Source organism: Budorcas taxicolor, chromosome 5 (genome assembly GCF_023091745.1).
Source record: "Budorcas taxicolor isolate Tak-1 chromosome 5, Takin1.1, whole genome shotgun sequence".
NCBI lineage: Eukaryota > Metazoa > Chordata > Mammalia > Artiodactyla > Bovidae > Budorcas > Budorcas taxicolor.
In genome coordinates this window covers 150,738,800-150,854,091 of record NC_068914.1, presented here as the reverse complement: position 1 = coordinate 150,854,091, position 115,292 = coordinate 150,738,800, and the positions used below count along the sequence as shown (strand labels likewise).

General features: G+C 42.2%; 2 protein-coding genes across 4 annotated transcripts; one reads left to right on the top strand and one right to left on the bottom strand.

Annotated features, from left to right (window-relative positions):
• Positions 1-643: 643 nt before the first annotated feature.
• Positions 644-27,092, bottom strand: CCDC77 (coiled-coil domain containing 77). Its single transcript, XM_052640670.1, has 12 exons — positions 27,052-27,092; positions 23,212-23,264; positions 20,991-21,234; positions 16,884-17,026; positions 10,436-10,532; positions 9,475-9,547; positions 7,937-8,028; positions 6,842-6,990; positions 3,406-3,622; positions 2,054-2,179; positions 1,812-1,964; positions 644-953 (listed from the first exon to the last, which is right to left on the bottom strand). Exons 2-12 carry the CDS (start codon positions 23,247-23,249, stop codon positions 807-809), a joined length of 1,479 nt encoding a protein of 492 aa, XP_052496630.1. The 5' UTR covers positions 23,250-23,264; positions 27,052-27,092; the 3' UTR covers positions 644-806.
• A 4,131-nt stretch (positions 27,093-31,223) lies between these two features.
• On the top strand, positions 31,224-91,704 carry KDM5A (lysine demethylase 5A). Of its 3 annotated transcripts, XM_052641235.1 has the most exons (29): positions 31,224-31,452; positions 33,926-34,003; positions 35,160-35,282; positions 40,898-41,068; positions 43,033-43,167; positions 43,903-44,008; positions 45,175-45,266; positions 45,867-46,025; positions 47,069-47,188; positions 47,926-48,084; positions 51,234-51,415; positions 52,768-52,930; positions 54,010-54,129; positions 56,717-56,911; positions 59,126-59,307; positions 59,674-59,798; positions 61,903-62,053; positions 63,332-63,446; positions 65,862-66,217; positions 69,317-69,455; positions 72,079-72,258; positions 73,418-73,579; positions 75,183-75,734; positions 75,937-76,080; positions 80,656-80,815; positions 81,645-81,865; positions 83,601-84,011; positions 89,801-89,882; positions 90,350-90,372. In XM_052641235.1, the coding sequence occupies exons 1-28, from the start codon at positions 31,288-31,290 to the stop codon at positions 89,843-89,845; spliced, it is 4,911 nt and encodes a 1,636-aa protein (XP_052497195.1). In that variant the 5' UTR covers positions 31,224-31,287; the 3' UTR covers positions 89,846-89,882; positions 90,350-90,372. The 3 variants fall into 3 exon arrangements, with proteins under 3 accessions (XP_052497195.1, XP_052497194.1, XP_052497196.1); XM_052641234.1 differs by lacking the exon at positions 89,801-89,882 and having other exon boundaries at positions 90,350-91,704; XM_052641236.1 differs by lacking the exons at positions 31,224-31,452; positions 33,926-34,003; positions 35,160-35,282; ... (2 more) ...; positions 45,175-45,266; positions 89,801-89,882 and having other exon boundaries at positions 43,901-44,008; positions 90,350-91,704.
• Positions 91,705-115,292: the final 23,588 nt, after the last annotated feature.

The window sequence follows — 115,292 nt, the reverse complement described above, 5'->3', positions numbered from 1 at the left end:
GTAAACAGAGTCATCAACAAGTATAAATGTGGTTTTAACAAGAAATTATAGAAAGATCAAATAGAACATTTTCCATTATGTTTTATTGAAAATTAGCTAATTTAAAATATATACATTATTAAAAAAAAAAAACACAACCAAAAACACATAGTACTGGTAAAATACTGAATTTTTCACTCACTCTTCCCAAACTGGCATCTTTATGGTCCCAGATTATTTTGCTTAAGAGGAGGGTCTCTGGTGCCCTCTGGTGCCACTTCTTGAGGCTGCTGTCCAGAAAGGAACACGGGCCCCTCAGCTTAGGGCTGAGAGAATTAAGGCCAGTTCCTGTCTGACTGGCCTGTGTCCTGTGGCCTTTGCCCCCTGCCCAGGAGAAAGGCAATCTTAGCGGGAATCTTAACCTCCTGGGGGAAGTGTTCCTCCCTTAACACTCAGCCAAGCCAACAGCAAAAATAAACACTTCCCTTTTTATCACTGTCTTAAAAACACAAAAACAAACAAACAAAAAAAACCCCCTATCATTATAAACTCCCAAATAATGTGGGAAAATCTCTAAGTAATTCAGGTTGTAATCCAGACCAAAAAAAAAAAAAAAATTAATCAATCAAAAAATCAGTTAACAGGACAGCAAAACCCATAAATCTTAGAATACAAAAAAAAAGTTGATTCTTCCCCTTGTCTTCATAACAACGGACACCACTACTCTGGACAACTCTGCGCCTATGGTTTCTGGGAGTGGATGACCTTCTCCTTGAATTTCAGGAAGCAGACCTACTCCAGACCTGTGCCATTCCTAAAATGTAATATCAGCATAGCCTAAGTTCGTTCTCTAGACCAAACACTTTGGACTTGAGGTTCCTCAGTTCTCCCTGTATCTTGTGTGCCAGTCGATTGCTATCACGAACCTCACACAGAATGGCAAGATCCTGGTTTGCCTGGGCGTTGAGTGTGGCCTAGAGATTCAAAAAAAAGAAGTGATTATGGCAGATGCCAGAGGAGAGAAACGTGGCATGAAGCCCCAGCTATGCCAGCTCCTCTCTCTGATACTCTTAGTTCACAGGGTAGATTCAATGCTTAGTCTGGAGACTCGCCGAGAGAAGGACAATGTAGTTAGGGCTGAAAAGGCTCTAGACCATCACTTCCCCACACGACAGGAGAGGAGCCTGAGTCAGAGGACAACCAACCAGTAACAGTGAGTAAAGAGACCAATACAGACATTATTAGTAAATTTGCCAAAGCATGTAAGGCAGCATCTCTTTGTTTCTGTGTGAACCTGCTTGGCAGTGACTGCTCAGGGCGTGTGGGTGGACAGTCACATCTCTTCCAGACGACACTGGAGGCACCTCAGATTCCACGTGAAGCTGTGCCTCACAGGGAAGAAGTACTTTCTAACCCAGTTACTCACTTTCCCCATTTGTAAAATAGACAGGTTTTTTTTCTTCTTTGGGCCAGGTCATACGGCTTGTGGGATCTTAGTTCCCCGACCAGGGACTGAACCCAGATTCTGGCAGTGAGAACGCCGAGTCCTAACCACAGGAACCCCAGTAACTCCCCACAGACACGGCTCTTTGAACCCACTCCTTGAGTTGGGAGGGATGAATACTTGTGCTGAGCTGAGTTCAGGTGGAAATACTCTGACATCGTCCTCAGTTGCTTCAGTCTGTCTTGTCTTCCTCTGGCACACACTGTTTACACTGACTTCAGCGAGACCAGGAGGATGGTGATGCAGCCCAGCCTCCCTCAGAGGGGCCCTCGTGCCCTGTCTGCTCATCCACACCTCCTCTCCCTCCTGGTAATTCAGGATCAATTACCTTATAAAGTATCTGCTCCACGTCTTTTAGTTTTTGCCGGAGAATCTTAATGTCTGTCTTAAAGCCTTCTACCTCTAAGACACGCCGGGTCTCCAAGGCCTCATAGCGCTTAGTCATGGCCTGCAGGCGTCTCCCCATCTTGCTGGTGCGGTCCTATACCCGGGTTACAGGAAGGCCTCTGTGAGCAGAAGGGGCACCCCTAGCCAGCTGCCCACCCCCCCGACAGGCAGAGAACCCCACACCTTAAAGATCTCTCTCCTTGCTCCTTCCTCCTCACGAATCCGGGCCAGCTCTTCTTCCAGGGAAATGCACTGCTCTTGGTACATGCTGGACAGCCTTCTCTCTTGTATGAGCTTATCCTTTAGGGACTGTGGGTCAGAAGGAGAGAAAAATTCATCTTTGTTCTTTAATTTGGGTAACTCAAATAGCACTGAGGGAAAGAAAGAAAGGATTTCTAGAAGTGCTAAATCAGTGAAGGAACAAGACATCACAGAGAACATCTGAAAACCTACTTCTGGAGGATTCTCTAGCTTTTTTCTTAATGTGTACAGAGTAGGAAATTTGTGTTTTTTTTTCCCTTTATTTTTATTTTTTAGAAAAATTTTAAAATGAAACAAATATTTTTGGCTCTTGGAAGAGTCAGATTTAATAGAGTTTGGAATTGTACCAAATAAGACATTACAACCTATTTGGGGATACACTTAAGTTTTTCTTTAAAAAGAAAGACACATCAATAGCATTTAAAACACATGTTCCACTGAGCAACCAGGATGATCTTGAAAAAGTCCAACCTGGATGTCACTTCCTTCACAGAATCCTTCAAAGACACGACGACGCTCAGAGCTGCGCATCCTCGGCAGGAGCGTGATGGCTGCCCTCCCTCCAGCCCGCGTGCCCACCCCTCACTGCCACATGCTCCCTCACACCTGCTCTCCCCTGCCTGATGCTCTTCCCAGAGGTCTGCCTGGCAAGCTCCATTCTCCAGGTCTCAGCAAAAATGCCAGACTCCAGACAGTGTCCCAGTGCTTCTCAACAAAAGTAGACTTCCAATAGCAACATACAATCTTTACAGAATCCAACTCCATAACACCACTGTTTTTCCCCTCCCTAAATTTAATGTATTTTGGCTGCACCAACTGGCTTGTGGGATCTCAGCTCCCTGACCAGGGAATGAACCTGGGTCACGCAGTGAGAGCCCCAAATCTTAACCACTAGGCTACCAGGGAACTCCCAGGACCACTTTCCTATAACCCATACTTGGTTATTTGTTAATGTTTCTGGTCTTTCTCACCTGTTAGAATGTAAATGGCATGAAGACAGACCTGTCTGCTGCCGTACACTGAGAGCCCCGCCCACTATAGGACTTCAACAAATATCTGTTGAATGAATCTATTGATCAGTCAACACTTTAATGTTCTAAATCCCCAAACACAGTAACAAAGAGATACTCTTTGAGACCTATTTCTTGAGATCGTTGCTACAACAGCTTCCTGGACTGGATCTTATATGACAATGATTAGGTTCTTTGAAATTCTCCAAGTTCTTTCAATAACTCCAGAATAAAAAAAAAATTCTGTAAGATAGAGGAAACTACCTTAATATATTCATTTTGGTTGTGATGACTCTCATGAACTAGCCACATTTTCCCCATTTTCTCTTCTTTCTTCTTACACTGCACCCTGTATTCCTTAATCTTTGACATCAAGTGATCCTTTTCAAGCATCCAGGACTTCTCCTTATTTTGGTTTTCAAATCTGAGTTGCAGAAAGTCTTTGGTGCTCTCGTAGAGCAGCTCCTGGGTGTGGTGGAGACTAGGGAAGAAAGTACAGACGTGGACATGAAGATGCTTCCTTGGTACATGTGACAGTCACTTCAAACACAGCCCCTTTAAAGACTGTGTAACACGTAGATTCTGTAAATACCACCAGCATTTTAAAAACATGCTTCATCTGATCCCTGGCAGTCTTACATGTTTTACTGAACAAAGTATAATGCATCTACATTGGTTCATAGACCGGCCTTTATAGGTATTTTTCTGGGTGCTAATTTCAGGTTATATAGAAGGACTACAGAAATACTAACACACAGCCTAGGGATGGACTTTTCCAAGGCACCAGACTTTACAGTAAGCTAAGTCGTGGGGTTCTGACTGAAGATTAACACAAGTTCTAAACCATCAGCACAGCTTTGCTTCTGCCTGGGCTGAGCTCCCCCGTGAGCTGCTGGGCCAAGCTGCCCAACAGCCGATCCTGTCCTTTTTCTGAGATGGGCTTCCTTGGTGGAGGCGCCTCGACGGCCTTAGCCCACGTGGCCCCTCCACTTCCCGAAACCCCTCAGTGCCTTCACTCTATGCCCTGTGCTGCAGCGCGACACTTCTTATCATCATTTATTTTTGCCGGATGCCACAAGGACCCTCAAGGACAGTACCAGCTTCTAGACATACACAGGTACTAGATAGAGTCCTGCTGAGATTTGGGAATAGACAAACGACGTTTCTGTCTTCAAAAAAAATTTTTTTCTGAAGAGTTAGCAACTCATCAGTTTAACATCAGCAGCTAGAAATATACTGTATCAAATGATCACACAGCTTGCAAAGGGCATTAAATACCATACTGCAGTTTTCCACTGAACACATATGGTGAGATCCACTTAGTTCTTCTCCTGAGTGAGAGAGTACACAGAGAAGGGGACAATGACTACGTAATGTCAGAGGAGAAACCGTCATCTGATGAATACATTCAGGTACGTGTGTGTCTGTCTAAACAGGGAGAGACTGAGTCAGTTCCCACAAGGACCGCTCTTGCTTCCAGCAGGTTATTTTATTCTCTCTGGTGTTATGGCTCAGTTACAAACAGGGGAAGCATGCTCTTGCAAATGTAAAAATGGTCTCAAAGTGACACCTAACAGGCAGCCATTAATGGCCTTGGACTTCCTGCCATTCAACACCCTCAGGATGCCAATCTACTGGAAGGAGCCGATCAAGTGCTCAGATCTGCAGAAGACGCTGAACTAGGAAGGTTATTAATAATCTGACATGTAAAATCATACTTTACTCTGACAATTTAAAAATATTGTTCCCTTCAACAGAATTCAAATCCAATAGAAACGGGAGATGCTATGCTTAAGCACAAAACAGCAAAAATAATGATGTTGGAAGCAGCAGGGCCTGCCAAGGGCCAGGGGCACCTTCTACCTGCACTGGTCAGTGACTTCAACCTGAGTATCATGTCTAGTTTAGTGACCACGCTTTAGAATGGAGGAAGACACACTAAAAAAGTTTGTGAAGCAATAAAAAAACCAACAGGATGAAGATTGCAAGGTGAGAAAGAATATATACACATGCTCCAGGAGATCCTCCCAACCCAGGGATTGAAATTGAACGCACGTCTCCCACATTAGAGGCAGATTCTTTACCATCTGAGCCACCAGGGAAGCCCATATATACACATACACGTGTGTGTGTACATATATATACACATTTTTTTTTTGCCGCACCACATGGCTTATGGAATCCTAGTTCCCCAACCAGGGATTGAAGCTGGGCCCTTGGCAGAGAAAGCTCTGAGTCCTAACCACTGGACCACCAGGGAATTCCTGTGAAAAAATATTTTAAAATGCAGGATATTTAATGCAGGATAGAGAAAGAAAGATAAAGGTCATCAAGTGTTCAAGAATTATGTATTACGCGCCTGTTCTGCACACAGGAAAAGACCCTGGGGAAGAGACATCATTAAAATGGAAGGTAAAAAGGCCCATCACTGAGTCACGCTGGTCATCACGGGCGATGTGGGGAGACGTGTGAGGAAAAGTGCACCCCTCCCTGGGAAGGTCAGAGAAGGGGTGACTGCACAGCGAGGGGCTGCTGCACCGTGAGCGCTGCATGAACCACAGCCTCAGGAGTCCGGCTGAAGAACGAGGTGAGCTACAGCCAGAGGAGCAGAGACTGAGGGCCGAGACTCCCAAGGGCCAAGGCAGCAGGAGACACTCACAGGGAGGAAGCGTGCAGGGCACAAGGGGACCGGCGACAGGAAACCCAGCTTGGTGACAGCAATGATTAAACCAGAACACAGCGTGAGCTGGGAATGAGAGGGCCGAGAACGGACAGGAGAGGCTTCCGGATTCACCAACGATGGGGTTTGGAATCAGAAACTGGAGAGTGGGGAGGTGAAAACGACCCTGAGTGTCCGAACTTGAGAAACTACATGGATGCGATGGCACTGGGCTAAATGGGAAAGAATGGAGCAGCAGGTCTGAGATGGGGAGGGGTGCTTGTCGGGAAAGAGAAAGTTGAGTTTCAGTCGTGGTGAATTTGAGGTTTTCAAACATACTTTATTGAAGATGTCTCTACAGCCCAGCTCTGGTCACTGCAAGTGGACCAACAGCTGAGGGGGTGAAATGGGGAGAACCAAGAAAGACAGGTGCTGCGGGAACCAAGGGAGATGGATTTCAAAGAGGGAGTGGTCAGAGGCCCAGACACACAGAAAGACACGAATGAACTCAGTGATGACTTTAGACAGGGCATGCTAAGCAAAATAGGGAACAAGAGCAGACTGCAGAAAGCTGGGGACAGGCAGGCAGGAATCGGGTAAAAACAGGAGTACACATAGTTTCCATTTTCTGGTGCAGGTTATGTAAAGTCAAACAAGAGAAAAGGACTGTTACGCTGACTTAGATAACCCATCAGTGGAGAGAAGGATATTCCAGGATGGTAAGATCAGACTACAACCCTCAGAGGGGTTGAGGGGAGAGTGTAGAGCCCCCAGTCCTGTAGGAAAAGCATCAGATGAGCACACCAGGGAACTGGGAGAGAGGCGTGGGGTTGGGGGAGATGGGGGTCTGCTGAGACAGTTCCTTCAGCGCCGGGACTCTTGCTGCTACTGGACAGGACTGCCAGCTTGTGGAATCTTAGCTCCCTCACCAGGGATCGAACCTGCGCCCTTGGCAGTGAGTGTGACAGTCCTGACCCCTGGACCTTCTAAACCACCTGGGAGACACCTGAAACCTGTCCAGTGTGGCTCGTGAGTACCCACCTTCTGGTGAGCTCTGTGATTCTGTCCCGGCTTCTCTGCTGATGAACCTGCACTTCCTCGACGTGGATCCGCCTCTCCTCCATGAGCCCTGCCACCTGCTCCCGCGAGAGCCGGGTCTGCTCCTCCAGCTGCGCCTGCAGTGCCTCCACCTGGACAGGCCGGAGGGGCGAGGCGTCCACTCCCGCTCTACTCCTGCTCGCTTCTCGCCTCTAACAGCGAGCCTCTCTCCAAGAAAACAAAAACCCCACAAACAAAAAAAACAGACGTGCAGCAGCAAAACAAAGAGGAGAAAAACCTCGACTGGACTCCTCTTTATGTCCTACACGTGGTCTCAGGCCACACGAGAGCAGACTCTGTCCACACCAAGCAGAGCACCCACGTCACACCAGAAAGGCCGGACAAGCCCGTCTTCCCTCTCCGAGACGCTCACCTTCTCACCATCTCTCTCTCTGGGCTTTTGGGACTGTCTCCCTTTGGGGACTTCCCAGTTGTGTAGAGAAAGACTCGTGTCTTCATTTTTAAATTTAGAAAGTGCAGCAAGATGAGTATAATGTGATTTCCTTGTCTGAGTCAGGCTGTCTTGACCCCACATGGCGACACTGGCCAAAGGTAGAAACTCCATTTACATCAACATGCCCTCTGATAAGGACAGGAACTTGAGCGCCGTTACACGAAAAATCAGGGTTGTAGGTGACATATGATGACCAGATGGTGAGAGGGTGACTCATTACTTTCTTAGACTTTGGAATACATGCACCAGACAAATGGATGTACCCCCAAGGTCACCGTTTTGGGACAGACAGCTGCAGCTCTGCGTGTCCCAGGCCAGCTGCACAGGGAGTTCTGACTGTGACGACTCTGGTGGGAGGGCTCGGCCTATGCGCTGAATGAACTGCAGGTTCACACCAGCACTTCTAGAATGGTGCAGTACAGAGTAATGGTTGTAAAGACAGAACTCTGGGAAATCAGGAAGAACCTCCAATTCCCAATCCCAAGATGCCCAGAGGAGACCCGTGTGCCAGGAGGCATGCGGCACATGCTAATGGGGGCACAGGGCCCGCTCCAGGCCCGTGTGCGGAGCGGCCACGGTCGTACCTGCAGGGCGAGGGTCTGGACGTCTCTCTGATGCAGCCCAGGGCTCACCTCCTTTTCTCTCCCTGCTGATTTCCTCCTGCTGCCTTTAGAATCTAAAACAGAAAACAGTGGAGACCTTCACTTAGCTTTTCTTTGGGCTTTTCAAGCAGCAACATTATCTTTGCAGAGAAGTTTTGGTTTTCTTCACATGGAAGAAAAGGAAAGGAAGAAAAACGACAATGTACAATAACTACAATGCTCAACTGTGCAAACAGGAATCTTTTAACGGAACTCTGTTAGGATGTCACCTGGATCTTTCTGAAGAATAAACTACTAAATTTCCCTTTGGAGTTGTATCGAATTTCTTTGTAAAATCTTATTGAATGAAAAAGGGTAATGAATTACAAAAACTAAATCTAAACATTTTAGTTATGATGTATAACCCAATTTTCAATGGACAAAATGATTTTAAAAACAAGCAACACTAAAACTGCACTAAACATAACCTGATGATTTAGGTGATTCAAGAAGCTTATTTATTCTTTTTATTGAGGTATGGTAATTTATAATATTTGTTTCATGTGTACAACATAGCAATTCAAAAATTTTATAGATTATACTCTGTCTATACTTATTATAAAGTACTGGCTATATTCCCTGTCCTGTACGATGTATCTTTGTAGCTTATTTATTTTATACATAGTAGTTTGTTCCTCTTAATCCTTTACCCTTATTCTGCCCCTTCTCTTCCTTCACCTGCTGGTAACCACTAGTATGTTCTCTGCATCTGCGAGTCTGTTTTTGTTCTATACTCACTAGTTTATTTTTTTAATTCCACATATAAGTGATATCATACAACATTTTTCTGACTTATTTCTTAGCATTATGCCCTCTAAATCCATCCATGTTGCTGCAAATGGCAAGGCTTCATTTTTTTTTAATGCCTGAGTAGTATTCCATTCATCTTTTTTAACCATTCATCTCTTGATGAATACTTCGGCTGCTTCCATATCTTGACTATTATAAATAATATTGCTGTGAATACTGGGGTGCATGTAATTTCGAGTTAGAATTTTTGTTTCCTTTCTATGAGCAGACCTCAAAACTGCTTATCTCCACATGCGTAGTGATGCATTAGCTAGACTTATTGTGGTGAATATTTTGTAGTATATACAAATATCAATTTACTATTTTGCACACTTAAAACTAACGTTATATGTCAATTATATCTCAATTTTTAAAAATTGCGATTTCCATTAATAAAAGAGAAAAGGATAAGGAGACTGAGGGTGAGAGAATAATTAATAGGCTGATTCCACATGTTATCCAAATATATTTTATGACATCACCATAAGCATATTAATTAGATATATTTTTATTCTATTTTATTAAAACATCACAGAAAGGTTTAAAAAAAAAAAGCTCAGTAAGATCTGAGACCACCAGCAGCATGATTATGAATATTTATTATCACCGTATAGTAGGAAAAAATGTCTAATTATTTGCACCATGCTTTTTAATTCTGCATCATTAAGAATTTCTAAAAATACAGTTAGTACCTGCTCTGAGAGCTGAAGACTCATTCTTTTCACGTACTTCTACAGGCTGGACAGTCTTCTGGAGAATGCTGACCTGAAGAAGCAAAGGAAAAAAAAGTGCAGAAATAGTCTTCCTATAAATACAGTATTTCATTTTTTAGCATTAGTTCTGCAGATCAAACATCATTCACAAATTAAACTGGTCAAAACTTATACAATCCTATAAGGACGCCATGCATATGGGAGACCAGAGAAGACAAACTGGATAAAACCCACTAATAAACTGAATACACACTGACTAAAATCAGTGCTGGTGATTTAAATGGAAAAATAAAATTTCAGGGTTATTTGGCAATATCTACCAAAAAAAAGAGAAAGTGGTCTTTGACAAGGTCCTTTAGGAAAGTAACAAACACTGAAGCATGCATATATAGGTATGTATAAAGATGTTCACTGAAGCACTGTTTTATAGAGTGAAAAGTAGCAATCTCAATTATACACATGAATATTTCTATATGAGTAGGGAAAAAGCTTTATCTCTAGGGTACAGAATTATGGGACATTGTCACTTTTCTATTAGATTCCTGAAATCTGTGTTTGTCTTTAACAAAGACCACGTATTACTTTTATAATCGGCGTAAAGGAAGACCTAAAAAGAACCTGGTATTGAAACCTGCTCCCACACTAAGTCTGTCCCTGCTGCGCTCTCTAATCTCATCCAAGGCACCTCCTCCTCTAAGCTTAAGGTTTCCAAATGGCAGAATGGGGTAAACAATGCTACTTTCCAAGGCTTTTGAAGAAAAAGAATAAAATCACAAGCCTGTTTGTAATTGCAGAAAATGCTCTGAAAAAAGCAAACTGAGACCATGGTAGCTAATTCTCCTTTGAGCTTCTTTAGCAAGGATCAAAGTTGTCTGATTATGGACCCCAGCCTGCATTTTGTAAAAGCCTTGTCTACCTTGCTATATAGAGGAGGACTTACTTTGTTGGGAGGCTCCTTATAAAAATAGGTCACTTCTCCAGTGTCTGTTCCCACAAGAGCCAAGAGATTCTGAATCTTCTTCTTGTCTTCTAGCTCCCTGCAATTCTCATAGAGAATAAGCATACATTGTGTCCAGAGTAAGTAAATGTTTGTTTAAAGGATCTCCCTTCTGACGCATTTATTTTTAAAGCAATGATAACCTCAAGTTAAAATTAAATTGAATTACCCTCCTACACTGTTGGTGGGAATGTAAACTGGTGAAGCCACTATGGAGAGCATTATGGAGGTTCCTTAAAGAAACTAAAAATAAAGCTACCATATGACCCTGCAATCCCACTCCTGTGCATATATTCGGAAAAGATGAAAACTATCTAATGCAAAGTGATACATGCACCCCAATGTTCACAGAAACACTATTTACAATAGTCAAGACATGGAAGCAACCTAAGTGTTCACCAGCGGGTGAATGGACAAAGAAGATGTACTATACACACAGGGCTTCCCTGATAGCTCAGTTGGTAAAGAATCCACCTGCAATGTAGGAGACCCCAGTTCGATTCTTGGGTTGGGAAGATCTGCTGGAGAAGGAATAGACTACCCACTCCAGTACTCTTGGGTTTCCCTTGTGGCTTAGCTGGCAAAGATTCTGCCTGCAATGCAGGAGACCTGGGTTTGATCCCTGGGTTGGCAAGATCACCCGGAGAAGGGACTACTCCAGTAATATACTCCAGAATACTCCAGTATTCTGGCCTGGAGAATTCCATGGACTGTAGACCATGGGGTTGCAAAGAGTCAGACCTGACTGAGTGACTTTCACTTCACTTTACTTCACTACACACACACAGTGGGATGTTACTGTCATAAAGAAAGAATGAAATAATGCTATTTGTGGCAACATGGATCGACCTAGAGATCATTACACTAAGTAAAGTCACACAAAGACAAATATCATGGTATCACTCATGTGTAGAATCTAAAAAAATAGTTTATAAATAAATAAGTTTAAATAAATAAAAAAATAAGTTTATAAATAAACTTATTTACAAAACAGAAACAGACTAATAGATGTAGAAAAAAACTTATGGTTACCAAAGGGGAAGGGGAGGGATAAACTGGGAGTTTGGATTAACATGTACACACCACTAGATATAAAGTAGATGGTCCTACTGTATGTACAGGAAACTCTACTCAATATCCTGTAATAACTTACCTGGGGAAAAAATCTGAAAAGTAAATATATTTGTATACATATATGTATATTTATAGGTATATACACATACCTATGCATAACTGAATCACTTTGCTGTACGCCTGAAACACTGAAAATCAAAAATGTCAACAGAGAGGAGAGAGCATCAGCAATAGGCTCCAAAAAATTAACTAAACTAAATTAAATAGGATTTATCTAGACTTCAGCTCTAATTTTAAGAGCATCAGGTATTTAGATTCAGGAATTCAGAGAACCCAGCAGGAAATAACCTCAATCAGTTGGCTGACGAGCGTGAAGGCAGACACCACGGTGTACTGTTCAAATCTGCCTCTTCAGCTACGTGGGAGCTGACAGTTCACAGCTGGATCTCTTTCCAGGCCCGCTCTGAGTCCAGGCAGCCTGTCTCACCAACTGTCTGCTCAAGGAGCAGCCTGCACCTGGGGCCTGGCTACTGAGGGGTGCGAAGCCCAGTCCTCTCACCTCGCTTCAGGATCTGAGGACCACCCTAGAAGGGCACCTGGTGGCAGGGGCTGAGGCCTGCTGTCACTGAATCACCACTTAGCCTCTGCCCACTCAGACTCTCCCGAGTGCCCCCTGGTGGTTTACTCCTGAGCACACTCCCCGCAAACCTCCTGCAAGCAAATCTCCATTGCGGAGTTCATTTTCCAGGAAACTAACCCCAGACAGTTGATACCACAAATGGACCAAGGAAGCAAACTTTAAGAGAGATGTCAGGGACTTCCCTGCTGGTCCAGTGGTTAAGACTTTGCCTTCCAATGCAAGGGGAGCAGGTTTGATCCCTGGTCAGGAAGCTAAATCCCACATACTTTGCAGCCAAAACACTAAAACATAAAGCAGAAGAAATATTGTAACATGTTATAAATTCAATAAAGGCTTTATTAAAAAATCTTTAAAAAACACAGTGAGATTTCAGAGCCTGGGATATGCAGACCTGTTACAGGGTTCTTAGGAGCAAGAAAGGTGAGTGGTCAACAGGGGAGAGCCCAAACAATCAAATAAAAGTAAAGGCAGGAGGAGGGTTGGGCTGCATTCTATACAAACTCACAATCTCTGCCCCATTTCCCACACCCCAGCCAGCTGTCAAGACTACTAAATAAGAAGCTGACTCTCTGAGAGGTAAGACCTGGTGAGGCCTCAGCCAGGGTCCATGGTCACGATCACTCAGCCCTTCCTCCAAGGGCCCGCGGCCGTTTATTCCAGTAACTGTGCACCGTGGGGAAGCGCTGCTGGACAGTCTGAGCTGACTTTGACACCTAGTGAAATCAAGCGTTATCTGGGGCATACAGGAACCAGGTAATAAACAGAATTTTGGTTCCGGTCCAGCTCAAAGTGGGTCCACTGGATCCAAACCCAGTCAGGGGTCATTTCCCCATCTGCAGATGTATAACTGAAATGAACATAATTGACAAGTGGCAAAATCTCCAAATTGTTTTCTTGGTTTCTGTGTTAAAGCAAGTGGAAGCCTCTGAAACTGCCTCTCCGCACCCCAACTACAATGGTATGGGTGAGGGTCCCCATCAAATCCCCATTAATTCACAAGTATGATCCTGCAAAACCAGACAGGCAACAACGCACTGCTACCAAGTAGGTGCAAGTCTGTGACTGTGCCAGCTGCAGTAGCGTTTTTGCTAGAGCAGAGAGCCTGGTCTTAGGTACACAGCGTGTGGCTATGGTTAAGCAAATGTGCTTGCTTCCACGAGCAACAGGACCAGAGCAGTTCTCGTTCAGGTGACGTGAACAAGAGGATACTTCTACAGGCTTTCTGAGAACCGTTAGCTCTTCTGTTCAATATCAAGTTTGTCCAAAGGGACCTGGATCTGTTCACTACTGAGCTATCAAGTTCAATCATATGGGACAAACAAGAAGTTCAAGTGGGTTAGAACCCTTAAGTGTACTCCAAAGGGTCGGAGGTAAACCCTACATAGCTCGTCAGCGAAGTTTCAGGGGTCTGATCGAGGCATGCCAGGCCACTCCCTTCAAAATGAAGGACAGATTATTGTACCTCATGCCTACCACCACCAAGGACTCATAATGCCAGAGGAACTGCTCAGTGTCTGAAGGCAACATGTCCTTTCTCTGGAACACTGCGCTGACCCATGTAACAGGTGACATGGAAGGTGACAAGGAACACTGCGCTGACGCTTCTAACAGGTGTTGTGGAAGGTGACACAGGACACTGCGCTGACCCATGTAACAGGTGTCGTGGAGGTGACACGGGACACTGCGCTGATGCTTGTAACAGGTGACATGGAAGGTGACAAGGAACATTGCGCTGACCCGTGTAACAGGTGCCGTGGAAGGTGACACAGGACACTGAGCTGACCCGTGTAACAGGTGATGTGGAAGGTGACATGGGACACTGCGCTGACCCGTGGAGCAGGTGTCGTGGAAGGTGACACGGGACACTGTGCAGACCTGTGTAACAGGTGTCGTGGAAGGTGACACGGGACATTGCGCTGACCCGTGTAACAGGTGCCGTGGAAGGTGACACAGGACACTGCGCTGACCTGTGTAGCAGGTGATGTGGAAGGTGACACAGCATCGACCTGTGTAGCAGGTGACATGGAAGGTGCCACGGGACACTGTGCTGACCTGTGTAACAGGTGTCATGGAAGGTGACACGGGACACTGCGCTGACCCGTGGAGCAGGTGTCGTGGAAGGTGACACGGCACTGACCTGTGTAGCAGGTGACATGGAAGGTGCCATGGGACACTGTGCTGACCTGTGTAACAGGTGTCATGGAAGGTGACACGGGACACTGCGCTGACCCGTGGAGCAGGTGTCGTGGAAGGTGACACGGGACACTGCACTGACCCGTGGAGCAGGTGTCGTGGAAGGTGACACGGGACACTGCGCTGACCTGTGTATCAGGTGCTGTAGAAGGTGACACGGCGCTGACCTGTGTAACGTGACGTGGAAGGTGACACGGCGCTGACCTGTGTAGCTGGTGTCATGGAAGGTGACACGGGACACTGCGCTGACCTGTGTAACAGGTGTCGTAGCAGGTGACACGGGACACTGCACTGACCCATGTAACAGGTGTCGTGGAAGGTGCCACGGGACACTGCACTGACCCGTGTAACAGGTGCCGTGGAAGGTGACACGGCACTGACCTGTGTAGCAGGTGACATGGAAGGTGCCACGGGACACTGTGCTGACCTGTGTAACAGGTGCCATGGAAGGTGACATGGGACACTGTGCTGACCCGTGTAACAGGTGCCGTGGAAGGTGACACGGGACACTGCGCTGACCCATGTAACAGGTGTTGTGGAAGGTGACCTTTCCTCATGGCCCAGAACTGAAAGGAAGTGCTGCATTAGGTCAAGGCTGAAACTATTAAGGAGATTGACCCAGGAATCAAAAACCTCCCAACAAAGAAACACCCTGGACCTGATGGCTTCCGTGGTGAATTCCACTGAACACTTAAAGCAGGACTAACAGCAATCATCCTCAAACTTTTCCAAAAACTGAAGAGGAAGCAACAGTTATTTTCACTTTCTATGAGGCCAGCACTCCCCTGACACAAAAGCTGGACGGACACTACACGAAAACCACTACAGACCTTACAGACATCGATACAAAAATCCTCCACAGAACATTAACAAACCTGCATTCAGCAGCATATTAAAAGGATATGCCACAATTAAGCGGAATTTATTCCTGGAATACAAGCAAGGTTCAACATATGAAAGCTGATCAAAGTAATACATCACACTGACATAATGAAGGAGGAAAACACACAATCATCACCTGATACAGAAAAAGCATCTGACAACATTCAACACCTTTTTTAGATAAAAACACTCAACAAATTAAGAAGAGCAGGAAACAACCTCTGCACAATAAAAGCCACAAATGAAAAACCCACAGCTAAAGTCACACTCAATGGTGAAAACCTGCAAATTCTCTACTAAGATCAAGAACAAGACAAGGCTGCCCATTGTGCAACTTCTATTTAACTTAGTACTGAAGTCCTAGCCAGACCAAGTAGGCAAGAAAAAGAAAAGACACTCAAGTTGGAAAGCAAGAAATAAAATAATCCTTATTCACAGATGACATGATCTTATACTCAGAAAACCCTGAGGGTGCCACAAAATTTTTTTTTTTAAATTTGAAAAATTGTTAGGACTAGTAAAGGAATTCAGCAAAGGAGCATAACAGAAATCCAACATGCATTTCTATACACTGACTGAAAAATCTGAAAAGAAAATTAGGAAAAGAATTTGATGCTCAACAGCATCAAAAAGAATATTCAGGAATTAACCAAGGAAAGGAAAGACTTGTATACTGAAAACACTCCTGAAAGAAATTAAAGATGAAATAAACAAATGGAAAGATATCCTGTGTCCATGGATTGGAAGACATAATATTAAGATGTCAACATTTCTCAGAGCAATCTACAGATTTCATGCAAGTCCTATAAAAATCCTCTGTGTGGGATGATGAGAACGTTCTGGAGATGGACAGTGGTGTGGCTGCATGATGACATGAGTGCACGTCACAATACTGAACTATACACTTAAAAATGATTAAAAGAGTAAATTTTAAGTTAAGTGTATTTTACCAGAATTAAAAAGAACTGCACTGTAGTGGGTGTCCCGGCACACTGCTCAGATGCCCGTCACACTGCTCAGATGCCCGTCACCCAGGGGCTTGGTCCTTCTCCAGCAACTGCCCTGTGCTGAAGGGGGCTGCCTCTCCCAAGTTTATATCCCTCCCTGGTGGGAGCTGCGTCCAATGACGGATCACTCCCTGTGGGGCTGACTAAGACCTCTGTCCCTTGGTGGACTCTGGTGGTGGTGGTTTAGTCACTTAGTTGTGTCAACTCTTGCAAACCCATGGACTGTAGCCCGCCATGCTCCACTGTTCATGGCATTTCCCAGGCAAGAATACTGGAGTGGGTTGCCGTTTTCTTCTCCAGGGGATCTTCCCAACCCAGAGATCAAAACTGTGTCTCCTGCACTAGGTGGATGCTTTACCACTGAACCACCAGGAAGTCCTTGGTCGACTCCATCGTAATTCAAATTCTCCCTCAACCCTAATCTGCTCAGAGCTGCTCCCCTTAAGAGTCTCCCTACTGACCATGGTGCAGGCAAACCCCTATCTCAGAGCCTGCTCCCTGGGAACGCGGCCAAGAGGAGGACCATGAAGAAATGCATCTCGTTCCATGCGGTTTAGAAACATGCCCCTGGCGTCTCCTTCCCCGCCGTTAGTACCTGATTCTTAGGCGGTCATTTTCTGAGTAGAGGCGTAGGACGTGCTCTCGCTCCTGGAAGAGGAAGACCTGCATGTCACTCAGAGCTTTCTGCAGCTCAGCAATCTCTTCCTCCCGCTGCTGCAAATCCCATTCCAGTTTATGCTGGTGGGGAAAAAAAAAGGCAGCTGACAAGATTTTGGGCTTCAGAGGAGCAGCTCTTATTGCATGCAGTGGCATCAGTTCATGTAGAAATATCACAAAGTGGACAGTTTCAGCAATGCAGGCTCCAAACGACCACAGGCTGTGTACAGACGAGTTTAAACCCACAAGGTGAATGACATCAGAGCTCTCGCATCACCTCCTCTTATAGACGAGAGAACCCAGGACACCACATGATCCACCTGCTCTAGTCACTCCTTTTTTTGGCTACAACGTGCAGCTTGCAGGATCTCAGTCTGCTGACCAGGGATCGAACCAGTGCCCCCTGCAGTGGAAGCTCGAAGTTCTAACCACTGGAACACCAGGGAATTCCCAAGTCACACTTTAATGCTTTTTATGTAATACGCATTATAAAACTCTGGAAAACAAAGATGAAAGGTGTGACTCCTGCTTACAGAGCAGGAGGAACTGTGTGGGGAGACAGACATGCAAATAATTAAAATGAAAGAATGACTGAATGGAGCACACATGGGGGAAGGGTAAGCTGGCACAGGAAGAATCTCTGAGAGCTGCTGGGGGATCAGAGACCACCAGAGAGCTGAAGCTTGAGAGGAAGACAGGTGGAGGAAGGCAGTGCTCTCGGGAAAGAGCTGGAAATGCAAGGACCTCAGTATCACTGATGGCTCAAACAGTAAAGAACCTGCCTGCAATACAGGAGACCCGGGTTTGATCTCTACGTTGGGAAAATCCCCTGGAGAAGGGAACAGCTACCTACTCCATCATTCTTAAAAACAGGCTTTCCTGGTCGTTCATATGGTAAAGAATCTGACTCCAATGCGGGAGATCTAGGTTTGATCCCTGGGTCAGGAAGATCCCCTGGAGAAGGGAATGGCAACCCACTCCAGCATTCTTGCCTGGAGAATCCCATGGACAGAGGAGCCTGGTGGGCTACAGTGCATGGAGTCGCAGAGTCAGACACGACTGAGGGACTAACACACAGCATCACTGGAGCGGAAAGTGAGAGGTCGATGGAGCAGTGTGACCCGAGGGGCTGGATCCTAGGAGCTGTTCAGGATGAACAGGAGTTTGAGAGTGTGGCATGAGAGTCTGAGATGAAACAGGAGCTTGGACAGTGTGGCAGCAACGATGACGAGGTGGCTGGAAGGGACTGAGCAATATCTGGGAGGCAGGATTAGCGGGTGTCAGCAAGTGACTGGAGGGAGGCTGGGCAGAACCACAGGCACTGGCACCATCACGAAGAAGAAAGAAGCATTAAGAGACAGGAGTGGAGGGAGGGGTGGCAGGGGTCTACGTGCACGCATAGGCGGGGGAAGGGGGCTCCTGAATTCAGATATGGACACAGCACCATGGAGCTCAGCAGGAGGAGGAGCCAGCCCTAGATACCTCGGTGTCATCGTCCCATTGAAAGAGGAAACAGACAGAACAGGCTCCATCCTAAAAGCAGGACTCCATCTGGGGCTGGACTGTGGACTTTGAGCTATATGCCCAGTATCTATGGAAACAACATACCAACTGGAAAACCAGACCCCCCAGATGGAAAAGCCCCAGGGCTTTTACGGCTAGTACCCAGACTCTTCGTGGCCTAAAAGAATACCCTAATTATCTGTGCAACCAAACAGAATCATAAATTCTATTATGCTTATTGGGGTATGACCACAGGCCTATTGATAATTGTCTACTGTTAACTACCTAGGCTTAAGGCATAAGAATCACAGGTTAACTTTGATTATATCTTTCTTTTGTTCAGACTAGCTTCAGAGAATTTGGGGAGGGGCGTTTGAGCACATACACTTAGGGTATATAAAGTTTTCACAAAACTCGTCGGGGTCCTTGGCTAAGAGGAGACTCTGCCTCGGGCCCGCCGGTGTAATAAACTGCACTCCACTCTCTGCATTGTCCTTCTGAGCGAGTTTGTTTCCCAGAACGCATGGCTACAACACTAGGCAGGAGGACAACACGTGGACAAAATGAGATCACTTACGGTAGAATCACAAGAACTTTGACATTTAAGGCTAAGGAAGGAGAGGCTATTCTTGCCTTCTGAGGGCCTATACTTATCTGTGGAGTTTCCCTCTAAATAAAACTACCTCTTGAGTCTCATTTTGTCTCTCACTGAATTTTTCTGCAATCAGACACCAAGAACCTGAATTTTTCTAAGCCCTGAGACCAGAGACCAAAACCCCCTCCGGGTGGGAGAAGTTAGCAGTTAATGTATTGTATGCTAACAGTATGCTGCCCACAAGAACACAGACCCCAGACAGGTTGGAACTAGTAGGGGGATGCTGCTGACTCCTGATGACCTCACCGCCAGCCAATCAGATGAATGTCCATGAGCTGGCCACGCCTTCTCTGAACCATTATGATATAACTTCTCACTATCTTCTCCACAAGGACAGTTTTGAGGGCACTTCCTCTCCCCCACCCCCGCCCCCGCCCACCGCCACCTACAAAAAGAAAAGAATTAGGAAAGAAAGTTGTTAATGAAGACTGAGAACTGGTAAGAGAGGTGAGCCAGACACTGGGAAAGAAAAACGACTCTGGAATCAAGACGGAAGCAGACCTCTCAGAGAAGGGCAACAGGGAACAAAGTGCAGAGGTCACAGAGAGGTCACTGAGGCAATAGGTTCTGGAGCCATGGGAGGAGCAGCTGAGGACCGGACCCAGCTGCAGTCAAGGAGTCACTGAGCAGGTGACCGAGTCAAACTATTCTGGAAGGCTGACTGGGAAAGAAAGCCACCCCTGCCCCCAGAGAAGAGTTAGGGAAGCTTGGCTAGAGGGGGGCCTTTCTCTTTCACTGGGAAAGACATGAGTCTACCTGTATACTGAGGAGGAAAAGCCAATGTCAAGAAGAGGTTAAAGACAGAAGACAAAGGGGAGGTCCCTGGTGGCCCAGTGGTTAGGATTTGGGGCTTTCACAGCCACGGCCTGGGTTTAATTCCTGGTTACAAAACTGAGATCCTGCAAGCTGCGTGGCATGGACAAAACAGAAACTGCTGATCTGTTCAGCCTCACAGTGCTCCCTGGAGCAGTGACGAGGAGGGGACGGATACGGGTGCAGGTGACTCAGCGTGGTCAGGCGGAAAGTGAGGTTGCCAGAGGAGAGAGGGGCCTGTGGGCCAAAGGGGAGCAGGGAAGGCAGGGCCTGGGCCTGGAGGGGTGGGGGCCAGAACCGGGAGTATACCACCGGGGGGTAAAACTTCCATGTGGTGTCTGAGGACACCATGATTTGTTTCCTGTGAATTTATCTTGCAATGACTTTTCTAGGAAGGTGGTTCTCAACTGGGTGGTGGGGGAGGTGGGGTTTGCCTAAGCCCCCAGGAGAACGCTAGTGATGTCTGGGGGCATTGCTGACTGTCACCACTTGGGGGTGGGGGCTACTGGTATCCAGCGAGCAGAGGCCAGGGATGCTGGTACACGTCCTTTGTGCACAGGACATTCTGTATGACAAGAACTGGCCAGCCCTCACCGTGGATAAGGCCATGGTCGAGAGGCCCTGATCCAGGACAAAGGTGGTGGACAGGGTAAGCCACAGGGCGAGCTGCTGCCAGCAAGGGGCACAGACCAGCAGGGCCACATGCAGGCAGTGCAGCGACTCCTAGAGTGAAGCCAAGAGGGTGTTATTTGGAGAGGGACAGGGCGGCCAGAAGCTGACACACAGCACTTAGTAAACTGAGAAGTCAGGGAGTTGTGGAGGCGACACTGGAGCCAAGTCAGGCGTGAGGGGGAGAAAGAATCAGAGGCACAAGAAGGCTGAGAGGAAGAGACAGAGCAGTCTGGAGCATCCTGGTCCAGCGAGGCACTCGGGAGGAGGGCAGCTCAGCAAGGTGGGCGGGACCTACAGAGAACACGGACTCGTGTGCTCGGACGCCAGCTGGCACTCGCGGGTGTTCCCAGCACTGGACGGGCTCACTCAGACTCCACGACGGCCACACCAGGTCCTCCTTACCTGCCCCTCGCATGCCTCCCTGTACAGCTCCAGCTTCTTCAACAACTCCTCGTTCTCTGCCTCACACTCAGACATCTTCTTCTGATAATACTCCAGAAGCTCCTGAGAAGGGCAGAGGACAGCCAGGCGATCCTCCACGGAAGGTAGGGGAGTCGACTGTACAGAATCGGAGAAGGACACACCCTTCCACCTGGTGGGGCTGCTGAAGCTGCCAGCAGCCTCATGCTTGTGGACAGCTGCAGGCCTGTGTGAGACAGGGAAGGACACATTCTTAAAAGTGAACGTCTATGAGATGTTACAATTCCTCAAATTAAAAATAAGGCTTGCTGCTGCTGCTAAGTCGCTTCAGTCATGTCTGACTCTGTGAGACCCCATAGACCAGGCTCCCCCGTCCCTGGGATTCTCCAGGCAAGAACACTGGAGTGGGTGGCCATTTCCTTCTCCAATGCATGAAAGTGAAAAGTGAAAGTGAAGTCGCTCAGTCGTGTCTGACTCTTAGCAACCCCGTGGCCTGCAGCCTACCAGGCTCCTGCGCCCATGGGATTTTCCAGGCGAAGAGTACTGGAGTGGGGTGCCATTATGTGCTCATAATGAAGGTGCTCACAAACCTGAGAGTTTGATGTTACAGGTTTGTGAATAATCAATCTTATGAACTGCTCTCCAGGTAATAAAGGCTTAAAGCTGGATTCAAAATACAAGTTAGACAATAAAAAGAGTTCATTTAAAAGAAAAAAAGGAATATCAACTAAGTAAGGCCAGAGAGTGACAGTCAGAAAATTTGATACTATTAAGAATATAGCAACAGGAACACTTATATGCTGTTGGTGGAGTGTAATTTGGTTAAACTACAGAAAGTAAATTGGTTAAATCTAGTAAAATGCAATTCTCTTGTCTACACATACATATAATGACATACACAAAAATGTTCACAGAAACATTATTTGTGATAACAAAAACAGTAAACTTTCCAAATTTCTGTTCAACAGGATAATGGATAAACAGCGGTGTATTCAGACAATGCAATATTTTCAAAGTTACAGAAAACATGAATTAGAGATACCTGTATGACTGAGAGAATCATCTGAATAATATTAAATGGGAAAATGCATGTAGATGCATATACAGAAGATATTACCATTCATTTATAATCAGAACTTGATAAATGAAAGTTTACCTTAAGGGACAGACATATACATGGATCAAGATTCAGGATTAGAAAACAGAGCCTTGGGACTTCCCTGGTGATCCAGTGGCTAAAAGTCCAAGCTCCAAATCAGGGGGCATGAGTTTGACCCCTGGTCAGGGAACTAGATCCCACATACAGCAACTCAGAGTTTGCATGCCGCAACTAAGACCCAGTGCAGCCAAAAAATAAATATTTTTTAAAAACTAAAAAAAAATAAAGCCTCATCAATAATCACACAACCAATCAGATCCCAATGTCTGGCATCAGAGACTTGAATTACACAGACCAAAACCAGCCAAGACCAAACGCTAGATCGGAGGGTTTTTTGGTTTGTTCGCTTCCAGCAAACAAGAGACAATGAAAGTTACAGAAAACAAATGACGCAGAAGCAGAGAAACTCTCATGTGAGAATTAATTCACTTTAGCTAACTGCCTGCAGTTTACAACAAAATGGACCACAGAGCAGAGAAACTTTATATCAGAGTTTACACAAGCCCAGAGTTGTAGTTAATGAAAATTACGGGCAGCACTTTTAATAGATGAGCATCACGAAAAAAATACTACTTTATAAATCATTAAAAGCTCATGACAGAACTACTACTGAGTTTCATGTTTTAAAAAGCTGTTGCCTTCTGACACCTCTGGGAAATAGGTTAATGGATAAAACTAACTAAAGGGTGTTTCTTAAGTTCTACAAACAGGAGTGTGTTGATGATGAGGAGGGCAGTGAAGAGGAGGTGTCAGGCAGGCTGACCGAGAGCCAGAGTCCAGTCTCCTGTTTCTGTCTGTTGCTTGTTTCCCCTGTAATTGAGGCCCACTCAAACTGCCTGGATTCTGGTATTAACATTTACCATGTCCTAGTTTTTAATCTAAATTCCACATAACAAGAATAGAGAAGTGAGGTTTAACATAGTTCAAATCCAGAGTTGGGAAGTTCTCTTCCAAAACCCTTCTAGTTCCTCAGCCAGTGGGCACTGAGGTGCCAGAAGACTAGGTTCTTTATTTCAACAATTCAAAAATAAGCAAATGTCTTACTTTCTGCAGACAGGGGACTGCGACGGGGTAAAGTTCATGCTGTCCTTTCACACCTGTCAAATACACAAAAGATCCAGAACAAGGGATCAGGAACAGAAAAAACAGTACAGGATGTGCAAACCAGTCCACCCAACATCATCAGAATGTGATGGTTTAGAATGCAGTATTATTGGGGCAGTTCCAAATCATGGGATTTTATTCAGGCATTCTTCCTCATCATTGTTTTTAAATACAATCAGACTGACATTTAACATTTCAATGGCAAGCACACAAAAGAAAAGCCCTAGTATGAAAGTTTTCTGCAATGAATTTACATGCAAAACAAATTGACAATTCTGTGAAATAATAGCAGAGGGAGATACAGAAAACTTTGTAATAACCAAGAGAAATTAAGTGGAAATTCAGGCAGAGGACTCAACATGCTAAATTTCTGATGTTATCTTTATTTGGCGTGCTGCATCTATTGTTTTATCTTTAAAAAGATCATGCACAACTTCCATTTCAATTGAGAATACCGATCAAACTTAATTGGATAATTACAATACTGGGATGGTTTCTGCCATACATCAACATGAATCAGCCATAGGTATACATGTGTCCCCCTAATCCTGAACCCCCTCTCACCTCCCTCCCCACCCCGTCCCTCTAGGTTGTCCCAGAGTACCGGTTTTGGGTGCCCTGCTTCACGCACGGAACTCGCACAGGTCATCTATTTTACATACGGTAATATATATGTCTCAGTTATTCTCTCAAATCATCCCCCCCTCGCCTTCTCCCACGGAGCCCAAAGTGTATTCTTTATGCCTGTGTCTCCTTCGCTGTCCTGCGTGTAGGACTGTCGGTACCATCTTTCTACACAGATTAATCTCGTCACCACAATTTCCAGGAAGATAAACTCCACTGTCAAAGAGGGAATACCATGTTATGTGAAGGAGAGACGGGGAAAGGGAAGATGGGGAGATGGGGCATGGGAGGGGTTCTTCGTAAACTTGGCTTTGGGGAAAGCTTTCTAGTCAAGCCTGCTGTCACTCCACTGTGACTGTGAGCAGGCGAGAGGTGACGTAACAGTCTATCCCAGTACTCTTTCTGCTTGGTAAATGTCTGCCTACAATCTTCAGTCCCTTGGGAGGAATTCTCTGAAAAGGAGTGAAAGCACGCACCACTTTGGTTAATTCCAGGTGTCATTTTCCTGCTCACAACCCCGTGTTCTCCCCCTCCTCCCCCCACCTCCTTCAGCTTTCCTGCACTTGGCCTCCAGGACACCACGTGCTCCTCATTTCCCTCTCTCCTCACTGGCCACTGATCTTCAGTCCCTTCTAGTTCTCATCTCATCCTTACTGCCTTGGTGACCTCATGAAGCCTTGTGGCTTTAAATAGCAGGAACACACCAGCGGTTCTCAAATGTAGCCTCCATTCCTGAGCGCTCTCGAGAGACTCATGAGCTCTGCCTGAGCAGGTCTCTCAAGCTTAACATGTCCCAAACTGAGCCCCCCAACACAGACCTCCCACCACCAAACCTGCCCTCTCAGGAGGTATGATCCACATTCCAAAGAATTCACTCATTTCAATGTATAGCTCAATGAGTTTAGTAGTCACAGACATGTGCAACCATCACCATCAGCAGCTTTAGAACATCTTCAGCACTTCAAGAAGAAACCCAGGTAACCTTCAGCTCTCCCCTACGTTCCACTCCACTGCAGCCCTAAGCAAGCACCAATCTACTTCCTGTCTCCACATAGCTTCCTGTTCTGGACTTGCGTGTCCATGGAATCATATGGTATGTAGTCTTTCTGACTAGCTTCTTTTATTTCGCCTAATGTTTTTAAGGCTCCTCTATGTTGCAACACTCCATTCCTGTCTTATGTATCTGGGTAGCATCTGAAATGCCACTGTCCTCAAATCAGTGAAGAGCAAGTGGAGCTTTCTAAGAACTTCTAACAACCTGCAACCTCTCACCTCCCTCTCTTCCTTCCTCCTTTCTGACCTAGTGTACATCTACAAAAAGTTGTCTACACTCATGTCTCATTCAGCTTTATAACCTCACCTCTGCTATGATATCTGAACTGAAGTGGCCCTTCTTCATCAGCAGACATCCACATTCATAAGTCCAGTCATTCTTTCGCTTCCGTCCTTCTCCATTCAGCAAGTGCCCTGACTGCGTGCCTGACAATGTTAACCTCCTTTTTAAAATATTGCTTTGTGGTGGAGAGCACAGGCTCTGAAATCAAGCAGACTTGGGTTTGAGCCAAAGTTCTGTCCCCTATTAGCTGTGTGGCCTTGAGGAAGTTTTTACTTAACCTCTTTAAACTTCAGTTACTCATTAGAAAATTGGGATAATGATAGCATGTATGTCACAGGCTGGTGTAAGGATTAAATGAATAAAAGAGCAGAGCACATGTCCAGCACATTAAAGCACTCAATAAATGCAGACAATTACTATTTTCACTGAAAATTTTACTCCCTTGGTTCAAAAAGTTTTGTCTTCAACTTTCTTTACTACTTCCTCTCTCCATTTCTTTGGGAACATTATTCCCACTTCTTTTCTGATGATTACCTAACACGACCTGGAAAAGAGTAACTTACAATGACTTCTAGAATGAATAAATGAGATCTTTCAATTTCCTGACTTGAATTTCCAATTATGTAACATTTTCATCTATATATGTCCCACTGGAGCTTGAAATGTTTAACTTAGAAAAAATCAGAATGAAGCAGCTCACTCCTGGGTCATGAACCCAGAAGTGTGGTCATAACTGACCAATGAAATTCCTTAATATTAAAAAAAAATCATTTAAGCCACATATTTCTTAGCATCTTAAAGCTAATGCTTCCCAAACCAAATACATCATCTTTGTCACCCAAACATGCTCCTTCTAACTTTCCTATTTCAGTTACCAATTCAACATCTTTCAAGTAACCTGGATTTGAAAATTTAATCATTTCATTACTCCTTCTCTTGACCCTCTTCTGACAACATGTGTTATTTAGGGATTCTCCATGTCTTCTTACCTAACCTACTACAATGACTTAACTGTTCTACCCAACCCCCAACCCGACTAAAAAGCCGTTAAGATTCATCGGTGTTTCTCATAGTCTAATGCTCTAAATCAAACTCTGCCTAGCCCTCAAGGCTTTTAAATGTACGGCCCAAACCTACCTCTCCCGCCTTGTTTTCCTCCACTCCCCTAATGTACTCCAGCGTCCATGTCTTTGTTCAGGAGCTTCCCTCCACTCGTAATCTCACTTAATGAAATCAATCTGCACACGATAAACTCAAGTGCCGCCTCCTCCATCTCTTTCCTGAGTCAATCCATCCCAAAGGAACTAGCTGCAGATGAAGCGCACTTGTAATTCTCTAAGAGGGGACGCAATAGAGTTCTCTGGGGCTCCCAACTCTCCCACGACCGTGTGTACTACCTGCAGATGGGAGCATCGTCCTGTCTCCTGAAAGAACTTGGCCCTTCCCTTGTTTATAACACAAATTACAGCGTTTCAGCCAGCTTCTACCCATTCCTATGATATCTTTATTTGGGTTTACAATTTCTATTGCTTGTCTACTTACAACTAAAATCTGTTCAGCACTTGGACATCTATTACTTTAACCCCACAACTCTGTGAAGGATCTTATCCCTCAACTTCACAAATGAGGAACGTGAGGCTGAGCCCGGCGGGGACGATGAGGGAACTCCAGGAGCTTACATTCCGTACTCCTTTCTCCACTTCGTCCCTTCCCTCCGCACTGCTCACACAGTTAGTACCCCCGCCCCGGGCACAGTCCCTCTTTTCTTCCCCAGACCCCTTCTCTGACCTCCCACTCCTGGAACCCGGAACTCTACTCACCCTGTCTGGAGCTGCAGACACCAAGAGCCCAACAGAAAAACACTCAAACCGGGGGGCGGCGCGGCGGGCGGGAGCCCGCCCAATCGCCCACTGGCTTACACAGCCTCTGGATTGCGCACCATTAGGAAAGCTGTTCATACAAAGGCCCGCCCCCTTCCCGCCCTCCCTCGCGCTCCTTGCCTCGCAGAGGTTACTGGGAAATATAGTTTCATCTCTGCACACAGCACTCCTGGTGGAGGAAGTACCGGGGGTGTGATGTTTGGGGTCAGTCGTGCTAGACCTGGCGCAGTTTAGGTCTCCCAGTTTAGGCTTGTTTTCATGAATGTAGTAAATAATCACAGGATTACTATGAGTTGTGATATACGAATTTATCTCTAAGGAGGTGAAGAGTCTAAGATATTATAGTTTCTTCTTCAATGATCTAGTGGCCTAGAGCCAAGACAGGATTTGTTGGATCAGTTTGTACAGTCAGAAGAGTATGTATATGAATGCGCTTTTTATCAGGTAGCAGACACTACCTCCTTTTCCTAAAAGGTGTGAGAAACTTCCTTAAATCATATAGTTAGTTCAAAAGCCAATTGTGGTTTCATCTTTGCAGAAGAGCAAGAAGTAGGGGGAAAGGCACTTTAGTCTCAGGGCTACAGCTTTGGGTATGGGCTGGGACGGGGGACCCTTTACTGCAATGCTTGCACCTTGATAAATGACTCCTCCAGCAACAGAATACAAAGAAACTATAAGGGAATAAAAATAACTGTGCACGTGGGGTTGTGGAAAATCATGAACAGTAAGAAACAAAAAGGCCAAAACTCATCTGCTGCTTGCACATAGAACCATTAATGTGGCAGACAGACCACATAAGCCACCCCTTTGGCCCAGAGGCAAGCCAGGGCACTTGTTACTTGTTTTCACTCCCTCCTGCTACAGAATGAGTCCCAGTAAAGCCTTGCCTGAATTTCTTACCTGGCCTCAATGTCTATTGATTAGAGTCCAAGGACCCTGGTTGGTAACACTACTGCTAAGGAAAAGCTGGGATTCTTCACTGGCCTGACACATAAGCATGACTAAAAGGAATGTGCCATTTTCTAAATCTGCTTTTCCACCTCTTTTTTGATTTTGTTAGTTACAGTCAAGATTTTCCCAGACACCTTAGCTCAGTATTTTTATCTCTCTTTTGGCACCTGGAGCTTCCCAGGTAGCTCATCTGGTAAAGAATCCACCCCCACCCCACCCCCGCCACCCAGTTCAATTTCTGGGTGGGGAAGATCTGCTGAAGGGAGAAGCTACCCACTCCAGTATTCTTGGGCTTCTCTTGTGGCTCAGCTGGTAAAGAATTTGCCTGCTAATGTGGGAGACCTGGGTTCAATCCCTGGGTTAGGAAGATCCCCTGGAGAAGGGAATACTCCAGTAATATACTCCAGAATACTCCAGAAAGGAAAGGCTACCCATTCCAGTATTCTAGTCTGGAGAATTCCATGGACTGTAAAGGCCATGGGGTCACAAAGTCAGACACGACTGAGTGACTTTCACTTTGGCACCTGCATTAAAAAAAAAAAAATCATGGTGATCTTGTCATACTACTGGCTCTCAGATTTATATCTTACTATTTATTTCCACTCTGTGTTGCATTATCTTTAGCTTGGACTATTTCCATAGATTTCTAACTGGCATTTTTGCCTAAAGACTCCCCCCAACCCCTTTTACAATCTGCTCTATAAAAGGTGTTTTTTTTTTTCTTTAAGCATACTCTGGACAGGTCATACTGTTACCTACATGAGTTCCTGGACCCTTTAATCCATAGAAATTGAAAAGGGTCCAGAAGAGAAATTTCAGCAAGGCTTTACTGGGGCTCAGGGAGTGAAAACAAGTAACAGTTTTCCTTGGCTCACTCTCAAAGCCACCCCTGCCCACCCACTCAGCGGGTCCTTTAAATAGGGTGAGGGTAGGGGTGGATGGGCCAGAGGGGTGGCTCAGGTGGTCGCCCAACTCCTTGGTGGTGCTGTATCCAGGGATCATGGCAGTTGGGTTTTGGTCTTTTCGTATCTTATTCACAATTTGCCCCAACTGCTGCATGCACCAGTTATTTTTAGTCTCTTGTGGTTTCTTCCTGTTCTGTTGCCCAGGAGACTTGTCAGGTGCAAACACTGCAGAAAAGGGACCCAGGGCCCAGGCTGCCTCAGTACTCATGCTCCTAACTTCTGGTGACTCCCCAGAGTAGAGGATGAAACCCAGATAGTAACAGGGCATTTAAACTTTGCCACAATCTGACCCCACCTAACTCTATTACAATAACCATTTTTTCCCTAAATGCAGCATGCACTTTGCAGCTTTGGCTCACACTTAAAAAAAAAAAATCTGAATTCACCCTTTCCATGAACCCTCACCCATAAAATTCTTACCAAGGCCAATGCAAATATCATCTCCTTAATCGGAAGTAACTCCTACCCTTTGATATTGAGGTAACAAGTTGTCATTATATATAACACAGCTTCTATTCAGATGTCATCAGCCTTGAGCCCTTCTCTGGTCACCCTATCCCCACTTAACACCCTTTCACACTCTCTCTTCACTACTTTTTAAGGCTTATGGCCACTGAGAATAGTATATTTATTTGCTAGTACTCATGATTTTGTTACCCTTCACCGTCAGAATGTAAGTGCTCTGTGAGGCGACACACTTTGCTTTGTTGTTCATTGTCCATAGATTCAGCATTTAGAAGATCGCCCCAAGCAGATACTCAGTAACTTGCTGAACGCATGAACCCACGTGTAACATCTCTCCCCCACCCCTGCCCCCGTGCGTGTCCCCTACAGTTAAACAGTGCTCTGCTTCTTACATTCTAGCTCTATCAATGCGTTACCACCCATTCACATGTCCCAGGGTCCTTCTCAATCCACCCCTCTCTCGCAAACTCCTCAACATCAGATTATGCGTAGTGAGGGAGGAGGAGTTAAGGATTATTTCTAGATTTCTGTCTCAGGTCAAATGAGTAGATGAATGAAGTCATCCATGGAAACTGGAAATACTGAAAAAAAAACCCAGTGGGGAACTATGAGTTCATGTTTTACCAGAGTGGAGTTGTCTGGTAGGTAGATAGATATATTGATTTGTGGCTTAGGAGAGGAATCCAGGCTGGAAGTACAGATTTGAGAGTCATAGCTGGTAATTTAGTTCGTGGGGGAAGTTGAGATTGCACGAGGAGCATGAGAACAAGCCCTGGGAAGTAAGTCTTCCTTCCAATAGATACAAGAACTGCCTTTTCACGGCTTCTTCTTTAGTCCTTCCTGCGTTACTCTCCACAACTTGCAGGAAGTGGGGATGGACTCTGGCAAAGAATGTTTGAGAAGCAGGGCCGGAACAGCTGGTGTAGTTGTTACAGAAAACTGAGAAAGGCTTACGGCGCATGGCTGCCAGAGAGCGACTGCTGTTGAGAAGCTGTGGGGGTTGTCAATGTTTTGAAAAGTCAACAGCCGTTGCTTCTTTGTGGACGAAAATCAATTCCTGGATGGTGGCGAGGGCCGGCCGGTGAGAGATATGCTGGGATGGCTGAACCTGAAACTGTTGCCATGGAGATGGGGCGGATTAAAAGTGACCGAGTGGGATGAGAAAGGGACAGTAACAATGAAAGGACTAAAAAAAAATAGACGCTGGAAAGCGTAGTTATCTAGAAACAGGTGGACACGGAAGTTGAAACAGGCAGCCGGGCGAAGACAGGCAGCTTGTGTTCCAGTCCGTACGTACACAAAGAAGGGCCCATCTCAGCTTTCCGGAAGCAGAACCTCTGTCCCCGGCGCATTACGCGTCCTCCGCGCCGGAAGAGCGCCCCGTGAGGCCGGCCGCTCCCCTACCGCCCAGTAGGAGGGGCCGCGGGGCTGTGCCGCCGGGAGTCGTGAACAGCGCGGAACTTCGACACACAGGGAACTCAGGAGCGAGCCGAGCTACCGGGAGAGGGAAGGGGAAGGAAGGTCGCTCAGGAGAGCGTCGCTGCGGAGGAATCCTGTTTTCTGGCGGCGGAGGGATTTGGCCGCACGCTGACTTCCGGCGAACGTCGACTGGAGAGGGGGGAAAAAATCCTGAAGGAAACAATAACAAACGCCAGAGGAAGCGGGGTCGGTCTGCGAGTGTGGAGCGGGTCTCTCCTGAGAAGATGAGCTTCGGCCCCTGTCAGGGGACGTGAGCGCGACCGCTGGGGCCGCAGCCCAGCTCTTCTCCGCCCGCCCCGCGGACCCCGGTACCGCCATGGCGGGCGTGGGGCCGGGGGGCTACGCGGCGGAGTTCGTGCCGCCCCCAGAGTGCCCGGTGTTTGAGCCCAGCTGGGAGGAGTTCACAGATCCCCTCAGCTTCATCGGCCGCATCCGGCCCATGGCGGAGAAAACCGGCATCTGCAAAATCCGACCTCCCAAGGTACCGGAGTCCCGACCGCCTCAGCGCGGCCTTCCGGTCCGCTGTGCTTTCACGTTCGCTCGCCCTGGTCTGTCGACACCTGGACGCTGAGTTTATCTGTTTCCGTTTTGGTTTCTTTGGGGTTTTAATGTCGGCTGGTCCGAAGGCGAGAGAGGGATGTCCCCGGGGCCCCTCCGCCCAGAACTTGGGAACTGATACTCTCCTTCCCGTCTTGGGTTGTGGGCAAGGGTAACAAAGGCTTTCGGCCTTTCGTTGGCCTGTAAGGTGATGGAAGTGTTGTGACGCGACAGCCCGACCCGCGGGTGTGTGTGTGTGTGTGTGTATTGTACACTCGTTTCTGTACGACAGGAAAAGCTGTGGTTCCGACGGCTGCTGCTTTTTCCTATCCCTGTTGACGCTTAATTGATTAAGTGTTCGCAGGCCTCATCTCAGGCTAAGGTTTCTTTCCTCAGTGGTAATCTGAGTTCTTAGGCCCTTGGGGTGGTATCACCAAACAAGAACCCCGGACTGATTACAGCTGCAATGAGAAGAGTCTTCCCGGGGGAAGAGAAGGCGCAGCGTTTATTGTAAAAATTCGGAGGTTTAGAAAGAATTGATCCATAACGGAGGTGGAAGAAAACGTTGAAATCCTAAAAGATATAAAGAGTCGCAACTATTGGCAGATAGCTGGGTTTGCCCGTAGGTTGGTTACGATCCTCAGTCTTTCCGGTGAGGAAAGCTGATACTGTGCCTTGTTTTGTGGGGCTCAGTGCCCCAAGAGGTTGAGGATTTGGTCAAGGTCGGAAGGTTTTTTTTTTCCCCTCTGCCCGTTAGGTCCAGTGCTTTCCAACGGGTGTTTCTGATCCACTTGCCCCAGGGGCACCCGACTGTTTGTTAAAATGCAGATCTCTAGGCCCCATTCCCAGTCTAGAACCAGTTTCTGGATATGGAAGTTCTAGAATTTGCATTTCTAGCAGGTACTCTCAGTGCTCGTGAATGTCTGTGAGCCATGCCCAAGTGCTTCTTAAAGTGATACCTTGCTTTACGTTTTGTCTCCTAGTAATTAAAATTTTGTCCTTTTACATGTTGTATTTTTAAAAGCTTCGGCTTTTACTACCACAGAAGCATGCAGCGCAGTGAATAAAAAGAGGTTAGCTGAGAGGGAGGAGGAGGAGCAGCTAACACAGCACTTACAGATTTTTTTAATAGCCTTTGAAGCCCTCGTAAGTAAATAAGGTCTCATTTTACAGATGAGGCGAGTCTGGATAAGTTAAATAACTTATCAGATGTGTGATCTTGGGCAAAGTAAATTTTTCTATCTGGATCACTCAGTTTGATTCTAAAACCCAGACAAGCTACTTCTCTTGTGCTCAGTCAGTTTGGTTAAGATTATTGACCATCACTCAAACAAAAGATTAACAAGTAACTGCTGTGATGAATGATGGTATGTATGTGTATTGCCATCCTCCCAGAACTTACACTTTTATGAAAAATTTATTTTCACTTAATCCTTTGTTTTTCATGATTACCTCAATGACAAAACCTTAAGCACTGAAGCTTTTCCTGAACCATATGTTCATTTACTCTCTTGTCTTAATGAATTAGAAATTCTATTCAAGGTTCCTTTTGGTTTAAAAAAAATCGACTACTTTTTGTTACTTAAAAAAAAATTGAAATAGTATACCTTTGTGTCACATTATTATTATTGAAAATAAATGTTTAAAAGCAGAATTTAATTTCAGTATTGGTGGATTTCTTTAGTTTCCAAGATAAGATAATTTTTTCTTATTTATATAAGATAATTTTTTAAAAACTTCTTTTCACATTTTAAAGTGGATTTAGTGTTATTTAGACCAAGTCAAACTATGGTCTCTAGAACTCTACTTGAAATGTGCTATCTCATTTTAGTTATACCACGTCTCCAATCTGGAAATTGTCCTTGTTTTGTGGGTTTGCTTACTTTTTTTAAATTTTCATTTTTTTTTTTTTAATTTGGTTGCCCAGAAGCTGGGCTTTGAAGAGAACCTTTACGTAACGTAGACTTTAAAGTGCTGTGTCACATTCCACATGAATGAAAAAACATTGTCCAATTACATAAGTACTTTTAAAACGTTATTTTTTGGTCTTTAATTTTACTCTTTTCTTTCAAATTCTATTTTCTTTTTAATTTGATAAACTTGGATTATTCGATGCTGTATGGAGATGAGCTGATTGCATTCCAGTTGAGTAATTGGGGAAAGCATAATTTTGCAGTATAAATAATGGAAGTGGGAGATTTGAGGAGGAAATAGATAATTTTAGTATTAGAAAGTTCGAGGTAAGTAATTGGAGATAGTAATAAATTATCTAAAAAATGTTCTGTCTCTCACTAGTGAAGACTAGTAAGTTGGTGTGTTGTCATCATGATTTGTGGCAACTCATCCCATGTATTAAGAGAATTAATTCCTCGCTGTTTAACCAATGTAGTGAAGAACTTTTCCCCCCCCGCATTTAGGATTGGCAGCCGCCATTTGCATGTGAAGTCAAAAGCTTCCGTTTTACACCCAGAGTCCAGCGCTTGAATGAGCTTGAGGTGAGTGTTGTCTTATCACTGTTTTGTCTCCCGATTTCTTCATGTCAGGACTTCAGGTGGAGACCTTTGAGAAACTCATGAACCGAGGCTCAGAGTTAATGTGAATTGTGACTGAATGGAAGGAAGCTTCTGATTTTTATTTATTTATTTTTTTTTAAATTTTTTTTATTTTTATTTTTTTTGCTTCTGATTTTTAAAAAAGTTGTTTATAGTAGTTACAGTTTTTTCTACTTAACTGGGATTATGGGGAACTATCTGCTTTCTTTGGTGCTTATTATTCTGCTAAATTTTTTTGTTGTTGTTAGTGTTGGAAGATTCTATATCCTGTAGTCTTGGGAAATAGTTTAAAAAATTATTCTATTAAAACCTAGTTTCAGAGGGGTTTTTTCCCCCCTCTGACCGAACTTTTCTAGGACTCTTAATCTGATTTATTAAGATCTTTAAATACTACTGATCTGTCTTAACTTTCCAATTTGAAATTTGTTTAAATAGTTGTTCCTTCCACTTGCTAGATTGTTAAAGGATGCTTTAATGTGGATAAAAACTGTTCTAGAATACAAAAGAGAGATCTTAAAGATCGTTAAGGCTTAATGTGTTATGCTGTTTGTTTTTTTCTATGATGCTTATAAAACATTGATTTTTTTTTTAATACCTGTTGTTTTCCTGTGAAAGTGAAGTCGCTCAGTCCTGTCGGACTCTGCGACCCCATGGACTGTAGCCTACCAGGCTCCTCCCTCCATGGGATTCTCCAGGCAAGAGTACTGGAGTGGGGTGCCATAAGATACTTGATGAAGAGTCTTAATGTCAGTGAGGTAAAGAGTTGGTGTCCCTGAAGTGTGCATATTATCTACAGATGAAATGTCAGGCATAGAATGCTTAGAAACAGAATAGTTTGATTTATTAAATTTTCTGATTAGCTTAAAGTTAACTTTTACAAAAAATTGATTTGTTTAGATGATAACCATTCACATAAATTAACTTTTTTGAGTTAGTAAAGTTTGCATAATTTTTTTTTTTTTTTTTTACCTATAAGGTTTACCTAAGCAGTGAAAAGTCTGAATTTCTTTTGAGAGATGAATACCTTTGTTAAGTAAAACTCATTTTTTCAACCATAACTTAGTTCCTATTTTTTACTTTTCTATTTTATTAATCTTAGGCGATGACCAGAGTGAGATTGGACTTCTTGGATCAACTAGCAAAATTTTGGGAACTTCAGGGATCTACTCTCAAGATCCCTGTGGTGGAGAGAAAAATCCTGGATCTGTATGCTTTGAGCAAGGTGAGGCTTGTAGTTTGTTAAGATACTAGAACAGAAGCTAGAAAATTTGTGAAATTAGAATTTCAGATATACTTGATGGAAAACATTGCTTTCTAGGTAGGATTTGATTGACCATAGAGGAGGGGCTACTGCTTATGAAGTATGTCTTAATTAGCAAATATCTTGTGATAAGTTTGATTGTCCTGGAGTTTATTGGAATTTCATCTTTAAGGTCCCATGGAAGTCTCTTCCCTCTTAACCTTTGAAAATGCTTATAAATATGAGATTTAAAGCTGAAAGGCAGACATTTTGATTTGTAGTTGTCTTGTTTGTAGTTTATAATACTTTTCTTCCTTTAATACCATAGTGAGATTGCTGCTTCTCACCACATGAACTTTTTCCTTTAAATTGAGGCTTGAGGTAAAGTGTGATGCACAAGTCCTAAATGTCCAGCTGGGTTGATCTTTTCTAGATAAGTGTATACTCGTGTCAGCACCACCCCGATCAAGACAGCGAGTGTTCACAGCACTTCTGTAGCTCCTTCCTCTCCCTCCCAGTCAGTACTTCTCTCCAAAGGTGACCATTGCTCTGCCCTCTGCCCCTGGATGAATGTCTCATTAACAGGATTTTTTACTTTCTAGAAGAGGCACAGGCTGAAAACTGCACAGAAGACTGAGAGTTCTGATATTTTTAGGTTGTTCGGTATGCCCTTTACTTTGGGAAAAAAATCATCTTTGGCTTACAGCTGATGAACATCTCTTGAATTTGTGTTTTTAGACATCACACTTTGATTCCCACTGTTTTTTAATGGGAAGCAAGTTTTCAGTCTCCTGAGTCGTTGTCAGTGTGATTGTTTCCTGTTTTGATTAAATCACTTTGTCTTTCTCACTGGTTATTATTTTTTATTGTAAAAAGTATTATTTGGAATGACTATAAATCAGTGGAATTTTACATAAACAATTACAGTTTATAACCAGTGCAGCACGGAACATTCTAGTCATTTTTAAGAGAAATTTTTGTTAAAGTAATACATTTTTAAAAAGGCTTAAAGTAAAAACTGACATTCTCACTTCTCCATCTCTCCACTCCTATTAGTGCTCCTTTGAGCTAATCACTTTCAGTTCTTTTAGCTGTTTCTGATTTTGATCTCTATATTTCCAAATAACATGATCATGCTGTTTCTTCATTGTTTTAGTTTTAAATATGCATACTGATTTTTTCTATTAGAGATGGGCAGTGGGTATAAAAATTAAATCCTTATGTACTTCAAGTGCCCTGGTCCTTTATAATGTAGTTAGATAATTTTAAAATTATTGCTGTGACTGCATAAATTTGTCGTTGTGCTTAATAGCAGGCTATGATTGTTTGAACCAATTTTTGTTTTCCTTGGAGTTAATGGTCCCCTTGCCTTTTTTTATTTTGTAAGTTTTTGAGTATCAAAGATTTATTTTCAGATCTTTCTAGAAGTATAAAATCTCTTAGTATGGTTTCACCCAGCAGAAAACCTGTCAGTTTTATTTCCTTCTTGGAGTTACTCCTCTAGAGTTCTCTTTCCTACTCCAATCCAGACTGGTGGTTTTTTTTTAGGTCAGCGGTCAGCTTAGAATTTTCACTATCATCATTCTGGGAATTCCATTTGCCTTTCTCCTTGTTTTAGGTCTTCTTGTTACTGTTTATTCCTATTTTGGTGAAACATTTCTTCTGCTAGTTTGATGGCAAGAAACTAAATGAAATGTAAATTTTTTGCTTGTCTAGAAATGTTCTACTTTTAAACTTCATTGGTAGTTTGGTGGGTTTAGCAGTCTAAATTGTCAATCATTTTACTTCAAAGTTGTATTTTGAAAGCTGTACTCCATAATCTGGCTTCTAGTGTTGTTATTGAGAAGAATGATGCCATGTTAATTCTTGCTCCTTTGTATGTGACTTTTTCTAAGATACAAGGTCAGATTTTTATTCCCAGTACTTTGAGAATTCACAGTGATATGCACTGGTACATGTTAATTTTCATTGCATACGTTTATTGCACTTGATAATCTTTCTAATCTGAACTCCCATCCTTGAGTTTTTGTAACTTTTCTTGTGTTAATTCTTTGCTAATTTCTTCCAAGTATCTTGTTTCTCTTTTTGAACTGCTATTAGTTGGTTTGAGACTGTTGTCTAGTTTACTTACTGTTTCTTTCTTAGGTTCCAGTCCCTTCTTTCAGACTCTCCTGAGAGTAGATCTCTAGTCTTCTGCTGGGATTGAAGAGGGATGGCTGCCTGGCTGTGCTGACTGGGGGAGGCCTGACTGCTTTTATACAGGCTTTCAGGCAACACTGTTCTTTTTAATTTTAAAGATAGTGATGCTTCAATTTCTTAAGCCTTTCCAGGTTCTATGTTGCTGCTCTTTGGCTCTCTTCTGTTGCTTATTGTAGAGACCCTGGGAGCTTGGGTCTTTTTTGTTTGTTGTTTCTGCTTGCTGGAGTGTCACTCAGACATCTCCTTTTCCCTCGGTCTTCTTGCCCTCTTGGGAGCATGCTTTTTTGTCCCTCAGCTTTTTAGTGGAGCTTTGAGAGGGAGCTTTTAAGTTGAATACTGCTGCTGCTTTTTGTCTGTTAAAATTGTCCCCTGCTAACTGGACTTTGTTTTTCATTGGATTGAAATTTTGGCCTTGATTGACATTACTCTTTTGTTAAGTTTTCTTAAAAGTTTGTATTCTTTGTGTTCAATTTAAGTGCTTGCCGTGTATCTCTCTTTAGGGCATGGGGTCATGTGATGTTTTCTAATGACAGTGGTGTGATGCCTTGCATGGCAAATGTTTGGAGTAAATGAAATTATACATGATAATCTCTGAATCTCTCAACTGCAGAAATGCAAGTATTAAGGTATTAGGCCTGCTTAGATTGTTGGAGTATTGCAAACATGAAGCCAGAGTCGTGGCTTTGATTTCTTTGTGAGTCAGTTCTGCCTTACCCTTGTCAACACCCTGATCATGCTGCTGTCAGAAATCGGCAGACCTGGGTTAGAAGCATGACTGGATCTGTGGAGCTCTATCGTTACTGATGGAAATTTAGCTGGAAGTGCTTAGAATACAGAGCAGATTGTTATGTAATGGTGGTAATTGTGTTGGGTAACACACGTTACTGAGAAGGCTCCTCTTTCCTCTCTCTACTGCTTCTCCCCACTTGCTTCAGCCTCACTGGTTTCCTTATTGTTTCTCAGTATGCTCTGCAGGCTTCTCACTTGGGCCTTGACTCCTGCTGTTTCTAGTGTATCAGCTTGGGTCACTGCTTTCCCCTCCTTTGCTCACCTCTTACCTTTATGATGAGGCGTTTGTGACTGTTTAATGCTTCAATTTACCCTCATTCTCCTACTGGGGGGGCTTTTAAACTACTCTCAGGTTTTTTCCACAGGCTTTGTCATATCAAAATTGACATTTAATCTCCCAATGGGATATAAGCTCCAGCAGGGCAGAGGTCTTTATTTTATTCACAGCTGTAGCTCCAGCACCTGCAACAGAGCTGACAGTGTAGAGACCCTGAGAGCTGTGAATAAAAGACCTTATCACCCATTTGCTTCCAAACAGCCCTCTATCCACAGCACCTTTGGTGTCTCTTCCTCTACACTACAGAATTTGAGAAATCAAAGTTTTTTCTCTACTTAATTTTTCCCTGGTTGACTCTTTATTTACAGACAGAGCTTCTCTGAGGGTATGACTAAAAGAAAAAGCTAAAGAATTGGAGATGGGTTTTACTCTTGTGCACGTGAACTTCTTCATTACTTCATGCTTTCAGATACTTCACTAGAGAAGCATTTTGCCTGGGCTGTGGTTTCATCTTTGCTATGATAAAGTGCTAAGCATGAGAGCAGAAAATGCATCCTTACTTATAGTCTGTACACCTCTCCTCCACCCCCAATTTGCCACCTCACACAGACATTTGTAATACAGCCAGCACTGATACAGCTCTGACTTTATCTTGGTGCTTTTCATGTTTTATTTCATTTGTCTTCACAGCAGCCTCATAATGAGGTAGAGGTACTGCTATTATTACTATCTTAATAATAGATATCTGAGATGCAAATTACGTAATTTACCCAAGGTCATACAGCTGTTAGAGCTGAGGTGTGAACTCAGGCAATCTGGGTCCAGAGTCCATGCTCTTAGTCTTTGGAAAAAAAAAGGTAAAATGCACGATTGTTTATAAGTGTACAATTTTATGGCATTATGTATTTTCAAAGTGTTGTACAGCCTATTGCTACTATGCATTTCCAGAACTTTCCCCACCCTTTCGAATCTGGTGAAACCTCTTTCTACAAATTTGCTTGTGTATGGTTATCTCATATAAATTGGATCACACAATATTCATCATCTTATGTTTGTATAATGTTTTCAAAGTTCATCCATGTTGTCACATGTATCAGTTTCATTAATTTTTAAGGTGAATAATATTCCATGCATGTCTGTACCACATTTTGTTTGTCTGCTCAATTCTTGATGGGTATTTGGGTTGTTTCTACCTACTCTCTGTGTGTGAGGGATGCTCCTGTGAACACTGGTATGCCAGTACTGTTTGGGTGTACCGCTAGATGTGTGTAACTGCTGGATCCTATGGTAATTGTTTTTCTCTTTTAGCTTTTTGGTGTAGTAGAATACGATAGTGTACACTCAGAGAGGAAAATTTTTTCAATTCAGATAACTTCATCATGGCCTTCTTTATTCTTTCATCAATGAAACTGAAAACTGCTTACATTTTAGAAGTGTCTGAGAGATGTACAGTATCAGCTTCTGGAAGATGGAGTCCTTGGTACAGGTCTATTCTGTACTGCTCCTGGTTTGATGTGAAAGTCACTCAGTTGTGTCCGACTCTTTGCGACCCTGTGGACTATACAGTCCATGGAATTCTCTAGGCCAGAATATTGGAATGGGTAGCTGTTCCTTTTTCCAGGGGATCTTCCCAATCCAGGGATTGAAGCCAGGTCTCCTGCATTGCAGGCAGATTCTTTACTTGCTGAGCTGCCAGGGAAGCCCTGGTTTGATATGAGCATTCAGCAAAAATTGGCCAGTTTCTCCCATCACTTCCTACCTTAATACCTGTGCTGTGGTAAAGCTACTGCAGTTGAACTTTCTTTATCATTTCTTTATAATCTTTCTTGTAAAACTTCTCTTTTAAAAATGATGGCCTCTTTTTGAAAATATCCTCTGAATCCACTGTTTGCTTGACAGTTTAAAAAAATTCTCTTAAGTTGCTTTATTTTCTAATATCAGTATTTATGTTCATTTTGTATTATGTAACATTCTTATGACTATACTTGGTCTGTTCTTAACTTTTATTTGTACTTTGAATTCCCTATGGATATAGAGTACATACATGTGTTTAGAATTCCCATGGTGCATTATGTGAAATGTATAAATTCATTGAATGTTTTTGAATGCTTGGTTCATTGAAGGTAGGCACAATAACGAATAATAGTGTTTAAAACTTCCCAAAATCTTCGTCTCTCTTTCATATTTTAAATATCAATGAGTTTCAATTTTGTCACATATTTCTTGAAAGCAAATCGAGGCCCAGAATAATTTTTCCATTTAGCAGACAAGATGTCGTGTCAAAATACATGAATCTTTCTCTTTCCCTAAATAATTTTTACTTTCGTTTCAGATTGTCGCCAGCAAAGGTGGTTTTGAAATGGTCACCAAAGAGAAGAAATGGTCTAAAGTGGGTAGCCGCTTGGGATATCTGCCAGGAAAAGGAACTGGATCCCTTTTGAAGTCACATTATGAAAGAATTCTCTACCCCTATGAGCTTTTCCAGTCAGGGGTCAGCCTTATGGTGAGATGCATCACTTTTCTTAGGCGTGAATAAATCCAATGTCTGCCAGATATAGAAACACATTTTAGACTGTTTATTCTAACAGGTTAGCTAGCAGTTGGTTGTGGTTTCTCCAGGTGGCAAAATTTGGGGGAGCAAGTTTAAAAAATCACAACTGTTTTTGATTGTTTACAAGATAAAGGCTAATGGGAGTGAAGAATGTCTTCTTACTTACATAAGATGTTTACACTTATGCAAGACTTAAGCTTTAAAAAAAAATTTCTCCACTTGGATTCATGTGTTTTTTTTTTAACGGCTTGATTGAGGTAGGATTTACTTACTACAGAATTCACCCATTGTAGGTACACAGTCAGTAAGCTGTGAGAAATTATAAATTTATGCAGCTGTCATCACCATCCAGTTTTAGGACACTTCCATTAGCCCAGAAGATTTCTTTGTGTTTGTTTATAGTTGGTTCTTGCTTCTACCCTCAAACCTGGACAACTCCTAATCTGCTTTCTGATTCTGTAGTTTTACCTTTTCTAGAAATTTCACATAGATGGAATCGTACAGGGTGATGTTGTGTATGGTTTCTTTCACTCAGCCTAATGATTCTTAAGGTTTATCTGTATTTTAGTATCAGTACTTCATTCATTTTATGGTTGAATAATATTCTGTTGTATGGTTATACCACATTTGTTTATTCATTTATCAGTTGATGGACATTTCGATGTTTCCAGTTTATGGCTATTATGAATAATGCTATGAATATTCATGTACTAGTCTTTGTGTGGACATATGTTTTCATTTCTCTTGGGTAGATACCTAGGAGTGGAATTGCTGGGTTATATGGTAAGTTTGTGTTTAACTTTTTAAGAAACTGCCAAACTGTTTTCCAAAGTGGCTGAACCATCTTGCATTCCCACCAGTAACGTAGAGGCTTCCAGTTTCTCCACATCTTTGCCAACACTTGGTATTGTCAGTTTTTTTGCTTACAGCCATTCTAGTGGGTGTGTAGTGGTATCTCATTGTGGTTTTAATTTTATTTCCCTAATGACTAATGGTGTTGTGCATCTTTTCATGTGCGTATTAGCCATTTGTATATCTTGATGAAGTGTCTGCTCAAATCTTTTTTTTATTGGATTGTTTGCCATCTTATACTTGTTTTAAAATTTTGCTAAATATTCTGGATATAAGTCCTTTATCAGATGTATGATTTCATATAAGTATTTTCTTCTAGTCTGTGGTTCGATTTTCTGCCTCTTTTATGGATTGTGCTGTTATCATATCTAAGAAATCTCTTAACCTAAGGCCAAAAGTTTGTTTTCATTTAGAAGTTTTATAGTTTTAGTTTTTATGTTTAGGTCTGTGACCCATTTTGGATTATTTTTTTGTGTATAGTCTTAGGTAAAGCTATAAGTTTGTTTTGGGGGCATTGAGGTATAGGAATATCCAGTAGTTGCAACAGCATTTCTTTAAAACATGGCCTTTTTCCCATTTACCTTGCCCAGGTGATTTACCTTACCAAGGTGATTTACCTTACCAAGGTGATTAACCTTGGCACCTTTGTTGAAAATCAGTTGACTATAAATATATAGGTTTATTTCTAGTCCATTTTGTTCTTTGATCTGTATGTTTCATCCTAACAACAATACTGTGCTATCTTGAGTACCATAGCTTTATAGTAAGTTTAGGTATCTGGTAGTAGTATAAGTCCTCCAGCTTGGTTCTTTTTTCAAAATTTCCAAAATATTTGCACTTCCACATAAATTTTAGAATCTACTCCATTTCTGTGGCAAAAGTCTGCTAGGATTTTCATAAGGATTGTCTTGAATTTGTAGATCAATTTGGCGGGAAAATTGTCATCTGGTTTCATGTGTTAATAGTTTTAGGGATATATTAGAAATTTGTTATTTTTCTTCTGATTCTCAAACCTGATTTCTTACCAGTGAATCTGCCCTCTTCCTGTGCTCTCAATTCTTTAGGGTGTACAAATGCCTAATTTAGACCTTAAGGAAAAAGTGGAGCCTGAGGTTCTTAGCACTGATGTCCAAACTTCGCCAGAACCGGGAACAAGAATGAACATTCTGCCGAAGAGAACAAGACGCGTCAAGTCTCAGGTGTCAATTTCTGTGGGCCAATTTGACAGGGATTTTACCTCCTTGTCTGTGCAGAACACATGCCTGGTTTGGGGAGGTCATTCACATACTGTTCTTGAAAGACATTTTTTATTTACTTTTGAGATGAATAAGGAGGAAATTGTAAAATTTGGTCTGATTTGATTTAGAGAGTTTTTTGTTAATATTAAACAACTTTGACAGAGATGACAAATCAGAGTGACTCTGGGTACTGGGCCAATTTCATAGACATGCTGATGATTTCTAGTACATTTTATTTTCCTGGTTACTGTAAGTGGGAAGAGGAGGAAGAGAAGAACAGTAGAAGAGAAGAGTAGGAAGGAGAGACTTTATTTTTCACACATCCTTCCTTTAAAAACCAGAATATAATTTTCTTGTGTCTGAATCATTCCAATGTAATTTCTATAATATTCTTGTGACCTAGAATAATTTTAAAGCCTAATGAAAGCATCAGAAAAAAAATGCACATAATTTCTTTTTGTCTGCTTCTCTCCCACTTTCGTATTCCCATTTCTTTGTGGTCGACTTCAAGTTGTGTTTTGTTTCTGTTTTGGGGGTAATCTTAGTTCCTGGATCAGGGATAAGGCAGCAAGCCTATTTAGAGAGAATTAAAAATTTCCTTTATTTTTATCTGGCTCTTGAAAGTTTTCTTAGGTAAGAAAGTAAATTAATGCATCACAAAACTAGACTAATGTGACTTTTATTTATTTTTTTTAGTCAGAGTCTGGAGAAGTGAATAGAAATACGGAACTGAAGAAGCTTCGGATTTTTGGGGCTGGGCCTAAGGTTGTGGGCTTGGCAATGGGAGTAAAAGAAAAGGAAGGTAAATCTGTTACTTGGTCACGGAAAGTATTAAGGTGCAGTGGTGTGGTTATAACAGATGCAGATTGTGTTTGAATCGTAGTCTGCTGTGGGGTTTTCTAAGGATTGTATTGTAGACTTGCAGCATGATTTCCAGACAAATAACCTTTTGTTATTAATGGCAGATAATCTTAAGGTGTGAGAAGCCATAGTATGTTAAATTTTTATACTATTTTGGGAGAAAATTTCCTCCTCCATTTCCTCCTTCCACTTGACACAGAAATTATTGTTTTTAAAGGCTAATTTATAACAATGGTGAAATTAATGATTCTTACCTGGTGATCTAAAGCTTGCTGTTTTTAAATTTAAAAAGAAATAGAGGAGTCTCTCTGACCTTTAGAATCAGAATATGCTAGGGAGAGCTAATAATTTAGATTCTAATTATAATATTTTTCTGTAATTGCCTTGATGTATATTACACCACTTCTTTTAAGTAATCTATTTGAAGAATGGCTGGTGCTCCCAAGCTTAGCATGTTAGAATTAGCATGTGAGTAAAATTGCTAACCCAGAGATAAGTACATGTCAATTTTAAGACTCAAGTTGACGAAGATTGTGTTGGATGTGTTTTTACTGTATAAGAATTTAATGGAATACTGTAATCACAAGTCATACTGATTTTTATGCATTTTATGATATGACTTAGGTCATGATTCCAATTCTGGACTGAACTCTGGTTGATCAGATAATATTGTTCTATCACCAAATATTCAGTATGATCAGACTTGCTTGATATATTACAATGTTTACTATTACTCTTAAAAATTAAGCACCTTATCATTTTTCTGTTTGTAATTGTATTGGCTGGCAGTAATCTTAATACTCGTCTCAAATTAGTTCCTGACAAGTTCTACATGTGGGCAATACAGAATTAGTACTTAAACTCTCTGCAGCTCAGTTGCCTGGACTAGAATCCCAAATCTGCTACTGACTCAACTTTGTGAGTTTGGGCAGGTTACCTAACTTCTCTGTTCTTCAGATTCTTTATCTTCACTGGGGGATAATAATTTATCTGCCTCATAGTGTTGTGAGATTTTAACTAATTTAAATAATTTAAAATAGTGTCTGGTCCATGGTAAGCTCTCAACATTAGTTTTTACTATTATTATATAATTATTTTTATTTCAAGATGAGGTCTCCCGAAGACGAAAAGTTACCAACAGGTCAGACGCATTTAACATGCAAATGAGACAACGGAAAGGAACTCTCTCTGTTAACTTTGTAAGTGTTCTGAGATGTGTTAGGAGGGAAAGGATTTCTTTTTATTTTAGTTTTGCTTTTTTTACCTTGCTGTGTCTGGTTTGTCGTTTAGTTAGTTCATTTAGTCAGAAGACTTAGTGCATCTGAAGCTTCAGCTTTGGTGTATATCACATTAACCTTGCTTTGTGGCATACACACAGACGGTTCCTGAGTCATACACCTAGTGAATGAGTGAGAGGATGACTCTGTCAACCCTTGGCTGTATTAGATAGTGCTCGGTCCTCAGCCCTCTACCAGTGAAGAGCATTTGTGTGTAGGAAGAGTGACATGGTTTATTTTATTTATAGAAATTGACATTCAAGTACCCTAGATTTGTAGTGGTCCTGTACTCCGATACCTTGTTATACTTCTATTAACTTGCTTGTAGAAGCTCTGAGGAAATTCAGGAAGTTTTGCAAAGCTGTTTATATACTGTTATTTAAAATAAGCATTCAGGACTTATGTTCATTTTTTAGTGTACAGTATTTTGTTTCAATTAAGGCATTCCTGGTAAAGATTTAATACTGCTTTTTAATAAACTTATTAATAAACTTTCATGTTACTTTATTTTGTTGTTAACAGGTTGATCTGTATGTTTGTATGTTTTGTGGTCGGGGAAACAATGAAGATAAGCTGCTGCTGTGTGACGGGTGTGATGACAGCTACCATACGTTCTGTTTAATTCCTCCACTGCCTGACGTGCCCAAGGGCGACTGGAGGTGTCCTAAGTGTGTGGCCGAGGTACACACCCAACCTTACCTTTTGAAAGGAAGAAAAACATGCATAGAGTGTACAGTCAGCACTTCCCATGAAGCTGCTTCTCCTCTGTCTTTGTTTTTCAGAGCTTGAAATTGCTAGGCTTTTTAAAAGAGTGACAGTGACTGGAAATGTAACAGCTCTGTTTTTTTAAGTGTCTTTTTCTGACTGTGGTTTGATAACTCTTTTGCTACAGAATGAGACTTTTGCTAGACTTCATATTCCGGGAAAACAATAAAAGTGGAGAAAATCCGTAGGTTATTTGTTTTTTTCTTTAATTAAAAAAAAAAAAGTAAAAATCAGATATGAAGCTGTAGAACTTAGGATCTATGCATCCACTTTTCATGCTGCCACATAAACTTTAAATTGTGGCTTGATTGTACTAAATTTGTTATTGAAAGATTATAGTAATGTCACTGTCATGAAATGCCTGGTGTTTATTTTAACAAAATATGATAGAATGTTGAAGGGAAAGAGTTGGCTGGGTATATTTAGATACATTGAAAGCATATGTTTATGATCTTTTAATTATTTTTTATTATTTTCAACATTAGGTGATTCAGAAGCAGTTCCATTCTAAGTCTTTGTGTTAAGAAATCAGTCATGATAGTAGAAAAAAAAAACATTCTTCTCTCTGGGTGTCCTAGCAACCCGGTGACTGTCCCTTTCTCCATTACCTTTCCTCCCTCCCTGAACGTTTGTTTTTTTCCACCAAGGATGATAGACATCTCTGGGCTTGATTCCAGGTTGGTAGCCCTCCAGGTGTGTGTCTTGATGCCAGAGCTTAATGCCAGCTCCAAGCCTGAAGCTGTCTCATGACCACCTTCCTCTGGAAGGCATGAGAATGCAATTGAGGTTTCAGAACATTATTTCCTGGTTCCACACTGAAAGTAATTAATACCTGTTTTGTGGTCTAGAGTTGACTGGATTTGTTTCACCTTGGAAAATGATCAAAGAAGGTCATACCTGAGAGCCTTATACTTTCTTCAGTGTCAGTAAGTTAATCTTAGATATTTTTTTTTTCCCAGGAATGTAATAAACCTAGAGAAGCTTTTGGATTTGAACAAGCTGTACGAGAGTATACGCTTCAGAGCTTTGGAGAGATGGCAGATAATTTTAAGTCTGACTATTTCAATATGCCAGTCCATGTGAGTATTTAGGTCACTTTGGGGAAGTATGAAAGATTTGTCTGAGTCCAAAGCTTTTGTTTTGCTTTTTAAAAGCTTCCATGATTTTGTGGAAAACAGAATTGGCATGAAAAAGATGATAGAACACCAGATCTGAGGATCAGGGGCCTGGGGTCATCTTCTGTTTCTTCAACTCTCTCTTGTGGCAGTGTGCACTCTCCTGTTGAGAAATTGACTTCTGTCTTTCCCTTATTTGTGGACTCTATGGGCACAGTCCTTTTCACACAAGCATGAAAGATGTGGCAGTTGCTGCTTTTATTTAGCTGTTTGTACTAGGAGGTTTGCTGCTTTTCCTGGGGCTTCTTGGGCTTTAAAAAATCCCCATAAAATAATTTTCTAAAGCTGTTAGAGTTCAGCCTTGATTTTTGTATTTCCTTTTTCTTCATTGTGTCCTGGGTCATCTTTATCCTTCTTAGTTGGAAAGCAGCTTGCAGAAGAAAGCAGTTGAAGTTTATTGTGTTTTTTTGTGTGGTGTTTTTTTGTTTGTTTGTTTTCATTGTGTTTTTCATCTAAGTCGTCTTTAGCTTTTCCCCATCCTCAATCAGAAAAGCTAAGACTGCATGCAGTCTTTTCAACTCTGAGAATTGAGAGGGCTTCTGTTTTTTCATTGGTTTTGTTCAGTTGACCTGTGTGTTATATTATAGTGGGTTATGATTGTATTGAGCTTGTAATCTGTTATCTGTGTTTTCCATGTGTAGATGGTCCCCACAGAACTAGTAGAAAAGGAATTCTGGCGGCTGGTGAGCAGCATTGAAGAAGACGTTATTGTAGAGTATGGAGCTGACATCTCCTCAAAAGACTTTGGGAGCGGATTTCCTGTGAAGGATGGCCGCAGAAAGATGCTGCCGGAAGAAGAGGTGCAGAGCATGCAGTAGTATCCAGACTTCTTACCTGTGGCCAACTCTGCCTTTGCTAGTAGAAAATGGCCTTTCTTTAATCCTAGGGACCACATTCATTTAAAACACTAAATATGTAGAATTTGGACATTACAAATAGTCTTCTGTTTTGAAAACAATAAATTCAGAGTAACTTTAAAAATCATTTAAGTTTTCATTTTAAAACAAGTTTAATTAGTTTAAAACTTAACTGCAGTTAAAAGATTTTGTGTAGCTCTCTCTATTTGGAAATGTAGATAATGACTTTAGGAAAAAAATACTGCATTTCACCGGTAGGTCCACAATTAGGTTTCCTTCAATATCTGGGCAGGTAGGTTTTCAAATATGCATTTAAATTATAACAGATGATCTTTAAAAGTAAAGCTGAAGTAAGATGATCATTTATTTCTTTTTCTTTGGTCTTTGTCACTTTCTTTTCCTTTATATTTGGCAACAGTTGAGAATTCTATTTCCTGTTTTCCTACACATGGTAAGAAAAAAAAAGGTACATAGTGGAGAAGGATACATAGTTGAAAATATGGCCCCTCTAGGTCTCTTGTTACCATTGGCATGGTATATCTCTTTCCATTGTTTTGCCTTGAAGCTGTTTGTATTTTGGAATCTGGCCTGTGTCTCTTATAGGCAGCATATGCTTGAATCTTGCTTCTTAAAAATCTAGTGTGAAGGTTGACTTTAGTTGGAGTGTTCAGTCCATTTAAACTTAACGTGGTTGGTTTATATCTGCCGTCTTGCTGCTTTCTCTGTCTCCTGTGTTTTTGCTCCTCTCTCTCTCTTATCGCCTTCTTTTGGTGTTCCAGAGGTATTCATCATACCATTTTAATTGGCCTGAAATTTTTTGAGGGGAGATACATATTTTGAGTTATTTAGTGGTTTTCTAAGAACTATAGTATACAGCTTTAAAAAAAAACAGCTTCATCAACAGTGTCTATCTTTCACCGATCACATTCTACCTCATTTCTATATTGACTTCTGGTAAATTAGAAACTTGGAAACTCTTTTCATTTGCTTTTCTCTTTTGTGTATTGTGTGTTGTATCCGCATATTGTATAATACACCAACATGGCAGTATAGTATTGCTTTAAACCATCTTATGGTCTTTAAAACAATTCAGAAAAAAGAATTTGACAGTCTTTTTTACATCATTACACATGTACACCCTTTCTGGTACTCTGTCATTCCTGGGGGTCCAGGATACTTTTTATTTGAGCCTCCTGGACTGTTTCTATTTGTAGTAGGTCTGCTAGCAGTGAATTCTTGTCTTTGCTTATGTGAGTGTCTTTATTTAGCCTTCTTTTAGTTTCTTAAGACTAAATACTTCTCAATTTTTTTTGGCTTTGATTGTGTTCTAGTTTCTTGAAATGATTGTTCTGATAATCTTGTTCAGTTCTATCCTTGTTTTCTGTAGAGGGAACTGCCCAACCTCCCCACATCACCATTTCCAAAAGTTCTTCATGATTAGAAGTCTCCTTCGTACCCAGGTCTCTAGTTAGACGGAAGACCCTGTTTCATCTTCTCTTGTTGTATCCTTCTCTATGTAGTATGTCTCTGTGAGCAGGTAAGCATCATGCCTACAGAATCATGTTCTGAAACAGGAACGTGAATGTGCGTGCTCACATCGTTCCAACCCTGGCTTGCCTTGTTTGAGTCCCGTCTTACCCTGACCAGTCCATTGTAACTCCCTATAGTATCACCGACCCAATTTATTCATGGTACAGTCTCATTCTTTATCATGCCAACTGTCCAGTCAGAAATATCTGACTACTTAATATGTGCTGAGTGGGGTTTTCATGTTTTATTTATGATCAAAAGCTGTATCTTTTGGCTGTCTTCTTCTTCTAGCCTTATTATTGATTTTTTCCCTCCTGTCATAGTAGAGCACAGGTTAAGATAATCACATTAGGGAAATGTTCAGATTATCTCATTCACAGATTCTCTCTTCAGCTTTGTCACTGGTTATTTAACCTTTTTACTTTGAGGGTTTTAATCTTTGTATTATAGAAACTTTCACATATTATGTTAAAAGTTAACATAATAATGAATTTCTCTCCCTTCCTCCCTGGCATCCAGGTTCAACCATTACCAGCCTTCTAATGGAAGGCGGTTGGATTCTCTTGTTTCTGCATTCAGACTTCTGCAGTATCACATCACATATCCTCTGGAAAATGCAACTACACTCCTGCAAGAATGACAGTGGAAAAAGACAGATAGCGTTGTTATGAAAGTAGTTCGATTTTGTGGGTCTCCTGGGTTCCTTATACTCCACTTGGGTTCCTTAGGCCCCTTTGAGAACTGTTTGCCGCAAGGATGATAGCATTTTAAGTCTCTACCACATATGGCTTCAAAAGTGGGTGTTTGAAGCTCATGTCCAGAGCTTATATCCAGTTAGAAACCTCTGAAAACTCAGCATCTTTCCTTTCTCATTCTGGCTGTGCTTTCTTTGTTTTTTGGAAATTGCAATTTCTTTTTTCTCTTGAACTCTTTGGTGAAACAAAAAATTTTTTGTTGTTGTTAATAGATGTGTTTGTAGTGATTACCCAGGATTCTTGCCTATGAAATCCCATGGACAAAGGAGCCGGGTGGGCTACAGTCCACGGGGTCACAAAGAATTGGACATTACTGAGCACATAGTTGGGATTGGGGGTGCTGACTTTCTGCACCATCTTGGTCTTCACTGTTGCCACAGATTCAGGATTCTATATCCTATTCCATTTTGTCCTCACAGTATCTTGGCACCATAAATATATCGATAAACATTTTGGTAAGTTATGCTACCAGGGATAAAATAGAAATACAATATCAACCTATTAAAATGAATCTCAGTATTTTACTGGTAAGCTGTGGGGGTGGGTGGGGAGTAATAATAAGCCTTACATGGGTAGAGTAAGCCAGAGATAGCTGGAATAATTAAAGGGAGATGTAAATATCACTTAAGAGATAGGATTAAATAATTAGGAATATGAGTTACATGTAGAGAGCAAGGAGCACAGATTCTGTGGACTAGATGATTGTGACTTAACACAATTTTTTACTTCCGTTTTTAAAGACTCTCTTGAGATATCTGTTGGGCTCTTGTCATTTCTGCTCTCATCTACACTGTTCTCCTTCTGTAGGAATATGCACTTTCTGGTTGGAACTTGAATAACATGCCGGTGCTCGAGCAGTCTGTTCTGGCACATATCAACGTGGACATCTCTGGCATGAAGGTGCCGTGGCTCTATGTGGGGATGTGCTTCTCCTCCTTTTGCTGGCACATTGAAGATCACTGGAGCTATTCCATCAACTACCTGCACTGGTATGCACAGTCTTTGTTAACAGCACACACACTTGGTGACCTTTCTAAAGGTGTGATAATATTAGGTGATGTGTTGGGGAGAACTGACTTTAAAGTGTGTTCTACCCAAAGTAGGTATATAAGGTGGGGTCTCAGGGTACAGCGTCTCTGACACTTCCACTCTTAACGTGTGTGCAGCCAAGCCCCGGATTTTAGACCAGATGATTCTTAGTATTCAGTGTACAGGGAACATTTATTTGATTTAACTTTTGATATACAAGGCAGGATATTTAAAGTTTATATAGTCAAGATCTGACTAACCTTCAGTATTTGAAATTAAATGCCTGTGTTACATGTGTATTCATTAAGGTTTTTTGTTGGTTTTTGTTTGTATTTACTTACGCAGTTCCTTGTCCAGTATTCCGATCTTAACCAAATGGTATTTTTCTTTCCATTTGAAAGATACTGCTCAGGTCAGACTGTGCAAACTAATGGTGTTCTTTCTTTCATCCCTGTGCTTTGCAATATGATAACTTCTAGCCACGTGTGGTTTTTTAAAATTAAAAGTTTACTTCATCATTTGGATTAACCACATTTTAAGTGCTTAATTGTCACTTGTGACTGGTGACCCTGGTATTGGCCAGCATAGATACAGAACATTTTCAGTCATTGCTGTAAGTTTCTATTAGAGACAGCACTGTGAATTGTATTACGATTTAAGTTATTCTGTAGATTGCATGACTAATTAAATCAATTTCCTTGAACTTCAATTAGTATTATAAGTAAACTCTAGTCCACTGAAGTCTGATGTATTGCCGATGCCAAGTGTTTGGTCCTTAAGATTCATAGATAGAACTCAGGATTTCAACAATTTGTAAGATTCATAAGTATTATTCGGGATTTCAACAATGTCTCTCCTTGGCTTATTTCCTTGGATAGTAATGTTGAACTCCATGAAGTTGTACAGACATATTCTATAAGGCATTGACTTTTACTTTGATCATGGTGGGGATAATTGGAATGTCCAGTGGACCTGTGAATCAGGCAGTATGTCAGTATCCTTTGGTACAATGCTTGCTTTTCCTATAGCATCTTTCCTGTTTGAAGACGCTGTTCACTGCTCGACCTTAAAGAGTTCATTCGACTTGCCTTTCCGTAGTGAAAACTACGTACCCACCTGTCCATATACTCTTGCCTTACCTCCTGTTGTGAATAGTAGCACAGGTTTTTGAAATGGTTGGTAGGATTCAAGATCCATAATCTGTGGCCACAGAGCAAGACAAAGTTAATTACGGTTTAGTGGATTTGAGTCTGAGACCCTGGCCTCATGGGCACCGTGCTCTGCCTGGATAAACAGTTAACTTCTTTGCTAGGGGAGAGCCAAAGACATGGTATGGCGTGCCATCTCATGCTGCAGAGCAGCTGGAGGAGGTGATGAGGGAGCTGGCCCCTGAGCTGTTTGAGTCCCAGCCTGACCTCCTGCATCAGTTAGTCACCATCATGAACCCCAATGTGTTGATGGAGCATGGGGTACCGGTGAGTCTTTTTGCATCTCCCTTCAGTATTTTAAAGTTAATGTATATCATAATGTATGCTTGATTTTATAATGGGGAATAAAATCATGTCCTCTTCTAGCCAAATTAGAATTTATACTCTGAAGGGAACAACATTTATTTCATTAAGAATGGGTTGTTATGAAATGTGAAGCATACCTTATGTATAGCAGCCTGTCAGAATAACCTTGTTTTCAGTATATCTTGGTTTTAGTAAACATCTTATTTTCTTTATTATCCCCATTTAATCAAAGTAGCAGTGTCTTAAGTGATAGTTCTAATAACTGATCCTTATCTTTGTGGAGATCATATTTCCATCTTTCATATAAAGATTTTGTAGCCTTTTTTTGTATGAGATAATGAAGTAAAAATAATGAACACCTTTTCTACTTTTAAATTTAGTTTTGAAAATGATTATTACTTTTCAATTGTACTAATGTTTGATAAAGTATAAATTCAGTGTTTGCTGCGTGTAGTCAAATAGTTATCATAACCTTAATGAGAAAGGAGATTGGGCGATGATAATGTTGCCTTGTCTTTAAAGAGTTAATTTGTACACAGTCTTGGACTTTTCAAAAGACATAGTATTATCATAAAACCAAGAGATTCAGGAAAACTGATTTGAGGATCTCTCCGTATGACATAGGAGCTAATCAGTTAGTTTCCCCCCAAAAAATCATGCAAAAACAGTGAAATTCATCCTTTCCCACTGTGTACACCATAGGAATAAAAGGAATAAAAGAAAACTTCTCTTAATTGTAAAAATGTCATCAAGTTAGGAAACTAGTAGTAGCTCAGTGAGAGGAATGTTTTCTCCTTGAAAATTTCCTTGGGCTGTGAATTCTTGTCATGAATTATTTTAATTTATCAGTGACATCATATTATAAGAGGTGAAACTGACAGCTCCTTCAACCCTGATGTTATTTTTTGGTATGTGTAGCTTAATAGTTTATTGTTGTCAAGTTTAAAAAGCTCTTTTGAAACTGGTGAAATGTCTCCCTTTTCTGTTGTTTTCATTTTGTTTTCTTCTGCTTTCGTATCCTGTTTCTGATTTGCGTTTAGGTGTACAGGACCAATCAGTGTGCTGGCGAGTTTGTGGTGACGTTCCCTCGGGCCTATCACTCTGGGTTTAACCAAGGCTACAACTTCGCCGAGGCCGTGAACTTCTGCACTGCTGACTGGGTCTGTTCTATAGCAAGTGGCTGTTGTACGTCTACTAACACCCCTGGAGATGCATTGTAATTGCTGTATTTGCTTAGCTGGGAGGGGAGGTTTATGAGTATTCAGTAGGGATTGGGATGTCTGCTGCAATTTAGAAAGTTCCAGGTAGTTTTTATTTGGAAGGTTTTATAGTTCTTTTCATTTGTTACTATCTTGTTCTGTTTGAATTTTAAATGAGCAGTTGATGTTTTCTGAATCTTCTCTGAGTGAACGTAATTCCTTTAGTCTCTGGTTTCTTTGAGCACTTTTTGGATTTTATAAAGGTGGCCAGATCTTTGGGAATTAATCGTACCATATCAAATAGCTAGTTCTGATTTTTATCTTAAAATATCCCTTTATTATTTTCCTTCTGATAGATAGTTGATTTTATTCTTGGCATTTTATGTTTTCTATATTCTTTTTAAAAAGATTATTTTAAAGGGTAGCCATGATACTGAGATCTCTATGGGCTACACTTTTGTGTAGATGATGTTGCCATTGATTGCTATTTTGCTTGTAAATGAAGTAGATATAAAAAAGTAATTAGTAGCTTTTACATCTTGTTGGGGACATAAAACTGCAAACTTGTAATACACTATTTGACTTTATTTTTCCTTTAGTGAGATTATTCTGTTTGTCACCTCTCCTGACATTTTGGGGATTTTTTTTTTTTTTTTTTAGTAATATTGGATCTTATGTTTTCTATGGGCACCTTAGTTTGTTAAACTTCATAATTGGGCTTCCCTGGTGGCTTAGTAAAGAATCTGCCTGCAGTGGAGGAGACCCAGGTTCAATCCCTGGGTTGGGAAGATACCATGGAGAAGGAAATGGCTACCCACTCCAGTTTTCTTGCCTGCAGAATCCCATGGACAGAGGAGCCTGGCGGGCTAATTAGTCATATTGTTTCCTTGGCTAATGAATGAAATTGAATAATGAACAATCCTACTCGACCTAGTCATTCTAAACTTCTTACATATTAGAAAGTAGCAAGAGCAAAACAGAGCTTAAGACTTTGTCTTGGACTTGCACTATATTTTAGAAAACTCAGCTTACATTTATTAAGTGTTTGTGATTTACTTGTTCCTTGGCCAGGTAGATACAGTGTGGAAATGCAGATGATTCAGAGATGAGTTGGAAATGATTCTACCTCTAACATGCTCATTATTACTGCTGTCTAATCTTGGGCAACTTTTAATTTCTCTGGTCCTAAATTCTTTTTTACCTGCTATGTAAAAATGCTAAGATACACTTAATGACCTCAGACAAGTGAGGTAATATATGTGAAAGTCCTTGATACTCCTTAGGAGAAGAGTGTGATATAATTGAAAAGTAAAAGCAGCTTTATATCTGGAATAAAGTGATGGTACAAATTTTTATAAGCTACAGTGGACAATCAGTTCTATTTTATGTGGCTTCCTGACTTGTGATAATTAAAAACTGCAAGTCCTATGGTTTTTTCTTCTTACTCTTGCTTTAAGGCTGAGAAATGTTTACATACCTGAGAATTTAAAAAGAATTGTATATTGTTGGTAGACAAGATAAATGCCGAACATAAGCTCAATGTGTTTTTTTTTTTTTTGCTACATAAGCTCAACATGTATTTTCTTGGGAAAGATTGTTTCTTTGGAAGAGTGGGGAAATAGTGCTGGATTCAGAGATAGTACTGTGCTCTGGCGCTCTGATTCCTGTGATTCCCCTCTGCTTCCTCAAAATGGAGGCCAGCTCCAAAAGGTTCTCAGAGGTTGACTTTATTTTTTCTGTGATGTTACAGTTTTCAGATACAAACAAAAACTTTAGCCATCCAAGTTTTTCCACTTGAGTAAAGGAAAGAAATTGGAGAGAGAGAAAGAGTTTGTGTAGTGTAGCTAGTATCAGTTTTATTTAAAGAGTGTTAGATTTTTTAGAAGTTATCTCAGAGAGTGTATCATGTTGGCTTATGAAAAGTGATCATTTAGTAATTTATTTCGTGTAGGAAAATTAAAGTACATAATCTCATGATTGCACTTCGGATTTTTTCTAGGCCAGACTGGTAGTTTTAAAAATAATTTCTAGATGCTAACATCTAAATAGTCCTTATAAAAAAAATAGTCCTTGTGAACTAGTGCTTTTTCCTTCCCTTCCCTTCCATTTTCCCTCCTTTGTAGTAGCGTCTGGTTGTTTTGTTTTGTGGAAACATCAATGTTGAATATGTCCGATTATATCTTTATAGCTTGGTAATTTTCTTTCTTTTCCTGTAAGGTCAGTCCCATGTGACAGGTGTAAGAGTTCTGCCTCATTTATGTGTCAAGAAACTCATGCTTGAGGTGCATAACTGCGTAATGATTGGAAGTCAGCCACTTAGGCTCGAAGCTCAGCATCGGGAATTGGGGGGTTTTCTTTGGGAAGGCCTTTGTGAAATTCTTGCTGGGCGATAAAGTTTTAATATTTATAGTTACCTCTTACATTCAAATGGACGTTCTTGTTCTGTGTTGTTTATAAGAAAAAAAGAGGATCTGGGGTAAGCAGTGGTTCTGTTCTGGAATGTGTTATAAGCAAGTACTTTAATTTGAGAATCTTGTCTTGTTTTCAGTTGCCCATTGGACGTCAGTGTGTGAGTCACTACCGCCGGCTGAGGCGCCATTGTGTCTTCTCCCATGAGGAGCTCATCTTCAAGATGGCGGCAGATCCGGAATGCTTAGACGTGGGGTTGGCTGCCATGGTGTGCAAGGAGTTGACGCTCCTGACTGAGGAGGAGACACGGTTAAGAGAATCTGTGATGCAGATGGTGAGTTTGCTGATTACACTGCTCACGGAAAACACTAAAAATTGAACCTGTGGTGGAAAGAATCCATTTTCATCTTCAGTCCCTCTAGAAGTTGAACACAGAAATGGCTAGTTTGGAGATTTCATACCTTTGTTTCTGCCATTTTGGTTTAAGTTGAAGTTTTAGGAATCTTGATGTCAGCATCTCCAGATTTTTAAAAAGGCAGTCCTGTCAGGTAGAATTTCTTAGGTATATATTTTTAAAATTTTCCTAGGTATAGTGTTTCTTTAGGTGAGAAAAATCAAGTTCTCTCAGCTTTGTAATTAAAAGTTGTGTTTCTGGTGATTGCAGATTGTCTGAGTTAATCAATCTGTCTTTCCTGCCAATCTGAGTTTTTCCTGAATATAAGAAGCACTGAATAACCCAGTGTTGGGATTTTGAATGCTTCAAATAAACTAAACATCATATTGAAATGGAAACTAAATATATGTTTTCAGCCTGTCTTAGCCCATTTTCCCTAACCCTCCCTACGTAGCTAGCCTCACTGGCTGTGTACCATGCTCCCTCCTTCTCTGTGTAGCCCACTTTATTTCCCATGATACACGATTCCTTGTGGGATCTTAGTTCCCGGACCAGGGATCGAATCCGTGTTCCTGTATTGGTAGGCGGATTCTTAACCACTAGATCACTATGGAGGTCCCTTAGTGGAATTCTTTACTATAAAACTTACTTGATCCTTTAATGTGCTGGTATTTGTTAATTTCCATTTGGAAGAGGTATGATGCATAGCATTTATCTCCCCCTAAGTTTCCTTGTTTTTTTTTTGTGGAATACCTGCTAGGGTTAGTGGTCCTTGGAGTATGCTTTGGGAAGAGGTGTAGAATTTCTTGAAGCAGCCAGGATTAGTCAGATGATGTATTAGCATTCCCTGTTTGCCAGCTGTTAACGTAAGAAACACCTGCAGTGCATTTTGGAACCATTTTTGTATTAAAGAAACTTTCAAAGAAAATACGAAGTGCTTCTATGAGAAAATGAAAAGATAGGAGAGTTCAGCCAGGAGAGATCTAGATAAGAAGAAAATATTGAAAGAATTGGGTTGTGTCTGCCAGTGAATAAACTATTAGATCACTACCTTGTTTAAGTGGAGAAAAAAAAGAAGATTGCTCTCATAGTGGAATTGGTTTGTAAACACCATGCTCAGGTAAGTAGAAGCTGTAAAGGGGACCCCCTTATTTATCAAATGGAAGCCTTTGTAAAATGCACTTCAGGTGCCCTTTCTTAAAGTGGCATGCTGAATTTGATAAGCTTTCTTTTTTCCAGTTTTAATATTTTTTTAAATTAAAGTCAAGTTGATTTACAGTGTTTTAATTTCTGCTGTACAGCAGAGTAATTCAGTCACATATACATTCTTAATGTTCTTTTCCATTATGGTTTATCATAAGATATTGAATATAGTTTTCTGTGATATATATAATAGGGCTTTGTTGTTTATATGCAAAAGGTTAGCTTCTTTTTGATGCCTTGTTGAAATAGATTATACTTTGATTTTCATAGTTTAAGTAATTTTACATCTCTTTATACTTGCATGTGTTTGTATCTATCTGTTATTTTCAGACTATTAAAATTTTTAGTTCAGGGGTATATTGTCCCTGGGGACAGTGCTTTTTGATTTATCTCTTTTATGTTAAATAGAAAAAAAAACACATAAAACATATAGAACTTCATGAATTATTCTATGGCAACCGTTGTTGTCATCACCATATGGTCAAGAAATAGAACTTTATCAGCTAGCCAGTATTTTGTAATAACTATAGGGTATAACCTTTCAAAATTATATATTAAAAAAGGTTTTTAGGGCAAAATATGTTAGAAAAATAATACTAGCAAATAAAAAAGTCTTGGCTTACTGTGCCCAAGAAAACCCTTATCAGCCATCTTCAAAGTACCTCCCAATTACTCCTTCCTGTCCTTCCTTCAACAAATGACTTTTAACCTCTTTGTAGTAAGCATTTCTGCATTTTAAGACGTTTTTATCAGTCACGTGTGCATTCTTAGATACTGAGGTTTAGTCTTGTTCATAAAAAACTAGCAATGTTTTTAGAAAATATTTTGAGGATGTGCCATCGTATCTCCCGTGTTTATGTCGTCAGAGTAGTAAAAAAATTAACAAGTTTAAGTTCTCTGATGCTCAAAAGACTGGAAAGACTTGATCAGGTGACATCAGTTGTATTTCAGGGTGTCCTGATGTCGGAGGAAGAGGTGTTTGAGCTTGTGCCTGATGATGAGCGGCAGTGTTCAGCCTGCAGGACCACCTGTTTCCTCTCTGCTCTCACATGCTCCTGTAATCCTGAACGGCTCGTGTGTCTCTACCATCCGACTGATCTGTGCCCCTGCCCCATGCAGAAAAAATGTCTTAGGTATCCACACGTTTCTCGTAAGGCTTCCATTACAGTCTTTTTAAAAATTGTTAATACTCTTGTTCGTAATGCCCTTCCTTGTGTTTGTTCTGGTTACCTCTTAACCCGTCCGCCTCCTTTCTTGAGGGTCAGCCCATTAAAGTTGGCCCTGAACTTACTGAGTATAATGAGTTGCTTTATCAAGTTGATGGGACACATTCCTTGCCTCTCTCTGAATTAAAGCTCTGTGAGCTGCCTAGGCTCTTCTCTTTATGTGTACCTGGCCATGGTACTTCCCTTAAGGTGATTCTGTTTCAGTGTTAATTTATTTTCAAATTATTGTTGGGTTTTGAAAGTTTTTATTTTTGTATGTGATCTTCTTTTTAGATATCGCTACCCATTGGAGGACCTCCCTTCTCTGCTCTATGGTGTGAAGGTCAGGGCACAGTCCTATGACACGTGGGTCAGTCGTGTTACAGAAGCATTATCTGCCAACTTCAGTCACAAGAAAGGTTAAGTTTCTTCCTTTTTTAAGCAGACACTGAAATGGTTTTCACTTTGAAAGAGATCTTTGTTTCATGTGTTTTTCCTCCATTAAGGAAAAGTCCTAGGCTTCGTAAGAGATTTGAGACCAATGAGTTGGTTGACTATAGACTTAATTTCCTGTTTGAGAATCTTTCGTTAAGTGATAAAGTTGATATAAAATGAGACAGATGGCTAACAGCAGATGTATCATATATTTTGGGGAACCGTTGTTACAAGTAGACTCACATTAATGGCTTACTGAGCAATTCTTTTTTCAAGAAAATTAGAGTTACCAAGGGAACATTTCACGCAAAGATGGGCACAATAAAGGACACAAATGGTATGGACCTAACAGAAGCAGAAGATATTAATAGGTGGCAAGAATACACAGAAGAAATATACAAAAAAGATTTTCACAACCCAGATAATCACAATGGTGTGATCACTCACCTGGAGCCAGACATCCTGGAATGCGAAATGAAGTGGGCCTTAGGAAGCATCACTACGAACAAAGCTAGTGGAGGTGATGGAATTCCAGTTGAGCTGTTTCAAATCCTAAAAGATGATGCTGTTGAAAGTGCTGAACTCAATATGCCAGCAAATTTGGAAAACTCAGCAGTGGCCACAGGTCTTGAAAACGTCAGTTTTCATTCCAATGCCAAAGAATGCTCAAACTACCACACAGTTGCACTCATCTCACACACTAGTAAAGAAATGCTCAATTTTCTCCAAGCCAGGCTTCAACAGAATGTGAACTGAGAACTTCCAGATGTTCAAGCTGGATTTAGAAAAGGCAGAGGAACCAGAGATCAAATTGCCAACATCAATTGGGTCATCAAAAAAGAGTTCCAGAAAAACATCTACTTCAGTTTCATTGACTGTGCCAAAGCCTTTTACTGTGTGGATCACAACAAACTGTGGAAAATTCTTAGAGCTGGGAATACCAGACCACCTGACCTGCCTCCTGAGAAATCTGTGTACAGGTCAAGAAGCAACAGTTAAAACTGGATGTGGAACAACAGACTGGTTCCAAATCGGGAAAGGAGTACTTCAAGGCTGTATATTGTCACCCTGCTTATTTAACTTATATGCAGAGTACATCATGAGAAATGCTGGACTAGATGAAGCACAAGTTAGAATCAAGATTGCTGGGAGAAACATCAATAACCACAGATATGCAGATGACACCACACTTATGGCAAAAAGCAAAGAACTGAAGAGCCTTTTGATGAAAGTGAAAAGAGAGTGAAAATGTTGGCTTGAAAACTAAGATCAGATCGTTCAGAAAACTAAGATCATGGCATCTGGTCCCATCACTTCATGGCAAATAGATGGGGAAACAGTGGAAATAGTGACAGACTTTATGGTTTTAGGCTCCAAAATCAAATTGCAGATGGTGACTGCCGCCATGAAATTAAAAGATGCTTGCTCCTTGGAAGAAAAGCTATGACCAACCTAGACAGCATATTAAAAAGCAGAGACATTACCTTGCCAAAAAGGTCATCTAGTCAAGGCTACGGTTTTTCCAGTGGTCGTGTATGGATGTGAGAGTTGGACTATAAAGAAAGAATTGATGCTTTTGAACTGTGGTGTTGGAGAAGACTCTTGAGAGTCCCTTGGGACTACAAGGAGATCCAATCAGTGCATCCTAAAGGAAATCAGTCCTGAATATTCATTTGAAGGACTGATGCTGAAGCTGAAACTCCAGTGCTTTGGCCACGTGATGCGAAGAGCTGACTCATTTGAAAAGACCCTGATGCTGGGAAAGATTGACGGCAGGAGAAGGGGACGACAGAAGATGAGATGGTTGGATGGCATCACCGACTCAATGGACATGAGTTTGAGTAAACTCTGGGAGTTGGTGATGGACAGAGAGGCCTGGTGTGCTGCAGTCCATGAAGTCGCAAAGAGTCAGACACGACTGAGTGACTAAACTGAACTGAGAAATTCTCGGAATTAGGAACAAGCCACCTGGTATAAGCTTCAGTTGTATTGGCCGGATTTTAACAGCTGTAGTGTTTTTGCTAATTGGTTGGTGATTGGCTTTTTATTTTCTGTGGTGATAGTATATGGCTCTCTTTGTTTTTACAGATTTGATTGAGTTACGAGTAATGTTGGAGGATGCTGAGGATAGGAAATACCCAGAGAATGATCTCTTTCGAAAACTTAAGGATGCTGTAAAAGAAGCTGAGACGTGTGCTTCTGTGGCTCAGCTGCTTCTGAGCAAAAAGCAGAAACACAGGTAAGACTGAAGAATTTCTCTAGTGGTTTTCTGTTTTGTTTTGACCAGAGTAATGACAGAGTCTTAATTGTCTGTGAGGCTGTGTTACCCTTCCCAAGTAATGCCCAGCCTTGTCTCCTGCTGCGCGTGCTTCTCTTGCTCTGCTTGCGCTATCCCCCCTGTTGTCATCATCACTGTGCTGCCCCTGCCCTTCCCCCTCCCCGTGCTCCCCCAGCCCTTCCCCCTCACTGTGTCCTCTGCTTAGGGCTTGCGTGTTTGCTCCTGGCCCTCCTTGGGGCTGTGTTCCCGGATACCCAGCTGGCTTACTGCCTTGCTTCTTCCAAGTCTTTTTTAGACATCATATTCTTGGAGAGGCCTTCTCCGACAACCTTGTAAAATTGCAGCCTTTTTATTCTTCCTTCCTGCTTTGTTTTTCTCCTGGTAGACGAATCTACTTACTGCCTTATCTCCTCCTTCTTTTCCTACCCCACTGGAAGATAATGCTAGAGTAGAATGTGGGATTTTCATCCTTCTCATTGCTGTGCTTTGAAGCATGCCTGGCACACAGTAGGTGTGTAATAGTGTTTGTAAATAGATGATACTGCAGGCTGAAGGCAGGTGGCAGCAGAGAGTGACCTGGGTGCAGGGGAGGCTGTTAAGGAGCATGGCAGTATATGCCTTGGGTTTCACATAATTCACGTTTCATTTTCTGTGGCAGTGTTTCATTCTAACACACTCCTTGTGTCTGAATAGTTTTTTCTATAGCAGTTCACATTGGGTTTTTAATTACTTGGTACATTTTTTAATCTTTTGTTTTATGAGGGACCAATCATCAGTCAGGACTCTGCACCTGTCACTGGGTCTCTTACCCCCGCCTCCCCACCTTGGAGAATCTGGCCAAAGCTTTAGAGACCCTTTTCTTAGAAAAGTGTATGTACATACGTAATCTGGAGTCAGTTTCACAGGGTTTATTATCTCCTAAGCTGGGTTAAAGGCCTTTGTTCTACATCTTAAGTTCCCTGAGATGGAGGATTTAGTTTTATCAGTGAACTTAACATTTTACTGTGAGAATTTATTAAATGTTTGAAATGTTTAACACTTGTAAGGTTGGAAGAACTATAATTTAGAGTGTTGAATCTTTGAGCCATTAACTGAAGAGCTAAGAATCTCATTTGAAAATGAAATCCCTCAGACACTTGTATTTTGGGATTTCTTGGGTTAGAATTCTGAAGAGACTAGAAACCCCCTTAATGCTGGAGTGACTGAATTTTCTTACTTACGTCTCAACATTGACCCCAGGCAGAGCCCAGACGGTGGGAGGACGCGGACCAAACTGACGGTTGAAGAGTTGAAGGCCTTTGTCCAGCAGCTCTTCAGTCTTCCGTGCGTCATCAGCCAAGCTCGACAAGTAAAGGTGGAGTATCGCGTTCTTTTTGGGGTAAAAAGAATAGTGTGTCTTGATTCGTTTTTTTGTTCTGTATGTTTCTCTTCTCAAATCAGTGCTGCTGTTTAAGGTTTTTCAGTAGGTAGTAAGAACTCTCTTGGTTTCATTCTTAGTCTTTAATTCCTCCTTTAAAAATCTGGAACTAAGGCTAGTTTAGAAATATTTTTTTCTATGTTAGTTTTAGGCCAGAACCTCCATTTAACGTAGATGTAATTGAAATGGAAAAAATTAGTTAAAGGAATCAATGTATCAGTGAATTACTAGCCCATGAACTTTTGAAAATGCAGGACTCTGAAATTACCAGGGCCATCATGGCTTAATGAATATGTAAAATCTCAGAAGTGTCTCTCAGATACATTAATCTGCATAGTTAACTTCTGATAAGTTGTGGTGTCTTTCTGTGATTTGGCCAGGGCTGGGTAACTAAAATGGTTTTTGTCAAGGTTATCGACAGTGAAATCAACGTCTGTTGTATTGTCTGAACCCTGTGCTGTAAGAGTGTTCTGATTATCGACCATGCTTTCCTTCCTGAGAGATTTGCTTTTCTAAACATCTGACACCACACTGTGCTTATCTCAGATTCACGATTCACAGTTCCTTCCTCTTTAGGGAGGCTGTTTGTTTTCTCCTCAGCTTGGCTTCTGGGTTGGAGTACATTGGGAGTCTTGGCCTTTTGTTCTCGAGGTCCTGATGTCTTCTTGGTGACATTAAATATCACCTGTATCCAGTTGATGCCCAGCTCTGACTGCCTTTCTTCTTTGCTGCAGACTCGTCTATCCAGTTGTAGCCACTCTGTTTGCCTGTGGTGGGTTGAACGGCATTTTAGATGAGATGAATCAAAACCCTTAATTGCCTTATTCCCCTCATATACCACATTCAGTTTCAAAACTAGTGCTGCTGTTATATTGCCTCTAAAATGTCTTTCAGAGTCGACTGCTAGTCATCATCTCCATCACTTAAATTATGCCCTAAACTGTGGGACTCTGCCCCTTAGATTACTGCAGCAGCTCCTTAACTGGTCTCCTTTTACTCTTGTTCCCGACAGTTCATTTTTCATGCAGTAACCAGAGTGATTATGTAAAATAGAAACCAAGTCATATCACTTCCCCGTGGTTAAGATCCTCTCGTGGTTCCCCAAAGCCATCAGAATAAAATGCGAAGTGATTGTAATTAATCTACATGGCACTGTGTAATCTGACCTCTGCTTATTCCTTAACCACTTTTCTTCCATATCCACTTTGCTATCCATCATCCACTTTGGACCAAGACACAAGCTCATTCCTCTTTAAAAGCTTTTGCAATTATTATTTGCCCTTCCTGAACTAGTGTTCCTCCTGTACCTCCTCACTGTCGTTTTGGTTGTTATCATCGTTGTGAAATAATATGCTCCCCCCTGCCACCTCATCACCTCTGATCACTTTTGTATTGAATTGCCCTGTTTTACTTTCATAGCACTGAAAACTAACTGAAGCATTATGTTCATGTCTTCAGTATCTGGCCACTTACATTAAAACATGTGTTCCTTGAGGACAAGGATGTTGTATTTTTTGTTTAATGCTATGTGCCTAGACTAGTCCCTGTACCTAACTCAGCAGTCATGAAATATTTTTGAGTGACCAGTTCAGTTGCTCAGTCATGACTGACTCTTTATGACCCCATGGACAGCAGCACGCCAGGCCTCCCTCTCCATCACCAACTCCCAGGGTTTACTCAAACTCATGTCCATTGAGTCGGTGATGCCGTCCAACCATCTCATCCTCTGTCGTCCCCTTCTCCTCCTGCCTTCAGTCTTTCCCGGCATCAGGGTCTTTTCAAATGAGTCAGCTCTTCGCATCATGTGGCCAAAGTATTGGAGTTTCTGCTTCAACATCAGTCCTTCCAATGAATATTCAGGACTGATTTCCTTAGGATGGACTGGTTGGATCTCCTTGCAGTCCAAGGGACTCTGAAGAGTCTTCTCCAACATCACGGTTCAAAAGCATCAATTCTTTCTTCATGGTCCAACTCTCACATTCATACATGACTACTGGAAAAACCGTAGCCTTGACTAAACGGACCTTTGTTGGCAAAGTAATGTCTCTGCTGTTTGATGTACTCTCTAGGTTGGTCATAACTTTCCTTCCAAGGAGTAAGCGTTTTTCAGTTTCATGGCTGCAGGCACCGTCTGCAGTGATTTTGGAGCCCCCCAAAATAGTGACTTAATCATATTGAAAAGGGGTGTGTAAGTAATTACAGAGAAGCATATTTATGTCTTTATCATATGTCTGGTGCTATGATAGTGAGATTATTAAATAGTCTAGAATTTGGTAGTTTGCCAGAACCATATGTATTCCATACTCATTTTGTATCTTCTAAGTTTGTTCTTTATTCCTTTGACCTTTTCAGAATTTGCTTGATGACGTGGAGGAGTTTCATGAGCGTGCTCAGGAGGCCATGATGGACGAGACCCCAGACTCGTCCAAACTCCAGATGTTGATCGATATGGGCTCCAGTCTGTATGTGGAGCTCCCAGAGTTAGCTCGACTAAAGCAAGAGCTTCAGCAAGCTCGCTGGTTGGATGAAGTAAGACTGACACTGTCAGACCCTCAGCAGGTCACCTTGGATATCATGAAGAAGTTGATAGACTCTGGGGTCGGCTTGGCACCCCACCATGCTGTGGAGAAAGCGATGGCCGAGCTTCAGGAGCTCCTCACAGTCTCTGAGCGATGGGAAGAGAAGGCCAAGGTCTGCCTACAGGCAAGGTGAACACATCTATTGGTGACTGTCCCCTCTTTAAGATGTAGGTTAGAAAGTAGAGAGTGGGGAGGAACATAAAGGTCTGTTGAGCTGAATGTCTTGTGCCTTCCCCAAGTGGTCACTAGGTTATCAAGTGGGTCTGTATATGGACAGTTTCACATCTTGTGAGCACACTGTGTGCAGAGTCCTTTGTTAAGTACTTTAGTAAGTGATACAAAGTAGTGTTTTGTTTACAGCCTCACCATTACTGCTACTCTAGTTAGGAGCTAAGAAATACAAAGCTCTGCTACAGTATGTTGTTAACTGAGAGGAACAGAAAAATGCTAGAATCAGAGGGGGAAAGGTCAGTGTAGCTTGGAGGGTTAGAAGAGACTCTTGAGAGAAAGAGGACAATGTAAGTCAAGCCTTGAAGAATGAGTGGGATTGAAATGGGAGGGGAGGTAAGAGACATGTCCTAAGATCAGCTTAAGGAATGTGTCAGTGTGTGCCCAGGTGACAGAAGCTGAGTGGTGTTTATTTTACCCCAGCAGGGGATTCACGCGGGGAAGTAGAGAGAGATGAGAGTCAGGCAGGAGAATGGGAGGCGTTAGCATCGGCACCCAATAGACTTGTGAGATTGAAGTCAGGTGTCCGTCAGTTTGACTTCCATGTTCTGTATGAAAGTATTTCTTCACCAAAGATTAATATTAATATAATTTCCTTTGTGAGGATGAGGAAATTGGGATGCTTACAGAGATCACATAGTTGTTAAATAATACAGCTCAAATTTAAAGCTTTTTCTACTTCATTCCAAAGTTTCCATGTGCTTAATTACTTTGCCAGTCAACTTATTTTGGATTCCATCTGATAGGAAAGGCAGTTCTAAAATTGGCCGACAATGAATGAAAAGTGAAAGTGTTAGTCATTCACTCCTGTCCGACTCTTTGAGATCCCAAGGACTGTATGTAGCCTGCCAGGCTTCTCTGCCCATGGGATTCTCCTGGCAAGCATACTGGAGTGGGTTGCTATTTCCTTCTCCAGGAGATCTTCCAGAGTTTCAGCAAATTAGTGTCATGAAGAAAATGAAGTTGATAGAGAGGACTGAGGGAGTCAGTTTTCCAGCTCCTGTCAAAGCTCTTCTGAAATGCACCCTTAACATTCTGCATCCTAAGCGCTGGTTGGCTGCTGACTGCTCCTTTCCAGATATCCTCCTCCTGATTTTGGCCTCTCTGCCTCTTTTAGAGAGTGCTTTCCCTAGAATTCTGACCTAGGCCGCTTTTCTGCTCACTTTGTACCCTTTCTTGGAAATTTCATCTCACTTCTTGTCTCCATTTACCATCTTTGTACAGACTAACTCCAAATCCTCATGTAGAACACAAGTTTGTTTTTTTACCTGTAGCTATCATCTGCTTGTTAAGTAATTCCAGAGGATGTCCTGTAGGTGCCTCAGACTCCCCGTATTCAAAATAACCTTCATCCACTGCTTCCCGTGTTCTCGTCCTTTGTTCCTGTTTTCTTTGAATTAAACCCTCTTTCACTCATTTGAACAAGCCAGAACTCTGGAAATTAGTGTTGGCCCTGCCCTCCCATTTCCTTCCCCTCAGACTCAGCTCCCAAGTCCTGCTGATGCTGTTTCTTTGGTGTTTTTCTCTTTGATTCTTTTTCTTTGGGCTGTTGTTACAGCTGATTTAGCACACAGCACCAGGTTCTGTCTATAATCTCAACCCTCTGTCATCCATTCTTCACAGTGAAATTAGTATCTTCCTAAAGTGCAGAAGTGACAGTTTGACTTCACTGCTTAAAGCCCCATCACTGTTTCCCAATCCCCTTAGGGTGAAGTTCAGACTTCCTCAACCTGACTTTTGTAATCTAGGCCCTTGCTTAAATACCTACCATGACCCCTTGCCATTCTTTTTCTTGTGTTCTGTGTTCCAGACATAATGACCCCTGCTCTCCACACCAACCCTGGGGAACACCTTTCCCCTCTGTCCACCTACGTTGGTGTACCTCCACCACCCGTCCCCTGGCCTGGTCCTGGCGTTCCTGACTAGTTCCTATTCAGAAAGGAGAAGCCAGCTTAGAAGTCACTTCTAGGAAGCCTTCCTTACTGCCAAGTCAACCAAGTCCCCCTACTGTATATTCTGACAGCATCTTCCTTTTCCTTTATTATTGTAATTATGGTGTATTGTAATGTTTTATTGATAATCACCTCCCCCAAGATTAAAAGGTTTTACGAAGGCAAGGACTATGTCATCTTGTGCGTTAATCATCCCAAGGACATAGCCCAGTGCTTGGCACATAGTAGGGATCATGGGTGCTCAAACTGTTCCCACTCTCAGTAATTTCCCATTGCTCACATAGACCTTAATTCACAGCCCTGAAGACCTCTTAATCTGCATCTTTCTTTTCTGCCAGATTCCCCTCCTTCTTGCTGTTACTCCCACCCCGCCTCCCGTTCTCACTATCCCTCATCTTAAACTTGGTTTTAACATCTTCAAGTTTTCTCCACATCTTTGTTCATTAAATTCCTGATGTTTTTCCTTTAATCCTTTACACGACCAAATCACACTTATTTAAGGCCTAGTTCAGAACCCTTCTCAGCTCTCCCAGGTCAGATTAATCACTATTTCCCTAGTAGTGAACCCACAATCATTTGTTCTTAGTACAAGTATATTTCTTAGGATAAGGTCTGTATTTCGGTAATCTTTGTGTAGCAAGGTGTTTAGTGCTTATAGTTGAATTAAATGTCAACATCAGTGGATTTCTAGACCACTGCTTCCTACATTGCTGTCTCTTAGGCATCTCTGACAGTTTCAGATCCTGTGGAAACTGATATACAGGTAGTTTAGTGTGGGAAAGAGCATGGGATCTGACACTGATTCTGAGTCAGTGCTTCATGTGTGCCATTTATTCCATTAAATGACTTTGAGGAAGTAATTGATCCTGAGTTAAACTTACCTGTGAAATGGAAATGAAGGTAATAGCTGTTTGCCTCTCTCATAGGCTTATGGTGAGAATTAAGTGAAGTCACATGTATGAATGTTGTTTTACATGTTGTGTTATTTAAGTGTTGGTAGTAGTTGGACTTATCCTCATGCGTCCTCCCTGTTTTTATGTTTATCAAGGCCTCGGCATAGTGTGGCGAGTTTAGAAAGCATCGTGAATGAAGCTAAGAGCATTCCAGCCTTTCTGCCCAATGTGTTGTCCCTGAAAGAAGCCTTACAGAAGGCCCGAGAATGGACAACTAAAGTGGAAGCTATTCAGGTAAAGAACCTCTTGAGCTGTCCACCATTCAGGGAATGCTGTCTCACACTTGAATCCTTGAAGCCTTTAATTCTGTACTGAAATAATTGTGTACTTGAAATTCACTTGTTCTTTCATCTGATTTTTATTTTTAAACATGTATTACCTATTTAAACATTACTTGTTTCTATTGACTTCTTGCTATGAGAGATGACAGAATTAGCCACTTAATTAATGCTTAGCAGTAGGGAGTTTATTTCCTGCTGTATTTGACTCTCTTGCCATGTACATGGGTTACTTTTTTAAATGGAAGTATAGTTAATTTACAGTGTTGTGCTTTTTTAAGTGTACAGCAAAGTGGTTCAGTTTTTTTTTATATATACAATATTTTTCAGATTCTTTTCTATTATAGGTTGCTACAAGATAGAGTATAGTTCCCTGTGTTATACAGTAGGCCCTTATTTACCTATTTTCTATATATAGTGTGTACTTTTTAAAAAATTGTTAATTTTTTGCTGTCACGGGTCTTTGTTGCTTTGCGCGGGCTTTCTCTAGTTGCAGCAAGTGCTGCTTTTTCTGCTGTGCTTGGGCTTTTCATTGCAGTGGCTTCTCTTGTTGCAGAGCAAGGACTCTAGGGTGTGTGGACTCAGTAGTTGTGGTGCACGGGCATGTGGAATCCTCCCAGACCAGGGACTGAACCTACGTCCCCTGCATTGGCAGGCAGATTCTTAACCCACTGCACCACCAGGAAAGTACAGGAGTGGGTATCTGTTAATCCCAAACTCCTAATTTAGCCCCCGCCCCACTGTCCTCTAATTACTTTTGAAACAAGTAGCAGGAAAAGAAAATGAAACTGACATTTACTGAACCCCACAATACTCTTGGGGACTCATCTGGATGTTTGGGAGTAGGAATGGGAGAGAAGGGTGTAAAGATACAACCTTGGACCTCAAAGTGGCATATTCTAGTTGAAAAGACATGTATTACACATACGTAACTCAAAACAGTGAACTAAGTGCTGGAGATGAAAGTATGCCTGAATACATAAGGTTCCTTCTGAATGGTCTGCAGAGACCATTCACTGCAGCGTTTACAATGGTGAATATGTTGTAGGGCTGGACTGAAAGAAAGGAAACCAGCTCTCCCACTAAACAGCTGCTGCCCTTAGAAAGAGGAGGTGTCATGGTCTAATGACTTCTGTTTTGCTTTCTTTTCAGTTGAGTTTTTCTGGGACCTGCTTAGTTGCTACTCTTTCTGTTCTGTGTTTTAAAATTACTTGTTTTCATCAGTACTCCCCTGTTTGTTTCATCTTTGACCAATTTCAGGCAGTTATCAGATGACTGATAATCTTTAGTTGGCTGTTTATGATTGAAGAACTGAGCTGGCAAGTAGAGGTAGCTGCTGTGGTTTTCCGAGGACTGTTTCTTCCCTTTAGTGGGAGGATGGACTTGGGGGCTTTGAAATAGTGGACATTTTCTGCTGTCCTTCAGGGTACACAGGCTGGAGGAGGCTGTGTCCTGGCCTAGCCAGAAGGTGTTCTGTATGTCTGCTTGGAGAGTCGTACCATCTGAGAGATCACTCTGGATTGTCGTCTGTGGGCCACCAACCTGATACTCTGATGTTCTTGCGAGGACCCTGGGATGGATTACTGACTCTTCCATTTCCTGTAATGACTTAATTATTTAATGTCAGTAAATTTAAAGCACTCTTGAGTTTAAAAACTGATTATTTTCATTAAGTGGAAATACTGACACATTGTTAATTAGTAGAATATCCGCTCTTGTCTATAAATGGAGGAGGTTGTCAGAACTAAGATACTGCTCTATAGTAGTTGGAAAAATTTTGAAAGACTTTGAAACAGCCAGAAGAGACTACCATGTCCTTTCAGTGGAGTAGTGGATGTTGTTTAGCAAACCACCCGGGTTTGTTTGATTCTCTGTGTGCCTTAGACTTTCTTCTACCATGCTCATTACAACTCTGTCAGTTATTTAAAAACAATAGTAATGTGACTGAATTAGTCTGTAGGAAAACAGATTGCTAAGGAACAAATTATTCTCCACACTGTAGAAAAGGTGATTCCATTGACCTGGATGATATTAAATGCCTGTTTCCATCTATTAGCAAATTCCTTTCCACATTTCTGACTTCCATGGTGACTCAGACGGTAAAGTATCTGCCTACAATGCAGGATACCCAGGTTTGACCCCTGGGTCGGGAAGATCCCCTGGAGAAGGAAATGGTAACCCACTCCAGGATTCTTGCCTGGAAAATCTCATGGATGGGGGAGCCTGGTAGCCTGTATTCCATGGGGTCGCGAAGAGTTGGACACAACTGAGCGACTTCACTTTTACTTTTCCTCATTCCTAATTGCATTTGTATGTTTGTTTTTAGATTGTCCTTTGAACTAGTTTTTACATCTTACTGGGTCCCTTGTTAATTCATTTTAAAAAACCTTTGACAACATGAATTTATACAAACATTTTTTAAAGGACATTGGAAGACTGTTAAGAGATACAATTAGGTTTAAAGACTAATAGTTAATGGAAAAGGTTAGCACTAAACTCTTTGTAAGATCTACTAATAGTGTATTGCCAGACTCCATGAGAGATGACAGATTATGTAAGGCTGTACTTCTGTTTCCCAGAGTGGCAGCAGTTATGCTTACTTGGAGCAGCTGGAGAGCTTATCTGCTAAAGGCCGCCCTATCCCCGTGCGTCTTGATGCACTGCCCCAGGTGGAGTCTCAAGTGGCAGCAGCTCGGGCCTGGAGAGAACGGACAGGGAGGACCTTTCTCAAGAAGAATTCCAGCCACACGCTGCTACAGGTGAGGAGTGGTTTGTTTTCATGTGCGTGCCCTTCAGTGCCCTCCCCAGAAGTAGGTGACTCATTACCTAAGGTGAGGGTGGTTGTCAGTTTATCTGGTCGTGGTTATACAAGTTCATTCCTACTGGGTGGTATCAAATGTTGGCTAGTAATCTGGAACCTTGAACACATTTACTTCCAGTTCACCTTACACTGTGTCAGCCTGCATCTTATCCCTGTTGTTATCATGGACTCTTACCACCAAAAGATCTTATTCTCAGAAGCACAAATTAAAAAATAATTTTTTACCTTGAAATACAGTTGATTTACAATGTTGTATTAGTTTCTCATGTACAGCAAAGTGGTTCAGTTATACATATATATTTTCTTTTTCAGATTCTTTTCCATTATAGGTTATTACAAGGTATTGAATATAGTTTCCTGTGCTATACAGTAGGGCCTTGTTTATCTATGTTTTATCTAGGTATTGTATATCTGTTAACCACAAACTTCTAATTTATCCCTCTCCCCACCTTTTCCCTTTGGTAACCATGTTTGTTTTCTATGTCTGTGAAGCTGCTTCTGTTTTATTAATAAGTTCATATGTATTTCTATTTTTAGATTCCACATGTAAGTGATATCATATGATATTTGTTGTTCTGACTTACTTCACTTGGTATGATCATTTCTTGGTCCATCTGTATTGCTGCAAATGGCATATTTCATTCTTTTTTTGCAGCTGAGTAGTATTGCATTGTATATATGCACCACATCTGTATCCATTCCTCTTGTCAGTGGACACTTGGGTTGCTTTCATGTCTTGGTAGTTGTAAATAGTGAGAAGCACAAATTTAAATGCTCATTACCCTTTTCACGTTGAACAGTTTGAACATAGTTAAGAGCATAGACTTTGGAATAAGATTGTTTCGTGTTTGACGATGGATTCCTGGTGTTAAGGCTGTGTCTGTGAGCAACTTGTTGCCTTTCTGAACCTGTTCCCCTTGTTTGTGGAGATAATATCACCTACTTCAGAGGCTTGTTGGGAAGGTTGAGTTCGATAATGCAGGTGAAGTTTCTAAGAATGTGTCTGGGACATGTGAGTGGTCAATAAATGGTTACTTTTATTTTCAATTTTGAGATTTTTTAAAACCAGAGCTCAATGTTTGGTTTTATTTTTATAGGTGCTTAGTCCCCGGACTGACATTGGTATTTATGGGAGTGGAAAAAATAGAAGGAAAAAAGTAAAAGAACTGATAGAAAAAGAAAAAGAAAAGGATCTGGACCTTGAGCCTCTGAGTGACCTGGAGGAGGGACTGGAGGAAACCAGAGACGCAGCCACAGTGGTGAGAGTTAGAGTGCTTCTTGAATTTGCTTGGTGAATGCAGCATTCTGTGAAGCAGTCACTTTTTTATGTTCCTAACTTTTTATTTTTGTATGGTTCATCTTTGACCTCATGGTTGTACATATTTCACACCTTTTTAATATTTGGAGTCAAAGTGGATAAAAACTGTTCTCTCGCCCTAAAATTGCCCTTTCCATATCCCTCTTTATTGTTGTTTTAATAGTTGTCCAGTAGTCCATCAAATTGTCCATAATTTACTGAACACATTTCTGATACTGATCATTTTTGTTGTTACTCGGTGTTCAGTATTATGGATAATAGCAAAGTGGACTTAGCCTTTTCCTTTTTTCAGGTTGTTTTCCTACACTTGACTCATAGTAATGGGATTACCAGGCTAGGATTTTAGAGTGTTTAATGGTGCTTAATGCTGTTGTGCTCTTCAAAGGAATGGTACCAGCTGACTGACTGCAGCTGCTGTTTGCAGTCCTTGCCTCTCTCGGTAGCATTCAGTAATATAGTGAGTATGCAAAAAAGTGTTTGTAGATAATTAAAATTATGGGTTTTATTGTAGAGTAGGAGGGATATGTTATGATTACAAGGAGCCTGAGGAAGTAGAAAATAAAAATGAGCTTGGGCAATATGTAATAGTGGGGAATCGCATTCACCAAGTGACTTCATATGGCCGTTCCTGCCTGCAAATGATCCTGTTTTGAGGCTGATGGAAATAATTTCTTGTTAGCCTGCCTAGTGAGTCAGTCTTGCCAGACAAATAGCACTGGAAATTGCCTCAAAATTGTTTCAAAGCTAACAGAGTTTAAAAAGAAAAAGCCCTGATAATATTCATGATAATTAAGTTCTGTTTTTATGTATTTTTTTGAAATGAGTTACATAAAACCTTACTATAATTAGTCATCAGCCTTTGTTACTCTTCTCCATAAGCTGGAAATTCCAAGAAATAAATAAAATTGATTTGTATTGAACTTCCCCCAGAGAATGAATTAGAAGGAGGTAGGGAGTCAGTACCGATTAAATGTTTATCTTGTGCCAGGCGCCAAGTTAGGCACTGTCGCACGTTATCTTATTTAATCCTTAAAACAGCAAAGTGAAGTTACTAATATTCTCATTTTTTGGAAAACTGAGATTCAGAAAACCTGGATCAGGAGTCTTGTTAAGTACAAGAGCCAGGCCTGATACCAGGGTGGCTTGAACCCATCTTTCTTCTGCCCCTTATGAAAGAATTAACTACTCAACTGCTGGACATTGTCATATATGATGGCAGTTTGCTTATTTCACAGATGAGTATTTGCATAGAAACTGTCAGGCTGCCCCAAATTTTAGGAAACGATGGCTTTTTTTTTTAAGGACAGTGCTTGGGACCTCCCTGGTGGTCCAGTGGTTAAGATACTGCGCTTCCAACGGAGGTGCTGTGGGTTCAATCCCTTGTTGAGGAACTAAGATCCCACATACTACAAGGTGTGGCCAAAAAAAGACAGTGCTTTGTCAACATGAGTCTGCAATGTGGAAATGGTCCCTACCCTTGAAGATTTGGTATTTTGAGAACATTTTGCAGTGACTCCCTTCAGTTAAATGTTTGTCATACCCAGGTGGCGGTTTTCAAAGAGCGGGAGCAGAAGGAGCTGGAAGCCATGCATTCCCTCAGGGCAGCCAACCTCGCCAAGATGAGCATGGTGGACCGGATAGAGGACGTCAAGTTTTGCATTTGCCGCAAGACGGCGAGCGGGTTTATGCTCCAGTGTGAGCTCTGCAAAGACTGGTTTCACAACAGCTGTGTTCCTCTTCCTAAATCGAGTTCGCAGAAGAAGGGGTCCAGCTGGCAGGCTAAGGAAGTAAAATTCCTTTGTCCTCTCTGCATGCGGTCTCGAAGGCCGCGGCTGGAGACGATTCTGTCCCTCCTGGTGTCCCTTCAGAAGTTGCCAGTGCGGCTGCCTGAGGGGGAGGCCCTTCAGTGTTTGACAGAACGTGCCATGAGCTGGCAGGACAGGGCCCGGCAAGCCCTGGCCACGGACGAGCTGTCTTCTGCCCTGGCCAAGCTGTCCGTGTTGAGCCAGCGGATGGTGGAGCAGGCAGCTCGGGAGAAAACCGAAAAGATCATCAGTGCAGAACTCCAGAAAGCCGCAGCCAACCCAGACTTGCAGGCAAGTTGAGAATTTTCTTCTTTCTTTTTTCCCCTATTTCATGGGGTGATATCTGTCAGTGTGTAAGCAGTAAATCACATCTCTTAACCAGTATTAGGAAAATAACAGTAAGTTGCTTCATTACAATTTGATGGACTCAGGCATGCATTAACACTCATGTGTATTTGGTGCCTCTCTTCATCTCCGGTTGCTCGTTGTTTAGGGACACTTGCCTAGTTTCCAGCAGTCTGCTTTCAATCGGGTGGCGAGCAGTGTGTCTTCCTCCCCTCGACAAACGGCAGACTATGACGATGAAGAGACAGATTCTGATGAAGACATTCGGGAGACCTATGGCTATGATATGAAGGTAATTACAGGGATGGGCTGGGGGGGTTTGATCACTTGATCACTGGGTTTGTTTAAAAAGCTGTTGAACACTGATGTTTAAGGCCTGAAAGTGGAAGAGAAAGCTAGTCGTTTTATCTATCCTGAGTTTATGGTGATGGTATTTTTTCTGTACTCTAAAAAAACACAGATTGGTAAAGCTACATTTTTTAATAAAGGATGGTATGTTTTTAAAAAGCCTGTATATATTTTCCAGAGAGGGGCTGGAAAAATTGTTTGTTTAAGTTACTGTAAGGTTTCATGGCTGATTTCAGTGTTCTTTCTTTTGGATTGTTTAAGTCTGTATAGTTAGGTTTTAAGAATCCTGTTCTAGCTGTGCTTTGGGTCTTTTTCTCTGATCTCTCATCTGGTTGGTGCTGGATAGAACGTCATATGCAGGGATGCATTATACTTGGGCCCATGACTTGAATTTGTGGAGTTATCGTCACATAACAAAGGATTTGCCCTCAGTATGATTGTTTTGATAGTGACAGCACACTAGGGTGAAGGGGAGGTTTTGGCAAGGTTCTGTGTTGGGTCCTCTTCGCCTTTTATTGTTGTTTTTTGTCAGGCCCAAGACGTTCATCTTTTGTCCAGTAATGTGATCTGGACAGAGACCCTGCCAGCCCACAGCGAATCTGTTGATGTGTTTTGTATTCTGCTTTGTGGAGATAATGTTCAGCATCTATGCCTATAACCAGGGAATTCACAGTCTGGTGTGTGAAAAAATTAGGGTGCATTCTTTTCCTTTGTCTTTTCAGCATGTATATCAGATAGGTAAACTCATTGTCAGAGTACAAATACCGTTGGCATTAGAACTCCCAGGATATAAAGGTAAACCGTCCATCATAGATGCCTGTAAATTACCTGCTGGAAAATATTTTTCTCAAGATAGAAATGGATCCAGGGGATGTTTTAATGAGGGAGTTTTAAAAAAATCATATGAATTAAAGACTTGAGAAAAGTTGAAATTTGAATTTGCATTTAAAATGAGATTCGAAGCACATTGTTATCCTTGAAGTTAATGGCTATGTGAAGTTAATGACTGTATGATATGAAGCTGGTAAAATGACCAGAAGCAGCTGGAAGGGGATGCTGCCCACAGCGTGTATAGGTTAGTTAGCTAATACTAAAATTGCCTGTTTGCAGTTTTGACTTAGAGACCTTCAGTACCTGGGTTATCTTTCTAGCACGTTAGGTATCAACCAGTACTCTGGAATTGTCTAACATGATGGACTTTGCTTGGACGCAGATCAGTAACCTATGAAAACAAAACATCGCAAGTATTAAATGATTTCAGGGCTAGGGATCAGAACTGTGGTTTGATATGGTTGTATGGAGTAGTCCTTTGTTTGCAAAGCATATATGGGCTCTTAGCTTACACTCTCTTAGAAGGGGGTGTTGGCAGGGTAGAAAATAAGATTATGGATGTTATAATGTTAGCAGTGTATTGACAACTTAGGAGAGCAGAAGAATGGTGGTAAGACTTGTGGTAATTCAAGGTCAGATTTACCTTGACATTGGTATCTTTGCACTAAAAAAATTTCAGTGCTCCAAAATTTTGTACTAAAAAAATTTCAAGGGCTCTTGAGTGTTTTCCTATAGAGAAAGCACTTTGTAATGAAAATCTTACTTGCCAACTTACTTGCAGTTGACTTGGTGATTTTTCACTTTGTATGATCTTCCCTGATTGTGACTGTGAATTTATCCTTAAAATAGCTTAATTTTAATATCTTCACTAGATGAAGAACCCCTGCTGGTTTAGGAAGAAGAGTAGGTAATTAGAAAGAAAATGAAAATCAGTCATTTGATCTTAGTTAACATAGCATTTAAATGTTTAAAGCAGATGGTTTGTGCATTGTATTGCTTGATTACTTCATTTTGCATGTCATACCATGTGATCACCACAAAAATAATCTGAGCAGCAATTCCGAGATCTCATTAGTCAGGAAAATAATACATTTAATGAAACAAAGTCTGAGAGTCTGTTACAGGTTTGTATGATTGTGTCTGGGATAACTTTTTTTTCAGATGTTCATATGATTATTTCCTTTTAAACCATATTGTTTACCTTTAGTAGACTGTTCATCCATAGTACAGTTTATATTTTCCAAATGCATACACATGTAGAATCACACATCAGAAAGGAGGGTATAAAATAGAAGTAGCTGTTATCTCCTAAGAAGTTTTTTTTTTTTTAATCCCAGGAATTGCTTAATTTATAGAAAGGCAAGTTAAGCACTTGGATTCTTTGATTTTTCTTCTTTTCTACCCTTGTTAATACTTGAGTGGCTTCAGCTTTGGTGAAAATAGAGTCGATTTTGTCTGAGAATTTAGTCCTGCTGATACCAGATATGGTGGAGTGACAGATCTGTCATAAGACACATTGCTCACTGAGAAGCCATTCCTCCTTCCTGTGTATTTACCATTAGTGGGACTGACTAGCTTGCTGTTTATCAGTTGTTTTACCTCCAGCCTCCTGTGTCTTTATATTTAAAAGGCATCTTTTGTAGACAGCACATGTGGTAGGGTTCTTCTGGTATGTCAGTCTGCACATGTATCTATTTGTAAAATATATGGTTAAATCTGGGGTTTTAGGCAGTATTACAATCTATCTTTTAATTGGGGGTGTTTATTTCTTTTATAGTTAATATAATTGTTGACATGGTTGGGTTTAAATTGATCTTTTATGTATTATATTTCATATGTCATCCCAGGGAAGTAATTTTTTAAATGTATTTTTACCTATCTTTCCTTTCAACCATTATTTTCTGATCAGTTTCATTTCTAGTTCAGAAGCTTAATAGAAAATTTCCTGCTTGAGTTTCAATGAAATGAGTGGAGTCAAAGTCAGAAAAGACCCTTGCAATCAGTGAGGTGAAGTACCTGGGGACGGCAGTAGACGAGTACTAAAGTACTCTCCTGCCTGTGGCCTTTTAGGACTTAGATTCTCTGGAACAGGAAAGAAGACCTATGTGAACTGCTGTTCCTAAATTCTCAGTGAGTGTAACTGTCTTCCAGAGTCTCTTTGTGAAATCTTTAAAGTATCCTGTTTAATTAAGCACAGTCTCTGATGACAGTACATCTTCCTCTTATGCACCCTACAGCAGCTCTTGCATTAGTCCTTAGCTGTTGTCTCTGGTCTTCTAAGCTCCCCCGTGTACTCTTCTTGGTGGTGCTGGGGCTGGAACTAGCCCAGGGCTTGGTAAACTTTCCCTGTAAAGTACCACATGTATAGTGATACTATATATGATGTAGAGTAGATTATTTTTAGGCTTTGCAAGCCATATGTGGTCTCTGTTATGTCTTCTTGTTTATTTTTACAGCTCTTTAAAAATTTAAAAATGTTCTTGGCTCACACTCCATACAAGAACCAGGCAGCAGCTGGGTTTGGCCCACAGGCTATGGTTTGCCAACCCATGCCCTGTACGTTTATCCTTTGCCTGCAGCCTCCCTCCGCCAGCAGAGGGCATTAGAGAACATTAAAAGGCCGCGTAGTGAGTAGGAACTCGATGCTTACCGTTTTATTCTCCATTCCTGCCATCATTGAACTACAATTTTTCTGTTGTTGCTTTGTTTACTGTTTTCAGTTTTGTTTGGTTTTGGAGTTTTGTTTTCGTTCTGTCTTTTCCCCTGGCAGTGGCAGCTGGCTCCAGTTCTAGTTGTTTCTTTGCCACCCAGAAGCCAGTCACATTGTGTTCTGTTAGAGACAGCAGGACACACACAGGCCAGTGCCTGCTCCCCACAGGTCTGGGCCCCAGCTCTGTAGGCCCCCAGCTTTCTGGCTGTGACCCCACTTCTTGTCTCTGTTACCTCAAGCTCTAGTGATGGCAGCTCTTTCTTGTAGTTACCTTGGTGTTACTTTGATGTTTCTGTTTGCTTTTTCAAGCCTCCAGTGTACAATTTAGCCAGTTCACTTTATTAAATTCTCCTAGCTAAAATACCTGAGATTTCTGTATTCCTCATTGTACTATGACCATTAAAGCTGTATATGTGGGTTGTGGAGCCTAACTTCAGGGGAGAGTCATCTGAGACCTGCTTGGAGTTGTCAGGATTTATAACTTAAATACTGTCAGTCAGGCTTTTTAAGTAAGGGCAGCTAGCTGATAAGTAAAAGCAGCAACTGGTAAGCATCTGGATTTGAAAACCTTTAGAGAAGATTGAATGAGCCGTGTCCTTAAGGTACCACATCTGAACCTTTATTCCCTTCCTAAGTCCATTTTATTTTTTCTTAAATGGTCAGAGTTTCTTAACTCATGGCTACAGGAGTCTTTATGTGTTGTAGACTGTAGAAAGGTTATTCTTCAAATCGTAGCTTTCTTGTAGATCTATTATCTCTGTGGATTGCTCTCGAGCTTTACTTTTGGCTTGAAACTGGTGATCATTGTTTTTTCCCCAGTGGAAATTTTCTTTCCTATTTAATACCAGATAATTAAGGTTTCCCATCCCCACCCCCACCCCCCCTAACTGTGTTGTATTAAAAGCCTGTGCTTAGATTATTGTCATGGGACCAGTTAAGTGTTCCTAATTCTCAGCACCCCCTTGGCTGCTTCTTCAGGACACAGCTAGCGTGAAGTCCTCCAGCAGCCTGGAGCCCAACCTCTTCTGTGATGAAGAGATTCCCATCAAGTCTGAGGAAGTAGTCACGCACATGTGGACGGCACCCTCCTTCTGTGCAGAGCACGCATACTCGTCTGCTTCTAAGAGCTGCTCTCAAGGTATTACCACACCGGCGAGCAGTGTGGGGAAGAGAAGTCTGACACCACACTGGAAGTCTCTCCTCAAGTATGAATCCTGACCATGAAATGCAGTAGAACTGGAAAAATGCAACTTTGGAAGATCCAGTCTCTCGTAGCATTTTTCTGTGATTAGGTCATAATGATAGAAAATTTCTGTAGAATCATTGACTCCCCCCTTCTGATCCTGCTTTTATCAAACCCCTGATCAGTCGTTATTTATCCTCTATTTGTTTATAATTAGTTGTTGAGGAACTTGCTACTTTTGAAGAATACTCATTCTGGTTTTGAAGAGCTTTATTAGTTCTTCATCTGTTGGTAAATAATTTTTCTATTGTGTTCACTATCTAGCCTTTGTCCCCAGTGAAAATCAGTCAGACTGCTTTAGGTCACACCTCTGGGAAATGGAGAATATCTCTATCTTCATAGTAAAATTCAGGATTTTATGGAACAGCATATTATTATTATTAATGAGGCAGATAATGGGTTATATATATGTGGTAGTTATATGTCTAACCTTTTGGTATCTTCTGCAATGGAGAGAGCATTCCCTTTCCCCTCCAGTCACAAGATAAACAATATGGAACCTGTGTTTTCACTCTAAACCAGTTTTTTAGAGTGTCATTAGAACTCTAGGCCTCTTTTGTTCTGTGTTTTTTTTTAAATTTCACTTTCATGCTGATACAGTGAATCCAAACATCTAAATTAAGTGTTGGAGGAAGAGGGACCATTCCTCTAAATATTTATTTTGAAAGCATTCCTTTTTTTAGTAGTTTTCATGTTTTCTTCTGTCTTCTGTTTTGGGGGAAAGGGTCTAGCACCCCACGGAAACAGCCTCGGAAGAGCCCTTTGGTGCCCCGGAGCTTGGAGCCTCCAGTGCTGGAGTTGTCGCCAGGAGCTAAAGCTCAGCTGGAGGAGCTGATGATGGTGGGAGACCTCCTGGAGGTGTCCCTGGACGAGACTCAGCACATATGGCGGATTTTGCAGGCCACACACCCACCCTCTGAAGATAGATTCCTGCACATCATGGAGGTACAGATTGGAAGCTTATTGCACAATCGTTTAAAACCACTTAGAGTGTCCCAGCTCCTTTTAGGTTCCATAGGTCACCATGAGGGGAGGACTGGTGGATAGTGCTCCGGTTGTCCTTCTCTGTCACCAAGCCAAAGTATTTCTGCTTTATGGTTTTCTTTATTGAGGTTTTACGTAGTTTATATATTTTTATACAATTTACCCATGTTTTTTTTAATCTGTGATACTATAGTCCTGAGCAGGAGGGGAAAGGACAGACAAGGCAAGTGCTTAGCTCTTTCTCCCTACGAAGAAGGTAAGGGTCAGAGATGCAGAAACTCACCTGAAGTCACACTTGCAGTAAAAGCGGAGAGACCCAGGCTCTAACTCGCATTTGATTCCTGTGTTCTGAATCATCTTTCTTTTCCTTGGCTGTTTCTGTGAAGTGGGAGGTACAGTGTCGTATGCTGGCACACTGTAGTTTGTCTTTGGTTTGGAAGTCAGATCGAAGGTGCCTAATTTAAATAATGTTTTCCAGTTAGCAGAGCTTTTTCTTCACACCCACTCTTACCTGATTTTATATATAACGAAACACAGAGTTTTGAAAAGTTAAATGTCTTATTCAAGGTATGATAGGTTTAAGACACTTGTGACCCAGTATTCTTTATGATTCTGCAGATTCCTATGCTCTGTCACTAAGTCGTGTCCGACTGTTTGCGAACTCATAGATTGCAGCACACCAGGCTCCTGTGTCCTCCCTTGTCTCCTGGAGTTTGCTCAGATTCATGTCCATTGAGTCAGTGATGCTGTCTAATCATCTCATCCTCTACCTGCAGAATCTTAGGAAGTGTTATTTCCTAAGTAATTATCAAGCTTATGATTTTTAGTATTTCTTTTTTCTGCCACACCCCTTGTTCAGAATTTCAATGCTGGTAAATACAGACCAAAAGAGTTACTGTGTAAGTTAGTATACATTTAGTGTGTTGAGCTTTCTATGTTTTCATCTCAGTTACAGACAGATGTTGCAGAGTGTATAATATATGCTGACAATTTTTTGGCCTTTCCTCCCGCCCCTGATAAGCTAAAAATAAGTCAGATATTTTATTCAGGGCTTGTCATTATTTTTCACTGTTACCTTCTTTGAATATTATATTTGTCTTCTTAAAATATCAGAGTATTTATTGTATAATGTATACAATATAAAATTTATTAAATATACAATTCAGTTGTTTTAAAATCACATTTATAATATTGTACAACTGTTACCACTGTCCATTTCCAGAACTTTTAAATTATTCCAAAGAGAAACTCTGCTACTGCTGCTGTTGCTTCAGTCATGTCCGATTCTGTGCGGCCCCATAGACGGCAGCCCACCAGGCTCCCCCATCCCTGGGATTCTCCAGGCAAGAACACTGGAATGGGTTGCCATTTCCTTCTCTAGTGCATAAAAGTGAAAAGTGAAAGTGAAGTCACTCAGTCGTGTCTGACTTCTAGCGACCCCATGGACTGCAGCCTACCAGGCTCCTCCGTCCATGGGATTTTCCAGGCAAGAGTACTGGAGTGGGTTGCCATTGCTTTCTCAGAAGAGAAACTCAGTACCTGTTAAATAATAAATCCATTTCCTTCCTCCCAGCCTTGGTAATTCATATTCTTCCTGTCATTATGAAATTGTATATTCATGATACCTCATATAAGAGACTAAAGCTGTTTTTGAATATCTTGCTTTTAAATTGTTTCTCTTTTTATATTTTTGAAGGATGACAGCATGGAAGAGAAACCATTAAAAATAAAAGGAAAGGACTCTTCAGAGAAGAAACGGAAACGGAAGCTAGAAAAAGTAGAGCAGCTTTTTGGTGAAGGAAAGCAGAAGTCCAAGGAGCTGAAGAAAATGGATAAACCTAAAAAGAAGAAATTAAAATTAAGTGCAGAAAAGTCAAAGGAGCTGAACAAACTGGCCAAGAAGCTAGCAAAAGAAGAAGAGAGGAAGAAAAAGAAGGAGAAGGCCGCTGCAGCCAAAGTTGAACTTGTGAAGGAGAGCACCGAGAAGAAGAGAGAGAAGAAGGTGCTGGACATTCCCTCCAAGTACGACTGGTCTGGAGCGGAGGAGTCGGATGATGAGAACGCCGTGTGTGCTGCACAGAACTGCCAGAGGCCCTGCAAGGACAAGGTGAGTCTCTCTGCGTCCCAGCGAGTGTTTGCGGGGACGCGGAGCAGCAGCCAGGCACACGAGGCTGTGACGTAGTGATGGTCTGTTTTGATCCCAGGATTTGGCCTTGCACCATCACATGTTTAATATAGTTTCTAGAACCTTTTTCAGTTATGAGATTTTAATAGAAGAATGTGTTTTAGAATTTGTGTACAGAGCGAAACATCCCAGATGAGCAGAGAGAAGCTGTGTGGTACCCAGGAGCAGTACACCCCATGTGTGGCCACAGTAGAGTTCAGAGCAGTCGTGTGCCCTCCCTATAGGGTGCCTTGAAGGACTGAGCACCTTGTCAGTCAGCCGCAGTGGCCTAAAAGGTCCCAGGCCAGAGTTCTAAGACCCAGGAAGCAAGTTGCCTGGAGATTTGTGTGAAGACATAAAACGGGTTAAATCTTCCCTTTGGTCTGTGTCTTAGCTACACTCAGGCCTATGTATATGCTCCTAAATAGAACATGATTTTTAAAAATCTCTTGCAGAAAATAATGAAGACCTTTAAAGGTACTATTTTTTTTAAATGTCAGCCCTAAACTTTAAATATTAGTAAGTACATGATGATCTTTCTTAAGGCAATATTGATGTTATAGACTTCTGAGAAAAATGGATGGACTTTATGAAAAATCCTAGTTCTTCAAGTGTCTGGAGGCATCTATTTTGGTGTTCCCATCAAGATTATTTGTAAGTTCATGGCTTTAACTTTGTCTCCTTATGCCTCTTGACTTTTAGAATTTTAATAACCCCTCAGTTTGAATATATAAACAGAATAAATATAGTTGCATCACTATTCCCTCCTCAGCTAAATACTGTTAGAGCTTGAAGAGGTCATCTTCTCCAGCCTCTTCATTTTACAAATGATGTAACCAGGACTGAGTGAGGATAAATGATGTAACCAAAGTCATAGAGCTAGTTAGTGGCAAAACCACAAGGAGAAGCCTGGCTCCCAGACCAGGTGCTCCGCTAATATCCCCACCCCTCCGGTAATTGAGATGCAAGTACAAAAACAGTCCAGAACCACATGACGTGTTTAAATTATTAAAGGTTTTCTCACTTTTGGAAAATGAGTATATAGTAAAATATATACCCCGTAGTCCAGCTCTCTGAGAATAACAACTGGGAATATTTTAGTGTGCTTCCTTCCAGTTCTTTTTCTGTATGATTTGTTTCATATCATGTCATACTGTCCACTTTCGCATCTTTCTTTATTAACTTCACAAGCATTTTTCTATATTGTAAACATTTTTAAAGCATCTTAGTAGATACATTATGTGTATGTGTATTATTTTTATCTTTCATTTGAATTTATTCTCATCTGAATTTTTTTATTAAAGAGGCTATGAAAGGTTACCTATTTCTCTTTGGGTCCTGAAACATTAGTAGCTTAGTGTTGGCAGAACCTTCTCCCCTTTCTTTCTCCTTTAACTAGTTTTCAGCAGTTGTAGGATTGGCAGCAAGATGTGGGTTTTTTTTTTTTTTTTTTTAGCTTACTTACCGTCATCCTTTCTACAGTGTTTATATCCGTCATAACCTTCCTCTTTTTTTTCCCCTCCTTTTCACTTAATACCCTCTCCCTTCTCCTCTGCTTAGCATTTAAAACACGGTTCAGTCCATCTATTGTCTCTGTTCTCTTTCTGTAGCATATAACACTGCAGAGAGTTTTCTCTCTTTTGCTGCAAAATTTATATATTAACATGTCCTGCTTTACTTATTTAAAATAATGTGATCAATATATAAGCCCTAAGACTTGCTCTTAACATTGTAGGTATTTTTTGAAAATCTAGAAAAGGGATTTCCCTGGTGGTCCAGTGGTTAGGACTCCACATTTCCATTGCAGGGGGCCCGGGTTCCATCCCTGGTTGGAGAACTAAGATCCTGCAAGCTGGGTGGCGTGGCCAAAATTAAAAAAAAATCTGGAAAGTTATCATCCCCATTTTGATGGAGTAAAAGGAAATTTAGCCACATATTTAGAGAAAATGTCTACTGTTTAAAATATACAAAGATTTGTACAGATTACTACAGAAATTTGTGAAGATTAGTAAAGAAGATTGTTGAACGCACAGGTGAGCAAGTGTGCCTCACCCTGTCAGTAGCTACATGAAAGAAACTTATAAATGATGTATTTCTATAATGTGTTTAATTTCAAATGGGAATTATTTCAGATTATAAACATTTTGCCCATCACTGCTGTTCTGCAGTTTTTGTAGTCCTCCAAGTTTGTTTCTGACATAATGTTACTACCTGTGTATTTCTTTAAAAATTTTGTAAATAATTTTACAACTTCCTCAATTTGAAGTATAGTGTTTCTTTAAGGAAAACAAATTAATGCATGATATACATCTTCACTACAAAAGGATACCAAGAAAAGAATGTTTTTGAAAGGAGTCTGTTCTTTAAATACTATGTAGCAAAAAAAACACACACAACTTCTAGGGTTCATTCATATTTAGGTAAATGTACATTTTTTTCTAACAAGTAATTACTGTTACTTTTACCTAAAAATGTGCAGATTGAGAAAACTTTGAAGGATTACTTAAATGTATCTAGCCTCTATTTCAAAGATGTTTTAGAAAGAAAAAAGAAAAATATTATCAGAATAAAGTAAAAGGTTTTAAAAGCCCAAAACTCTCTCTTCCATCATTATCAAATTGACTTTAAGTTGAAATTAATTTTTTAAAAAAATAATGAACTATTTTCAAAAGATTAGTTTTCAGGTTCAGATTCTTTTTCTCCCTAAACTCTGCCACTTTCATTCAATCTTACCGGTACCAAGAGTTAACTTGAAGGAGCAAGTTCTTTCAAGGTAGTATATAAGTAATATTTTTCTGCATTAAAATAAATATTTAATCTTACTATGAAAATAGACTTTTTCCCCCTTTAGCTTTTTTACCTTCTTTCTGGAGCTTTTTTCTTAACATTACTATCTCCCTAAGACGTCCAATACAGTAAATAAAGAGAGATTATAAACTTCTATCTCTCACTTCAACTGTTTGTTTCCCACTCTGAATTTTAAAAGATTTTTGTGGAGAATCATATAGGCAAAAGTATTTGCATTATCAGTTCCTTTATCATTCTTATCTCCTTTTAGCATAAACAAAGGTTGGATTACCTAAATGAGTGAGTCTCACACACACAAACTATGGTGATGTTATCAGTACCGAAATTCCTGTGTCTTGGGAAACCAGTTAATTTCGGGCAGACTGAAAAAGTTGGTTACTTATTGAAGAGAGCACCAAAAAACATACATGGGGATTCTAAGCATATGTTGTACTTGATTAAGTAAATTGTTTTAATTTTCATATCTGGCTTTTGCAAGAAAGTTTGGTACAAAAGAGATTGAATGCCAAAAATACAAAGAGTTCAGTTGGGTAACTAAGCTAAGAGTATCACTAAATCACCAGCTTTCTTTTTTCCCAGTGTAATAATATGCACTAAGAATTGAAGAAAATACAACATGAAAAATATTTTTTAAGCGTAAATATGAAACTGTTTAGCAAAACAAGAAATGCGAAACCAACATAATTTTCTCTGTTTAATATATTTCTCTTTTAAACACACATTTAACTGATAGTCTCTTTATCGGTTAATATTTGAACAGCTCATAGCTGTGAAGTTTTTCAGGAACTCCTTTTTTTGATTTGACAAATATGCTTCCTAGAAATAATGAAAGGGGAAATGACTATTAGGACTTACTATGCAATTAACCAGATTCTTTGTTCTCGAGTGTTCAGGCTGCCACAGTCTGTTCAGAATCCTCTGGATTCAGTTAGCATTCCAGACAAAAGTATAATTTTGATTGTTAGTCAAGGAACATGATCAAAAGATACTCATAGGGGCGTTTTTTCCCTGCTAATTATTAGGCCAAATTGTTGCCTGACCTATGGGCTGGGATCAAGTCTCAGGAAAAGTTACTATGCTTTTTTGGGATGGTGGGGAAGCTGGGCTTAAGAATGGACCTCTAGCCAAACTCTCAAAAGGGGAAATGCTGTCTTCCTTATTTGAAAGAGAGCAGATTTGATTTTGGGAAACCAGAAACCAGTGAGCCGGGTGCAAAATTTGATTTTAAAAGAAACTTTCCTTGGCAGCAAATCATGATAAATTATAACTTTTTTACCTTGTGGGGACTGGACTGGTTAGACACCTCCAGTCTGAGCAGCCCAGAGGACCACAGCTCGTCCTCCCAGTTCCCTTGGCCAGCGTCACACAGCCAGACACTCACTCTGTGTTCACCCGCTGTCAGGTTATAAATCTTCACCTGCTTGTGCTATCTTTATTTTTTATCTGTTGCACCGGAGTCGTCATCTCCGTTTTCTGTACCTTCAGTGCAGTTTGCCACAGTAGGAACACTTTGACTGATTAAGACTTCAGAAGCTAAATATCACACGAACAATTACAGAACAAAAACACAATCCATTTGAGGAAGCAAGTCACTCTGAACTGCAGAAAGCAGCATCACACAGTGAAAGTGATGGTCAAGTTTAGAATATATGAGAATGACCTGGGAGCTGGTCACAATACAGGCTTCCGGTTTGAACACCAAGGTGATTCTGAGTCTGTGGGTTTGGGCTAGGTCTCAGCTACACACAGTAGGTGATTCTGGCATGAGCCATGCTGCAGGCAGTTATTTGCAGAATGTTTCATGTGAAGAAGGATGAGTGGAGCCGGGAGACTACAATTTTAGAAATGCCTCCAGTGTCCCAGCCTGGGGACCAGGTGCCTTGCCAAACATTATTTCATTTGATCCTCTAAATCAGTGGTCCCCAGCCTTTTTGGCACCAGGCACCGATTTCATGGAAGGCAGTTTTTCCACAGCCTGGAGTCAGTGGATGGTTTCAGGGTGATTCAAGCACATTACATTTATTGTACACTTCATTTCTGTTGTTATTACAGCAGCTCCACCTCCAGTCATCAGACATTAGATCCTGGAGGTTGAGGACCCCTTGCTGTAAACAATCCTGTGAGTAAGACTTGGTTTCCGTTTTACAGAGGGAGACGTGGAGCCTTAGGGAGATTGAACGACTTGCCTCAGCTCATACATCAGAACTCTGGACTTCGAAGTGAATTCAGTAATCTTTATGCCACACAGTATTGGCCCCTTGAGAGCTAGAACTCTTAAGAACAACTAAAGCAAAAAGATCATTTTGACAAATGATTTCTCCCACCCTTTATTAAAAACCCAGAAACTACTAACATGACTGTCACACTTTTGATGAGTTTTATAGTCTGTGGACACTGATTTTGAGAACTGCCCACTTTCCCTAAAACTCATTTCCTAGCCCACTCCTCCTTCCTTCTGTCCTTTCTCACAAGCTGTGCTGAAGTACTTCGTGGATCCCTTCATTCTCCTCACTTTGCTCTGGTTTCTAGAAAAGTTCATTGTTGTGCATGGCTTCTGACATTGTTAGTGAGATGGTCCACTTTTATCTTGCATAGAGGAGAGTAAGAACCCCTTTTATCTTAAAGGTTCTAATGTGCCATGGCATAGCCATAAAAACCACCCCAATTACCTGCCAAATAACAAAGCCAGGATCTCCTCACCATTAAGTGTCTACCCCAGGCTTAGCGCCACCAAACCACAGTCCCTTTCTGGCCTCCTTTAGTCACCATCCTCTCTGAAGGGTCACAGCTTGCCAGGCCTCTGCCACTGACCTGTCAGTTACTCAGACTTTAAACCCCAGAGTGATCTGTTGACCTGTGTCTTTGACTGTTTTAATTGGTTAATTTGTAAGATTTGACCTCTGATATTTGCTAACTTTTTATAGGGAGTTGTATTTGTAACGGAAGAAGAGAAGAATAAAAAATATTAGTTTTAAAAGTGGCCTATGTGACTGCTTTTCTAAAAAGGTATTTAATGCTCTTAGTACTTTGGCTTATCTCTTTGAAATAAAGCTAATACACAGGATTGCCTTCACATTGTTGTACTCTGCCTTTCCTGATTGATAATTGCATTGTCTTAGAGCCTAGACGTTGTTAATATTAGCTAAAACTACTTGGCTGCTCTATTAGAAGTTCCTTTTTTTTGTCAAATTTTCTCAAACATGTTTCTGCCTTGCAAGGAGCCCCAGGTATTTATGAGGTGATGGAGTACCTAAGAGGCCTTATTTTGTGGACACATTACGGAAAAAAAAATAATTCGGGGGGATTAACTTCCCAGCTTCTTTATTTAAAAAATAACTCCATAAGAAGTCATTGTCTATCTCTGGGCATTCCCGTTATTTGCTATCATTTAAGCCAAGGCAGCTCTTTGGTTTGCTTATATCCCAGGCTGCCTGCACGTGTAACCTAAATATCCCCAATCTTGTCTCCAACAGGTGGACTGGGTGCAGTGTGATGGTGGCTGCGATGAGTGGTTTCACCAAGTTTGTGTGGGTGTCTCTCCAGAAATGGCGGAAAGTGAAGATTACATCTGTACAAACTGTGCAAAGAAGCAGGGGCCAGACAGCCCAGGGCCAGCGCCGCCCCCTTCCTTCATAATGAGCTACAAACTACCAGTGGAGGATCTTAAAGAGACCAGTTAGCAGACGCTGGGTTGGTTTGGGACACGGGGGAAAACGGACCACACTGAGACCGTAGTCATCAAGTAGAGTGGTTTAGGTCCACTCGGAATGTTGCTTCCAAAGATGAACGGCCTTCTGGGAAAGTCCTCTCAGCCGACTTCTCTGCGCATGGATGTGGGACCCGCGTTCTCTGTCTGCACTCGTGTGCTAAGGGTGTCTGCCTTGGTCTAGCAGCTGGGGTTTCAGTACATGTCTCCTCTGAGGTCCTTTGTCACATTAAGGCCAGACACTGGAGCTCTAGGGTGGCAGGTTGGCATCATTGCGTTGGTGTGCTCGCAGGGCTTGTAAGAGTGTTTTAGGGCCAGTTGATACTAGTTAGAGGTTCGCGGCCAGCGCTGTTGGGAGGTACTGACTGCTTGGATCTCCTTAGGGCAGTGGGAGGAGTCAGAGGACCAGCTTCCTTCCACTCTGACCTGCGTTTGATGCCTGGCAGGTCCAGCTCGGAGAGGACCAGGACGAACATAGTCCTGTTAGAGGCCGTGGGAAGGGAGCCTGGCCTGTAGACCTCCGCTCCGTGTGCTTGTGTGTACCAAGAGGAAAACCCCAAGTGAGGGGCAGATCACCCCATCTTCCTAAGGGGAGGAGAGTAGCATCCAGTTCAGAAATCTGACTAGATTGGATTCTGGGAAGAAGAATCTTGCCAAAGGCAAGCAGCCTTTTTTGGCTTTGAGAAGTCTTGTTGCCTTGGGTCTGCATTTAGAGAAGAGCAGGTACGTGGATCCAGGCTTCTGCAGCAGCAGAGACAGTGAGTCAGAATGTTTCACTGAGCTAGCGGTGCATGCTTTTCGGAGAAACCTTCATTGACAAGTGTACCAGGTGCCACCAGGCTTCAGGCATGGCCACCAGCAAAACCAGCAAAACAGCTTTTTGCCTTGCAGCCCTGCCCCACTGTCTGGTTCCAGGACTGGCAGTTGCTGACAGAGGCCAGCCGCGGGCGCTATCCCATAGCCCCCATGGCTTCCTCCGAGGAGTTGGGCATAGAGTACCTCTGGTGACGAAGTTGTTGTAGTAATCCATTTTTAAAAAAAGAAAAAAGGACTTGTTTTTACTTTTTTCTAAATGTCTCTGACTACTGACTGTTCTATAAATAGATTATTTTTCCTTTTTTAATATACATATATGAATATATAAATATATATATATTTACCATTACCAGCAGCTTGTGACGGAGTCTCAGCATCAGAAATCCATTTGGGGGCTTGCTTTCTCTTCTTGCTTTTTATAAAGGAGTCCCACGCCTTCCTTGTAGTACATGGAGTTAGCACTTCCTTCTCCAGCCTCGCGTGACCAGATCGTCCATCTTGTTTTGTCCAGATAGATAATTCTGTTTCCTTTGTGTGTTGGGGCTCGTCCCTGTGTGTGGGGACCCTGATCGTGCTGTATCTGCAGTGGTGGTTCTGTTTGGTTCTGCTCTGTTCTGTTTGTGAAAGTTTGAAACGACGGTGCTGTGTCGTCCTCCTTCCTGTTGTGTTCTGTCCTCGTGGAGGTGTTAGGGACGCTCTTATTAGAAGGGGACTCTCTTTTTTCTTTAAGGACAAAAAAGACCCACCAAACAAGCTGAAAATGGTGTTTCGTCTTCACTATCCTGTGTCCCTTTATTTTGGGTTGAAAATATGTGGTTTGGCTTATAAATCCATCAGTTTTCCTTTTAAAGGGGGGAGCAAGATGGGCCCAGAGAACAGCTAATACTCTCGTCCTCCCATTTTAAAGAAATGCCTTCTAGTAACTAGAAGTGAAATGTACTGTCGAGTCACAGTTTGAGTGGGTATGAGATTTAACTCAAAAGACCTTCCTAAAAAAAAAACCTTTCCTGTAAAATCCAGTTTCTGGACATGCTTTCTCTGTAGTTCCTATTACCAATCTTTTCGTCCCTCTTCCCCTGGTATCATAAAATCTTGAGTGTTAAGTTCATCAGTGTTGACGTGCATGGATCTTAATGTTTCATCTCAAGTGTATGTATGATTTAAGATTTCAGTGGAAATTACAAGGTAACTATTTCCATAAGTTTTCATTTTGCTAATGTACATAAAGATATTACTTAGTTAAGAATTTCATCTGGTTATAGAAGAAAGCACAATTTTTTTCTTTTTTTTTCCTTTTGGTCTTCTCAGTAAAAGCCTTCAGACACTTGTAGGTTAAAAATTGATTGCAGTCTTCAGTGATGGCTGCCTGGAACATGCTTTATAAAACACCTTCTTTTCCCTTCAGCTGTCAGCAGAGGGACATATGAGGATGCTGAGAAAGATGGCTCAGGGGCTCTGCTTCTTGGAGAGTGGGAAATAGGGGGAGAGGGCTGTTTAGGAAATGATTTATGTCCACAATACGGCATTTGCCTGCATGTTTGACCTGAGAAAGTCGCAAGGCAATCTCCCAACCATGAATAGCTTCCTGTTCATCTTCAGACATTTTGAAACCTAAATATATCCTTTAATTGATACTGTGGGATTTTCTGTATTAAATTGAAAGTCATAGGAATTTGCTCTGACTTTTGACCATTTAGACTGAGGCTGAGAACAGATGAGTGAAATTAAAGAAGAAAAATACATAAAATGTGTAATTTTGCAATTAGTGGATTAAGATTCATCTGTTTAAAGAAATGCTGATACTCTAGTATAAAACTTTTCACTTAGAGGAAGATACATATTTACAGCTTAAACCCATTCTGCAGGGGTGTAGCATGTCAAATTAAAATTTGATTTAAAATGTTTCTTCACCCTTCCTGTCTCCTCCAAGTCACAATTCTTCCCCATTGATACTTTTAACTTTCTTGTTGTAATAATTCTTTCAAAGGCATTTCTCACTATGTTCACTATAAAGCATTTTGGCGAAGATTATAGAAGGGAAGATGAAAATCGGTAGCCCAAGAGAAGATCCTCGGCCCCTTGCACATGGGACCACAGCTCTCCCGTGGTCCCTCTGGGTGGTGTTGGCCTCACTGCCTGTAGTGACCACAGCAGAGCCCCGTGGAGGCCTTGCCGGGCGGCCAGTCCCCAGCTCTCTGTGACTCGGACCTGGGCTTCGTGGAGTGACAGCTGCTGCACGTCTTCCTTTGGATAATTGAAATGTCAAACGTGAAACCTGTGGTTGCCTGTGATGTACTTTAATGATCAAAATGCCAGTGAGGGCTGACCCATGAGCCAAGAACGGTTTCACCTGTGCTTTTCTTCTTTACCTTTATCTTCAACATGTGTCTGAGAAATATGTTTGTTTCTCTTTAAATTCTGATGCAATTCCGTGGCTGTAGGAGAAACTCCCTACTGGTCGATACCTCGATTCTGTAGTACGTTTATGTGAGAACCAGCCAGTGCTTTTACGTGGGGGGGATGAGAGGGAAAACTGCGAAAGCCCTGCTTTCAAAGGGTGGATGAGCCACTCTAAAGAGAAAGTGGAAAGTTGAAATGGAACTTGAAAATTGTGGAAAAACGAAGGTGAAGTCCCACACATAGCCGGGTTCAGTAAAGGTTTATATATGAACTAGCTTTTCATATGTGTGTAAAAAGTTACTTTTGCAGTAATATAAATTTTTAAAAACAGGCATTTGGTTTGCTTTTTTCCTTTTGAAATCCCCCCCCCCTTTTTTTTTTCAAATTATCAAAGCTTATCTTTACTTTGGATATGGGTGTGCCGTGGCAGTTAGCATTTACCACAGGAGAAGGAAAGAATGGATATTAATGTATCTGGGGTTGGCGTCTTCTCTCGGCCTAGACCGTATCCAGTCACCACTATGCAACGACCGAACGACGTGCACTGGAAAAGGATGTGACAGGTGTTCACAGCCACACCCTGCTCAGTCTTACTCTTGCAATACTCCAAGATGTCCAAACAGGAATGTCTTTTGTAAACCTCAAGACCTATTGACTATACCCTTACATATTTATTTACCCGTTAGTGAGACACTTAAATATAATATGGACTCTATTTTACCAGGGTTTTTGGTGGTGCCTTATGAAAAGTACAACTTGATTTCTTGTTTTTTGAGCATGTTTTGCATTTATTTTTGTTTTCTGGAAAAAAAAAAAAACATGGTTATTTGCATTACATCTAAAAAAATAAAAGCTTTGTGTGTGAACTCAGGCCCCCTGCTCTGTTATTCACATTGGTGGCAACTCTCAAGGGTAACCAAGCCAAGCTAAATTGTGGTTATTGTATTGATGACCTGAGAGCCACTCTTAACCTGTGCATTTGCTGTCTCTAAAGAACTGGCCTCTAACGTCACCAGTGGTGTGATTAGCCTGATAGTTGTCTTCAGAAAGTGTGAAGTAGAAGTGATTCCTGCAGATTTCAACTTTGTTTCCAGTGATGACCAGCAGACATTTCCCCACCGCGATTCTCGAGCCAGGTACCCCTTTGCAGCCAGCCAATCATAGCAGGGAAAATGAAGATAGGCCCTTTTCCCTTTGGCCTCCTTGTACTTAAAACTAGTTCAAACTGCAAAGTTACTTCATAGACTAGTGCTTGATTTCTCTTTGCCAAGGTTACCAGGTCACGTAGGTGCAAGGGGCTGATCATTGATGAAAAAGGCTCTGCTTGCAGTGAGATTGGACTTGAAGTGTGTGACTATATGTGTTGGGGAGTAGAATTAGTGGCAAGAAGGCAAGTCTAGTTATATCAACTTGGAAAAGAATTTTGCCAAGAAAGACAACAGACACATGAATCTTTGTAAGTCTGACATTTAAAAGGAGATGTGGAGTCCTCCCAGTTCAGACCACGTATTTCGTGGGGCCTTGGCATTGTGGTTGATAACAGTGTGCTGAAGATCCGGAACCTCTTCACGGGGTACTTAATCTTTAACTGGGAAGTCTCACGTGATACAGGGACCAAAGGGCACAAGAGAACCCATGCAAGGACTGCATTCTGTGACTAAGTGATTTCAGGATTTCTCAACTCTTCTTGCCTATTTGCTTATTAAAGTGTGTTTTTACTCTGGGCTTTTAGTAGGGAGGAAGATTTCCTATTTCCATACAATGAAGTCCCATGAAAATTCTTAACTAGGTGAGGATTTTCTCTCACAGCATCCCTGGAGCCAGGATGTATGATCTTGTTAATGCAAAGGGGGTTAATAAGAAAGGCACCACAGGAAGCCTGAAAGATGTGTTGGGGTTCCAGCTTGTAGTAAGGAACTCTGGTGAGTTGCCAGGAACATAGGGATGGACTCAGAGTCTTCTGTAGTTTAAACAACAACCCTCTTCCACTCTCCTGCCCCCCACAACCAAAACCAACAAGCAAAAACTTCAAAAGCCCAGATGAGGGCTTTAGCATTACATAAGAGAGAATGTCAGATTTAGGAATGTACTAATTTGAGTGTTAGCGCTTTGGGCTGCCTTCTCTTAGTTACTTGGCTTTTCCGAGTCCATTTCCTACTATGTATGGGTTAGTTCAGTTGGATACAAAGATGGAGTTACCTCGCCCCTTGAGGGAGGTAAGACAAATCGATTTTTAAGGATTTTTTTTTTTTTTTTTTTACAAAAACTTAAAGGAATTTTGGACATGTCTAACTTCGCACTGACTGATAGAAATATCTATTCAGGTATAGAAATATCTATTCCTGAGGGAGAATATCCTGTGTTTAGAGAATGTAAGTCTTGATCCCTACATCCATATTAGAGCACAGCCAGTTTTCACTTCATTTGGGCCTAAAGTTTGCAGAGATCGTCACCTACTTCTAATTATTCCCTAAGGCCGATATCCCGCTGTGCCAATCGGAAAGATGAGAGCATCAAACACATTTCAACAGACCTAACCCCAACCCCTCCCTCCTCCTGAGTTGGTTCCTGTGCTGTACTGAGTCCTGTGCAACTCTTCGTGACCCCATGGACTGTAGCCCACCAGGCTCTGTCCATGGGACTTCCCAGGCAAGAATACTGGAGTGGGTTGCCATTCCTTCTCCAGGGCATCTTCCCGACCCAGGGATCAAACCCAAGTCTCCTGCATTGGCAGGCAGGTTCTTTACTTGCAGAGTCACATGGAAGCCCCCTGAAAGGGTACCTGGCCTTAGTGAGAAATCCACCCCCTCTCCCCAAAGCATGGGCCCAGCCCTCTCCATACTGGGCAGCTCCCTGCTGAGGCAGCAGGCCACCCAGGCCCTGGCAGTATCCAGTCTGCTGGCCGAACCATGCCATCCTTTCTACCTGGCATTAAGCTTTATGGTCTGGTTTTTCTCCATCTCTGGCCCTCCAGGGCCTCATCCTGGCTCAGTTCGGCCAGCTGATGTCATCTCTGCTGAATACTGCTGAGCACATGCCGTTGATCGGTCGCCCGCTGACACAGAGCAGGGCAGCAGCCCCTTCTGCTCTTTAAGACACTGCAGCCCTTGGTCTCTCATCCAGTCCACACCCCATCCCCCTCTCCCCATGGCAGAGGCCATCCTATAACGCAGAGATAGCCGATGCCAACGGGAGAGCTCTCAGCTCCCATCACTTGTCCATCCAGCAGCATCTGTCTTGGGACAGGTGTCTGTCCTCAGGCAACAAGACTGTAGGCAAACGAGCCAGTCGGTGAGACCTGTCCCACCTTCCTCCCTAGAGACCTCACTCCATCAGTTACCCCCTCCTCCTCCAGCACGTGAACTCAGAGGTCTCCCTTGAACCTGCCTTCCTCCTCCGCTCTCTTCATCCTTCCTTTGCAGCCAAGCCCCATCTGTTTCCTCTGCTTCATTTTCAAATCCCTCCTCCGTCGATTGCAGTCTGGACCTTACTCTCCACATTCCACTGAGGATGCTCACTGAAGTCGTTAGTGACTGTGTGTCGCCAAGGGCAGTGGACACGTCACTCCATACCCGACACTGAACACCTGTGCGTTCCCTTTTAACAAGTCCTCCGTCAGCTTCTTGGCCGCTGCTTTCTCCTGGTTTTTCTCTGCAGCTGCTCTCTATCAGTCTTTTCTGTTTACCTTTCCGACAGTGTCATCAGAGGCTCTTCCTGTATCTCCTTCTTGGATGCCCTCGCTTCTCCCCCTGCCTCCCACCGACTAATGCTTAATTCAGTTGTTTCAATATCAGTCTCACCTGCCCCGGCTTGTTTTACTCTTTAATCAGACTGGTAAGATTTCACTTGTGTTTGTTTTAATCACTTCACACTCCTTGTGCCAAAACCTGAACTTACCACCTTCCCATCACCAAGTCGGTTTCTCTATTCCCTTCCCAAAAGAACAGCCAGAATTCTGTGTGCCATCCTAAATCCTTGCTGACCACTTGCTTCCGTGTCCGATGAGACGGTCACTGAACCCTTCAGACTCGTCTCCATCTCCTCTGTTCCCCTCGGGCAGCATCACTTGAAGCTCTCACCACTCGACTTGGATTCCCATGCTGGTCATTAGGCTGATCTCTAGTTCATCTTCCAGATTTCTACCAGAATAACCACTTGCCTGGTGGCTCAGATGGTAAAGAATCTGCCTGCAAGGCAGGAGACCCTGGTTTGACTCCCAGGTTGGGAAGATCCCCTGGAGAAGGGAATGGCAACCCACTCCAGTATTCTTGCCTGGAGAATCCCCATGGACAGAGGAGCCTGGCAGGCTACAGTCCACAGAGCCACAAAGAGTCGGACATGACTGAGCAACTAACGCTTTTCACTTTTCAAACTGTCTGTAAAGAGCCGATACATTGACTGCACTGTCCTAAGGAACCTGCCGGTGTTTATCAAATGCGTCTGCCTCCATGCACCCTCAGTCCCTGCGCTTCTCACACGTGGACGTTCATCTCCTTCAACATGTTGGGCTCCTGTCTGTGCCTTGCTGTCCCAGCTCTCATTTCTGAGATGTGAGCGTAGGTGCTGCCTTTTCAGAGGCCCCACTTTGTGCTGCTCCCTCGTGGGGCTTTGTAGCATGCAACAAGATCGTTCATAAACTCTGCCAGGGCAAGGACTTTGTTCCCTGGGACCAAGAATGGCATCTGTGTAGAGTAAATGTCCGATAAATAACTTGAGCAGATGCAGTTTCATGCCTCTGTTCCTCCCTGGATGTGTGTGCGTGCTCAGTCCCTTCAGCCATGTCCAACTTCTTTGTGACCCCAAGGACTGTAGCCTGCCAGGCTCCTCTGTCCATAGGATTTCCCAGGCAAGAATGCTGGAGTGGGTTGCCATTTCCTTCTCTAGGGGATCTTCCAGGCCCAGGAATCAAACTCATGTCTCCTGCATCTCCTGCACTAGCAGGCAGCTTCTTTACCACTAGCGTCATCTGGGAAGCTGGACAGTCACCCTCAATATTGTCCCCTGTGTCTGGGCTGCCCTGTCCTCATCAACCCTTTCTCCTTCACACCTCCTCTTTCTTCAACATCTAGCACACCCTGAATCTCTGCTGAGAAGTCTTTTGGGTCACTCCTCTCCTCCTGATCTGACTCAGATGTCCTTTCACGGAGCTCTGGTGACATTTAGACATACAGCTTCCCAAAGTGTGGTTCCCGGATCCGCAGCATCAGTATTACCTGGGACTTTGTTAGAAAGGCAGATCCTTGGACCTCATCCTGGACCTTCGGAGTCAGAAACTTGGAGCAGGGCTGACAACCTGCGTTTGGACGAGCCTCCAGGGGGTTGGATGTCTGCTGGCGGTGGAGAACCGTTAGACTGTTTCATCATCAGGGCCTCTGTATGTCCAGGATGAACGCAATGCCTGGAGTGGGATTATTGTAAAGACCTTCCCTACAGAGAACTGAGATCCATCTCCTATGACCTTCTACAGCAATCCTGACTCTTTTGAGGTTATGAAGCTGGTTCCACTGCCTTTGCTTGGTAGCCCTTCAACAGTTAAGGACTGCCGTCATTTCTACTTCCTGACCTTCACCCTCCATCTTCTGATGTAGTATTAATTCTTTCCCATGTGCTGTGACTTTGCCTTCAAATTCAAACTCACTGGATATAATTGAACAAACTCCAACGTACTTCACACCCATCTTTAGTGCCTATATTCAGAGCATGAATAAGCTAATTCATGAATAAGCATGAATTAGCTCTCAACCTACCATTCTAAAAGTGGAACCGAGTGTATAGTCACCCCAACAAGGTGGAGTTCATGGTGACTGTGCCAAGGTTCTATTGTAGAGCTAGAGATGGACAGTGGAAACCAAGGGTGGCCCCAATACACTCTCCATCTCAAAGAACCTGAGAGCAATTCTGTGAAGTGGCTCCATCTAATTGAATTGGTGTTTCTCAGCCATGGTGACACATTCGAATCATCTGGAGAGCTCACTCCAGACCAGTTGGATCACAGTATCCCAGAGTAGGGGCTTTCCAGGTGGCTCAGTGGGTAAAGAATCCACCTGCCAGTTTAGGAGACATGGCTTTGATCTCCCAGTCGGGAAAACTGGGTTTGTTCAGATTTGCATTTTCTAGACCCAAGCATTAGGACTTTTTGAAAAAAAAAGCTCCCAGGAGATTTTTAATAATGCAGCCAGGGTTGAATATCACAGTTCTAAATGCATGAAAAGAAACCAGTGGTTTTTAGAACTGTGTATAATAAGGATATTTTACATACTTTCACAGTTGTGAAAATGTGCCCACACCAGCACACGTAACCATCACTGATGTCATTAACTTGATAATGAAAATTGATGGACCATCCTAGTATTTTCCCTTTATACCTTGTAGCGGGCTTCCCTGGTAGCACATATGGTAAAGTATCCGCCTGCAGTACGAGAGATCTGGTTTCGATCCCTGGGTTGAGAAAATCCTCTGGAAGAGGTAGTGGCAACCCATTCCAGTATTCTTGCCTGCAGAATCCCCAGGAGCCTGGTGGGCTACAGTCCATGGGGTCGCAAAGAGCAGGACACAACTGAACGACTAAGCACATGCCTTGTAGTATCAAATTCAAAGTTGCCTCCATTCTCTCCCCAGGCTATTTAAAAGTATCTCTAGTCTGCTTTCCCTCTTGTAGTTCATGAATTAACAGCAACAGAACCTCTCTCAGAGCTTCCTCCCTGAGATGGTGTCTCCAGAAGTGATGACAGAGCATTGGTGTCCATCCCATAGACAAAGGTATTTTCCTCTGAGAATCTTTCACGCTGGTGTTTCTTCACCTATGTTTTGCTGTCTAATTCTCTGCCAAATACAGATTTTTCTTCATAAACAGGCTAATATTTACAAAAATTGGGGGAGAAAACCCATCTTTGTTTTTTTTTTAAATCTTTGTTTTTTTAAATAATACATGCCAATTTGTCTTAAGAACTACTAGAAGGAAGAAATAAAAATCACCTTCAATGCCCAAATGACCACATTAAGATTTTATCCAAAAGAAAAAAATAGACTTCAGTAAATTTACTTTCAGACAGCTCTCTGTATCTATTTAGGTATGCTATCTATAGATATGTGCTCCTTTACATAAATGAGGTCATACTCCACATAGTGCTTTTTGACTTGCTTCTTTTACTTAATATCAACATTTATATATGACAATAAATGTAGATTTGTATTGCTTTTAATGGCTATGTAGTTTTGCATTCAATGAAATCTTAATGATTTTAATAAGAGTCATGTGTATCGAGGATGTTATTTCTTTGTCTTACATTGCAAAATTTTGACCACTTATCATTGGTCTTTTGACCTTATTTATATTTTTCTTTATAGACATTGTTAAATCTCATGCCATAAATGTAACCTCTTTAATTTTATAATTCCTGATTTTCCTGACATGCCTGGAATGACTCTCCTCAACAAGATAATAAAAATACCTCCATGATTTTGCTTTGTGCTTTTATAGCTCTATTCTCTATACTAAATTCTTGTTCCTTCTTGAAGTACTTGGTGGGAGGAGTGCCAAGTTTCTTTAGATTATTCCTCTCTTGGCTACATTTCTTAGCCAAGAAATGTGTCTTACAGAGCCCACATTCACTCTTCAAAGTATTGAAGCATCTACCCTGCGTTTCTTTGTGTGTGTAAATGTGGTCATCTCGAACCTCTACTGCCATGTGTGTGTGTGTGTGTACATGTAACGCACCCACTGCATTGGCGCTCTATTGCTGGGTAGCAATATTATGACAAACTTCGCAGTGTAAAGCAGCACCTCTATGACCCGACAGTTTCCGTGGGGAGAGTTAGGGCCAGGCTCTGCTTGGTCCTCTGCTTAGGGATCTCACCGACTGTCGTCGTGATGCCGTTAGAGGCTGGCTGGAGAAGGATCACTTCCAAGCACACACGGCTGTTGTGTTTAACTCCTGTGGGCTGTCAGACTGAGGGCTAAGTGTCCTCCTGTTGGCTGCATCCTCAGCTCCTGGGCTCACACGCTTCCCAACGGGGCCACTTGTTTCCTCAAAGGCAGCTAAAGAGGGAGATCACAGAGGCCGTGATCCCCAGGAGGCGGGGGCCGCCAGGCTCTGTCTGTCCCCCTCATAGTCCCTGTGAGTCAAATCCTGATCGAATTCACATGGTAGTGCCTGAGGAGGGAAGCTTGACGAACTCACTCTATTCAGGTCAGATTTGGAAAGAGAAGGATAGTGGCTTTGTTTTTCGAATATTCATGAAAAGAAGAGCAGTAACCTTTTTCCCTTGGACTAAATGTTTCTTAGACCTCCTCAGTTTGAGATAATTATAACTACCCCCTGGCATTCAGCAGAACAAAACTTTCCTGCGTCTTAGAGAAACAGAAATCTCCGAATCTCATCAAGTCTTTTTCTACTGTTCTGAGTTCCTCGACCCTACTGGTAGTTCTCTGCTGAACACGCTCCAGATGGTTCGTATCCTTTTTAATGTCTATGCAGAACATTCTTTTGATCTTTAAATCACAATTCTGGATGAAGAAATCTCACTTCCTAGTATTTTTTAATTCATAGGATTCACAGTACACGTAATGAAGAGTCTTTGCAAATTTGTTTCCTCTCTGTACATCTTTTTCACTTCCGTAGCCTCATGCTTCTGGAGACTGTCAGCAAAACTTCCTATTATTTCCCATTCCTGAGCTCCATTCAGAGATACGGAAATGAGAGGATTCTCTCATCTTGGAAATTACTCTCCTTTTATCTTTCCCTTTCATCCTGAGAGTTTCTATTTAGTTCCTAGGAATGGTAAGTTGACAGCTTAGTAAATTGATTTCTTGATATGAGAAAGGATAAGGTCAGAAAGGAGACTGGAAGCAGAATTCAGAGTTTTAAAGCATCTCATCCCAGATATGTAAATGAATAAATAATAATTCCTTTCTAAGGTGGTAAGGTCTCTGATACTGAAAGGCAGTTCCTTCCTATATATCTACTTACACATGGTGGGTTCACCCCTCAGCGGATCAGGGCTAAGCTGCATGTTGTGTTGATTTTCTTTCCTGGAAAATGTTTAATATCCCCCTGCACTAGGCTCTATGGCTATCCACCTACTCTATCTATCTATGTACTATCTAACTACATTTTTGTTGTTCAGTTGCTAAGTTGTGTCCGACTCTTTGCAACCCCATGGACTGCAGCATGCCAGGCTCCCCTGTCCTTCACTATCTCCTGGAGTTTGCTCAGATTCATGTCCATTGCGTCGGTAATACTATCTAACCATCTCATCCTATGTCACTCCCCTTCTCCCTTTGCTCTCAACCTTTCCCAGCATTAGGGCGTTTTCCAACGAGTCAGCTCTTCACATCAGGTGGCCAAAAATATATACATAGATATCTAGATAAATAGATAGAAACTAGATATCTCTATATAGATAGGTCTCCTACCTCGTGTTTTAGAGATACATAGTCCTAGGATTTCCAGGCCTCCTGACATCAGCTTTTCAATGCTTCTGCTCTCAATAGATGGTATCTAAACCATTCCTCAAAGATAGCTAATCTTTGCATGAAAATTGTATCTGGGAAATATTATGTGTCAATAGCCAAGTTCCATCTTTTTCATTCTAATATTACAAATTAAGCTACCATTGTATAATAAATAAGTGTTTACTAAGCAAAGATTTTTCCACTTTGTGAGATTGCTGCAGTTGTGCAGGAGGTGTCAAGGCTGTGGGGAATGGTGAGTGGGCGGGGGTGGGGGTAGGAGGGGAAACATGATGGTTTAAGTCCACACAAAATTCCCAGTTTCCAAGGTATTTCTTTGCTAAGCTGTATTTTTCCAGAGTTGTCTCTGTACTCTCTCTGGTTTGCAGAGAGGGGAGGAAAGAGGGAAAATTGATTTCAGTGTAAAGAAGGAGAGCGACCTGGTAACTAAGGTCTATATGAAGGAAGGAACAGTAGATAAGAAGTAGTGTTAGGATATTTTGGTGGGGTTAGAGAAGAAGCTGGACTGAAACGTGAAAAATTCCGGACCCATCTTACAGACACTGAGGTATAAAATGTGCTCTCTATTTAGCCTCTCTTTTCAAGTCATTCCTTTCAGTGGGCTCAACAGACACTGCTTTGAAGGTTATAAAAGCAGCTGAGGTCCAATCCCCAGCATCCACAGGCTCTGGTCCAGAGAGCAGACTGTGAACCTGAAGACCGGAGGAACAGGGCTGGGTCCTCAGCCGGGATCTCGGGCAGAATGAAGGCTGGCTGTGAGAACCAGAGTGGAGCTCCTACAGGCTGAAACTCCCTCCAGCCAGCCTGCCTGAGGGAGACAGAAAGGAAACCCATCATGCGGGAAGAACCCCATGGGTACAAACAAAAATGAGTACCATGAATGAGTAGTGAGCAATCCGCGTTCAAGTGGCACAAGGGAAAGCCACATCCTGTTGTTTCCTTAAAGCAGCAGCATCATTCACAGAGCAGAAAGCCAGCACAGCTTTAAAATCCCCTCAGACTGAAATGGGGCTTCACTGGTTGCACTGGTGGTAAAGAACCCACCTGCCAATGCAGGAGATGTGGGTTCAATCCCTGGGTTGGGAAGAAACCCTGCAGAAGGAAATGGCAACCCACTCCAGTATTCTTGTCTGAAGAATCCCATGGACAGAGGAGCCTGGCGGGCTACAGTCCATGGGGTCACAAAGAGTCGGACACGACTGAGCGACCTCATCGGAAGGGAGGGGCTGTAAGACTTCAGCTTTGTTAGCTTCATTAACTTTTACTAACGGTGTACGTTCCTCTGCTGGATAAAGCTCAGGTCTCAGGGGGAGACATGAGCTCAGACCCTAACTGTATATCTTAGTGGGTTTGGCATCTTTGGGACTCCTCTTGGAAGCTTGGTTTCTTATCTGTAAATCAGGGATGAGGCTGGTCTTCCTGGTGGTCAGTTAGGACTAATGAAGAAATATGTTAAATTTCCCGACACGAGGCCATTGCTGCCAACACAGATGGCTTTCTGTGGGGCTGAGAAAAATATCTGTAACTCATTCAAGTATTCCAAGTGTCTGCTGAGTGGCCCGAGTACTCTGAGAGTCTTCTGTGTTCAGGAGAGGGCAGCGCACTGTCTTAAGTTCATTCCAGTGGTGCTAGGTCTGGACTTAACTCCCTGCCCCTCAGAACTGGGAGGATGGTCACTCTTGGAACGGCTGGTGTTGCTGGGAGACAGACTCTGGGTAGGTCAGGTAGATGCGAAAGGAGCAGGCAATCTCTTTTCTCTACCCAGATCAGCTGTGGAAGAGTCAGAGCTGAAGGAAACCAAGAGATGACCCAGTCTTATCCTCTTATCTCACATATGAGAATGTTCCTGTTCTGTCTCAGAGTATCCGTTGTTTTTATCACACCAAAATGTGCTCTTGCCTCATTTTCTTTTTATTTTTTATCATTAAAAAAAATGTATTTATTTGGCCACACCGGGTCTTAGTTGCAGTGTGCGGAATTTTTAGTCGAAGCATGTGGGATCTAGTTCCCTGTCCAGGGATTGAACCTGGGCACCTTGCATTGCGTGCTCAGAGTCTTAGCCTCCGGACCACCCAGGAGGTCCCTCATTTTCCATGTATGCCCTTCCTTTCTGCCTTTTCCCCCACACTGATCGCCTTGCAGGCCTCAATGCCCTGTTCCAACAGTCACTTCTTCAGGCTCCTGCCTGCTAGTCTTCAGGCACGAACATAGAATTCCTCAACTGTTAAAATCTTCATCGCTGGAAACCGAGAGCTGAGTCAGCAGCTCAGAGCCACGGCTGGAGCAAACACAACCTAGCTGGTCAGCAGGGCTCGGAGTTGGGGGAGTCAGGAGGTCATTGCGGATGCTCTGGCCTGACGGGGCTGTTGAGTGCCTGGAGGGCGTCCAGAAAGGAAACAGTGGGTGGGGTCAGAAGTGAGGATGCCGAGGAAAGATGAAAGGGTTTGTGCTTATTGCTCTTGGAGAGGAAAGAGCTGAGCATGGCTTTCAGATAGAGTTTCAAATGTAAGACCAGCTGTAACACCTCCTCCCTGAGGACAGAACAAGCAATAAGGTAACAGCAGCCTGAGGGTTTAGGCTACAGAGGTTTCTGACTTTGGCTGCCCAGGAGAGTTACTCAGGGGGAGCTCTAAAAACCCGCAGTGTCCAAGATATCCCAGGACAATTCAGCTGAATCTTCGGGTTGGGAGTTGGGCCTTGGTGACTTTTTAACATTTCCCGGGTGGTTTCCGTGGCCATCCCATGGCCGAGGACATACGCTAAGGGTGAAGGTAAATCTTAAGTGCTTAAGGGTTGTATGATTTAGGAGAGGACCCGTTTGTTGTTATTTTTCGGTCCCTAAGTCATATCTGACTCTTTACGACCCTATGAAGTGCAGCACCCCAGGCTTCCCTATCTAGCACCATCTCCCAGAGCTTGCTCAATTTTGTGTCCATCGAGTCAGTGATCTGACCTTCCTCCCTGGAAATGATGTCAGCAGATAACAGACTCTCAGCTCTGTGGATGTTTAGGACAGAGCCTGAGTTAGAGTCAGGTTTCAAGGTTGGAGTTCCTTAGGCTGGGCCCAGACTGTAAGTTTATATGTATGCTAACAATGGAGTATTACTCAGCCATTAAAAAGGATACATTTGAATCAGTTCTGATGAGATGGATGAAACTGGAGCCGATTATACAGAGTGAAGTAAGCCAGAAAGAAAAACACCAATACAGTATACTAACACATATATATGGAATTTAGAAAGATGGTAATGATAACCCTTTATTCGAGACAGCAAAAGAGACATGGATGTATAGAATGGACTTTAGGACTCTGAGGGAGAGGGAGAGGGTGGGATGATGTGGGAGAATGGCATTGAAACATGTATACTATCATATAAGAAACGAATCGCCAGTCTATGTTCAATACAGGATACAGGATGCTTGGGGCTGGTGCACCAGAATGATCCAGAGAGATGATATGGGGTGGGAGGTGGGAGGGGGGTTCAGGATTGGGAACTCATGTACACCTGTGGTGGATTCATGTCAATGTATGGCAAAACCAATACAGTATTGTAAAGTAAAATAAAGTAAAAATTAAAATTAAAAAAAAAAGATGTATTGAACATAGGTAGCCAGTAAGCTCTGGAGGAGGGCATGGCCACCCACTCCAGGATTCTTGCTGGGGAAATCCCATGGACAGGGAAGCCTGTAGGGCTGCAGTCCAGGGGTCGCAAAGAGTCAGACATGACTGAGCGACTAAACAACAAACAGCGACAGCCCCTCTGTAATGATACGGCTCAACAGGTGATTCCACGGCAGTCAGCGCTGGTGTCGCTTTCCAGGGGAGGACACTGTGCTCCTGTGTTAGGGGTCTTCCCGTCGGCAGGCCCTCCACGAAAAGCACTGCACGTCTGACACTTTCCCTTTGCCCTGAAAGCGCCCAGAGCTGCACCATGCCTGGGGATCCTTACATTGGAGCTTCCCTGGTGGCTCAGATGGTCAAGAGTCTGCCTGCAACGCAGGAGACCCGAGTTCCATCCCTGAATTGGTTGGAAGGATCCCCTGGAGAAGGGAATGGCTACCCACTCCAGTATTCTTGCCCGGAGAATCCCATGGACAGAGGAGCCTGGCGGGCTACAGTCCATGGGGACGCAAAGAGTCAGACACGACTGAGCAGCTAACACTTTCACCTTTTTCTCACATTGCGGCTGATGATCTGGCCCTACCTACCCCAGTTCTCTCTCTAGTAAAACTCTTTGTCCACGTCTCCTAAAGACATCTTGCTTGCTGCGGTCTCACGGGCCTTCCTTTCTGTGCCCCCTGCCCGCCTGGCCCCTCAAGACCTCACTCCCACCCCACCACCTCCACACAGCTCTCAGCTGCCCTCCCTCTCGGTTGACCTTCTGTGATTTGATTCAGCCCGTAGTCCTGCCTGTGTTGTTCTCTAACTGCTTCCGATACGGGAGTTTGTGTCTCCTTAAGGGGAAAAACCTTTGTGTTTTCTGTTCCCATGAGTATCATAATGCTGGACACACACCAAGGGGCCCCCACAGCCCCTCACAGACAATTGTGGGGGGTGATCTCCCTCCCACCATGACCAGTGAACCACACATGTGCTCCTGGTGGGTGCTGGCTGGCCAGTGCTGACATAACATGTCTATTTTTCTCTTGTTTAGAGAAACCAGGATGGGGGGAGAGAGCAAATCATAATCTTTTTTAAAAGTTTTATTTTAAATTAATTTCAGACTCATAGAAATGTTGCAAAAATAATACAGAGTCTGCATATGCCCATCACCTGGCTTCCCCTCATGTTCACAAATCACATAACCAAGGTGTCGTTTCTCAGGAAGTTACCGTTGGTAGAACATGATTGAACTAAACTCAAGGCCTTTTTACATCAACGTCCCTCTTCTGTCCTCATCCCACCCAGGACCCCACCCATCACCCACGCTGCACTGAATCGTTATCTCCCCTTAATCCCCTGTCCAGGATACTTTTGAAAAGTGAGTGGCCACTTATTTGGCCCAATGTCCCTCACTTTGGATTTGTCTTACATTTTCTTATGAGTGAAGAACAATTTTGGCAAGAAAACCACAGAAATATTGTGTCCTTCTTAGTAACTGTCTCACGCAGTTCAGGATGTGAATATTGATGTCTTATATTACCTTGGTAGCTCCCACTAATTTACTGGGGGATCTTCTCTACAAACTTCCCTGATAGCTCAGTTGGTAAAGAATCTGCCTGCAATGCAGAAGACCCCAGTTCGATTCCTGGGTTGGGAAGATCCTCTGGAGAAGGGATAGGCTACCCACTCCAGTATTCTTGGGTGTCCCATGTGGCTCAGCTGGTAAAGAATCTGCCTGCAATTCAGGACACCTGGGTTCGATCCCTGGGTTGGGAAGATCCCCTGGAGAAGGGAAAGGCTACCCACTTCAGTATTCTGGCCTGTCCATGGACCATATAGTCCATGGGGTCACAAAGAGTCAGACATGACTGAGCAATTTTCACTTGTCTACAAAAATTATCTCACTGTGTAAAGCTGATTTTCTATTTCTCTCTTTCCTTCTGGATTTAATCATTGGAATTCCACTGTCTGGAAAAGCTGGCCTTCCTTCCCCATTTGTTTGTTTAGTGGACTATTTATTTCTGTTAGTATGAAATCATAACTATATTTTATTCTTTGGGTTATAATCCAGTACCATCGTTTTTCATTTTCTTGCTCAAATTGTTCCAGTTTTAGCAAACCATGATTTTTTTTCATTGATTCTGCTTGCTCCTTTCTTCCCTTTCAGTTTGATCTTTGAAAAGAGATCAAAAAGGTCAACAGGAATCAAAAAGTTCCCTCCCCCCTGCAGTTAAACATGACTATGCCCATTAATTCACAGAGGAGAAGAACCCATCTCTTCCTTTGCCAACCCATTCCAATGTTGAAACCGATGCTGCTCAGAAATGTTCTTTCTGAAACAAATCATGCTCCTTTTAAAACTGATTTGCTCTTCTTTCATTCCAAGGAGAGACCAAAAAAAAACAAAAAAATTTGGGGGAAAACTAGCTCACGGCATGTTGGTGTTTAAAAAGACCAGAGTCAGCTTGATGGAGACCCAGGCCTCCAGGGTGCTCCTCCAGAGTGTGCTTTATTTCATAGACTCTGTTCTGGAGGCTTGGTCATTTGTTAGAGGACTTATTGGATGGGAATTCGTGAAGACAGGTCTTTTTGCATGAGCTTGTGGCCTCCCTGGGAGGACCTTGTGGCTACTGCTTACACACTTGAGTCAGATGGACGGATAGGCTGGGAGAGGAAAGAGGCAGGAGAAACATGAGAATAGTCATCTCTGAGAGGCTCACTGGAGCTTTTGTGACGCGCTTCCAAGGCCTCGAGGCGGCTGGGGGGTGAGAGGAATAGCTGCTACCTCATCATCTCTGATTTACGCTCGTTTCCAGCATGGCTGTACAATCCCACCCCTCGCATCCCTCACACCCCCTGATTTATCCCTTCTGTCCAGCAGGAGTTGACTTTGCTCAGGGGTCTTTCAGCCCCATCTCCTTAGGGCATGTCCCTGCTGACCTTGAACACTTCCTTAAGGGTAAATAAGGGCTGGCTGTGTGTTATAGGCCCTTTACATGTACTCAGATCTCCTAGAACCTCCCACAACCTTGCAAGGTAACGAATATTCTCCTCTTTTAAAAAAAAAATGTATTTTTATTGAAGTATAGTTGCTCTACAGTGTTTAAAGTGTACAGCAAAGTGATTCAGTTATACATCAGTTCAGTTCAGTTCACTTCAGTCGCTCAGTCGTGTCCGACTCTTTGCGACCCCATGGATCGCAGCACGCCAGGCCTCCCTGTCCATCACCATCTCCTGGAGTTCACTCAGACTCGCGTCCATCGAGTCAGCGATGCCATCCAGCCATCTCGTCCTCGGTCATCCCCTTCTTCTCCTGCCCCTAATCCCTCCCAACATCAAAGTCTTTTCCAATGAGTCAACTCTTTGCATGAGGTGGCCACAGTACTGGAGTTTCAGCTTCAGCATCATTCCTTCCAAAGAAATCCCAGGGTTGATCTCCTTCAGAATGGACTGGTTGGATCTCCTTGCAGTCCAAGGGACCCTCAAGAGTCTTCTCCAACACCACAGTTCAAAAGCATCAATTCTTCAGCACTCAGCCTTCTTCACAGTCCAACTCTCACATCCATACACGACCACAGGAAAAACCATAGCCTTGACTAGATGGACCTTAGTCAGCAAAGTAATGTCTCTGCTCTTGAATATGCTGTCTAGGTTGCTCATAACTTTTCTTCCAAGGAGAAAGCGTCTTTTAATTTCATGGCTGCAATCACCATCTGCAGTGATTTTGGAGCCCCAAAAAATAAAGTCTGACACTGTTTCCACTGTTTCTCCATCTATTTCCCATGAAGTGATAGGACCGGATGCCATGATCTTCGTTTTGTGAATGTTGAGCTTTAAGCCAACTTTTTCACTCTCCTCTTTCACTTTCATCAAGAGGCTTTTTAGCTCCTCTTCACTTTCTGCCATAAGGGTGGTGTCATCTGCATATCTGAGGTTATTGATATTTCTCCCGGCAATCTTGATTCCAGCTTGTGTTTCTTCCAGTCCAGCATTTCTCATGATGTACTCTGCATAGAAGTTAAATAAGCAGGGTGACAATATACAGCCTTGACGTACTCCTTTTCCTATTTGGAACCAGTCTATTGTTCCGTGTCCAGTTCTAACTGTTGCTTCCTGACCTGCATACAGATTCCTCAAGAGGCAGGTCAGGTGGTCTGGTATTCCCATCTCTCTCAGAATTTTCCACAGTTTATTGTGATCCACACAGTCAAAGGCTTTGGCATAATCAATAAAGCAGAAATAGATGTTTTTCTGGAACTCTCTTGCTTTTTTAATGATCCAGCAGATGTTGGCAATTTGATCTCTGGTTCCTCTGCCTTTTCTAAAACCAGCTTGAACATCAGGAAGTTCACAGTTCACGTATTGCTGAAGCCTGGCTTGGAGAATTTTGAGCATTACTTTACTAGCATGTGAGATGAGTGCAATTGTGCAGTAGTTTGAGCATTCCTTGGCATTGCCTTTCTTTGGGATTGGAATAAAAACTGACCTTTTCCAGTCCTGTGGCCACTGCTGAGTTTTCCAAATTTGCTGCCATATTGAGTGCAGCACTTGGACAGCATCATCTTTCAGGATTTGAAACAGCTCAACTGGAATTCCATCACCTTCACTAGCTTTGTTCGTAGTGATGCTTTCCAAGGCCCACTTGATTTCACATTCTAGGATGTCTGGCTCTAGATGAGTGATCACACCATCATGATTATCCAGGTCGTGAAGATCCTTTTTGTACAGTTCTTCTGTGTATTCTTGCCACCTCTTCTTAATATCTTCTGCTTCTGTTAGGTCCATACCATTTATGTCCTTTATCGAGCCCATCTTTGCATGAAATGTTCCCTTGGTATCTCTAATTTTCTTGAAGAGATCTGTAGTCTTTCCCATTCTGTTGTTTTCCTTTATTTCTTTGCATTGATCGTTGAAGAAGGCTTTCTTATCTCTTCTTGCTATTCTTTGGAACTCTGCATTCAGATGCTTATATCTTTCCTTTTCTCCTTTGCTTTTTGCCTCTCTTCTTTTCACAGCTATTTGTAAGGCCTCCCCAGACAGCCATTTTGCTTTTTTGCATTTCTTTTCCATGGGAATGGTCTTGATCCCTGCCTCCTGTACAATGTCATGAACCTCAGTCCGTAGTTCATCAGGCACTCTATCTATCAGATCTAGGCCCTTAAATCTATTTCTCACTTCCACTGTATAATCATAAGGGATTTGATTTAGGTCATACCTGAATGGTCTAGCGGTTTTCCCTGTTTTCTTCAATTTCAGTCTGAATTTGGTAAGGAGTTCATGATCTGAGCCACAGTCAGCTCCTGGTCATGTTTTTGTTGACTGTATACAGCTTCTCTATCTTTTGCTGCAGAGAATATAATCAGTCTGATTTCGGTGTTGACCATCTGGTGATGTCCATGTGTAGAGTCTTCTCTTGTGTTGTTGGAAGAGGGTGTTTGCTATGACCAGTGCATTTTCTTGGCATAACTCTATTAGCCTTTGCCCTGCTTCATTCCGTATTCCAAGGCCAAATTTGCCTGTTACTCCAGGTGTTTCTTGACTTCCGACTTTTGCATTCCAGTCCCCTATAATGAAAAGGACATCTTTTTGGGGTGTTAGTTCTAAAAGGTCTTGTAGGTCTTCATAGAACCATTCAACTTCAGCTTCTTCAGCATTACTGGTTGGGTCATAGACTTGGATAACTGTGATATTGAATGGTTTGCCTTGGAAACGAACAGAGATCATTCTGTCGTTTTTGAGATTGCATCCAAGTACTGCATTTCGGACTCTTCTGTTGACCATGATGGCTACTCCATTTCTTCTAAGGGATTCCTGCCCGCAGTAGTAGATATAATGGTCATCTGAGTTAAATTCACCCATTCCAGTCCATTTTAGTTCACTGATTCCTAGAATGTGGACGTTCACCCTTGCCATCTCCTGTTTGAGCACTTCCAATTTGCCTTGATTCATGGACCTGACATTCCAGGTTCCTGTGCAATATAGCTCTTTACAGCATCGGACCTTGCTTTTTTCACCAGTCACATCCACAGCTGGGTATGTTTTTGCTTTGGCTCCATCCCTTCATTCTTTCTGGAGTTGTTTCTCCACTGACCTCTAGTAGCGTGTTGGGCACCTACTGACCTGGGGAGTACCTCTTTCAGTATCCTATCATTTTGCCTTTTCATACTGTTCATGGGGTTCTCAAGGCAAGAATACTGAAGTGGTTTGCCATTCCCTTCTCCAGTGGACCACAATCTGTCAGACCTCTCCACCATGACCCACCCATCTTGGATTGCCCCGCGGGCATGGCTTAGTTTCATTGAGTTAGTTTCATTCAGATATACATAGGTATACATATATATATTCTTTTTCAGATTCTTTTTCATTATAGGATATTACAATGTACTGAATAGAGTTCCCTGTGCTGTAGGATCTTGTTATCTACTTTACATGTAGCCGTGGGTATCTGCTAATCCCAATGTCTTAGTTTATCCCTCTCCCTCCCCTTTCCCTTTTGGTAACTTAAGTTTATTTTCTGCGTCTGTGAGCTTGTTTCTGTTTTGTAGATAAGTCCATTTGTGGGATTCTTTTGGTCTTTGTAAAAAATATTCTTATTTATTTATTTATTCAGCTGCACCGGATATTAGTTGCGGCATGTGGGATCTAGTTCCCTGACCATAGGTCACACCCGGGCCCCCTGCGCTGGGAGTGCAGAGTCTTAGGCATTCCACATCTGGGGGTGTCCCTGTCTGTCTTCTGTCTGTCTCATGCTCACTCGTGTCCAATTCTTTGCAACCCTTAGGACTACAGCCCACCAGGCTCCTCTGTCCGTGGGATTTCCCAGGCAAGAATATTGGAGTGGGTTGCCATTTCCTTCTCCAGGGGATCTTCCCCACCCAGAGATCAAACCTGCATCTCCTGTGTCTCTTGCATTGCATGCAGATTCTTTACCCTAGATAAGTCCATTTGCATCATATTTCAGATTCTGCAGAGAAGTGATATCAAATCGTGTCTGTCTTTCTGTCTGACTTACTTCACTTGGTATAACTACCTCCCGATCCACTGCATGCTCCTCTTTATCTAGATAAGAAAACAGGACTTTTAGAGTTTGGACACCTGGCTCCCCACAGCAGCCTGGGAAGGGTCAGAAGCGGGACCCAGACCCTGGACTACCTTGGCCTCGGAGCTGGGAGCCGGAGCAGCCCCGGGCACACTCAGCTTATCTCCCTGGTCCCTGGTGGGGCTGGGGCTCCCAACTCCACCCTCTGCTGTCTCCTCCCCATCAGTCCGCTCCTGCACCATGAGCCAGGCAGGGCTTTGCTTTGCTGTGAACCTTGGCACATCCTTTCCTGTGATGGTTTAGACCATTATTTAAAGAAATCAATTCTAGCACATTGTTTAGAAATTCAAGCAATACTAAAGCTTAAAAAGCAGAAGTGAAAAGTGCCTCTTCATATCTCCTGACCCCTACCCTACTCTCCAGATGTAACTACTAACAACCATGCAGAAAATATTTCTTCAGACTTTTCTGTATGCAGATAAGTGTGTGCGTGTGTTTGGGAAGTATTTCTAACTGTCCAAAGTTCTATAATCTACACATCTTTATTCTAAATCACTGTCCATTCTAAGTCCTAAGTTGTGAAAGGGTAAGATAAATATGCGTTTAAGTTAATCTACACAGCACTCTTGGTGGATTTATGGCGGCCCTTGAGTCGAGAATGAGAGAGAGAGAGAAGGCGGGATCCCTCTCCAGAGACCTGAGGTCACCCGGGGGAGAGTGCTGCCTACCAGCTCGGTGAGCGAGGGTGAGCCTTTGAGCTGAGGGGAGGGGACAAGGGTGGAATGTGGGCTGGGCCAAGTTTAGAATTACAAGTGCCAGAGGAGTGGGAACCACACTTTAAATAGCCATCACCTCCCCTTCCCCCAGATAATTCTTCTCCCCTCTGACCGGACCTCTGGCAGCAACTACACTAAGGTTGGTGCTGTTTTCTTCTCTTTTTCTCTGGGTGTCAGACTTCAGGTGGATAGGATCCATTAGACTTACAGTTTTGGGATCCTCTCCTAGAAAATATGACATTTATGTGTGATACGCAAAGACTAGCTATTTTCTTGACTTTCTGAAACTTTGGTGGCTGATGATTCAAGGACCAATGTAACTTGGAGAAAGAGCACCCCAGATGACAGGGGAAGACATTTGGGTTTACTTCTAAGAAAATAAAGGCTCTCTGCTCTGAGACAAGATTGAAAGTTGAAAGAACATAAAAACAAGATTGAAAGAAAATAAAAATTCAAGTGCCTGTTATGCTATGAAGTGCTTTCATATATATGTGTGTGTGTATACATGTACATGTATACATGTATATATATGTACATATATATGAATATATATACACATATATGAAATATATATACATATATGTCTATGAAATAGATGTATGT

Coding starts and splice junctions, on each gene's coding strand:
- CCDC77 (XM_052640670.1), bottom strand. CDS start 23,249: ATGAACTTTACCCCGTCGCAGTCCCCTGTCTGCAGAAA. Junction 6,991..7,936: donor TCCAGACCCTCGCCCTGCAG/GTACGACCGTGG, acceptor CGGCCTGTCCAG/GTGGAGGCACTGCAGGCGCA. Junction 1,965..2,053: donor CAAGGAGAGAGATCTTTAAG/GTGTGGGGTTCT, acceptor ACCCGGGTATAG/GACCGCACCAGCAAGATGGG.
- KDM5A (XM_052641234.1), top strand. CDS start 31,288: ATGGCGGGCGTGGGGCCGGGGGGCTACGCGGCGGAGTTCGTGCCGCCC. Junction 66,218..69,316: donor AAGGTCTGCCTACAGGCAAG/GTGAACACATCT, acceptor ATGTTTATCAAG/GCCTCGGCATAGTGTGGCGA. Junction 80,816..81,644: donor TTCTAAGAGCTGCTCTCAAG/GTATTACCACAC, acceptor TTTGGGGGAAAG/GGTCTAGCACCCCACGGAAA.